Source organism: Thamnophis sirtalis, unplaced genomic scaffold (genome assembly GCF_051295495.1).
Source record: "Thamnophis sirtalis isolate CommonGarterSnake01/CBP01778 unplaced genomic scaffold, rThaSir2_p1.2 scaffold_13, whole genome shotgun sequence".
In the NCBI taxonomy this organism is placed as follows: Eukaryota; Metazoa; Chordata; class Lepidosauria; order Squamata; family Natricidae; genus Thamnophis; species Thamnophis sirtalis.
The window spans coordinates 47,527,324-47,647,701 of NW_028261393.1; the positions used below are offsets into that span (position 1 = coordinate 47,527,324).

General features: G+C 45.4%; 5 protein-coding genes across 7 annotated transcripts in view; 4 read left to right on the plus strand and 1 right to left on the minus strand.

The window, feature by feature from the left end:
* XKRX (XK related X-linked) overlaps positions 1-11,575 on the plus strand; it is a 21,358-nt gene extending 9,783 nt beyond the window's left edge. The window contains exons 2-3 of the mRNA XM_087727230.1: positions 3,938-4,197; positions 10,238-11,575. Of these exons, the coding sequence (XP_087583356.1) occupies positions 3,938-4,197; positions 10,238-10,983 (1,006 nt within the window). The 3' untranslated portion in view covers positions 10,984-11,575. The remainder of the gene's footprint in view (positions 1-3,937; positions 4,198-10,237) is intronic.
* Positions 11,576-20,383: 8,808 nt separating this feature from the next.
* On the plus strand, positions 20,384-45,139 carry NOX1 (NADPH oxidase 1). Its single transcript, XM_087728426.1, has 13 exons — positions 20,384-20,428; positions 26,256-26,351; positions 28,334-28,444; positions 30,446-30,530; positions 31,678-31,820; positions 33,878-34,059; positions 36,376-36,517; positions 38,218-38,310; positions 38,953-39,188; positions 39,952-40,114; positions 42,646-42,792; positions 42,940-43,064; positions 44,867-45,139. Exons 1-13 carry the CDS (start codon positions 20,384-20,386, stop codon positions 44,991-44,993), a joined length of 1,695 nt encoding a protein of 564 aa, XP_087584552.1. The 3' UTR covers positions 44,994-45,139.
* A 2,936-nt stretch (positions 45,140-48,075) lies between these two features.
* On the minus strand, positions 48,076-72,024 carry CSTF2 (cleavage stimulation factor subunit 2). 3 transcript variants are annotated; one of them, XM_087728253.1, is made up of 15 exons: positions 71,896-72,024; positions 70,351-70,429; positions 68,662-68,831; positions 68,395-68,531; positions 66,784-66,903; positions 66,493-66,666; positions 64,783-64,906; positions 63,495-63,539; positions 59,567-59,626; positions 57,654-57,795; positions 57,051-57,205; positions 55,958-56,574; positions 52,200-52,328; positions 49,992-50,128; positions 48,076-48,251 (listed from the first exon to the last, which is right to left on the minus strand). In XM_087728253.1, exons 1-14 carry the CDS (start codon positions 71,951-71,953, stop codon positions 50,006-50,008), a joined length of 2,133 nt encoding a protein of 710 aa, XP_087584379.1. In that variant the 5' UTR covers positions 71,954-72,024; the 3' UTR covers positions 48,076-48,251; positions 49,992-50,005. The 3 variants fall into 3 exon arrangements, with proteins under 3 accessions (XP_087584379.1, XP_087584380.1, XP_087584381.1); XM_087728254.1 differs by lacking the exon at positions 59,567-59,626; XM_087728255.1 differs by lacking the exons at positions 57,051-57,205; positions 57,654-57,795; positions 59,567-59,626.
* An 86-nt stretch (positions 72,025-72,110) lies between these two features.
* TYW2 (tRNA wybutosine-synthesizing protein 2) lies at positions 72,111-80,637 on the plus strand. Its single transcript, XM_014069865.2, has 7 exons — positions 72,111-72,226; positions 73,455-73,623; positions 74,572-74,770; positions 75,364-75,514; positions 76,923-77,032; positions 78,142-78,299; positions 79,449-80,637. Exons 1-7 carry the CDS (start codon positions 72,153-72,155, stop codon positions 79,914-79,916), a joined length of 1,329 nt encoding a protein of 442 aa, XP_013925340.2. The 5' UTR covers positions 72,111-72,152; the 3' UTR covers positions 79,917-80,637.
* Positions 80,638-82,916: 2,279 nt separating this feature from the next.
* SYTL4 (synaptotagmin like 4) lies at positions 82,917-119,829 on the plus strand. The gene is made up of 17 exons (XM_087727887.1): positions 82,917-83,019; positions 93,735-93,897; positions 94,300-94,515; positions 95,266-95,375; positions 97,952-98,066; positions 99,225-99,338; positions 100,496-100,601; positions 101,528-101,618; positions 102,468-102,571; positions 105,997-106,083; positions 107,035-107,213; positions 108,783-108,885; positions 110,649-110,810; positions 115,480-115,606; positions 116,658-116,757; positions 117,592-117,800; positions 119,208-119,829. Exons 2-17 carry the CDS (start codon positions 93,785-93,787, stop codon positions 119,348-119,350), a joined length of 2,079 nt encoding a protein of 692 aa, XP_087584013.1. The 5' UTR covers positions 82,917-83,019; positions 93,735-93,784; the 3' UTR covers positions 119,351-119,829.
* The last annotated feature ends 549 nt before the right edge of the window (positions 119,830-120,378 follow it).

A 120,378-nucleotide genomic window follows, 5' to 3' on the forward strand; every position in this document is an offset into this window, starting at 1 on the left:
GCCATCTTGATTTTCAGTTCTGCGCGTATACAGGACAATTTTAATTGCACTGAGCATGCACGCACAGCGTGCATTAAGCCTATGCAATGCGCAACAAGTGCATGCAGTGCGTATCAAGTGTATGCACACAAGCGAACTAGCAGTAGTGTTGGCCGGAACCCACCCCCGATGTGCGCACGTTCCCTGCGCATGTGCCCCATCCCCTGGCCCCCATTTTGGCTTCTAGGTTGGTGCAAGAGACTTTTCGGGCCCAAAACGGGGTGCGGGGCTCGAGATCTTTGCAGTTTTTCTGCAGGTTTTCTCCGCCATTCCTGCCACGGAGAGGCACCTGTGGAGTGTGGAGCCTGCGAAGACTGGGAAAGGCATGGGTGGCAGGAATGCAGGAGAAAGCTAGGGCGCACTGGGGAGAAACTGCTGTGAGCAGTGAAGGCCCGTCCCTGCGCATGCGCAGCAGAGACCTGAAAACCAGCGGGCGGGAGGCACACATGTACATGCAGTGGAGCTGGGCTGGGGTGCCCGCAGAGAGGCTCTTTGTGCACCTGTGGCAACGCCTGTCATAGGTTTGCCATCACGGGGCTAAACTATTTCATAAAGTGTGGGTCTTACACAGGGGTGGGTTCCTGCCAGTCCTAACCTGTTCTATAGAAGAGGTTCCACAAATCTACCGTGCCGTTTAGAATGAGTTCTAGCTCCCTCCACCACCACCACCCCCGTCCGCACATCATCAAGATGAAGAGCGAGAGGAGGAATTCTGGGGGTTGAAGTCCACAAGTCTTAAAGCTGTCAAGTTTGAAAAACCCTGTGGTTTTTTTTCTAAAGGGTTAGGGGTGCAAGGGTCTTGTAACTTGACAGCTTTAAGACTTGCGTGCTTCAAATGCCAGAGTTTCTAAGCCAACATCACTGGAGGAGGAATTCTGGGAGTTGAAGTCCACAAGTCTTAAAGCTGTCAAGTTTGAACACCCTTAGGATTTTTTTTTCTAAAGGGTTAGGGGTGCAAGGGTCTTGTAACTTGACAGCTTTAAGACTTGCGTGCTCAGAGTTTCTGAGCCAACATTTTGGTTGCTAAACAAGAGCATTGTTAAGTGAGTTTCACCACATTTTACAAGTTGACCATGCCCACCCAGTCACATGGCTGGCAAGCCACCCCCACCCAGTGACATGGCCAGCAAGCCACTCCCACCCATCACATGGCTGGCAAGCCGCTCCCACCCGGTCACATGGCTGGCAAGCCACTCCCACAAAACAGGCCACACCTACAGAAGAGGTTCTAAAAATCTTGAAACCCACCATGGTCTTACAGCTAGTCCACACACATCTAGAATTCAGTGGTAGAGTTTTGGAAAGATTTGGAGACGATCCTGCTCTTTCTGTCTAGAAATTAAAAATATTGCCTTTCCTGGAAAGTGGATTTTGAGGGGACAGGTGTTGCAGGAAGACATCCCTTTTAGAGGGAAAAAATAAGTTTAGAGGAAGAGGAAGTAAACTGACAAATTCAGCACAGAAAGAGGAACTTATGCATCTTCATTCTCTGCAAAACAACCAGACTAACCTAAAAAAAAACAGTTCGATGCCTTCAGCCATACAAAAACTTGCTTGTCTTCTCTGTGAGCCAGTTCATGTGGATATCACATCACGATTTATGGTGTAGCATACCAATTTAACATAGCACAATCTGCAAGGCTAGCCGATTGCAACTGATCACAGTTAAGCCACTATGGCTTAGGAAGTTTGTTTTTAAGATTGCACAGCATTTATTTTTCGAGGTGGATTAACACAAATCTTTCAAGAAACATTTTTCCAAAGCAGGTAATTGTGTTAGCCTTTTCTATCCAAAACAACAACTTGTCTCATGGCTTCCCAAAGACAAACCAATTTATTGCTGCCTGCACCTGGCTTGCTCCTTCAGATGCATCAGAATGAAATTATATGTGGCCCACCGAAGCAGAAAGCTTAATACGTTTGCAGCTCCTTAAGGTGCCCCAAGATTTTTCCTTCTGGAATGTATCATGGACGAGCCTTTGAGTCCGTTCCCAAGGCATGATGTCATGGTTTCATTTGGATGTTGGCCAATTCTGCGCTCTGCCTTTCTTACAAACCTAGCTGTCTCATAGCTCACAAGGAAACTGTTTGCCAGGTTTGCAAAATCTAGGAATTTCAAGCTCTGTCTGAGTCAGTCGGGAGAAAGCACAGTCTCGTCTCTCATGTCAGGCTGCTGGTGGAAGGCGTGTGCTCTGCAGTCTCACGCTTAACCCAGGGAGCTGAATGTGGGCGGGTCTCTTCGGGACTGTGGGAAAATCTTGAGCCCAGCTGCTGTAGAAAGTGGGATATCTAAGGCCCCAGGGAATCCGTTTCGGTCTGCGTCTGCTCCTAAACAACAAGGGAGGATTCTAGGATAGGTCCAGACTTCCGGCACTCCATTACAATAAGCCACAAATATAGCAGATAAGAGTGTGTGCTTATCTTGGAATGAGGCTTTCTGGTTCCTTCCTTGCATTGCCATGGCAGGAGACCAGCCTCCTGTGGTTTTCATTTTTTAAAAAAATCAATTTTATATATACATTCACAAATATGATCTCATAACTGTTATTAATAATATGTATTTATAACAATTTTTCCCTACAGTTGACAATATACTTGAAGATTGCTTTCTTAACATCCCATAGATCCATCTTATCTTACAACTGTCCTACTTCTTCTTCCCTCCCTCCCTCTTTCCTTCCCTCGTTTCTTCTCTCCTACTCCCCTTCCTTCCCTCCTTCCTTCCCTCCCTCCCTCTTTCCTTCCCTCGTTTCTTCTCTCCTACTCCCCTTCCTTCCCTCCTTCCTTCCCTCCCTCCTTCCCCTTCCCTCCTTCTCTCCTTTTTGAAATGAGGTCTTGAATGGTGCTGCTTGCTGCTGCTGCTGCTGCTGTGTGGTCTCAGAGTTACAATACAAGAGCAGAGTTGGAAGGGACCTTGGAGGTCTTCTAGTCCAACCCCCTGCCTAGGCAGGAAACCCTATACCATTTCAGACAAATGGCTATCCAACATCTTCTTAAAGACTTTCAGTGTTGGGGCATTCACAACTTCTGGAGGCAAGCTGTTCCACTGATTAATTTTTCTAACTGTCAGGAAATTTCTCCTTGGTTCTAAGTTGCTTCTCTCCTTGATTAGTTTCCACCCATCGCTTCTTGTTCTACTCTCAGGTGCCTTGGAGAATAGTTTGACTCCCTCTTCTTTGTGGCAACCCCTGAAATATGGGAAGATTGCTATCATGTCTCCCCTAGTCCTTCTTTTCATTAAACTAGACATACCCAGTTCCTGCAACTGTTCTTCATATGTTTTAGTCTCCAGTCCCCTAATCCTCTTTGTTGCCCTTCTCTGCACTCTTTCTAGAGTCTCCACATCTTTTCTACACCATGGCAACCAAAATTGGATGCAGAATTCCAAGTGTGGCCATACCAAGGCATTATAAAGTGGTATTAACACTTCACGTGATCTTGATTCTATCCGTTTATGTAGCCTAGAACTGGGTTGGCTTTTTTGGCAGCTGCTGCACATGGCTGGCTCATATTTAAATGGTTGTCCACTAGGACTCCAAGATCCCTCTCACAGTTACTACTCTTGAGCAAGGTGCCACCTATAGGGTACCTGTGCATTTTTTTCTTGCCTAAATGTAGAACCTTACTCTTTTTAAGTAAGTTGCTCATAGTCGGGCAGACAATGCTGCTTAAGTGTACAGCCCTCTCTAAGCAGTTTACAGAGACACCATATTTACCCCCAACAATCTGGGTCCTCATTTTACCGACCTCGGAAGGATGGCAGGATGAGTCAACCTTGAGGCTGGTGGGATTTGAACTGCCAAATTGCAGTCAGCCAGCAGTCAGCAGATGCGGCCTGCAGTACTGCACTCTAACCACTGTGCCACTGAATAATCCCCCTCCTTTCTCTTTTGTGCAGATGTTTGGAGTGCATAGTGATGTTTTACCACCAGGGCCGGGAGGAGGAGCCTTACGTCACCATCACCCGCAAGAAGCATATTCACAGCGACTGCGAGATCGAGATCGAGCAGGAAGTGGGGCACCTGGTGCGCCGGCTGGCCACTCACCGCAATGCTTTCAAGCGCATGGCGGTCATTCAGGCCTTCCTGGGCTCCACCCCACAGCTCACCCTACAGCTTTATGTCACTATAGTAGAGCAGTACCTGCCCCCCAGCAGAGGTAAGGACAGAACAGGGCCAAAGGATGGGGAGGGGAAAGGAAACTGAAGGGATGGTGGCAGAGGTGGGTTGCTAATTTTTTTACTACTGGTTCGGGCGTGATCGCGCTCGCATGTGATACTTCTGTGCATGTGGATGGGCGGAGCCTCCTGCCACCGATCCGGGCAAAAACGGCAGCACCCACTTCTGGACGGTTGGATGAATTTTCTGGATGAAAATTTATTTGCTCTCCCGATGAGAGCGGATTTTTATTTTATTTTTATCTTATTTATTTCTTTTAAAAGAGCCGAGGTAACGCAGTGCTCAGAGTGCAGGACTGCAGGCTGCTAGCTGCAGTTCAACAGTTCAAATCTCACCAGGCTCAAGGTTGACTCAGCCTCCCATCCTTCCAAGGTGGGTAAAATGAGGACCCAGATTCTTGGGGGCAAGAGGCTGACTCTGTAAACCGCTTAGAGAGGGCTGTAAAAGCAGGTAAAAAGATCTCAAGATCTCAAGGGATCAATCTAGACTCTACAATCCTTTTTAAGGCTAGGCAGCAAAGCCTGTGTTTTTAAAGGTTAGAAAAGCTGCAGTGCCCTATAAATAAAAGATTTGCCTAAAAGGCTCAGAAAAATACCTGGTTGGCGAATTCTTGACAGTTGAATCTGGAACATGGGCTCTGCTAGGTGTATAATTTCAGTAGGTGTTGTTCTGACTGAGGCTTCCCAAGTGCATGAAGCAAACTCCTCGTCCCGACAAAAATCCCTTTTATTAATTTACTGTGAATTTTGCTCATTCATATCCAGCAAAGTCTTTCAAGGGAGGATTTACAGTCACAGACCTCATCTGGCTTGGAGAGCTGCCAGGCCGATATCTGCAAAACTTGGCAAGGAGTCTCAGAGAGTCACGGATCAATTAAGCGAACTAATTGTCTCCTGCAAACTCCACTCCCCCTTCGCTCCCTTTTTATTTCCTCTGGGAGGGACCATTCATCCTCCACCTGTGGCCTTATTCCCAGGTCGACCCCTGTTCTTTAGCTGTTCCCTTCATCTGGCAACTCTGCGCATGAGCACACTGGGAACAGGCTGCAGTTGTTCATCTGCCTCACTGATGTCTGACTAAGAGCCGAGGTGGCGCAGTGGTTAAATGCAGCACTGCAGGCTACTGCTAGATCAGCAGTTCAGCGGTTCAAATCTCACCGGCTCAGGGTTGACTCAGCCTTCCATCCTTCCGAGGTGGGTAAAATGAGGACCCAGATTGTTGGGGGCAATATGCTGACTCTCTGTAAACCGCTTAGAGAGGCCTGAAAGGCCTATGAAGCGGTATATAAGTCTACTGCTAAGTCTCTGAAGGCAGCTGATAACTGGCATACGGCCCTGGCCCCCTCTCTGCCTCCAACACAGAGCCCTCATCAGAGCCTTCCCCAGACTCCAGGACTGGCCCATGTTCCTCCCCAACCTCCTCACTGTCCGAATCTGTTGCCAGCTCTGCTGGCAGGCCACAACAGGTGTGGCTTTCTCTGCTCCTGTTTTAATAGATCCGTCTGCGCAATTCCCAGAGGTGTGGTTCCAATAATTAATGTTTATAAAATCGACTGCAGGTATTTTAATTGCCAAGCACGAAGGCATTTTGCCATCTGCTTTCCAAGAGGGATATCACCTTGGAAACATGCAGTCAGGTAACACACCCATCCAACCGATCCAGTGTGAGTCAGTGCTTTGAACAGCCTACCTCATTCTGATGTTTTCCAGATGTGCATGATGTCAAGTTTAATCCCCATCCAGGAATTTCCCTTCCTTTCCTCCTAAATGAATGAATGTATGGATGCTTTATTGACGTCTTATATACAGGCAGCCCTCAACTTAACAACAGTTCCTGTAGTGACTATTCGGAGTCGCAACGGCATTGAAAAAAGCAACATGGCCATTTTTCACACTTATGACCGTTGCATTCGGATGCCTGACAACTGACTCACATTTATGATGGTTGCAGTGTCCCGGGGAGTCACGTGACCCCCTTCTGCCCACCTTCTCTTCAAGGTCATGAAGCTTAAAGTCTGTTGACATGGAACAAGAGGAAGCAGCAATAGGTTTGGTTGGTTTGGTTTGGTTTGGTTTGGTTTGGTTTGGTTTGGTTTGGTTTTATTGGTCTTGTATGCTGCCCACTCCCGAAGGACTCTGGGCGGCTTACAATAAAAGAGGGAAGGGGGATAAATAAGACAATACAAAAGATAAAATACCACAACATTCACAGTTAAAGTGGGGCTGGATACTTCAACAGCCCCAGGCCTGCCGGAACAGCCAGGACCTAATAGCATTACAGAAGGCCGGGAGGGTAGTAAGGGTCCGGATCTCAACGGGGAGGTCGTTCCAGAGGGCTGGAGCTGCAAAAGAGAAGGCCCTCCCCCGGGGGGTCACCAGCCGGCATTGGCTGGCATATGGAATCCGGAGAAGGCCTAGTCTGTGCGATCGAATCGGTCTTTGGGAGGTAATTGGCAGGAGGCGGTCTCTCAGGTACCCAGGTCCAATGCCATGCAGGGCTTTAAAAGTAATGACTAGCACCTTGAAGTATGTCCGGAGACCAATGGGCAGCCAGTGCAGCTCGCGGAGGATAGGTGTAACGTGGGTGTACCTAAGTGCACCCACAATCGCTCGCGCGGCTGCGTTCTGGACTGACTGAAGTCTTCAAACGCTCTTCAAGGGCAGCCCCATGTAGAGCGCGTTACAGTAATGGGGAAGCCAGATTCACTGTGACTCATTTAAGAACGACTGTGATTCACTGAACAGATGTGGCGAGAAAAGTCTCAATGTGGGACAAAAACTCCATGACTGTCAGCCACATAAATTTGAGGCTGAATTGTGGTCTTAATTTGAGGACTAGAAAATGATCAATGTATCTTCATTTTTCCAATTTTGTCCGTACCGTCTGTGCCGTTATCACAAGTAATATTAAATATATACCTATAGATGAAAATGTAATAAGGAAAACATTAGACTGTGCCGAAATGGACAGGTTAAACAATGACAATTAAGGATAAAGAGGAAACGGAGTATTATTTAACTTGGGACCTATTTTATAAATGGTTAGAAAATAGAAGCAAAAGTTAGTAATTTATAATTTAGAAATTTAATTTAGTAGTTTATAATTAAGGGAATTAAAAGCACACACGCGCACACCCGATTCGATTTGGACAGCACACTGCCATTGAAGAAATGGAAACGTCATGGATAACAAAGGAAAATGTATAATAAAAATAATTTAAAAAATAAAATAAAACAATCAATGTAAAAACTCAGGTCAAAGTTTAGTAGTAAGATGAGCACATATAAATCTTTAAAAAAAACTGTAGAAATTCACTTGACTAGTTCAGCTCAATCATACAGGGATTCCAAGTGTGTGATGAAAATCAGGAATCTGGTAGCTTAAGCTCAGAAAGGTGTGTGCCTTTTAATAAGGTATATTATTCAGAAAACACTCTACAATACCAACATCCTTGCCTAAAGCAATGTCTGAAATGTATAGGGTTTCCTGCCTGAGTAGTGGGTTGGATTAGAAGACCTTCAATGTCCCTTCCAACTCTGTTATTCTATTCTATTCCGTTCTGTTCTGTTCTATTCCGTTCCGTTCTGTTCCATTCCATGCCACTCCATTAAACAGTGGATGTTCTTTATGGAATTTCCTGAGAGAGGAGATGTATATGACTTTCATATCCCCTGCCCAGGAGTTGGAAGCTGGGAGAAATTTTTGTGTTTACAGAGCGTTTATCCTGGGTATTTCCTTTTATTTGTATGAGAGTATCGTCAGTTCCTGTAAATAGAAAACAGAGTTTCACAACTGATGTTTGAGACTTGGTTAATAGAATTGAATGTACATTTGTGGGGGTGGGTTGGGAATTTTTGAAAACCAAATCTGCATTAGCCTTTGCCAAGGAGTCAGCGACAAAATGTGCTATTTCCTCGTTCGGTATATCTTCCATATTTCTCCGCAAGGATTCTCTAATCCCTCCTAAACAGATTTAACCCAACCAAGAATTGGATGAAGGAAACACAAGTTAAAACCTCTCAGGTTTTCATATCCAAAACTCTCCAAGCTAAGCCTTGGCTAAGTTCCGGTTAAAGAAATGAACTAGCCCCAAAAATTCCATCGTGTACAGAAAATAGTCTATGGAATCCGCAGCTCCTACAAAACTCGGTGTAGATTAAGGTGAAAGGGTATTTTGGATTTTATTAGGACATTCTTCTGCTTGACTAACCAGTCTCACTGGTTTCTTTTAGCTTAGCTCAGCATATGGTTGTTCCTCTAACTCCTTGTGAACTTTTAATATGGATTCTGGGAAAAGAGAGGAGACACACCCTGGACAGCAAATTTTATTCTCTCCCCACCTCCCAATTGCAGGCTCCTTTCCTTTCCCCCTTTCTTTTGAGGGATGCAGTGGCTCAGTGGCTAAGATGCTGAGCTTGTCAATCGGAAGGTCGGCAGTTCGGCAGTTCGAATCCCTAGTGCCACGTAATGGAGTGAGCTCCCATGACTTGTCCCAGCTTCTGCCAACCTAGCAGTTCGAAAGCATGTAAAATGCAAATAGAAAAATAGGAACCAACTTTGGTGGGAAGGTAACAGTGTTCCGTGCACCTTTGGCGTTTAGTCATGCCAGCCACAGGACCACGGAGATGTTTTCGGACAGCGATGGTTCTTGAGCTTTGAAACAGAGATGAGTACTGCCCCTTAGAGTCAGGAACGACTAGCACATATGTGGGAGGGAAATCTTTACCTTTACAAATCTTTGGTTTACATTGAAAAAGCAAGTTTTTGGACAATGAAGGAGTAAAGCAGGAGTATAGAAACGAAAATCCCATTAAATCCAGTGAGGTTTACCTAATGAGAAAATGTATATAGGATGGCAATGACTCGCTTCACAGAGGCAATGATTCGCTTAACAATGGTGGCAAGATTCACTTAACAACTATATTTACTCATTTAAGAATTGCAGTGATTCACTTAACAATGGTGGCAAGAAAAGTTGTAAAATGGGGCAAACTCATGTAGCAAATGTTTAGCTTAGCAACATCAATTTTGGGCTCAATTGTTGTTGTTACTCAAGGACTATCACGGGTGGGCTGCTGGGGGTTCGCACGGGTTCGGGCGATCCTCTAGCTAGAATTCTGCCCAGTTCGGCAAACCCCCAAATGACACTCGTGGCTGGCCACGCCCAGCCCTCCCCTCCCAGGAGTCTCCACACGGCCCCTTCATCATGCCAGGTAAGTGCAGGGCCTGGGTGGAGGCTCAGAGAGGGGGGGGGGGAAACAGGCCTAGTGGAGGTTCTGGAAATCTGGAAATGGGCCTGTTTCTGGCCTCCGGAGCCCAGGGGAAACAATTTTTGCCCTCCTGGAGGCTCAAGGAAATGCCCCCTGCCATGGTGCAGGACAGAGATGGGTTCCTACCAGTTCGCACCAGTTCGGTAGAACCGGTTCGTCAAATCTACCGAACTGGTTAGAAGAGGTTTCACCAGAAAGCAGGCCACACCTACAGAAGAGGTTCAAAAAAAAATTGAATCCCACCACTGACACACAAACACATACACACACAGACAGACAGACTCACACAGAGAGAGAAAGAGAAAGAAAGGAAGAAAGAAAGAAAGAAAAAGTGAGAGAGAGATGAAAGAAAAAAAGGAAAAAGGGGCAGAGAGACAAGAGGGAAGAGAGAGAGAGAGAGAGAGAGAGAGAGAGAGAGAGAGAGAGAGAGAGAGAGAGAACACATGGCCGGCAAGCCACTCCCACCAAGTCACATGGCTGGCAAGCCACTCCCACAAAGGAGGCCACACCAACAGAGTAGGTTCGAACATTTTTTGAAACCCACCACTGGTGCAGGAGGCCGACCAGGCCACGCCCACTATGGCCACACCCACCCAGCAACAGGGCAGCGAACCCGTTGCTGCAATTTTTGAAGCCCACTCCTGGAACTAGTAAATTAACCACTGCAGTGATTCCCAGCGCCTCTAATTTTTACAAGTTGATCGTGGTTTGCTCTTCACTGCTTACCTTTCCTTTTTCCTTCCCTTCTAGCTGTGCTGATGAGCATATGCTTACTCTCAGTCACGTACGGCGCTTTGGTCTGCAACACCCTGGCCATCCAGATCAAGTACGATGACTACAAGATCCACCTCCACCCCTTGGCCTTCATCTGCATCATCTTATGGAGGAGCTTGGAGATCTCCACCCGCATCACCATCTTGGTCCTCTTTGGGACCGTCTTCAAGTACTATGGCTTGGCCGTCGGGGCAGCCAACTTCTTGGTCTTCTTCTTCTTACCGTGGATTGAGTTTTGGAGAAGCGGGGCCAAACTGCCCGAGAATGTGGAGAAAAACTTCAGCCGGGTGGGAACTTTGACTGTCCTGATCTGCATCACTGTGCTCTACGGTGGCATCAATGTCTTCTGTTGGTCAGCTGTCCAGCTCAGGTTGTCCAGGCGAGACCTGATTGTCCGCTCCCAAAACTGGGGCTGTTTAGTTTTATTCTATGTGTTCCGTGGACTGGAGAACAGCCTGCTGCTCCTGGTTTGGTACTTCTTCAAGGAGGACTTCTACGAGTACGTCTGCACTCCCATGCTTGTGCTGCAGCTGCTGGTGGCCTACTGTCTGGCCATTGTCTTCATGCTTTCTTTCATGCAGTACCTGCATCCCTGCCGCCGCCTCTTCACGCACAACGTCTCGGACTTCTTGCATTGCATCTGTTGCCAGAAGGAACACGTTGCCGTTGCGGTCGATTTGGAGACACCTCATGAACCTGGTGTGAGGCACAGCATCGTATGACAATCGACACCCGGCTGATGGGGTGTTGATGAACCCCCATCCGGTGTCAAGTTTCAGCAGTGGTACCTGTTCTCCCCCATTGGGATTCGCCTTAATTTCACGGTGCTATGCTATAATTTATAAGCAGGAACGCAGGCAATTGTGGTGGGGATGTCTTCCTCAGCATCAGATGGACTTAAGACGGTGGGCTGGAAGGATACCCTTTGCTGCTGTTGGTGCAGGACTAGGGCAATCAGCATCGGGGACAGCAGGAGAAGACTTGACACATAGTATGAAAGAGGAACTCTAGTTGATGGGGCAAACCACCAATGAAGGATGGTTTTTGCTCTTCTAGGTGCCAGAAGTCTAGCACTGGAACTGCCTTGGCTGTGCTCATTTCCAGAAATGGAACTGAAGGACACTCAGCTGGCTCAGGACTGTTGTAAGAAGAAGCTTTGCAGAAGAGACTGTCTCACTGTCTGTGTGATCCTGCACAGTTGGGTAAAGCTTCAAAGTGACTTCCCCAACTGTTCCTTTTATTTATTTGAAAACTTGTGAAGACTTTCTTTTTTGTAATTTGAAGTGCTGGAAAAGATGCTGTCGTGGATAGCAACCGAGTCTCAGAATTTGTTTGGGTTCCTGCAGTTCCATTTATGGTCCTGGGGTCTGAAAGCTCAGGATGATGAGTCTCCCAGGGAGCCCCATTGATGGAGCTTTGGATTTCTTGGCTCCACATCTTCAGGGGTACTGCAACAGATTGGCCTTCCCAACTGCTCTGGAAGGAGCGAGATAGTGGCCAACTGCTACATTAGTGGCATTCTTCAAGGGAGAAAGAGTTGAGGTTGAATGCGTTGAGCTTGTGATGGGAAACTGGACCATTCCACATCCAAGTTCTGGTTCTAGGAGGTGATCAGCTCATCATAGTTTGGGCTCTTACCTGGGGAGGTAAGCCTTTCCCAATCACTTGGCTGGGTCCTATGCAAAGATATACTTTAAAAAACCCATTATGTTGAAATGCTCAGGACTACCAACCCAATTTGGCCTCCCAAAACACTTCCCACTGTATGCAATGCAAGGCTGTTTCTGAACACAAGCTCATCCAGTAGGTGAATCTTCAATCGAAATGCTTGTGAGGAGTACGGGTTGACATGTCGAGTTACATTTACTTGACTTCCAACAATTGTCTTGCATGAACTGATTTCTCCTTGTACCTCTCCTCTATGGAGCTAATGCAAGGATGTTCAAACTTGGCAACATTCAGACCTGGAGACTGCAACTCCCTGAGGAATTCTGGAAGTTGAAGTCCACAAGTCTTAAAAAGTTACCATGTTTGGAGACCCTCTTAGCTAACAGATACCCCAGACTGAGTTAAAGGATCACTTTTATGTGGGAATTTGGTGCCCTTTGGTGGAAAGTTTGATCTGTCACCATCCTTCCTCTTCATGGTTCTTTCTGTCCCAAGGAGCAGGGTGAACAAGACCTTCAGAAGTAATAATTCAGAAAGAAAGAAAAAATGGAAGAGGATGATGAAGGTGAGGAGTCAACAGACAATACAAACAGCACTCTGATTGAATGATAGCCACTGCCTCATAATACCCATAATGCACTGCTGTATGGCTATGAGCCTATGACCACCTAATGTTGATTGGTGTCAGAAAAAAAACAACAGATCCAAAACCCTGAATCCCGTAATAACCAGAGGAAGATACACAATTGATGCTAAGCCCAAGAGTAGGGGCAACACAGTATACTACAATTGTCTTTTGGTGCTACATCAAGATGGCCACTCTGGAGCACTTTGGATGTTCTCACTTGTATAGTGATTCCCAAGCCAGCCTTTTCCCAGCTCCCCAGATATCATCCTTTGTGACTTTTACCCTCAACAGCCAATATGTGGAGGTTAGAGAAGGCCACCTTTGATTGATAAGGAGATTCCCATTAGTATCCCTTACACCAGTGACGGCGAACCTTTTCAGCACCGAGTGCCAAAAAGGGAGCACTTAGTGCGCGCTCGTCTGGGAAGACCAGGAAGAGGAATTGCCCAGGGGGCATGCATGTGCTGGAAAATGTACTTCTGGTTTCTGGCGCATGCATGCACATTGACCAGCAAGTCTTCTGGTTACTGCCATGAATGCGTATGAGCAGATCAGCTGACTGGCATGAAAACGGAAGGCCAGCTCTTCCGGTTTCAGGCATTGCCGCACGTACGAAGGGCAGCTGATCGTCTTGTGTGCATGCATGCCAGAAACCTGGAAGAGGAACCGGTGATGTTGGTGCATGACAGGCGACATGGCTCTGCATGCCACTTCGGGCACACGTGCCATAGGTTTGCCATCATGGCCTTAGTCCCTGTCCATCTTCTTACTTTTTTGCCTGTTCTCGACTGCGAATAGGAAGGAAAAGAAACAAAACAGTCCTCTAAATAGCCCGGTTTGAATCTGTGTATTTGTTAAATCCTCATTTGCGTTTGTGTTGTCCGTTAAACCCTCACTGGTTGCGTATTGTCTGCAACCGAGGCATTCGTTCCTTCCTGAGATCGAGACGTCTCGCTTGAAATAAACCCGACCTCAGGGGAGCATTCAGACAGAGCCTTCCTCCGCTTCATGTTGAACAGGAGTTTGTCTGTCAGCAACGCAGCGTAACGCCAACGCTGCATATACTAGCCGAGCAGGGGTGGGTTTCTCGCCCCGTTCCAACCGGTTCGGTTGGAACGGGGCCGGCGGCGTCCTCGTGCACACGCGCGGTGCACGCATGCATACTAGCATCTGCGCGACGCTCCAGCTGCTCCTGGACGATCGCGCAGGCAATGTATGCGTCCTGCACATGCGTGGAAGTGCAGAACTCGTCAAAACCGGGTAAGGACTGCGAGCGGACGGGCGCGCCCTTCACCGTTCCCAGAAGTTACTTACTTCCGGGTTCGGCGACCAACCGGTTCGCAGGGACCGCCGCGAACCGGTTGAAACCCACCCCTGTAGCCGAGCCGACCCGACCCTTGGGGAGAGTTTCACCGGCTGCAGTTGGCTTTCTGAGGACAGCTTAACTTAGCCAACAGCTGAGCCAGCGAAGAATCATCACCTACCTCAAGGAGAGATTCCACCACTGCCTTTTCGCCTGGGATTAAACCAGGTGTCCAGATCAGGTTTTGGGACCAGGCAACCTTAAGGCTAGAGGCACAACTTGTTTTCCCTGATTCTCCCTTTTTTATTTAATGCATAATTTCCTGCAGGCTGGCCATTGTGGCCAGGAACTTCCCAATAAGTGATTTTTTATGACTGGTGGTTTTCGTTCAAAAGTTTTATTTCTTTTCAAACAAACATTTCATCATTCCTCAATCAGTAAGACATCGGAGTACAATTTTTTGTGTGTCAAAATAGTTCTAGTTTGCCACCAAATTCTTGTCTAGCCTAATGTATGCCCCTCCCTCCCTCCACCCTCCTCCCCAACCCCCCTCCTCCCCCCCCCGACTTCCCAGAACCCGTACACGGTATGGATTTTTAACTAACCCAGTCTAAAATCTATTGAGAAAAAATAAATAAAGAAATTAATGACATCTCTACATTGACCTTAGCTTCTTCTTGCTGAGCTAACTTTAAACAATTTAAATCATTTCTGATCTTAAGCATAGGCTAACTGGAATTTCTTGGTCCCATATTTATTTTGTATATAGTCAATCCATTTTTTCCAGTCTCGTTTATATCTCTCATTTGAATGATCTTTAAGATATGCCGATATTTTAGCCATCTCGGCTAAGTTTGTAACTTTCAATGTCCATTCTTGGATTGTAGGCAAGTCTTCCTTCTTCCAGTATTGCGCCACCAACAGTCTTGCTGCCGTTATTAGGTGCAGAATCAAGTTGGTCTCTACCACTGTAAAGTCAGTACATATACCTAGTAAGAATAACTGAGGAGTAAACTTTATCTTTCTTTTAAAGATATTTGGCATAATCCACCATATTTTTATCCAGAATGCCTTAACCTTTTGGCAGGTCCACCATATATGATAATATGTAGCATCGAGAGAACCACACCTCCAACATTTAGGCTGTACATTCGGATACATAGAAGCCAGCTTTTTAGGATCTAAATGCCATCTATAGAACATCTTATAAAAATTTTCTCTCAGGTTTTGAGCTTGTGTGAATTTCACATTTGTTACCCATATTCTTTCCCATGTATCCAACATTATTGGTTCTTCAATATTTTGAGCCCACTTTATCATACAAGATGACTGGTGGTTTTCTTTTACTGTTCCTCTCCTTCTTCCTCTCCCTCCCCTTCCTTCTCCCTCCCCTTCCCTCTTCCTTCCTTCCTTCCTTCCTTCCTTCCTTCCTTCCTTCCTTCCTTCCTTCCTTCCTTCCTTCCTTCCGTCCCATCCCCTTCTCTTGTTTTTTTCCCTCTTAAATGAAGCAGCCTACATTTAGGGATTTAGGAAATAGACAAGTGCAGCCATTAAAAAAAATCATCCTGAACTACCTCTTTGAAATGACCATTCCCCCCCCCTTTTTTTTTACTGCCTTTTCTTTGGGTATTCTGAAGGTATGTTGAGGAGTTAAGCAAAATTGTAAAATAAGGTTTTTTCTCTCTCCTCTCCCTTTAGATGAAAGGTTTGAAGATTATATGATGGATTGATTCCTGTTATTTATGGGGGTGGGGTGGAGAACAAAACTTTTCCCCACCTATAAAAAAGTAGCCTATTTGGGGAAATAGTTCCCATTTCAATTATACTAGTCCAGCATGTCTCAGCCATCCACCCTCCAAGTAGACCGAATTACCACTTTTGGAATTTGCAGCCAAATTTAGGATTTAAATCAGGTTGTTCTGGTTCAAACAAAACCTTGTTCAGAAGAGACCGCAAATTCACTATTCCCAATTAAAGCATCTGTCTTTATATGCATGAACTTTCTGTTTTTGATATTCAGGTAGAGTTAGGATACTTATTTAGGCTTAAGGTAGCATTTACACAAAAGGTATTGGATCTGAAGGTTTTTTTTAATGGAACTCTTAATGTTTACAGATGTATTTCCCTCTGCAAAAAAAAGAAGCTAAAAAGCTCTTATTAAACTAGCCAAGGAAGATTAATCATAATTGGGGGCCATGAAAAAACTGACTCTTGAAATAAAATACTTGTCCAGCTAAATGCGTGTGAGAATTCCATGTTCTTTCTACCATGTACACCACTCAATGCAAGTATGTACTACCATCTCATACTATAAGGTGGCTCAGTGGCTAAGATGCTGAGCTTGTTGATCGGAAAGGTTGACAGTTCGGCGGTTTGAATCCCTAGCATTGCGTAACGGAGTGAGCTCCCTTTACTTGTCTCAGCTTCTACCAACCTAGCAGTTCGAAAACAGGTAAAAATGCAAGTAGAAAAATAGGGATCACCTTTGGTGGGAAGGTCACAGCATTCCGTGCGCCTTCGGCGTTTAGTCATGCCAGCACCATGACCACGGAGACGTCTTCGGACAGCGCTGGCTCTTCGGCTTTGAAAGGGAGATGAGCGCTGCCCCAAGAGTCAAGAACAACTAGCACGCATGTGCGAGGGGAACGTTTATCTTTATCTCATACTATGTTTCTCTCCGTTTATAAAAAACATAGGAAAACTTTTTTTTTTTAGCTTGCTGGAACATAAGGTCTTGCAATGCAGCTGGAACAGCAAAAGATATAAGTGCACGAAGCCACCTGTTGATGAAGTATTTTAAACTCCTTAGGTCATGCTTTTAAATATAGCATCTCAGCTCAGGGTGGCTTTAGTTAGCATCTGATTATATCCACGAAAAGAAGCTTAGTGACAGACAAAACACCTACCACTAGGTGGCAGAATTGATAATACGACGTGATATTAAGGAAGGTCAACGGTGAAGCAGAACACAAAAAAAAGGGGATAACATCAATTCAAAATTGAAAATTGTATTTGAAATCTGTATAGTGTAATGGGCAGATGTGAGTTTGATGTTGCAATGTTACGTGTTGTTTATCAAATGCTGTCCTCCTGATTCCCGGATGCTCTCGGTGCCGAGTATTATTCCGCAACATCTATAATAAGAGTCAGATATTGCAAACGATAGTATTGCATGCATTGTCCTATTTTGTAAACCGTGAACTACGATTACCTATCAACTTTCAAAATACTATGAAATATCAAGTACTGTACTGAAACAAACCTTTAATAAAATGTGAAATACAAATATGTTTTGGAAGAGGAAAAAAAAAGCCCTTCGATTGGTTGGATCAAATTGTGTTTCAGCTCAAATACAGATAAGCTCTGAAGCTTTGATTTAGCTGCGAAGGTAAATCTATCCTGGGCATCAGCGGTACATACAGGTGGTTCTTGACTTACGACCAAAACTGAGCCCCAAATTTAGGTTGCTAAATGAGAAATTTCTTAAGTGAGCTGGGCCCAATTTTATGACTTTTCTCGCCACGTTTGTTAAGTAAATCTGGGGTGAGAGTACTTAAGATCAAAGGGGAAGCTATCTCCTCTAATTTATTTTTTAATTCTCAATTTTCCTATTAGCCATTTTTGGAAAGTACAAGCCTCTGGTTCTGCATTTGCTCATATTAACCTTGATTATTGAGACCACACAGCTCATATTAACCTTGATTATTGAGACCACACATCAGATTCCAGTTAAAATGCTTTATTGCTCATTGCGTATATACAAGAATCTAGTCAGCTCTAAATTGGCACCAGAAAGATTAGCAGAATTCAAGAGGGATTGGACTTGTACTGCTTGTGGGAATGTAGCAATTCTAGGCTGGTTCCTCTCTTCACCCCGCCCACTGGTTTCCCCTGCTCTTCTCCTATAGCTTATCCTGTTTTCCCCCAAAATAAGAAAGGATTTATAGTCACAGACCTTATCTGGCTTGGAGAGCTGACAGACCAATATCTGCAAAACCTGGCAAGGAGTCTCGGAGAGTCACAAACCAATTAAGTGAACTAATGGTCTCCTGCAAACTCCACTCCCCTTTCGCTCCTCTTTTATTTCCTCAGAGAGAGGCCATTCATCGTCCACTTGTGGCCTTACTCCCAAGTCGACACCTGTTCTTTAGCTGTTCCCTTTGTCTGGCAACTCTGCGAATGCACACACTAGGAACAGGCTCCAGCTGTTTATCTGCCTCACTGATGTCTGACTCTGAAGAAGGCTGATAACTGTCAGACGGCTCTGGGCCACTCTCTGCCTCCGACACAGAGCCCTCATCACAGACTTCCCCAGACTCTAGGACTGGCCCATGTTCCTCCCCAACCTCCTTACTATCCAAATCTGCTGCCAGCTTCGCTGGCCACTGGCAGGCCACAACTGTTACTTAAATAAATTGAGGTGGACTTCCTGATAATAACACCATCATTGTGGATTCTCATAAGTGTGCCTCAGCATTGCAATGAAATAGGAGCTGGTGGGGTTGTATATCCTATGTAGGAATAAAGCTACAATAGCTAAGTAGTTCTCTGTTGTTGTTTTCCAGGATACATTTGTAACCTTTAGCCTAGTGTTCTCTGTCATTTCCTGGTTGTCTTTCATCCAGGTATCGAGCACACCTAACCTCAATTAGACAGTCAGTTTGTATGGTGCTAAGGTACAAGGTTAGAAACCAGGAAATGGGGAGCTTAAATCCCACTCGGGCATAAAGCCAACTGGTGATCTGGGGCCAGTCATGTTCTTTGAGCACCGCCCCCTAGAGTCGGGAACGACTAGCACATATTTGTGAGGGGAACCTTTACCTAAAACAGGACTAAGATCAGAGGCAGGACTTTTTTTTGGAGAAGAACTAGAACACGGGTGTAAAACTCAATTCCACTGAGGGCTGCATCAGGGTTTGACCTCAGGGGGCAGAATGGGCGTGGCCAGGGTGGGTGTGGCCAGCTCAATGTCACTCATGTTGGGGGCACCTGTGGTGGCCCGAGTGCTCTGCCAGTGAAAACAGGCTCCCAAGCTCTGTTTCCAGCTTTCATTCAACCCTCTGCCAGAGAAAACGGCAGCTAGGAGGGTTGTGTACCTCCTTCAACTCTCTGCCAGTGAAAATGGAACGCAGGAGGGTCATGTGCGGCCCTCGCAAGCTCTGTTTCCTGCTGTGATGGTCCCCTGAAACTCTCTGCTAGCAAAAATGGAGCCCAGGAAGACCATGCGCTTCCTTCAACCCTCTGCCAGTGAAAATGGCACCTGGGAGGGCTATGCACCTCCTTCAATTCACTGCCAGTAAAAATGTAGCTTGGGAGGGCTGTGCACGGTCCTCACAAGCTCTGTTTTCTGCTGCGATGGCCTCCTGCAACCCTCTGTTAGTGAAAACAGAGCTTGGGAGGGCCACATGTGGCCTCACAAGCTCTCTTTCCAGCTGCGACAGCCTCCTACAACTCTTTGCCAGTGAAAATGGCACCTAGGAGGATTGTGTACCTCCTTCAACTCTCTGCCAGTGAAAATGGAGCCCGGGAGGGCTGTGCATGGCCCTTACAAGCTCCATTTTCTGCTGCAATGGCCTCTTGCATCCCTCTGTCAGTCAAAACACGTCCCTCTCAAGCTCCATTTTCGCTGGCAAAGGCACTGCAGGCTGCTCCTTCATTACTTTCATGGACAGCCCCGCGGGCCAGATCTAAGCACGACACGGGCCAGATCCGGCCCGCAGGCCTTGAGTTTGACACTCCTGAAGTAGAAGGAGATCCAATGACATGACCATGTAAGGATTTGGAAGCTTCCGAGAAGAGAGTTGAATTGTAGGTGAAAACCTACAGAGGCAGATACAATTGATAGAAGGAAGTGGAAACAGGCCGAGGGGAAGGAAATTGCATGATGTTCCTTAATTGGCTATCGTGCAGGAATATTGATCAATTCCCAGATTTGGCCAGTCAACACAGCTGTGGCTGAATATTTTGGAAACTTGATCCAGGTACCTGGAAGACATCCAGGTGAGAATAGCTGAACTAGAAAGCAATTCTGATTACCTTGATACTTAACGTATTAAATAGATTTGTTGGACTTAACCTAAAATGAAACCAAAGCTGGTTATCTATACACATTTGCAAGAGATTAAAAAGCAGGCGATGAGACATGCCAGACAGACATTATCACAGAAAATATGCAAACACAAAAGGCAATGAAGTTTAATCGCTGATAACTTTAGACCGTGCCTGTGCTACTCTAATCATTTTTTTTTTCCAAAATGGGGTGGGATTTTTTAAATTAGTATTAGACAAAAAATACTATTTCCTTTTCTTAACCTTGCAGGGGAAAACCCAGGCCAGTTCCTAGGTTGGGCTGGACTTAAGATGCTACATTTCCTCCCAAGACTAAATCAATATTAAGACAAAAAAAACCAGTTAAGGTGTAACTAAGAAGCAGGAAGGACTAGTAGTAAGATTGGTAGAACCTGCTCCCACTTCAGAGCCAGACAAGAACTGGGCAAAAGCAACTGGTCTGTGAGAGTCCAGGATGGGGAACTGGGCCGTCAACCACTGGTTTTCAGCCCTGGTAATCGTAAGTTCTGCTTTATTATTACTATCTGGATCTGAATGGCAAGATAGGGAAATAACAAAAAGAAGGGCTAATAACCTACTTCAGGTTATTAATGTACAGCCAATAAATTATCTCTAAGAGGCTCCTGGTCCAACCTTAGTTAAAAGAATGGTACACATGGGATGGAGTAGCAAAGGCCATTGGCTGAGTTCTAAAGTTCTACTCAAGCTACACTAGGGTGAACAACCGTTAGGGTGGTTAAGAGGTTTTTAATTTACTTTAATTTTTTGCTGTTCTCGGTATCTACAGATCTCTAGATACAGATACATGGGTAGATCTGCATCTATGATGTCCTCATGTGCTGGTCAATTTGGTTTAAACATTTTTTAGATTTGAAACTTTTCTTAGCGCATTTAAAGAGTACTAAGATTATATGTCATGTTCATCTATCTATCTATCTATCTATCTATCTATCTATCTATCTATCTATCTATCTATCTACCTACCTACCTACCTACCTACCTACCTACCTACCTACCTACCTACCTACCTACCTTCCTATCTCTCTATATCTATCTATCTATCTATCTATCTATCTATCTATCTATCTATCTATCTATCTATCTATCTATCTATCTATCTATCTATCTATCTACCTACCTACCTACCTACCTACCTACCTACCTACCTACCTACCTACCTACCTTCCTATCTATCTATCTATCTATCTATCTATCTATCTATCTATCTATCTATCTATCTATCTATCTATCTATCTATCTACCTACCTACCTACCTACCTACCTACCTACCTACCTACCTACCTACCTACCTACCTACCTACCTACCTACCCAGCCAGCCAGCCAGCCAGCCAGCCAGCCAGCCAGCCAGCCAGCCAGCCAGCCAGCCAGCCAGCCAGCCTTGTATCTATCCTCTCTCTCTCTCCCCTTCCCTCTATCTGTCTGTCTGCCTGTCTGCCTGTATGTCTGTCTATCATTTATCTCTTTTCTTTTTGTTTGGAAAGTGCCAGGAAATCATACTGTTGATGGTTGGCACTCAAGGCTGACAAATAACTCCTGTTGGCCTTCTTTGTTAAGATTTTCTCTAATGAAAGTCACCTCAGGTCTGAGCCAGTTCACACCGGTTCGGGTGAGCTGGTAGTGGTGTGTTGGCCTGGATCACAGAACTGGCAGAGACCCAGGCTGGCCATGCCCCTAAACTGGTTCCCTGGTTGCTGTTGCCAGTGTGGTTTTTTAGCCCCTTTTTAACGTTCTGCGCATGCACAGAACAATTTACAGGCAACTGTGCATGCGCACGCAGTGCACCGGCAGCATCCCACCCCTGGTCTGAGCCACCATCAACACCCCCCCCCCCCATGGCAGAGGAATTCCAAAACTCTGAATTTTTGAAAGTGCTACGTATAAATGAAACATATTACTAATGAGACTGTCCCCTTCTTGTATCTGAAAGAGGATACGGGACAGGACTAATGTCAGGGTTTCAAGTAATAGATCCATCGCAAGCAAAAACTCCAAGGCAGGTGGATTCCTCAGAGAATAGCATTATTGGAAATATCATATGGGCACATATCTGGTGAAAATCAATTCTGCTTTCACCTAATTAAAAGTTTTTCCCTCAACCCCAAACAATCAGTCAAATGGCCCAATCAAGGCAGCATCGGCTGGTCTGGTGACATCACTCCTCCTGCCTCCGGCCAGGTGTGAGAATGTCCTTGGTTCCCAAGAGAAAGCATTTTGTTTTGACTTCACAGCCCAAGCTATCTCTACCCCCCCCCCTTATTCCTCATCTCTAGTGTGGCAGCACTAAAACCTCAAGATGGCTTCGACCACGTCCATTTCAGGGTTGACAGCTAAATAACGAGAGCCATTTCTGGGCATGGGAGTTGAAGTGGTCTTGGTTAGAAACCGGGAGGAAGCTACTTGAAGTAGCTTCAAGTAGCTTCAAGTAGCTTCAAGGAGACTTCGCTGGAGACTTTGGGCTGCTCTGTCCCTCTTACTCCACCCTCCCTCACGGGGCTGCTGTGAAAGAGATAATAGGAGGTGGGAGCCTTAGGTATGTACACCGCCTTGAGTTGGGTTGCCACAGAGATAAACATGCAGCGGTGACAAAGTCCTGCGGTTCATTCCTGTAAGGCTCAGAGGATTAGCAGGATCAACAATCGAAAGCTTCGTGTGCCGAGAAGGGAAGGCTGACTTGGGAAGTAGTGAGGATATTTTTAAAACTGAGATTTAAGACGTAGCTGGCGATACAGTCATCCTCTGATACACCACCTCCTTTTTCTGTCTTTCATCCTTTTGCTCAGTCTGGTCTATCATGCAATCCTAAATTGCATTATTTATCTATCTATCTATCTATCTATCTATCTATCTATCTATCTATCTATCTATCTATCTATCTATCTATCTATCTATCATCTATCTATCTATCTATCTATCTATCTATCTATCTATCTATCTATTTATTTATTTATAATTTAATTAATTTGTATGCCGCCCACTCTCAAAGAGACTCAGGGCGGCTTACAAGTAAAAAAAGGGAGGAGAGGACATACAGAAAAATAAAAAAAGCATTAAAAATTCAACAACATTCATTGACTTAGTATGGCGCCATAACCGAGGGACACCATCAGTGGTGAAATTCAATTTATTTTTTAAAACTGGTTCTGTGTGCATGGCTTGGTGGCCTTGGTAGGGAAAGGATACCGCAAAATCCCCATTCCCACCCCACTCTGGGGTGAGCCAGAGGTAGTATTTGCCAGTTCTCCAAACGACTCAAAATTTCCGCTACCGCTTCTCCAGAACCTGTCAGAACCTGCTGAATTTCACCCCTGGATACAATCAAGATCGAAGGAGGTACTAATATCACTCTATAAAGCCTTAGTAAGACCACACCTAGAATGCTGCATTCAGTTTTGGCCACCACCTTATAAAAAGATGTTGAGACTCTAGAAAGATTGCAGAGAAGAGCAACCAGGATGATTAGGGGACTGGAGACTAAAACATACGATGAACGGTTGCAGGAACTGGGCATGGCTAGTCTAGTGACGAGAAGGACCAGGGGAGACAGAATAGCAGTCTTCCAATATTTGAGGGGCTGCCACAGAGAGGAGGAGGGGTCCAGCTATTTCCCAAAGCACCCGAAGGCCAGACAAGGAATAATGGATGGAAACTTGATCAAGGAGAGATTCAACCTGAAAATAAGGAGAAATTTTCTGACAGTGAGAACAATCCACCCATGGAACAGAAGTTGCCTTCAGAAGTTGTGGGAGCTTCATCCCTGGAAACTTTCCCGAAGAGACTGGACTGCCCTCTGTCAGAAATGGTGTAGGGCCCCCTGCTTGGGTGTGGGGTTGGACTAGATGACCTACAAGGTCCCTTGCAACTCTGTTAATCTGTAAACTGTGCTGAAGCCTCTTCGTGTCATCCAGCTGAGCTTCTGCTTCATAAGCCTTTGTTGAAATGTGGGTGTGGTGAAAGAACAAAGTTTTATGTACCGTCGAAACATGGGGTAAATACAACCAATAATGGTATCAATGACCTACTTATTTTAATGAAGAGAATGAGGGAATTAGTCAACTGTGAAGGATAAGGTACAACTTGGACCCAACGTTTCAAGCCATGAAATACCGTGACAGGGCTGTAGAAATTCTCAGTCATCCGGATCATGGTTGCATCCTGAAAAAAGCACCTTTGGGACAGCCATGATCTGGATGATTGAGAATCTCTACAGACCTTTAGCTGTACAATTTGGGATGGACACCTTTTCAATGGTCTGGAAGTAGGAATGGATTTCCAAAGGGAAAAATTGCAGACTACAGAAACCATTTGCACCACTCAGGTGACCCTGAGGACACAGATCAACCTCCAAGTGGCCTCAGTGACCCCCTAAAAGGATGCAAAGGACCAGCTGTCTGCAAGGAATATTAAAAAAAAACAACCTTCCATTCCTCACCATCCAGTCAGAGCTGAAGAAGCTTCCTGGATGAGAAGTGAAACGCCTCCTGATTAAGTATTATCTGTACTTTGTCCAGGGCTGGAGGGTTTTATTTTATTGCTGATAGATTTAAAAAAAAGTTCCAGGAGTTTGCAGCATAAAAAACATGAAAACTAATAAATGCACACAACGATCAGAGAAAATCCCCCAATAAATTTTATTTTGAAAGACTAGAAAACCTTATAGGGACTGTTTGTTAAAAGAAAAGACTGATGATTTATGCATTTGGGAACTAAAAAGGATTAAAGAGAGGAAAGAGTAAAATGACAACCACTTAGTAAAAATAAAGGTGGAAATCAATTCTTCCTTCCTTCCTTCCTTCCTTCCTTCCTTCCTTCCTTCCTTCCTTCCTTCCTTCCTTCCTTCCTTCCTTCCCTCCCTCCCTCCTTCCTCCCTGGCTGCCTGCCTGCCTGCCTTCCTTCCGTCTTTCTTTCTTTCTTTCTTTCTTTCTTTCTTTCCTTCCTTCCTTCCTTCCTTCCGTCTTTCTTTCTTTTTTTCTTTCCTTCCTTCCTTCCTGTCTGCCTTCCTTCCTTCCTTCCTTCCTGTCTGCCTGCCTTCCTTCCTTCCTTCCGTCTTTCTTTCTTTCTTTCTTTCTTTCTTTCCTTCCTTCCTTCCTTCCTTCCTTCCTTCCTTCCTTCCTTCCTTCCTGGCTGCCTGCCTGCCTTCCTTCCTTCCCGTCTTTCTTTCTTTCTTTCTTTCTTTCTTTCCTTCCTTCCTTCCTTCTGTCTTTCTTTCTTTTTTTCTTTCCTTCCTTCCTTCCTTCCTGTCTGCCTTCCTTCCTTCCTTCCTGTCTGCCTCCCTCCCTTCCTTCCTTCCATCTTTCTTTCTTTCTTTCTTTCTTTTTCTTTCTTTCTTTCTTTCTTTCTTTCTTTCTTTCTTTCCTTCCTTCCTTCCTTCCTTCCTTCCTTCCTTCCTTCCTGCCTGCCTGCCTGCCTGCCTGCCTGCCTGCCTGCCTGCCTTCTTTTTTCCTTTTTTCCTTCCTTCCTCCTATGTCCTTATTTTTCCTTTAATTTCTATGCTTTTATTGTATTCAAAAATAAATAAATAAAATTTAAAAATGCACGCCAAACTGCCATATGTTGCCATACAACAATGGGCAAAATGTTGACCATCTGTTACCCTAAAAGAATGCTTAATATTCGTAGACCTCTTGCATGAAATGTGACCTGAATCCTTCTGTCTATTTCCTAGACAATGCTAAAATGTGTTCAGCTCAATTCTGACTTATCCAAATTCAGGCAACACAACAGTTCATGCTTGGTGTGTTGTCATACACTTGTCAGGCCCGCAGCCATCTTTTCTTTTGGACCTCAGGCCTGCCACACTTTCTATTATTCTCCTATGCATTTTCTATTGTGAGAAAATGGGATGGGGGATTATACGGAGTTGGGTTATATGTAGCCATAACAAAATTCTTTCTAGAAACCCAAGGTCATCCTTTGTCTCTGCACCTGGCCGGAACTGGATGGGTGGAACTCCCAGCCTGGTAGTGGGAGATTGGACCATGTGATGGACTTGTGGGTGTGGGGCAAGATCTTGAACTTTCAACTGGGTGGGGAAAACCTGAAAGCTTTCAGATTCGGGTTTTCCCAGATGTGCCAATATGTCTCTCTTAATAAATGGGAACGTTGAATCCTTTGCCTCTGATTTACTTTTGGATGCTATTTGGAACTCTGACAGTACACTGAGAGTTGTTATCCCCCCTCCATATAATGCTTGATATAGATTATTTCATTTCAAAATATTACTGAATATAATCGTCTTCCTTGTCAATGAATGGCTGATATTGTAAAACTGAACACAGGAAATGATTTTCCCCCCTTTCTTCCTTAGGCTGCTTGGTTAGCATTGAATGCATACCTTTTTGTGACGTATTTCCTGATATTTGAGAAAAGTGAACAGTACTATTACACCAGGCAGATTCTTGGGGTAAGCATTCTTTTGGCATCTCGGAAGCTTTCAATCTCCCTGCTGTAAAGATGAAATTTTCTTAACCTAACTTGGTAAAAAAAAATTATACTTCTTTTTTTTTTAAAACATATTTTTTAATTTCCATTTTCACAACATACAATCACATGTATACTATACATAGCCAGTATCATATAGTAACAAATAATGATCACATCAGTTCCTCTTGTCATCAACATCCCCCGCCAAAAAAACCCCATTATTAGCTCTTCTGCTCTCCATACACCTCCCTCTTCTACCTCTCTCCTACTTCCTATCTTCCCTCCATCATCCCTTCCCACTCTACTTCCCCTTCCCCTCTCCCTCTCCTCTCCCTACATTCCACTCCTCCCTATCCTCATCCTCCTCATCCTCCCCCTCCCCCTCTCTCCTATCCCTTTCTTCCCATCTTTCTCTCTACATTCCACTCCTCCTTATCCTCCTCATCTTCCCCCCTCACCCTCTCCCCTCCCTCTCTTCCCATCTCCCCTCTGTTTCCCACTCTTCCTCTCATTGGTGTATTTCCGCTTCTGAGCAAACTCCAATCTATGTTGATAGTATTTATACTTCCATAACAATACTCTTAACATATTGTAGTTATAAAGAAAAAATAAGAGAAAACAGTATACATGTGCAATCATGTTACATTAAAGTCTCACACCCCTCGTAAAACCTCCCTCCCTCCTACCCTCCCCCCCAACACCCCCATTAAATTGTACCTATATTTGCATCAATGTGTACAGGTAGTCCTTGATTTAAGACCACAACTGAGTGCAAAATTTCCATTGCTAAGCAATACAGTTGTTGAGTGAGTTCTGCCGCATTTTATGACCCAGTAATAGTGGCTCAGTGGCTAAGATGCTGAGCTTGTCGATCAGAAGGTTGGCAGTTCAAATCCCTAGCGCCGCATAATGGAGTGAGCTCCCGTTACTTGTCCCAGCTTCTGCCAACCTAGCAGTTCGAAAGCAGGTAAAAATGCAAGTAGACAAATAGGAACCACCTTTGGTGGGAAGGTAACAGCGTTCTGTGCGCCTTTGGCATTTATTCATGCCAGCCACATGACCACAGAGACGTCTTCGGACAGCGCTGGCTCTTCGACTTTGAAGGGGAGATGAGCACTGCCCCCTAGAGTTGGGAACAACTAGCACATATGTGTAAGGGGAACCTTTACCTAGTAAAATGTAGCCGTTGTAGTAACTGGGTTTAATTCTTTAGTTTTGGCTTGTCCCTCAACTTCTTTGTCCTAGCTTTATCAATCCCACCCACCCCTGAGAGTTATTGTTGTACTCCATTGAAAGTCCTTATGCATTTCTCAAGATACATATATCGGTTATGGAAAATGCATAGGAAGGGAGAGTTGATATGATGGGCTACAGCAGGGGTGCCACATTCAATTTCATTGAGGGCTGGATCAGGGTTGTGTTTGACCACAAGGGAGCTGGGGGTGGGAGGGCGTGGCTGGGGTGGGCATGGCCAGCTCGATATCACTTCAGCCGCAATGGCCCTCCTATAGTCCTCTGCCAGTGAAAATGAAGCTTGTGGGCCGCGCACATCCCTCCTGAGCTCAGTTTCCGCTGGCAGAGGCACCGCAGGGGGGTCCTTCACTGTTTCCATGGCAGCCCTGGGGGCCAGATCAAAGTACCCCCGCTGGGCTATAGCAGGTTCCCCGGAAAAAAGGGACATATTCCAAGGAGGAAGTTGGGACAAGAACGCAGCGTAGAATCAGGGAATGAAGGACAACCACTCCCTAGAATTTCCCAGGGTACATCCTTTAGGCAAGATAGTAAAGGTTTTTTCCTGGCAAGATTCTGTCTATGTAAATAAGAAAAATGAACTTTGGCTGCCTTGTTTTACTGTGGGACGATCTTGGGCTAGACGTGATAATATTCATGCTTTAGGATAAGCTGTAATATGGAACATAAAATGATGCCCCAAATGTTCTTCTCTTCTCTTTGCCTTTCTAGTCTGCATTGGCTTGGGCTCGGGCTTCGGCCAAGTGTCTCAACTTCAATAGTATGTTGATCCTGTTGCCCATTTGCCGGAATCTCCTCTCTTTCGTGAGAGGCACCTGTCGGGTGAGCAAGAGGCTGAGCTTGTGGTATGGTGTAGTTCAGGTGTCGGCAACATGCAGCTCCGGATCCGCATGCAGCTCTTTCGTCCCTCTGCTGTGGCTCTCTGTTGGATGATCCCACCATTGGTTGGCCCTGCTCCTTGCTTTCCCCTCCCAGTCACTCGACATGTGACGCTGGGCAGGAGAGCAGAGAGAGACAGAGAGAGACAGACAGAGAGAGAGACAGAGACAGAGACAGAGACAGAGAGACAGAGACAGAGATAGAAAGAGACAGAAAGAGAGAGACAGAGACAGAAAGAGAGAGAAGTATACAGAAAGAGAGAAAGACAGTGAGAAAAAGAGAGTGAGAGAGAAAGAGAGAAAGAGAAAGAAAGAAAGAGGAGACATCTGTTTCCCACAGAAAAGAAAAAGAGAATGAGAGAGAAAGAGAGAGAGAGAGGAAAAAAGAGAGACATAGACAGAGAGAGATACCTGTTTCCCACAGAAAAGAAAAAGAGAGTGAGAGAGAAAGAAAGAGAAAGAAATAAAGAGAGAGACAGAGACACAGAGAGACAGAGAAAGATACCCCATGGAAAAGAAAAAGAGAGTGAGAGAGAAAGAAAGAGAGAAAGAGAAAGAAAGACATCTGTTTCCCACAGAAAAAGAAAAAGAGAGTGAGAAAGAAAGAGAGAGAGAGAGAGAGAGAGAGGAAAAAAGAGAGACATAGACAGAGAGAGATACCTGTTTCCCACAGAAAAGAAAAAGAGAGTGAGAGAGAAAGAAAGAGAAAGAGAGAGAGAGAGAGAGAGAGAGAGAGAGAGAGAGAGGGAGAGGAGAGAGAGAGAGAGAGAGAGAGAGAGAGAGAGAGATACCTGTTTCCCACAGAAAAGAAAACACCGGGAACCACAAAACCTGGGTAGGTGTGGCTGGGGGGGGGGGCTCACATGACTGGGCAGGAGTGAGTGACATCGAGGTTGGCCATGCCCCCTCATATTTTGTGGCTCCCCATGTTTTCTTTTCTGTGGGAAATGGGTCCAAATGGCTCTTTGAGTGTCTACGGTTCCAGACCCCTGGTGTAGTTAGTCCTGAATGTTGAGTGGACACTAGGAATCCAGCTGGTTGCTAAAAGTTATCTTGTGGAACATTACAAGGGGTATAATTTATGTCTGGATCCCTGTTTCAGAAAGGTGGAACGTGTCCATTTCCAGATTAAATGAGAAGGAAATAAACGAGGGGCAGGGGTGGGTGGGTGGAAAGGCTAGAACGTTGACCATGGACAGCTCCGCAGATGGTTTCTTGGTCTCCATTCCATAGGAATTGGAGACTTGTTCTGCGGGATCTTGGGAACTACAGTTTAGCAAACTTTGAAGGGTCATAGAGAGTCTAGTTCCTGGAATAAAACCCAGTTAGAAGTGCTTGTTCATAGGAGACAACCTTGGACCCAGGAACTGTCTGAAGTCCTTCCATTCCTTTTCCTCCTCTCCTTTCCTAAGCTAGTAAAGTTTTGAAGGGTGTCTTGAAGGCAGTGGTGGGATTCAAATAATTTAACAACCGGTTCTCTGTCCTAATGACCAGCTGGGTAGGCGTGGCTCGGTGGTCATGTGATTGGCTGGGCGTGGCCATCTCAATGTCACTCATGTCGATGGGCACTTCGCCTTAGCTGTTACAATGTAATAAGTGTTAACCGGAGAGGCAGTTTCTGTAAGCAGGGCAATAAAGATTAGGCTAGAAACAACACCAGAATGTTTCCTTCCTGCCTTCCTTACAGGATTAGCCCTGTAAAGTGGAAAAAAACAAAAGGAGATTTCTTCCAACAACCGGTTCTCTGAACTGCTTAGAAAGTTAGCAACCGGTTCTCCTGGATAGGTGAGAACTAGCTGAATCCCACCACTGCTTGAAGGCCAATTTATGACCAGGAATGCTGGCTAGATGGGGCTGGCCCTCATCCAGCAGGTCTATCCTCATCTTTTATTCTCCCATAATAGTTCATCTGTTTGTGATTTTTTTTTCCGCTTTATCAATTCAGTGTTGCAGACGGACCATGAGACGACAGCTGGATTACAACCTGGCCTTCCATAAACTGGTGGCTTACATGATTGCTGTTCATACAGGTAAAGGGAAACATCTGGAAAATTTCTGAAAGAATTCTGTGGGAAAGGAATGAAGGGCAATATTATGATGCTGCCTGCAAACGCTGCCCTTAAAATTTGTAGCAGAAATGCATAAAACTGGAGCTGGCTTTTGTGATGTCCTGATCATCTTCCATTGTTTTGGTGTCGTGGGGATGAGGATGGAGGTCGTGTCAATGGAACTTTCTCCATAATTGCATATTTGCAGGCAATAGCAGTGGTGGGATTCAATTTTTTTTTACTACTGGTTCTTTAGGCATGGCTTGGTGGGCGTGGCATGGCTTGGTGGGCGTGGCATGGCTTGGTGGGCATGGCATGGCTTGGTGGGCGTGGCATGGCTTGGTGGGCGTGGCATGGCTTGGTGGGTGTGGCTTGGTGGCGTGGCAGGGGAAGGATACTATAAAATCTCCATTTCCACCCCACTCCAGGGGAAGGATACTGCAAAATCCTCATTCTGTCCCAATCAGCTGGGACTCTGGAGGCAGAGAATAACGGGGGCGAGGCCAGCCAGAGGTGGTATTTACCGGTTCTCCCAACTACTCAAAATTTCTGCCACTGGTTCTCCAGAACTGGTCAGAACCTGCTGAATACCACCTCTGGGCAATAGTATGTTCTGCATTCACATCACATGCTGAACACTGGTTTGCTTAATCGCGGTTGATTGAAAACATCACAATTGGTTGGGCACTCCTTAAGACACCGAACTATGAACTCTTGATTTGCATACTACTGCACAATGTCTGGCTTCAGAGTTCACACAACATACTAAGCAACAAAAAGGAAACCATATTCTAACTTACTGTGTTGACCAAGTCCTATCTTGGTGTTTAGAAAAAATTTCTTCTTAAAAATCAAATTTGAAAACTTGGGGGAGTTTTATTTTTCATTTTACATTTCCGAGTGCCCGTTTTTACTCAAAACCCAGTGTGACTCATTGTCGTTTCCTTTTCCGAACTAATGGGACTTCAACCTTTTCACTTATGCCTTTTCAAGTCTTAGTTCAAATTATTCCACATTATAACTAAGATGTATGGGTTGCATTAAGAGGTTTTGGACTCAATCCACCATCTGGGTTGGTGGTTTTTTTTTTCCCATTTCAATAAATGGTTTGCCTTGTGTTCTCTTGAAGCGATTCACACCATTGCTCATTTGTGCAACGTTGAGTGGTACATCGATGCTCAGCAGAAAGCGGATGACAGCTTGCCTTCGATCCTGTCCCAGCTTCATAAGAAGAATGATTTGTGGGTAAATCCTATCCATTCCAACACTACGGTAAGTGCGTCGCCAAATCAATAATTTACTTCTGAAGATAAAATTACTCGAGGGCCCTTGGCTAAGTACCAGGAAACTCTTGGTTTTATCTGTAACGTTGGTCGTGGAATTTAAGAGGATTATTTGTGCTTTTTAAACCCGGATACAAAAAATGGGATTTGCTTGCCACTAATGGTTTCTTGGCAGTCTGGTCCCCCCCCCCCCGCAATGTCTTTTGCTAGGTTACACTGGATCGATATTCTAATTGTCTTTTCCTTTAAAATAGGGGTCACCAACCTTTCGGACCTCAGGGACCACTAAATTCATAATTTTAAATCCCACGAACCACTAACATGATCTGACTAATGCCCTGCTGGGTAGGCGTGGTGAGGTGGTCATGTGACTGGGTGGGGGTGGCCAACTCGATGTCATTCACGTTGAGGGGCACCTCGCCAATCTCTACTCACCCCTTCCCTTCCAGCCACTCCTTGCTTGCCCGCCCGGGCTCCTTAGGACCCCAACAGGAAGCAGTTGTTGGAGCTAAGCAGCCCCCATGAGAAAGAGTTAGCAAAACAACTTAGTTCAAATTGGATCTGACCGAGAAGGAGGCTCAGTAGAAGCATCTCACTGAGGACTACAAGCATAGGCTTTCCAATTAAAGGAAAGACCTGCTGGAGTGTAAGGCCAGGTACTGGCACCTGGAGGCTCAGCGGGCTAAGATGGTCAGCCAGTTCCATGCCATGATGCAGTCCCACTGGAACAAGGCTCTCCGGCTCTTTGCCACTAGCGGAACTTTCCTCTAGCTTTCACTCAAAGTCCCTCACCAGGAGGCTGAAGCAGACTCCAAGTCAGAATTTCTTTCCCCCGTCTGACCCACACAAAAAGATCCCAAAGGGGGAGACTATGGATCCGGCCCAGGGGCCGTAGTTTGAGGACCCCCTGATTTAGCGCAATATAAAAAATACAAATATTTTTTCTGCGGACCACCAAACGTTTCTCATGGACCACCAGTGGTCCACAGACCAAGAGCCAAGGTGGCGCAGTGGTTAAATGCAGCACTGCAGGCTACTGCTAGATCAGCAGGTCAGCGGTTCAAATCTCACCGGCTCAGGGTTGACTCAGCCTTCCATCCTTCCGAGGTGGGTAAAATGAGGACCCAGATTGTTGGGGGCAATATGCTGACTCTCTGTAAACCGCTTAGAGAGGCCTGAAAGGCCTATGAAGCGGTATATAAGTCTACTGCTATTGCTATTGACCACCAGTTGGTGACTGCTGCTTTAAAGGATCAATGTCTTAAATATGTGTATTGAACAGCATTTTTTTAAAAAAAGAAGATGCCATTTTCAAATCTTGCTTTGAATTTTTGGTGACCTGCCTTGGGTATGTTTAAAAAAATGGACACAATCTGTTTCAATGATGATTTTTTAAAAAGATGTCCAATTTTATTCTGTTAAAATATTGTTATACGGGCCAGGTTTTCTAAATGTTATGGGCAGTGGTGGGATTCAGCCAGTTCGCACTTATTCGGGAGAACCGGTTCTTAACTTTCTAAGAGGTTCAGAGAACCGGTTGTTGGAAGAAATCTTCTTTTGGTTTTTTCCCGCTTTACAGGGCTAAACCTGTAAGGAAGGCAGGAAGGAAACATTCTGGTGTTGTTTCTAGCTTAATCTTTATTGCCCTGCTTACAGAAACTGCCTCTTATTACATTGTCACAGCTAAGGCAAAGTGCCCATCGACATGAGTCATGTTGAATTGGCCATGCCCACATGGTCACATGACCACTAAGCCCCGCCTACCCACCTGGTCATTGGGACAGAGAACCGGTTGTTAAATTATTTGAATCCCATCACTGCATCCGGTCATATGGCTGGCAAGCCACTCCCACCTGGTCACATGGCCGGCATACCACTCCCACAAAGGAGGCCACACCCACAGAGTAGGTTCCAAAAACTTTTGAAACTCACCACTGGTTATGGGGTTGAAATTCTCCAGGTTGGGAGGATCCTAGATCGTGGAAAATACCCTAGGGACACAATCTATTACGTCTTTGTGTAACTTCACCTTGTTTCCTCTTTCAGATTCCTTTATATGTAGCCTTCACCACCATTCCGGGCCTGACAGGTGTGATCATCACTTTGGCGCTTATTCTCATGATCACTTCTTCCATGGAACAAATCCGCCGAAGCTACTATGAAGTCTTCTGGTACACCCACCATCTCTTTGTCATCTATTTTGCTGGCCTCGTCATCCATGGCATCGCGTAAGGCACCAATGCTTTAACAGACGGCAGCATGGGCTAATTCTACACACACACACACACACAAAATGGGTTAATGACTGATGCACCCAAATATATACATACACACACATGTATGTCATTTTGATGGAATGCTTTAACCATTTTAATAAAAGAATTAACGAAAATTAAAATAGAACAAAAAAGAAGAAAGGGAAGAAAAAGAGAAAAAGCCAAAGCTAAAATTGTAGGGGGAAAAAAACAGTGGGAAAAAAAAAGATAAAAGATGAATCAGTAAGATCGGTTAATCTGATGCACTTGGGTCTATTTAAGATAAGATAGATGATGATTAGATGAGGATAGGATAGGATAGGATAGGATAGGATAGGATAGGATAGGATAGGATAGGATAGGATAGGATAGGATAGGATAGGAGGAGAGGAGAGGAGAGGATAAAATAGATAAGGTAAGGTAAGATAACCTGTATTGTATTTTTTTCTTGTGGACACTCTGGCAGACATTAAAAATGAAATTCTGTTGCTTGCTGTCAAATTGTACACATACATAATGCACCTATAGATATGCGATATTCATACATATGTATATACCTCAGTGGTGGGATTCAAATAATTTAAAAACTGGTTCTCTGCCCTAATGACCAGCTGGGTAGGCGTGGCTTGGTGGTCATGTGACTGAATGGGTGTAGCCATCTCAATGTCACTCATGTCGATGGGCGCTTCGCCTTAGCTGTTACAATGTAATAAGGGTTAACCGGAGAAGCGGTTTCGGTAAGCAGGGCAATAAAGATTAGGCTAGAAACAACGCCAGAATGTTTCCTTCCTGCCTTCCTTACAGGTTTAGTCCTGTGAAGTGGGGAAAAAACAAAAGGAGATTTCTTCCAACAACCGGTTCTCTGAACTACTTAGAAAGCTACCAACCGGTTCTCCCGAATAGGTGAGAACTGGCTGAATCCCACCACTGATATACCTACAACCTAACATATAAATATTGAATGGGTCAGAAGACTAGAGTTTTTCCCCACCTTTATCTTGTTATATTTTATATTATGCAATATTTTTATTAGGTAATAATTTTAAAATTGTTATAAAAGCATGCTAGTGTTTGGATCCTGTGATATTTATACAGTGTAGACCGGAGATTATGATGTTTAGATAAACCCTTAAAAACAAAGAAGTTTATATTAATCTGAACCATGGTTCCTAAAATGTTAATATTGATGTTTACCTTTTACATCTAGAGTTAAAGGTGGCATTAATAAACAGCTGTAAAATAAACTTGGTTCTTGAGCAATTGCAGAGATCTGCATTTTGAAGGCTGTGTTTGGTTAAAGTAACGATACTTGCGTGTGACACATAATTCGGAACAACAAATGCAATAATTTCATCCTAGCAGCCAATGTAAATACATGACATAGCTAGTAATTGTATCTGGAATTCTTCCCACCCCTAAAGCAATGAGTGAAGGATTATGGGATTTTAGAAACTTCTAGAAGTTTTAGAAGTTTTTAGAAGGGAGGCAGTGGCTCAGGGGGTAAGACGCTGAGCTTGTCGATCAGAAGGTTGGCAGTTTGGCGGTTCGAATCCCTAGCGCCGCATAATGGAGCGAGCTCCCGTTACTTGTCCCAGCTTCTGCCAACCTAGCAGTTCGAAAGCAGGTAAAAATGCAAGTAGAAAAATAGGGACCACCTTTGGTGGGAAGGGAACAGTGTTCTGTGTGCCTTTGGCATTGAGTCATGCCAGCCACATGACCACGGAGATGTCTTTGGACAGCGCTGGCTTTGAAATGGAGATGAGCACCGCCCCCTAGAGTCAGGAAGAACTAGCACGCTTGTGCGAGGAGAACCTTTACCTTAGAAATCTCAGTTCCAGCATCTCTTAGAAAAAAACCAGAACGAGAGGGAGGGGTGCATCAAGCACAAAGAATCAGCCCATATTATGCTAAGTAGAAGTTCAGAAGATTTAATGCTCAAGCCTACAGACAAAAATCTAGTCAACTAGATTTTGGGTGGGTGGGCCTGGAGTAGATGACCTCTAAGGTCCCTCTGTTAATCTGTAAATAATCTGTAAATAATATTAATTGGCACCAGATAAGGGTCCATGAAATTCAAGAAGGGTTGGGCTGAGACTGTTTGTGGGAATGTAATCATTCTAGGCTGATGATTCGTTTGACTCCGCCCTCCAGCTCTGCCTTCTCTTCTCAGTGAGGGTGAGGACGAGTAGTGGGAGCCATTCCCCCCCCCACTACTTAGCCACTGAATCCCTTTTGGAATTTCTCCTGGGAAAGGCAACAATTTAGAGGGGGCCCTTTTTGTGTCCACAGAGGCCTTGTTCGTGGGCAGACGGCTGAAAGTTTGACGAAGAATGACCCCGAGCATTGTGCACACCACCCTAAGCGGTGGGGCCGAAACAGCAGCCATCATCACTCTTGTGAAGTGCCTGAGTTTGGAAGTATTCCAGCTGAGGTGAGAACATCGTTGGGGATAGTACTGTGATAGTGGGGAGGTGGATTCCCATAGGGGTGGCTTCAAACGTTGCAGCAACGGCAGTGGTGGGTTTCAAAAATTTTTTGAACCTACTCTGTGGGTGTGGCCTCCTTTGTGGGAGTGGCTTGCCGGCCATGTGACCTGGTGGGGGTGGCTTGCCGGCCATGTGTTTTCTCCCTCCCTCCCTCCCTCCCTCCCTCCCTCTCTCTCCTTCCTTCCTTTTGTCTCTCTGTCTCTTTTTCCTTTTTTTCTTTCATCTCTCATTTTTTCTTTCTTTTTTTCTTTTTTTCTTTCTTCCTTTCTTTCTCTTTCTCTTTCTCTCTCTGTGTGAGTCTGTGTGTGTGTGTGTGTGTGCGTGCGTGCGTGTGTGTGTGAGTGGTGGGTTTTTGGAACCTCTTCTGTAGGTGTGGCCTGCTTTCCGGGTCCACTGGTGGAACCTCTTCTAACTGGTTCGGTAGATTTGACGAGCCGGTTCTACCGAACAGGTGCAAACTGGTGGGAACTAGCATGGCCAAGTTGGCCTCCTGCATCACGGCGGGGGAGGGGGGCAGCATTTTTTACCCTCCCCAGGCTCCAGAGGCTTTCCTCTGGGAGGGCAAAAACTGCTTCCCTGCGCTCCGGAGGCCCTCCGGAGGCCAGAAACAGGCCCATTTCTGGATTTCTGGAACCTCCGTTAGGCCTGTTTCCCCTCCCTCCCCGTGCCTCTGTGCAGGCCCTGCACTTACCTGGCATGATGAATGGGCCGCATGGAGACTCCTGGGAGGGGAGGGGTGAGCGTGGCCATCCAGGGGTGGTATTTGGGGGGTTGCCGAACTGGGCAGAATCCTAGCTACAGGATCGCCCAAACCTGTGCAAACCCCCAGCATCCCACTCTTGGATTTCCAGCAGGCAAAGGGTGCATTGCAGGGGAATAAGAGGCAACTCAGCCAAGATATCTTGTGTGGGAGAAAGAGGATGAAGACAGCCCTTCCCTAATCGTTCCCAGAGTAGATGCAGATATTAGAGAGTTTAGTCTGGCAAGATTCTGTCTTGGGTGTGGAACGATAAAGACTTTGGTTTGGAAGAATCGCCAGATGTCATTTTAGATTTTGGGCCTGAGAGCAGCACCTGAGAAGGATTCAGGAGATAGTTTTATATGCAGCAACCTTATTACTGGTGAAGATAAGGTCTTATCTTCTCTGCTTCATGGGATAGCCATTAGCAAGATATAGAAAAGCAATTCATTTTACTGTAGTGAAAGAGAATTGAGTCCTAAAATGGGAATGATTCAATTGTGGAGATTCTTGTAATCCTAGCCCTACTCCATTAAAGAAGACCCAGTGAGAATTTTGCTCTGGATTGGTTGAGTCAGTTGCCAAAGCTTGACATCAACCCAATGTGTAGTTGACGTTAACCAAAATTTCGTCCACCCAGCCCCATCCCAAAAGCCGAACTTCCTATTACACTAAATGTAGCTATCACTTGATTGGGGCTTGATGAATTATAAGGTTATGGATTGTGGCTTCGTATATTGGGAAAACCCAGGGAATTATGGTAAAAAGCAAGCAGTGGCTTAAAATAATGCATGAATTCCGCATAAGGAACTACACTAATTCTGGAGATAGAAAGATCAGGAAAAAGTCCCGCTTTCCTGCAGGATGGTCCTTCTTACTGTATTTTACTTGGTTCTTTCTTTTAAGTCCTGGAAGTGGGTGCTGGCACCTATTATTCTCTATGCGTTTGAGCGAGTCCTGAGGATTTGGCGTTCCTGCCAGAAGGTGGTTATTACAAAGGTAGGTGTTGGGTCTGTCTCCAAATCTACTCACCAGCTTTGTCCTAAATACAGTTAAGGGTGGGAGGGATGGACAGAAAGAGAGAGAGAGTGAGTGGGGGAAGGGAGACAGAAAGACAGACATACAGAGAGGCAGAGAGAGCGAGAGAAGGAGAGGGAGAGAGAGAGGGGGGGGAAATGGAGACAGAGACACACAGAGAGAGACACACACAGAGAGAAGAGACACAAAGAGACAGAGAAAGACAGAGAGACAGAGATCTAAAACCCAAAATCAAGTAATACAATATTACTGTCCTAGCACAGTAAAGATGATTTAGAGCTGAGCTCAACTTCCCTGCAGCTTCCATCTGAAAACGGTTTGCTGCTTCGCTGCTTATCCAATGAAGAGTGATGGATGCCTTGAAAACCTGCCCACAATTTGTGCAATTTTAACTCCAGCCCAATCTCCATCTTTTTACGTGACCAAAAGAGAAAGGAGGAGGCAGGGTTGTGTTTCAGCATCAGAGAAAAGTCAGGAAGGGTTCCATCTGTCTTCCTTGCAAGTCTACTCAGCGTGGGGAGAGGATACAGTATATGGAATTCACCTCGTCCCCAACTGGGAGAAGGAATAGGGTTGGCTCATTTTTGAAACTCCTGTCTGCAGGTCATCATGCATCCCTCCAGAGTACTGGAAATTCAGATGTGCAAGTCTGGTTTTAGTATGGAAATCGGACAGTATGTGTTCCTCAATTGCCCCGCCATCTCCTATCTAGAGTGGCATCCGTTCACTCTCACCTCTGCCCCAGAGGAAGACTTCTTCTCGGTCCACATTCGGGTGGCAGGTGACTGGACTGAAACCTTGATTGACACCTTGCAGCAACCAAACTCACCGATGCCCAGGTGAGCAGAGATGGCAACAGGAGTAGCGGTGGTTGGCCTCACTTCAATCTCTACAAGAGAGGTGGTGCAGTGGTTAGGGTGCAGTACTGCAGGCCACTTCAGCTGACTGTTATCTGCAGTTCAGCGGTTCTAATCTCACCGGCTCAAGGTTGACTCAGCCTTCCATCCTTCCGAGGTGGGTGAAATGAGGACCCAGACTGTGGGGGTGATATGCTGACTCTGTAAACTGCTTAGAGAGGGCTGAAAGCCCTATGAAGCGGTATATAAGTCTAACTGCTATTGCTATTGCTATCTTGAATAAGTCCCATTTGGATAAGCTTGAAAATGTATAAGCTTTTCAGAGTTAATGTTTTGTTTTGTTTGGCCAAAAACATTTAAATATATCTGAACCCAGGGTGGTCGAGTTTGTGGAACGAAGCTTTCCTGGATGTTTTATGGCACAGATGACGCCAGCTTGACTTTTAATAATCTATCATCTTATTTTAATTGACCCCATAATCCCTTGTGGGGGTGGAGTCTGAGCAACTGAATGGAGCTGGGTGTTACTGGCCGGATGCCCTACCTATTGCCATTGCAGAGTTATATTCAGCAGATATATTCTCATCGTGCCCAGAGAGGGAAATATCTGCCTCTACCTAGGATCGAACTCACAGCCTCCTGATTGTGAGGCGAGAGCTCCGCCTCTAGGCCACTGCACCACCCAGCTTTTTGTAATCTATGACAGCGGGGGGGAAAAAAACCAAAACACTGCTCATCTTTTCAGGATGATGGTGGATGGTCCTTTTGGCACAGCCAGTGAGGATGTCTTCCAGTATGAGGTGGCCATGCTGGTGGGAGCAGGGATTGGCGTGACTCCCTTTGCTTCCGTACTGAAATCCATCTGGTACAAGTTCCAGCGTGGTGACCAGGAACTTCAAACCAGAAAGGTAAGCTCAGTTGGCTTCTCCTCTACCTGTTTACATGTTGTCTCTAAGGCACAGCAGTAAAAGAAATCAAAATATCATAGTAAGAGCTGGGGTGGCGCAGTGGTTAGAGTGTAGTACTGCAGGCTACTTCAGCTGATTGCTAGCTGCAGTTCGGCAGTTCAAGTCTCACTGGCTCAAGGTTGACTCAGCCTTCCATCCTTCTGAGGTGGGTAAAATGAGGAGCCAGATTGTTGCGGGCAAGAGGCTGACTCTGTAAACCACTTAGAGAGGGTTGTAAAGCACTGTGAAGCAGAGTGCTATTGCCCTTCCTTCCTTCCTTCCTTCCTTCCTTCCTTCCTTCCTTCCTTCCTTCCTTCCTTCCTTCCTTCCTTCCTTCCTTCCTTCTGTGATTAGATTGCAGGCTGATTCTGCCCACTGCCAGGAGTTTGATCCTGATGAGCTCAAGGTTGACTCAGCCTTCCATCCTTTCGAGGTGGGTAAAATGAGGAGCCAGATTGTTGGGGGCAAAATTCTGACTCTGTATACCGCTTAGAGAGGGCTGTAAAAGCACTATGAAGCGGTATATAAATCTAAGTGCTATTGCTATTCTTCAGAGAGAGGAAAACAGAATTAGACATTGGTCTCTTCTAGACCAGAATTGTCAACTGCCGTAAATTCTCCAAGATTAGGAATTTCCTGAGCCTTACTTGCCTGGAGATTGAATGTGGAATCTACAACATTGAATTATTGATTAAATTTATATGCTACCCACCATGCTACTAGTATAACAAAAGGCTTACAAGATGATAAGGAAGTTAAACAGGAAAGCAAAGCTAAATGTCTATGGAGATTCTGAGTCATCCAGGTCATTGCTGTCCCAAAGGGGCTTTTCCAAGAGGCAACTGTATATTCTTGTTTTTCTTTGAAGACATTTTGTTTCTCATCTGGGAAGCTAAACATCTGCAAAGAAAAAACAAGAATGTTCAGTTGCCTCTTGAAAAAGCTCCCTTGGGACAAATATAAAAGCAATTAACATTAATGAAATAAAGGCTGAAAGACTTCCTGAAAACATCTTCTCTATTACTCAAACTAGAATGCCTCCCATCCAACTTTTATAATTTAGGAGCACTGGTTCACACAACCTTGCTTATGGATTTTAGTTAAGCACCAATTGCAGAGGTGTCAAACTCAAGGCCAGCGGGCTGGATACAGCCCGCTGGGTGCTTAGATCTGGCCCACAGGGCTGCCCTGGAAACAATGAAGGGCCGGCCTGCAGTGTCTCTGCCAGTGAAAATGGAGCTCAGGAGGCTCCGTTTTCAACTTTGATGGCCTCCTGCAACCAGGGCCGGATTTAGATGAAAAGAGGCCCTAGGCTATTCCACTTATGAGGCCCTTTCACCTCCCATTTTTAAGTTTGTAAATTGCATGAGAGACAATAAAATACATCATTACTGTGATATATATCAATATATATCAATATAGATAGCTGGCCTCCTGACGGAGGGCGGCTCTGCTCTGCAGCAAAGGCAGCGAGGCCAGCCACCTCCCCTGCTGCGCTCAGCTGCCTGGCTTGGCCCCCTCGCCTTCACCTGCCTGGCTGCTGGTGGGCTCCGTGTCGACGGGGCGGCTACTGGGAGCGGCCGTGCCTCTCGCCTGACCGCCGGTGCCGGGAACGTGGGCGGGCTCCCCAACTGCCGCAGCACTGGAACGATCTTAACCAATACATTTTTATGTTTGTTTATTAGTCATATGCGTAGAATTTCTCCTTATTTTCAGTTCACTGTTTTAGTGTTCACTGTTTTTAGAATAGTGTAATTTTAATTTTGCTAACAATTTGAATGTAGGCCCCTCTTGATCTTGAGGCCCTAGGCTGGCCTAGTTAGCCTATAGGAAAATCCGGCCCTGCCTGCAACCCTTTGCCAGACAAAACGGAGCTTGGGATGGCCACACCTGGCTCTCCCGAGCTCCGTTTCTGCTGGCAGAATGCTTGGGCTGCCATAGGCTCCTCTGCCATGAGTGACATTGAGCGGGCCATGCCCCCTGGCCACACCCCTCCCCATCGCCCAAGGTCAAACAGAACCCTGATGCGGCCCTGAATGAAATCGAGTTTGACACCTTTGATCTATTGGATTATGCACTTTCTATGTAGCAAAGTTGAGGAGTTTTCATTGAGTTTCTTTGGGGTTTAGTGTGCTGTGAAAACCGAGTTTCCTTGGGATTTGATGGTCCACATAAAAATGGGAAATCAATGCAGTAAGCAGGGCAATAGTATAGTACAGCCTTTATTGTCATTGTACATTCATGTCTACAATGAAAATGGTTTTGGCCTCACTGGTGCAATCCATGACAGCAAATACAAACAACATAAATAGCATAAAGACTAATCCCTAAAAGTTGTTGTATTTCTCTCTGTTCTCAACATCTTTCAACTCTGTGTTGAAACAAGGAAAGATCTGTATGCCAGCAGGGCATTCTGACTCAGAGGGCGCAGACTGGCATTTTAAAGCCTGCTGCCGTTTCCATCTTCTTTTCTTTCTCTTGTCGGCGGCCAGATTTACTTCTACTGGGTTTGCAGAGAAACGGGATCGTTTGCTTGGTTCAAGCACCTCCTTTCCTCCTTGGAGCAGGAGATGGAGGGATCTGGTAGAGCAGATTTCCTGAGCTATCATCTCTACCTCACGGGCTGGAACAGAAGCATGGTGAGTTGGAGGGCTATTCCGTGTAAACTCATTCTGGAGCTTCTTGACTTTTATCGCATGGCACTTTCAATGAAGTCATCTGCATTTCAGAGTTGGGAGTGCTGGGCAAATTTTGACTTTGGCGGCCTTTCTTTGTTGGGAAACTAGGTTGGCCACGCGGCTATCCATTTTCAGAAGTCCACTGACATGGTGACAGGCCTGAGGCAAAAAACCTCTTTTGGGAGGCCCATGTGGAATAATGAATTCTCAGCAGTGGCTGCCGCACATCCCAGGTAAGAGATTAGCCTTTCGACCAGGTAAAGCTCCTTTCTTCTCATCGAACCCAGTCGCAGTTCTTCCAAAGAGCAACAGTTTTTCCCCCAGGATTTCTGGAAGAAACAAAATTCCCCCGTCATTTGCTGCCTGAATTTTGAAAAGTTGAAATACAGTTCTGATGTCTGGGATTGAATGCCCAGATGCTCTATCCCTAAGCTATGGTCTCTTGCAGTGGTAGGATTCAAATTTTTTTACTACTGGTTCTGTGGGTGTGGCATGGCTTTGTGGGTGTGGCAGGCCAAGTATACTGCAAAATCTCCACTCCCTCCTCACTCCACTAACCTGCTTTCCCGCTCCATTCTCCTGTTCAGGGCAACAAAAGAAGATCAGCTGGGAGGCAGCAAGGGCGGGGCCAGCCTATTTGCCGGTTCTCTGAACTACTCAAAATTTCTGCTACTGGTTTTCCAGAACCTGTCAGAACTGGCTGAATACCACCTCTGATCTCTTCTTTGGAATATTGTGGACAGGGAATCAGTACCCTGGACAGCTCCATATAAAACCTTCTCATAATGGATCAAACATTTATCCAGTTAATCTTTTATTACATTTCCAGGGCCTACAAATTTACTTTAAAGAATGAATGCCTTATTCAGTTCTGCATACATTTGCTCCGTAAGCTAACATTTTAGACGACATGTTCTCTCCTTTATGATAAAGAGGAAATTTACTGTCAGGGTTCCAAGGAACACCCCCCCCCTCAAAATGAAAGGAGACGCGAGGCTTGACTTTCCTCAAAGTTCCATTTTATTGGAGATGCCATATTGGCCCATCTGGGAAAACCCAAATCTGAAAGCTTCCAGGTTTTCCCCACCCAAATGAAAGTCCAAGTCCCTGCCCAGCACCCACGTCCATTACAAGGCAATGTTCCAACTGGAGATGGCTCTCAGTCACACCCCTCCAGGAGCAGGTCAACTTGTCCTTGACTCTCTGAGAAAGGAATGTTATTTTGACTATACCTCCCATGCTCCATAAATCCCCCCTCCCAATTTCCCACAGCATTATATGTGGGCTCAATGCAAAAGAGAGCTTCCAGGCCTGATAAGATATGCCCAAATATGGGAGGAAGCCTACTGCTTCCTTTCTCTGTCTATCGGCTCGTCACAAGAGACCATCCAGACAGAAACCCAATATATATTTTTTTACTGTTGCCTTTCTTACATTTGTGTTGTATTTGTGCTGATAAAGATAAATAAATCCCTTTATTTATCAGCACAAATACAACACACACACACACATGCTTGCCCTCTGTAGTTTGTATAAGGAAAAGTGTTATCCATGCTTTCTTGAACAAGCTAGAGCCAGTCTTGAAAAATCATAGCTTGTCTATTTAATTCCTAGTCTCTCCTTTGTCTTATCTTGTTGTTCTGTGTCTTGGAAGTTAGATGGAAAAGTAAGCTACCAACAAGCCGGGAAGTCATAAACCAACTCTATTGTTAATGCCTGCACATTACACCAAGCCATAGCTGTTAATCTGTAAACAGAAAAAAATCCTTCATTGACCTAAAGAAACCATGGATTATCCACTCACCCAATTTGCCTGTCATCTCAAGCCAAACCCACCCACGTTGCTTAGTTCACCAGCCAATGTTTTAATCTCGCCAGCTAACCATAGGTTGCCATTCTGTTCCTGTCCCTTAATAAAATAATCACATCAAAACTGCCAAGATATGCAAATCCCACTTAATGTTGCTTCCAGAGCCCAGCAGTTTCCAAGAATGTTTATTCCAACTGATTTATGTTATTTTTATCCTTATCCTAGGTCTGTTGTGGGTGTGTTCTTGTGTGGACCAGAGCAGATGGCCAAAACGCTGAGAAAACACTGCAGTCAGCACTCTAGCCTGGATCCCAGAAATGTCCAGTTTTATTTCAACAAGGAGAACTTTTGAAACGCCAAGACCCAAATCAGAAGGGGGAAACTATTAAACGCCTCACTGAATTAAATAATGACTGTCGGAGCAGAGTTTGCAACTTTAACAAGCAATGGACACTCCTTTCAAGTTTGCATATTGCCAGGATAATTATTTTCTTTTTTTTTTAAAGTTTAAATAGACAAAATGTAAACTTTTTAAAAAAAATTGCCGGGATTCAAAGGGCACTGATGAATTGGCACATTGCACTGCCGTCTGACTATTATCGATAAAAGCCTGGCTTTCTCTCTTTCAGTGAATTGTGATGTGAGGATCAACTTTCAATTATTATTTTTTTATTGCTTTCTGGCAAAAAGTGCAAGCTTTCTCGTATTGACGACGGACAATTCGGGGAGAAACGTTCAAATAACCGAGCCTGAGAAGCGCTGTCTTTCCCAAAGCTGCAGTTAAAAAGAATGACACATTCAAACATTTGATTCTTGCTTCATCCAGGAAACGCCCATCTCCTATTTTGACCGGGGTGTACTTAAAATCTATGCTGATGTCACATCTTCAGAGCTATAATCAACTCCAATCTTCTATTCAACCAGAGAGTCAACATTTCCCAGATGTTGCCCTCATTTTGTTTTGTTTTGCAAGGGCTGCAGACTATATTGAAGCAATCACTTTGCTCCGAGTGCTGTGAATGGATTCCTCTTGTGTTGGGGAAATTGCAAGGGTGCGACATGACAGGTGCCTAAACAGCCATCTGAAAAGGAATTATCCCGATGCTAATGTTAATGTTAAGGGCTGTAATGGATTCTGAGCAGCCTTTGAATGGTGCAGTGTCAGGAAAAGGTTCCTCTGCAATTCCCTTTCCTGTATTAGAATGCTACATCAGCGGAGTTATAATGCTTACTGGGAGTTTAACTGCTGCTGGTTTGCATGAACAGTCAATTCTGATTCCTCCATGTGGGCAATTCCTAGACACGCAATTGAAAATATGAATACAGCACAAAAACAGGACAGAATTACTTACAGACAGCTTCTTACCTCGGAAAGGGGGGTATTACAATTAAAATCTTTAGAGGTATTAAAAGAGGAGAAGGTAGTTCAAACATGGTTCCAGTATGGGCAATTACAGGCTAGGTGGAAAATAGATCAAAAAATTGGTTTTATCCAAGTTGAGGATAATCTGTTTAAACAAATAAGAGATCAAAGCTTAATGCATATAAAGAGGATATATAATGTATTAATACAGATGGATTCGGAAACAGAATTAGTTAAAGATTGTATGATAAAATGGGCTCAAAATATTGAGGAACCAATAATGTTGGATACATGGGAAAGAATCTGAGTAAGAAATGTGAAATTTACACAAGCTCAAAATCTGAGAGAAAATTTTTACAAGATGTTCTATAGATGGCATTTAGATCCTAAAAAGTTGGCTTCTATGTATCCGAATGTACAGCCTAAATGTTGGAGGTGTGGTTCTCTCGATGCTACATATTATCATATATGGTGGACCTGCCAAAAGGTTAAGGCATTCTGGATAAAAATATGGTGGGTCATGCAAAATATTTTTAAAAGAAGGATAAAGTTTATTCCTCAGTTATTTTTACTGGGTATATGTACTGACTTTACAGTGGTAGAGACTAATTTGATTCTGCACCTAATAACTGCAGCAAGACTGTTGGTGGCGCAATACTGGAAGAAGGAAGACTTGCCTACCATCCAAGAATGGACATTGAAAGTGACAAACTTAGCCAAGATGGCTAAAATATCGGCATATCTTAAAGATCACTCAAATGAGAGATATAAACGAGACTGGAAAAAATGGATTGACTATATACAAAATACATACGGGACCAAGAAATTCCAGTTAGCCTATGCTTAAGATCAGAAATGATTTAAACTGTTAAAAGTTAGTTCAGTAAGAAGAAGCTAAGGTCAATGTAGAGATGTCATTAATTTCTTTATTTCTTTTTTCTCAATAGATTTTAGACTGTGTTAGTTAAAAATCCATACCGTGTACGGGTTCTGGGAAGTCGGGGGGGGGGAAGGAGGAGGGGGATTGGGGGGGTGGAGGGAGGGAGGGGCACAAAAAAAATTGTACTTCAATGTCTTAATGATTGACAAATGATGAAATATTTGTGTGTGTGTGTGTTTTTTTTAAAGAAATAAAATAAATATTTGTAGTAATTCTGATTCCTTCAGTAAATCAGAGGGACTGAAATGATGCCACGGAACAGTCTGACCATATTGAACCACCTAGATTCAGCAACTCTCTTCCCGTCAAGAGCCGGGGTGGCACAGTGGTTAGATTGCAGTACTGCAGGCTGACTGCCTGTTGCCAGCAGTTTGGCAGTTCAAATCTCACCGGCTCAGTGTTGAACTCAGCCGTCCATCCTTCCGAGGTGGGTAAAATGAGGAGCCAGATTGTTTCGGGGGACAAGATGCTGACTCTGTAAACTGCTTAGAGAGGGCTGTAAAAGCACTACGAAGCGGTATATAAGTCTGAGTGCTACTGCTATCTTCCTTCCTTCCCTCCTTCCGCTTAGAATGCAGTATTGCGGGCTGACTCTGCTCACTGCCAGCAGTTCGATCCTGTCTGGCTCAAGGTTGACTCAGTCTTCTATCCTTCCGAGGTGGGTAAAATGAGGACCCGGATTATTGGGGGCAATATTCTGACTGTAAACTGCTTAGAGAGGTCTGTAAAGCATTGTGAAGTGGCATATGTCTAAGTGCTACTCCCTCCCTCCCTCCCTTCCGCTTAGAATGCATTATTGCAGGCTGACTCTGCTCACTGCCAGCAGTTCGATCCTGACGGGTTCAAGGTTGACTCAGCTTTCCATCCTTCCGAGGTGGGTAAAATGAGGACCTAGATGGTTTGGGGGCAAGATGCCGACTCTGTAAACCGCTTAGAGAAGGCTGTCAAGCAGTGTAAAGCGGTATATAAGTCTAAGTCCTATGGCTATTGCTATCATGGGTTTTCCCGCCAATTATTTTTTTTCAAGCAACCCAACAACCTGAATCCAATTTCTTGTATATTGCTTAAAGAGAACTGGGTATGCTTGTAACAACCACTAGCGAAATATGGTCAGCTTAGCACACAGGCAAATGTGTTCAACTATAGAACATAGTTTTATTTGAGAGACAAGAATGGAAACAACGAGGGAGTGGGAACAAGAAACTCCCTTCTCCTTTCTGATTTGGGTCAGACCAGGGAAGGGTCTGTGAGCTGCCTTCAGTGTCATTTCCAGCCTGGGTTGAATTTCATTCAAAGGATTTCTAAGCCTGTAAAAATAAAAAGGACAGTATTGTTTTTTTTTTAAAAAAAAGCAGTAATACTTCAGTCTTCTTCCTTGCAGAAATTAAAGAGGACATTTCAACTTGAAAGCAAAAAAGATGGGAATAAGACAATGTCAGAGTGCGCACAGTGTGACTATGTGAGACAACTCGGGAGCAATAACATCAAACAGAGATTTGTCTTTTGAACAGTGGTTTATCTACAAGAAATATACACATAGACGTAGTAGGCAAAGTGAATCAATCAATCATCAACTGCAGCAGGGAAGCGTGGGTAGAGAGGGAGAGGGAAGGAAGGAGGGAAGGAGGGAGGGAGGGAGAGGGAGAGAGAGAGTGAGAGAGAGAGAGAGAGATACTCTCATTGGGCCTCTTTTATAATACAGCCTCTTAAAGTGGTAACAGTCAGATACCCCTGCTGACTCATTACTCATCATTTCAGTACAGTTCAGTATAGCAGCTTGTCAGCTATTAAATCATCATTACCCTGACAGACAAGCAATGAAAATTAAATCTGCAATGAGGTAGAATGATATTGTGTATGTATACTAATAATATAATTAATATAAAGCAATGTAACACATGTAACACAACACATTACAGAGAAAGGTTTCATTTTCATTCCAGAATGTTTCCTTCCAAAAAGTGTTCAAAACACACCAGGCCTATACAGTAGTTTTCCATTTTATTAACACTATTGGATGTTCATAGCTTTTCAAGAACTTATTAAGGAACAGCGTCACTTTGTAATCATTTATAATTAATGTCCCAAAGGTGCTTTTTCCCCCCCCAAGAGGCAACTGGATTTTCTGGTTTTCCTTTGAAGATGTTTTGCCTCTCATCCAAGAAGCTTCTTCAGTTTAAGCTCTGAGTTGCCTCTTGAAAAAGCACCTGTGGTATAACTGTGACCTGGATGACTGAGAATCTCCACACACCCTTGAGCATTTATAATTAATATAACACAATGTAACACAGATTTACAGAAATATGAAATGTACATGAGAACAGTGTGCGGTCAGGATGTCGTCCCCAAAGACAGGTGGCGTTGATACTTCACTGATATAACTAGGAGTGGAAAACGAAATAGGATATGCAAGGCTTAAAGGTAAATATTCCCCTTGCACATGTGTGCTAATCGTTCCCACTCTAGGGGGCGGTGCTCATCTCCGTTTCAAAGCCGAAAAGCCAGCGCTGTCCGAAGACGTCTCCGTGGTCACGTGGCCGGCATGACTAAATGCCGAAAGAGCACAGAACACTGTTACCTTCCCACCAAAGGTGGTTCCTATTTTTCTACTTGCATTTTTACCTGCTTTCGAAGTGCTAGGTTGACAGAAGCTGGGACAATAACGGGAACTCACTGCATGATGCGGCGCCAGGGATTTGAACCGCCAAACTGCTGACCGTTCTGATCGACAAGCTCACCATCTTGGCCACTGAGCCACCGTGTCCCTATGCTTATGGGGGGTAATTTCAACAAAGGGCAGCCTAAAGAAAAAATTCCCCTGCAATTCATCCTTTATTATTATTTTTAAAAAAAATTCTCCTGCATAGGCTAAAATGTGGGAATAGAAGTTCAAAACTAAACCAGAGCTAGAACAGGAAGGGTTTTTCTCAAGCTTGAAGAATGCTTGCGAAGGGAATTCGCAGGATCGCCAAAGAATTTGTGCTTGTTTTACAGGAAAACGGTGCTATTTCCCTGCTCCTTTCCCCCATTTTAAATCCCATCGTTACCCAAGGAATGTGGATCATGGGGCGCCAGTAGATTTCTGTATCTGCTCCTTCAGAATGAGAATGCTCTGCCTTTGTTCTGGAGGCAGCATGGCGATCTGGTCGGCTGTCAGCTGGAGAACTTGCATAATGAGGGCCGCCTGTGGAGAAGTGGAACAGAGGGAAAAATGACGAACCAGGCATGGGAAGCCACCTTGATGGATTCTGCTTTTCTAGCGGAGACTTCATGATCTTCATTTGGAATGAATGCAGTACTACAGGGCTAACTCACTGCTCACTGCCAGGAGTTCGACTCTGACCAGCTCAAGGTCAACTTGGCCTTCCATCCTTCCGAGGTTGGTCAAAGGAGGAGCCAGTTTGTTGGGGGCAAGATGCTGACTTAGAGACAGCTTAGAGTGGGCTGTAAAGCACTGTGAAGGGGTATTTAAGTCTATGTGCTATAGTATTGGCCTTCCTTCCTCCTTCCCCTTCCTTCCTTCCTTCCTCCCCTTCCCTCCATCCTTCCCAGTGGTTAGAATGCAGTATTGCAGGCTAATTCTGTATTCCCACTGCCAGGACTTTGATCTTGACCAGCTCAAGGTTGACTCGGCCTTCTGTCTTTCCGTGGTCGGTCAAATGAGGAGCCAGATTGTTGGGGGCAATATGCTGACTCTGTAAACTGCTTAGAGAGGGCCGTAAAGCACTGTGAAAGCGGTATATCAGTGCTATTGCTAAATCTCGTTGGCTACCTCCTTCTGCTGCAGGCCAAGGCCTTATAGAAGAAAATACCAAAAGGCCCCATTAATACTTGATAGGTTGTTAATGGACAGTGTAAAAAAAAAGAAAATAAATCATAGCTTGGACTAATTGGCATTTCTAAAGCACATTAAGAAATGGATTTGAAACGGGCATCAAATCTCTCTAAGTGAGAGTTGGAGGAGAGGAGAAAAGATTCTTTACAAATTCAAAGCCTTTCTTTGCTCCCTTTGCTGGCTAATAGCCCCAGAAGCAAACACTAAACACCATTGAAAAGAAGCAATAAAAATAATGGTGCAGAAAGCATCATCCAACCTCAGGGGAGCAGAACAGAGTATTTCTGGCCTAAAATCCTGTTTTAAAATGTTCAGGCAAAGTCTTGAGAAGGTTAGAAGACAGACTTCAACTGTACTTTCCTTCCGTTGGCTCACTTCGGAAGGATTGACAGCTGCCACGGGGAATTCAAAGGAAAAATGCACCGTTGTCAACCTTGAAGCTGACCTGACCGAAGCCATCTTGGAGCTTCAGTGTTGCCACACTGGAGCTGAGAGAAAGGGAGGAGGAGGGGGATTTGAGATATCTGGGACTTTGTAGCCAAAACAAAATACTTTCTCTTGGGAACCAAGGACATTCTCACACCTGGTCGGAGGAAGGCGGAGGCAACCAGACAGTGACGTGACTGGACCATGTGACTGATTGTTTTGAGAAAGCGATAAACTTTTACTTTTAATTAGGTGAAAACCACGGGAACCTTCAGAGTTGGGTTTTACAGATTTGTGCCAATATGATATCTATACAGATAAAAGCCAAATACCAATCACTCATCATGAAATCTCCAGAACTGTAAAGCCTACAAATTTGAAATTTGGCATATATGTTCCTCTTGGCTTCTAGGTGCTTGCTAAGAAAGGATTTGTCAAAATGACCATCAGATCATTAGTATTTCTTATACGGTATTATATTAACACGCTCTTATGCTTAGGAATTAAGCATTCTACTCCCCCTCCCCACCTGAAAAGAACTCTGTTCCAACTGCCGGGTTGCCTTATATTAACACACTCTGATGCTAAGGAGTTACATAACTGGGTGCTGATGGGATTAAAGGGCTCAAGCCCACCTATTTTATTGTTGTTAGACTTACAACAGTGTCTTAACCTGTAACAGAAACTTAGCTTACCGTCTGTAGTGAAATAATACAGTGCCTTTTTAAACTACTCATTAATTTTCAAGCTTTAAGTGTCCATTTATCAAGCCCGATCACATGGTTTCGCAGCGAAGCACGGGTATCCCGCTAGTAGCCAATAAAGCTAATCTTTGAGGAATCTACTTGCCTCGGAGTTCTGCTTGCTATGAGTCTATTACTTGGAACTCTGCCATTAAACCAACTCTGAAGATTCACTTGATGAAACGTAAACTTGATTAAAAAGAAATCAAGGTCAGGCTTTTTAGGATATATGGTTTTTCCCCCCCTTTTACCTTTTCATGATCCTGGGGTGTGACTTGATTTTGTCCAGGGCTGAAGCCTCCAGGCTGGGCTGCAGGCTGTACCGCTCCACCTGCCATGGCTCCAGACGGCTGCATTGTCGTCCCGGGCATATTAGGAACCTAGGAAATACAAGAAGGTATTCAGATTCACTGCCCTGCCGAACCAAAGTGGAATTGACATGCTGAGAAAAGAGTAATTATCTCTGAACAAGATACAAGGGGGGGGGGGCGGGGAAGAGATAATGGAGGTGCACGCAAATCCATTGGCAAGAGGATAATGTGAAGACCTGACCTCTTGCCGCAGCAAATGTTAATTTCGGACCACAGATTTCAAAACAAATGCTTTGGCCGTCATCCTTTCTGCCAACAGATGAATTTTCTAGTCCACGGGTGTCAAACTCAATTTCATTGACAGCCGCATTGTGTTTAACCTCAGGGGCTGGGTGGGCGTGGCCAGCTAGACTTCACTCGTGTCGGGGATGCCTGTGGTGGACCGAGTGCCTCTGCCAGCAAAAATGGATCTTGGGTGGCTGCGACGGCCTCATGCAACCTTCCGCCAGTGCATACGGAGCAGGCGCCCCTCCCCCCCAAGCTCCATTTTCGTTGGTGGAGGCGCTGTGGGCTAGTCCTTCACTGTTTCCAGAGTAGATCCACCGGCCAGATCTAAGCACTCCGCAGGCCGGATCTGGCCCCTGGGCCTTGAGTTTGACACTCTTGTTCTAGTCCACCTCTTGAGGGGTGGCTGGGTGGGGAATGATTCTTCTAATGACAACAAAAAGCTTTTGTCAATAATCAGGCAAGACAGTGGTGGAGCCAGCCGTGTTGTTTCTACCAATGGCTCTTTATAAAGGCTCGGTCCATTTCAACGCCCGGATGAAATGATCCCTTGAAGCAGCTGCATTTGGATTTGATGAACGCCCAGGGTTTTTGGCTAAAGAAGCAGTCAGATTTCCCCACCCCACCCCCCACCCCCACCCCAGTGCTGGTCTTTTCAAAACCGGAGGGGTTTCTGTGTGTGGCCAAACAGCTCCAGCTCCATTTCTTCTTCCTGGAGCTAAAATTTTAGCAGCAAACAGTATCGCTGGCAAGCCGACTGCATCTTTTAAAAGATTTTTTAAAAACTCATTCCGGCCATTGAGTAACCACTTAAAGCACATCAGCCGCCGTTTGCCCAACGTGTTTCACAATCTAATCCAACCATTATTGCATAGGGCGGGGTTGTGGGGGATATGGCAGCACGCAAAACGGCTGTTTTGGAAACATCCACTTATCTTCTCTGGAAGTGGCTGGTATCTTAAAAGTCCTGGCATTCGGAGAAGACCGACAAGTTCCCCTGCCACCAACAGCCTCTTACTGTTGGTTCCAGGCATATAGCGGTAGAGATGGGATACAATCAAGATCAAGGGATGATACTGACACCACTCTGTAAAGCCTTAGTAAGGCCACACCTAGAATACTGCATCCAGTTTTGGTCACCACACTATAAAAAATAATGTTGAGACTCTAGAAAGAGTGCAGAGAAAAGCAACCAAGAGGATTAGGGGATTGGAGGCTAAAACGGTTGCTAAAACGATGAACAGTTGCAGGAACTGGACTTGGCTAGTCTAGAGAAGAGAAGGACCAGGGGAGACTCGATAGCAGTCTTCCAATATCTGAGGGGCTGCCACAGAGAGGAGGGGGTCAAGCTATTTTCCAAAGCACCCAAAGGCCAGACAAGGAATAATGGATGGAAACTGATGGAGAGATTCAACCTGGAAATAAGGGGACCATCAACCAATGGAACAGAAGTGGCCTTCAGAAGTTGTGGGAGCTTCATCCCTGGAAGCTTTCAAGAAAAGACTGGACTGCCCTCTGTCAGAAATGGTGTAGGGTCTCCTGCTTGGGGTGGGGTTTTTGGACTAGATGACCTACAAGATGACCCTTCCAACTCTGTTAATCTGTTAGATAGTCCTCAACATACAATCAATCACTTAACAAAGGAAGATATGGCTCACCAGAAAAAGAGATTTAGGGATGGCTTTCACGTTCCAAAGGTTTGGCCTCCTTCACAGTTGTGTGACTCAACTTCAGGTTTTTTGCCCATTTGTGCCGAGGTGGCGCAGTGGTTAGGGTGCAGTACTGCAGGCCACTTCAGCTGACTGCTATCTGCAGTTCAGCGGTTCTAATCTCACCGGCTCAGGGTTGACTCAGCCTTCCATCCTTCCGAGGTGGGTAAAATGAGGACCCAGACTGTGGGGCAATTTGCTGACTCTGTAAACCGCTTAGAGAGGGCTGAAAGCCCTATGAAGCGGTATATAAGTCTAACTGCTATTGCTATTGTGGTCACTTGCCGCCTCGTGTGGTCACATGACTGTGTTTTACCATGGTTTTGGCCAAAATTAACACTTCTAGTTTTTGGCAAAACCACACACATAGCCAACCATTGGTTTGCTAAACAACTGCCACAAAAAGGTCGTATAATCAGGTAGGTTGTACTTTACAACTGTTATGATCTATGACTGCAATGAACAGGTTCCATTATGGCCATCAGGTGAGCACTATCTGTATAGGTGGCCTGCAGCCAACTGGTGCATGGAAGGTTGCCAGACCTTAGCAGTCAAGTCCCAGTCCAGTTCAGTCCGGTCCACCCAGCCAAGCCCAGCTGACCCAACCCAACCCAGCCCAATCCAGCTCCACCCCACCCCACCCAACCCAGCCCAATTCACACAGCCCAGGCCAGCTCAGCCCAGCCCAAGAAGCCCAGCCGACCCAACCTAACCCAGTCTACTCAGCCCTGCCCCGCCCAACCCAACCAAGTTCACCCATCCCATCCCAACCCATCCCAACCCATCCCGGTTCACTCAGCCCAGGCCAGCTCAGCCCAGCCCAGCCGACCCAACCTAACCCAGTCTACTCAGCCCCACCCCGCCCAACCCAACCCAGTTCACCCAACCCATCCCAGTCCATCCATCCCATCCCACCCAACCTAACCCAGCCCTGCCCCGCCCAACCCAACCGAGTTCACCCATCCCATCCCAGTCCATCCAACCCATCCCATCCCATCCCAACCCATCCCAGTTCACTCAGCCTGGGCCAGCTCAGCCCAGCCCAACCAGCCCAGTCCAGCCGACCCAACCTAACCCAGTCTACTCAGCCCCACCCCGCCCAACCCAATCCAGTTCACCCATCCCATCCCAGTCCATCCATCCCATCCCAATCCATCCCAGTTCACTCAGCCCGGGCCAGCTCAGCCAAGGCCAACCAGCCCAGCCGACCCAACCTAACCCAGTCTACTCAGCCCCGCCCAACCCAGTTCACCCATCCCATCCCATCCAGCCCAACCCAACCCACCCAACCCTTTATTACAGCCCATGTGCTGATAGACAGTAAATCCTATACAGGGAAGGCCTCCCATTTTAGCCTTTCCAGAGGAGCAATTACTTTCACTGACAAACTCACTGGGTTGGCGTTTTGGGTCGAGAGGTAGCTGACTGGGCGACAGCAGTTGAATGGAAACCAACCCAGGGCTATTGGAGGGAAACCTCTGGCCCCGCTATGGGCTGAATTATCACTCCTGTGGGCTGAATTCATCCTAGGCGGTCCATACCGTTGCAGGAAACTTCCCACCGGTTCCAATGCAATCGGCATGCAATCGTCCTGTTAGCTTTAAAAGGAATGTGCCATTCAAAGGTTGGCGTAATCGGGAGGGGGGAGGAGGAGAGACATTGTCCAAGTATCAAGTGTTTGTCTCAGGTACAGTCTCCACCTACCTGTCGAGGGCCTTGTGGGCCGGCTGCTCCCATATTCAGAGGCCCTGGACCTTGAATTGCACCGGTCATTGGAACCCTGGGGTTTGGACCAGGGCCCCTAGGTTCCATTCCTGGGCCCCTGGGCTCCATTCCTGGGCCTCTAGGCTCCATGCCTCTCGGGGGCTCCATGCCTCTCGGGGGCTCCATGCCTCTTGGGGGCTCCATGCCTCTCGGGGGCTCCATGCCTCTCGGGGGCTCCATGCCTCTAGGAGGCTCCATGCCTCTCGGGGGCTCCATGCCTCTCGGGGGCTCCATGCCCCTTGGCTCCATGCCTCTAGGGGGCTCCATCCCCCGAGGTTCTATGCCTCTTGCATCCATGCCTCTGGATTCCATTCCTCTGGGCTCCATGCCCCTCGCATCCATGCCTCTGGGCTCCATGCCTCTGGGCTCCATTCCTCTGGGCTCCATGCCTCTGGGTTCCATGCCCCGGCCATCCATCACTCTGGGCTCCATGCCTCTGGACTCCATGCCTCTAGGCTCCATGCCTCTGGGCTCCATGCCCCGGCCGTCCATTACCCTGGGCTCCATGCCCCGGCCGTCCATCACTCTGGGCTCCATGCCCCTTGGGTCTCTTCCACCTACATAAAAGGAAGGAAGGCATGTCTCAACACAGGTTCTACTGTTATGGGCAAGAGGCAAAACCAGGAGCTACCCACCAAGGCCAGCATAGGACCCGCTCCGGCACAGCCAAACCGGAGTATCAAAATGCTTGCAGCCTGTTGCATTTCGAATTAAAGGGGCGCAAACTATAATACCAGGTTTGAATTTTGTTCTGAAAAATGCAACACTTCCTTTTGTTTCGGCTTACTGTGGTACAGTACGTTGAGTTGTAGGAACTGCTTATCTATTCCTGCATCTGCTGGAACAGCTGGGTGGGATCTATGGACTAGATGTTGCCGAGCAACAGCTCCTACCCTCTGCCACTACTGACTGTGGTGCTTGGAATGACTATGCTGCAACACCTGTAAGCCTCCGAAAAGTTATCCCTACATCCTCTTGAGCTCCTCGTTCTTCTGAATGGTTCCCTCTGCATCAAAACCTGCCTCCCTTTTACCTCGGCCATCCATCAAGGGCCCTCGTGGTTCTCCCATCAGGGGACGTGGCTCTCCCATTGGTCCGCCTCTCATTTCATGGGGAGGCAGCCCACGGCTGTCGTGTGCGGGCATGTGGTGCATTGGCGGCCCCTGGTGGGGTGGCCCGAGGTAACCTCTGCAGAAAAGGGCGAGGAGGGAAGGAAGGAAGAAAGAAAGAAAGAAAGGAGACATCAGCTGCCAGATTAAAGTCCCAGAGAAGCTTCCCCCACCTCGTAAATAAAGGGGCTTGGTGGGATGGGTGCTCCAAGCCAGGTTCTGGCTTATTCAATGAACCGAGTTAGATCTGGGCTCAGTGCAAGCACGGTCAATCTGAGGGCCAGCTTGGAAGTCTGGTGGGGAGGCCTAGAGAAGAGACTGCTGCCTGCAGGAGGACAAGGCTGCAGGAGGGAGGTAAAGAATTGGAATGAAGCTCCCATTTGATCTCTACAGGCAAAGAGGAGAGGGGGGTGGGAAAGAAACAAAGACAGCTGTGCTTGCAACCTGTAATTCTCCCATTGCTAAAACCATCCAGCTTTCTGGTCCCTTGGGACACCTAAATAAGGCCTCTGCTCCCACCTGCCTACCTGGGCTCCACGTCTCCAGTGACCGAGAGCAACGTGCCTCCCCGTGGGTCATTGGGGGCATCTCCCAGAAGGCCTCGGGGTGGCGGCCCGCTAGCTGGCATTGGCCCCCGGTGCATAGGGGCTCGTGGGTCCGGCATAGGTACTGTCAAGGAGGCAAAGAGAGGGCTTTGAAGATCAAGAAGAGAAACCGCTTATCGTCCTATGGTTCATGATGTTTTGGAATGGAGGTCCTTCTCTGTCACGTACCCACTTTACGTAAAAGGAAGCCTACACTTGGGGTGGGGTGGGGGAACCCTGCAGAGGTTATGAATTGCCTCCATACAGACTACAATGCTCGTTTCCCTAATCACATATATTCTCCCTTATCATCTATCTATCTATCTATCTATCTATCTATCTATCTATCTATCTATCTATCTATCTATCTATCACCTATCTATCTTTCTACCTACCTACTTATCTACCTACCTATCTATGAGGGTAAGACACCCCTAACAGCCCTCGGGGGTGTGTGTTCTGTTACTATAGAGCCTGTTGTGCCTTAAAATGGCTTCTACTGTACTGCTGTGCAATGGCTTCTACTGTACTGCCGTAAAATGGCTTCTACTGCTCAGCGGTGTAGTTGCCATGGTAACGGCTTCACAGTATTCCACAAGGAGGCTCCCTCTGGTAAGGGGAAAATCCAACATTTGTTCGAGACATTTTGCTCCTTATAAATAAATGCCCAGGCAACGCACTAGTTATCAGCACTAGTCAAGGATAAATAGACTCGAGAAAAGACAAGTATGCTTCACACACGCAGAGAAGATCCAGCTTGTTTTGACATAGTCGCATCTGCTTTGAACAGCACAAGTATAAAGATTTTAATTAGCTCCCCCTGGCACTTATTATAATGTACTCCTGTGCACACTAAAATGGATTGAGCATCGATTCCTATGCATTTTAAATGGCACGTACACATGTATACACTTCTTCACCCGATCCTTAAAAGGAACCTCTTCGTCGAAAAAGTTATTCAAATACATCGGGGCTCTCTACTCCAACGTCACATTATTTCTATAACACAGCTAAAGTTGGTGGGGAACTTTAACCTAATCGACAAAAAAGGAGCCCAAAGTTAACCTCAAGGTGTTTTATCATCTAAGCCAGTGTTTCTTAAAACTTGGCAATTTTAAGACGTGTGGACTTTTTAACTCGTGCAACGTCAGGAATTCTGGGAGTTGAAGTCCTCACATCTTAAAAAGTTGCCAAGGTTGAGAAATAATAATCTAATTGTTAACCACGGATGGGGAAACCAAACTACAAAGGGGAGAGAAGGAGAAAGTAAGGTTGAGTAAGAAAGATGCACGAATTGTGTTAGGAATACGTGGGATGGTTTCAAAAAGTTTTTTTGCCGCCCTAATGATACGTCAGCACAAAATACTCATCAGAGGCAATCCCTCTTCTGGCTAGCACTAGGTGGAGACTTTCCCCTGCCCCTTAGTTAGAATGACAGATGCCATTCTCCCATCTATTTCATTCCAGACTTAAAAGCCACACCCGCCGCTCCATTTGCAGCTCTACCTAACAGGAGATACACATTTTTGTATCTCATTTTTGGAAGAGCCTCGGGGGCGCAGTGGTTAGAGGGCAGCACTGCAGGCTACTTCTGCTGACGACTGGCTGCCTGCAATTTGGCAGTTTGATCCTCACCAGCTCAAGGTTGACTCAGCCTTCCATCCTTCCGAGATGAGTAAAATGAAGGCCCAAATTGTTGGGGGCAAGAGGCTGACTCTGTAAACTGCTTAGAGAGGGCTGTAAAAGAACCGTGAAGCGGGATATAAGTCTAAGTGCTATTGCTTTGTGCGCATGAGTCTTGCCCATCCTTTGCAGGGTGCCACAAGCAAGGTTGAGGCCAATGGCGCCGCTGGTACCTTGAACGCGCTCAATAGAGGCAGGCCTGGCAGGTCCCACGGGAGAGAGCTGCAGGTTCCCTGGCCGGGTAGCAGGAAGAGAGGGAGAAAGAGCCGTCACATCAACAGGAGAGGCACCCGCCATATGCATGCACCCACCCGGATAGAACATGTCTTCTGGTTATCTCTTCTGGGGAGAAGCGAGCCTTTGACAGCAGCCCCCTGACACAGCGGGTCTTCAAACCTGGCAGCTTTAGTTGAAGACCTGTGGACTTCAACTCCCAGAATTCCCTGGCTTGCTACGCTTGGAGACTCCTGCGTCAGACCATTGGAGAAGAGGCTGCCTTCAAAGGCTCGCTTCTCTCCAGAGAGCTACGCTGGCTGGGGGAGTTCCGTGGGGGTTGAAGTCCGCAAGTCTTAAAGTTGGCAAGTTTGGAGAGCCCCTGGTCTAATAGGAAATATTAGGCGACTGCCAGGTGGAGTCTAAGGAAAGCAGGGTTGCGTGGAAGGATGGGAGAAGCTGCTGGATGAAAAATGCTAGGCAGGTTCTAATGGATTTCCGTCTTTTATGAGAGGGGAACTTTAGGGCTTGCTGGTGCTTTTGAGACCAATAGGAATGATCAGTTCCATCTCTGGCACAATTAAAAATGACGGTCTGACCTCTAAAGTGCAGGGGTGGGATTCTACCGGTAGCTGGGAGCGAACTGGTAGCTCCGACTATCAACTGGGAGCAAACTGGGAGCTCCGACTATCAGCTGGGAGCGAATCGGTAGCTTCGACTATCAACTGGGAGCGAACTGGTAGCTCCGACTATCAACTGGGAGCGAGCCAGTAGCTCCGACTATCAGCTGGGAGCGAATCGGTAGCTTCGACTATCAACTGGGAGCGAACTGGGAGCTCCGACTATCAGCTGGGAGCGAACCGGTAGCTCTGACTATCATCTGGGAGTGAAGCGGTATCTCTATCAGCTGGGAGTGAACCGGTAGCTCCGACTATAAGCTAGGAGTGAACCAGTAGCTCCGACTATCAACTGGGAGTGAACCGGTAGCTCCGACTATCAACTGGGAGTGAACTGGTAGCTCCGACTATCAGCTGGGAACAAACCGGTAGCTCCGACTATCAGCTGGGAGTGAACCGGTAGCTCCGACTATCAACTGGGAGTGAACTGGGAGCTCCGACTATCAGCTGGGAGCGAACCGGTAGCTCCGACTATCAGCTGGGAGCGAACTGGTAGCTCCGACTATCAGCTAGGAGTGAACTGGTAGCTCCGACTATCAGCTGGGAGCGAACCGGTAGCTCCGACTATCAGCTGGGAGCGAACTGGTAGCTCCGACTCTCAGCTGGGAGCGAACTGGTAGCTCCGACTCTCAGCTGGGAGCGAACTGGTAGCTCCGACTATCAGCTAGGAGTGAACCGGTAGCTCCGACTATCAACTGGGAACGAACCGGTAGCTCTGACTATCAGCTGGGAGTGAACCGGTAGCTCTGACTATCAACTGGGAGTGAACTGGGAGCTCCGACTATCAGCTGGGAGCGAACCGGTAGCTCCGACTATCAGCTGGGAGCGAACTGGTAGCTCCGACTATCAGCTAGGAGTGAACCGGTAGCTCCGACTATCAACTGGGAGTGAACTGGGAGCTCCGACTATCAGCTGGGAGCGAACTGGGAGCTCTGACTATCAGCTGGGAGCGAACTGGGAGCTCCGACTATCAACTGGGAGTGAACTGGGAGCTCCGACTATCATCTGGGAGTGAACAGGTAGCTCCGACTATCAGCTGGGAGTGAACCAGTAGCTCTGACTATCAGCTGGGAACAAACCGGTAGCTCCGACTATCTGATAAAAAAAAACAGAGGTGAGAGGATGGCTTCTCTTTTCCACCCAGTCATTAAGGTAAACCTGATGAATTCAAGGGAAGAGTGCAATTTGTCCCAGGGTTAGGACTGGAGAGAAAATGAAGAAGATAAATACCATATTTTTCGGAGTAACCTTTTTCCGTCAAAAAAAGAGGGTGAAAATCTGGATGTCTTTTATACACTGAATACAGCATTTTTGGTTTCCTGAAACCCCACCCTCTTCACCAAAATGGCCGTGCATAGCTTTTAGGAGCCTTCCAGAGTGCTCCTGAGGACTGGACTACTGCAATGCGCTCTACATGGGGCAGCCCTTGAAGAGCATTCGGAGACTTCAGCTTGTCCAGAATGCAGCCGCGCGAGCGATTGTGGGTGCACCTCGGTACACCCACGTTACACCTATCCTCCGCGAGCTGCACTGGTTACCGATTGGTCTCCGGATACTCTTCAAGGTGCTAGTCGTCACTTATAAAGCCCTTCATGGTATTGGACCTGGGTACTTGAGAGACCGCCTGCTGCCAATTACCTCCCAAAGGCCCATTAGGCCTCCTCCGGGTTCCATCTACTGGCCAATGTCATCTGGCTACCACCCGGGGGAGGGCCTTCTCTGTGGCTGCTCCGGCCCTTTGGAACGAACTCCCCGCAGAGATTCGGACCCTCACCTCTCTCCAGGCTTTCCGTAAAGCCGTTAAAACCTGGCTGTGTCGGCAGGCCTGGGGTTGATGAGTTCCCTTCCCCTCTCGAATCGTGTGACTGTTGATTGTCTTTTAAATTCCCCTGTACCTTTTCTGTTGTAGTTTCTCCATGTTTACCTTCCCCCCCCCCCTTGGGTTTGTGAGCCGCCCTGAGTCCCTCAGAGAATAGGGCGGCATATAAATAAAATAAACCTTCAAACCTGGGGAAGCCAGATACGAGTGACAAACGGCCCATTTTTTGCTTGTTCCCCCCCCCCCCCTTCAAGCCCTCAGGAGCATTCTATAAGCCTCCTAAAGGCTAGGCATGCCCTTTTTTTGACCAAAAGCAGGGCAGTTTTTGGGGAGGTCTGCAGAATGCAATAATTTTTTTTAAAAAAAACATTGCCTCTTCAAAAACTTGGTGCATCTTATATTCCAAAAAATACGGTATATTTGAAAAACACCAGCTTCGGATAGGTATTGACATCACAGTTGGTTGACATCTTTCTGGGACATTTGTCAGCCTGGAAGTGATCATAGCTTGGGGCTAAATGGGGATTTTTGCCAATGAAGGGCTATGGGAAAGGGGGGGGCAGAAGTAAGATAATATTTGAGCACAACCAGTGGAGAAAAACATGCAGGGACGTTTCCAGTCTTTGGCTTCCATCACCAGGACAAAGAAAAGGCGCAAAGAAAAGGTAATTAATCCCAGAAAACAAAAAAGAGGCATCTCGGAAAGTGGACAGCGGCACCCTCTGCTGGCTAAACGAAAGAAAGCAGGCGCAACTTGGTTCAAGCACGACCCTACGACGGCCCTGGAAGAGTTTCAACCGCGGGTGGGTGGTGGGCGTTTCCCTGTTTTCTGCATGCAAAGTACCTGATGGCGCATTACTGGGCAAAGCATCGCTCTCACTGTCCACTAAGCGCAAAGAAAAACGAAGGGACAGAGTTACAGGAAACCTGGGAGAGCTACGCGATTGCCGCAAGTGAAGTCGGGAGAGGGAAACGCTTGCGGTGGGCAATTGTTTTTGACAGCCCGGAGACGCACGGTACATTTCTAAGAGGGTAAGTGTGTGTGTGTGTGTGTGTCTAGATGCAAAGTGGGTGGAGCTGCATCATGCAAATAGGCGGGGCCCGGGGGATTCTGATTTTCCAACGGTGGGTTTGTTTCTTTAAAAAAAGCTACCCTGTTTATTGATAGGGCTTACGTTGCCTGTTTTAACGCTCTTCCAACTTCACAATATCCTGAAATCGGAATCCGCTAACTCTGAAGCTTCAGGGCTGCATAAAAAAGGGATTGCGGGGCTGCAAATTTATCGCGCCCTCTTTGTAGGGAAAACCCCAGATAGAGAGGCCCTCTCAATCCAAATCTGTCACTGTCCAAGCTGACCACAAGCTCCAAGCAAGACTGAATGGTGCGTTTACCTTGTCCGCGTTCCAAGATCATCGGGCCGCTCCCTGGCATGCTCCCTGCAGGAGAACATTGAGAGAAACAATCAGGTGGATGAATGAGTGAAAACAGAAGGGCTTGGGAGGCAAACGAGCCAAGTTAATCTTCCAAATCAGAATGTCCAGAGCATTTTTTTCAAGTGGAAGGAAGTGATGTAATCATGTCACTTAGGTGTTTGGAAAAGGAACTGTTCAAAGCCGCCCAAACAGGAAGAAGGCAGTCAGGCCTGATTTCCTTATCCTTGTGATTGATGAGGAAATGCTTTTAAATTAGGATGGCTCTGGCTAACCATGATTCAAGAAATCAAGGCTGAGCAAAACTTAATAATGTTTAACTACTGACATTCCTTTCGCTTTGCTTTTACTCAAGACAAGGGACTCAAATCCATCACTGTAATTGCACACTGCTGTTGCTTGGGAAGGTTTTTTTTAAATTTATTTGCAATTTGGGAATGAAAAAAAATTTAACCAGGCAGTTTTCACCAAAACATCATTTACGGAATGATACAAAAAGAAAATGAAATAAACTGCCATCCAACGTATAAATCCATCGCTTTGCATACACATTATGCATCTTGTCTAAATTATCTCGTTTAAACTATGAAAGTTGACTTAAGGGAACACCCAGGAATATTCAGTGGACTTGCTCCCTAATTGTATCTATATATAGGATTGCAGCTTGAAATATTCAATGGGGCAATTCAATGCAAATTTAAGTATGAATGAGTAGGAATTCAAGAGCTCGCTCCTGAGTGTGAGGAATTAAACTAAGTTTGGCCAAGTTTCTCTTGCTTATTTCATGAGCTGTGATGGCACAGTGGTCAGAGTGCAGTACTGCAGGCTACTTCTGCTACCTGCAATTTGTCAGTTTAAATCTCACCATTCAAGATTGACTCAGCCTTCCATCCTTGGGAGGTGGGTAAAATGAGGACCCACACTGTTGGGGACAATAGGCTGACTCTGTAAATTGCTTAGAGAGTGCTGGAAACTACCATGAAGTAGTATATAAGTCTAAAATGCTATTGATATAGTTAAGTCTGCCCACTGCCAGCAGTTCGATCCTGACCGGCTCAAGGTTGATTCATCCTTCCTTCCACCCTTCCGAGGTGGGTAAAATGAGGACCCAAATTGTTGGGGGCAAGAGACTGACTCTGTAAACCGCTTAGAGAGCCTGCAAAGCAGTATATAAATCTAAGTGCTATTGCTATCATGCGTGATTCTGTCCCCAATAGGCCGGGAAAGACCGACTTGTTGACTCACTCACCTCCTGGAGCCATGGGCCCAGGTCCAGGTCCGGGGACTGATGCTGGCATCTGGCCTGGGGCAGGTACTCCTCCTTGCATGGGGGGCTGCATCAGGGGAGCGGCACCATTGACATGCATCCCGCCCTGCTCAGAGAAAGGAAAAAGCACAATGAAGGTTTCACAGAATTCTACAGAGCTGGCTAACTTGAAACTGGATGCACCAGATGTGAGACTGGCCACCTCACCTGTCAAAAATGGCACGAAATCCCTAGTTAGGGGATTAATGGAAGCTTTGTGGCATACTAGCTTTCAGTATTTATGAGATATTTTTGTACACAGTAGCCGTCCCCAATCCTTGCTGTCCAATAGGATAGCAACCATATAGAATGGATTTTTCCTTCTTGGTACAGCTTGGTCTTAAGGTCCATCGAATTACGCATTTGAGAAATGCCTAGTTTAGGGCACCAAACTCACATTAGTATTCCCACAAAGAAAAGATCAACAAATTAAAATGACATAATAATCAGCTTTCCCTAGCTGGCATCCTATGCCTATTTATCCATTTCCTGGAATTTCTTACACTTTTAACTCTGGAAGTTTTCACTTTTTGCAGCATCTTAAAAAAAGAAGAAGAATGAATTGAGGAATTGCAAACCACACGGATTTGCAAAGGTTTATTGATTAGGCTACTAATGTGCTGATTGATTTTGTCACTTTCCGGGCTATTTTAATTTGCTTACCATTAGTGGGCTAGTAGCTTTATAATTACTGACTTGATTGGGTGGTTGTTACTGCATCATTTTATTACTTTAGAAATAATTTTAGAAACGACTAAAAACGGGAAGAGATATGGCCAACGAATGTCTGCAAATCACAATATATCCCCATAGACTGAATGAAAATAACATCACACACACACACACACACACACACTGACTGATGCATTTGTGCTGATAAATAAATAAAGGGAGACTAGTATAGATCTATTTCAAGCTATTTAGCTCTCATCAGCTAGCCATACCCTTGCTGGGATTTGAACCTGGGCTATTTTTACATGTTAGGCAGTTGTATTAGCCTCTAAGCCACAAGCTCTCCTCCCTTATCAGCTGAGCCAAGGAAATGATTAAGTGTGTGTGTTTTCCAGCATAACTCTGGAATGCCTCGAGCAATCTCAACTAAACTTGGTACACAGAAGACTTACTATCTGTAAACAAATACTGTGGGGGTAACACACCCCTAACACCCCTCGGTGTGTGTGTTCTGTTAAAATATAACCTGTTATCCGTTAACATGGCTTCTACTGTACTGCCGTAAAATGACTTCTACTGTATAGCGCAGTAGAGTTGCCATAATAGCGGCTTCACAGTACTCCACAAGGAGGCTCCCTCTGGTAAGGGAGAAAATCCAACATTAGAAATTACATTTGGTCTGGACATTTTCAACAAAATCAGAGCTTTTTTTGTCTAATACAGAATTAGGATAAATACCCTGGCAACGCCAGGTTATCAGCTAGTAATTTATATTAAAAAGAAAAGAAAATGATAGAATAACAGAACAGAGTAACAGAGTTGGATGGGACCTTGGAGATCTTCTAGTCCAACCCCTGCTCAGGCAGCAAACCCTCTATCATTGCAGATAAATTGTTATCCAATCTCTTCTTTAAAAATTCTAGTGTTGGAGCATTCACAACTTCTGAAGAAAACGATCCAACACAGACAAGAGCTGCTTACAATTGGTTGCGGCTGAGAAGATGGGACGTTCGGCTGGTTCATCTGAGCATTTGGTCCAGGTCCTGGCCCAGGTCCTGGCCCGGGACCAGCTCCTGGTCCGGGTCCTGGACCCTGTCCTGGCTGTGCATTTCCAGGAATTAGAGACGGGACACTGGTTTGGCGATGAAGGATTTTCTGGATGACAGAAGAGAGGAAAATAAAATAGGCGTGTTTAACAAGATAAAAAGCATAGATGTTCAAGGCACACGGCTCCGCCTCTTATCCCAAGGCTGCAAAAGGTTGCGAACGTACCAGGGCAATTTCTGGGTCAACAATACGCATCACCACTTGGGCCTGCAGCAATGCATAGGCGAGTTGCGGGTTTTGCAAGAGCATACTCCGTGCCTCCTGAGGGCTGTTCTGGACACACAACTGGAAAAACAGAAAAAGAGAAGGGTCAGCGTTCCAAGAAATGCACCCACTGAAAGCAGAACTCTGAGGCACGTAGATTCCTCAGAACTCAATTTATTGGCTACATCATATTGGCCCAACTGGTGAAAACCAACTCTGAACGTTCCTGCTGTTTTCACCAAATTAAAAAGTTCCCCCCTTTCCCCCCCAAATCATCAGCCAAATTGTCCAATCGAGCTGTCCAGTTGCTTGGTTACTCTCCTCCTCCTCCTCTCCCCAGCCACCAGTTGGAATGCCCTTGGTTCCCACAGGAAAACTTTCTGTTTTGACTACAAAACCCCAGTGATCTATTCCCCCCCCCCCCCGGTCCCTTCTTCTGCCTTGTGACAACTCTGAAGCCTCAAAGATGGCCTCAGCCAGGTTCGCTTCAGGGTTGACAAGGAGAATCTAGAACACGAGGAACAGTTGACTTGTCATCTTCCAACCTCTGAAGCTTTTCTCCACAGCTCAAGATTTCGTGACTCACCCACAAGAAAACAAATGGTCAGATGTTGGTGCAAAGGCTATTTCTGGCTCTTGTGGGCTGCAGGTAAATGTGAAAAAGCCATCTGTTTACAGAGCCGATTAAATATTTCTATTTATATCTCCAGCACTTCATTTCCTGCACACCGTAGTCTCTGAGGGAGAAGGAACCATCACTTTGTGACAGATGGGACATGCGCTCAACAAATATCACCAATGTAATCTCTGCTGCCACCTACCCTTCCTTCTCAGGCCTCCACACCTCAAGGGTTCCAGGTTGGAGAGAGCTGCTTCAGAAAGTCTGAATTGTTTCCTAACTACAAAAAGACCACTCAGGTACAAGGTGAGGAGCAGACTTTTTACCTAGAAGCCTATTGGGATTAATGGGTTGAGGATAATCTGATCTGGTATGAAAGTTCTGCAAAGATCCGTTCAGATTATGAGCTCTGCTTCTGCCCGATGGACTCTTTCCTCCTTCCAATTCCCACATGCTTTTCTCTTGCACCCAACATGCTGCCCTGCACTTCCAGCTAACTACTCTACGTCTGAAGAGAGAGAATTCTCCAACTTATCATCTGCTAACTTGAGGCCGGGGACTCACTGGAGAAGAGCCTAATGCTGGGAAAGATGGAGGGCAAAAGAAGAGGATGACAGAAGCGGCAGCGAGATGGAGTCACTGAAGCAGTAGGCCTGAACTTAAATGGACTCCAGAGGATGGTAGAGGACAGGAAGGCCTGGAGAAACATTGTCCATGGGGTCACGATGGATCAGACACGACTTCGCAACTAACAACACCAACAACAAACTCAAGGCAATGTCTCCTTCCCCTTGCCAGAAGAGATGAAAATGCTTCTATTAAATGGACAGGCAGAAGAAGAGACCTGAGTTTTCTGACTTGCAACCAAAGGTCCACCTGGCTTCTAGGAGAGGATCTCCTGCAACTAACAAGACAACGAAGCAGGCCTCCTCTCTTCAGGGTTGCCCACCAACCTTCATCTGCTTCATCAGTTCAAACATCTGTTCAGGAGGCAGGCTGGCCACCGCTCTGCTGATGGACTCAGGAGCATCTTCGGGGTTTACGGGGTCTCCATAGGGCGACTCTATGATGGGAGCACCAGTGCCCAGGCCTAGCAGAGAGAGAAAGGGAAACCTCAGGGCCAGAGATTGTAGATCACCCGTGCTGTAAACAAGCACAGAATCACGGCCAGTGGGTCACCCCCTCCCCTCTCCAATCTTCTGATGGGCCTCCAGACTCACTCTTCAGTTCCTCCTTGTTCTTCTCACTGGCTGCGTTGTCCACCCGCAGGGCTCTTCCGCTAAATTCTCGCCCGTTGAGATTCCGCATGGCGCTGAGTGCAGTTTCTTGGTCTTGATACTCACAGAAGCCATAGCCTTTCGGTTTGCCCGTCTCTCTGTCATACACCAATCTGGTTGGCAGAGCAGAGAAAACCAAGACAGTTATTCCAAAGAAGACAACTGGGTGCAATGTTTCAGAGAAAGAGAGAGGAAGGGGAAAGAGAGGGGGGGAGAAAGAGGGAAGGAGAGAGGGAGAGAGAGGGAGGGGGACGGTGAGGAAGGAGGGAGAGGGAAGAGTGAGTAAAGGGAGAGGGAGGGTGAGAGGGAAAGAGAGAGGGAGGGAGAGGGAAAGAAAGGAGGAGAGAGGGAGGGAGAGAGGGAAAGAGAGAGGGAGGGGGAATAATGAGGGAGGGGGAAAGAGAGGGAGGGAGGGAGGGGGAGAGGGGAAGAGAAAAAGGGGGGGAGAGGGGGAAGGGTAAGAGTGAGTGGGGCAAGAGGGAAGGAGAGAGGGAAAGAGAGGGGGGAAGAGAAAGAGGGGGAGAGAGAGGGAGGGAAAGAAAGGGAGAGAGGGAGGGAGGGGGAAAGGAAGGGAAGAGGAAATGGAGGGAGGGAGAGGGGAAGAGAGGGAAGGAGAGAGGTAGGTAGGTGCTCGTAATGAGAACATTAGAACGAAAACTAATTGATGACCCCATCCCCAAAAGGAAACTATTTTACATATGTTGGATTGCATGCCTAACCAGGGTCTCTCCAGATGTTGCCATAGAGGGATAAGACAATGGTGAAGGAGGACACTGGAAATAGGGAGTTCAACATTACAGGTAGGCCTCGACTTACAACCACAATTGAGCCCAACATCTCTGTTGTTCAGTGAGACGTTTGCGAAATGAGTTTTTGCCCCATTTTGCAACATTTCTTGCTGCAGCTGTGGCGTGAATCACAGAAGTTTGTTAAATAAATCTGGCTTCCCCATCAACTTTGCTTGTCAGGAAAATCGCAAAACGTTGATCCCTTGGCCCTAGGACACTGCAACCATCATAAATATGAGCCAGTTGCCGAGCATCTGACTACATGACGCTGCAATGGTTTTCACTGTGAAAAATAGTTATAGGTCACTTTCTTCACTGCCGTTTGCAACTTTGAACGGTCACTAAATGAACTGTTGAAAGTCGAGGACTGACTGTATTTAGAGGGTCCAGCTCTTCCCACCTCTTAACATATCGTATATTTTGTATTGCAGTGGTTCTCCAGAGTAGCCTTTCTCTAATGCAGTGTTTCTCAATATTGGCAACTTGAAGATGTCTGGACTTCAACTCCAAGAATTCCCTAGCCAGCATTCATTGGCTGGGGAATTCTGGGAGTTGAAGTCCAGACATCTTCAAATTGCCAAGATTGAGAAACACTGCTCTAATGGAAGCATCAGCCTGATCCATCTGATATATTGGAAGGATGCCAGGTTGGGGAAGAGGGGTCTAGATTCTCAGCCATAGGCCTTTCTCATTGGTTAAAGGATTTTAGCCCAAGATTTCAAGAATGAAAACACATGCACATTACTCATCCTAAACCCTTCGTCTTCTGCCCCGTTTCTCTACAGTTTTTAAAACCTCTAGAATGAACCACTTTTCAGGGAATTCCGAAAGGGAAGCTTCTCACCGGAAACTGACCACAGGTCCAACCTCAGAGAAGATGTCTTTTAGCTGTTCCTCTGTGGCTTCGTAAGGGATGTTCCCCACTACAGGAGAAAGGAAGGAACAGGCCATCAGTATCTGTGGGCATAGCCGCAATTAGGCAGGCACCTTTTCAGGTGCAAATCGAGGCAGTCTTTCCAACCTGATGCCTTTTCCAGGTATGATTCCTATTATTTTCAACCAATAAAGTCAGCAATCTTACCGCATTAGACATTTGTTGCAGTTAATGCTTTTATTATTTATTTATTTATTTATTGTGATCCCCAAAACTAGCAAAACTACAAAATACGGACTAAAAAGTACGATTCCTATTATTTTCAACCAATAAAGTCAGCAATCTTACCACATTAGTCATTTGTTGCAGTTAATGCTGCTCTTTATTTATAACCATTCCAGTCGTACAAAACTAGCAAAACCACAAAATAAGGACTAAAAAAGTCAAACTTAAGCCCAGACTTAAAATAATCTTACAGTCAACAAAAATCAAACAAAAGACGGGTGCTAGGCAAAGAACAATACATCGATCCCAAGCCCGATGCCAAACACCAGTTTGATATACCAGTCAAAAGTGTAATCTATCACTGTTGCTAAATTATGTTGTTGCACTATAAAACCCACACAGAAGTGGAAAAATATTGTTGGGAGATAGGAATTTCTCTAAAGAGACTTTTAAAATTCAATTTACATTTTTTAACATATTTTGCATTGGAAAGAGTGAAATGCCAATATTATAATACTGCCCAACCCTATACAGTATACAGCAGCAATGAAAAAGCAAACAGATTTAAAGCGTTTAAAATCTATTTGCGCCAATGATAAGCAACAGGCAGAAGACCGTAACATATACATGTCATATTCACACACACACACACACATATATACATACATACATTCATACGTATATGTGTATGTATGTTTATATATGTAGATGCATGTGTGTATATGTATATATACACACACGTGTATATGTATATTATATAAGTGTGTGTATATACATATGTATATGTATATAGATTAGATATAGATATATATGTGAATATGGAATGTATATGTTATGGTCTTCTGCCTGTTGCTTATCATTGATGCAACACACACATATACATACATATATACTTACACACACGCACACACACACAAATAAACAATAAGACAAATAAATGCTGGCTTTAAAATATACATGCAAGAGCGCAATTCTAAGAAGAGCTAAGAAAGCTGCATGCATTTTCAAAAATCTGTGCAACACATTTCAAGTGCTGATGGCTGGGAATGATGGGAGCTAGAGCTTAAGCACCTCCATGGAGCCACGCACCCACCCCCCAAATTAGCCAGAGAGTCCAGGACCCCACGGAGGGGGACTACAGCCCCCATATCCCTCAATCAGATGGCCCAACTGGGGGTGGGGAACACGGTGTTGGGGCTTGTAGTCCCCCTTGGCCAGCCACGAGCGGGCCGAAGCGGCGTCGAGAGGCTCCCCGGGGCGAGAGGGAGGCCGACGGGCGCAGCACCTCACCGAACACGGAGCGCAGAGACCGATCCACCGCGGGGTCCCGCACCGACAAGCCCGCCATCTTCCTCGCCTCAGCCCACCGCGGCTTTCAACCCAGCCGACCACTTCCGGTCCGTCGCCGAAACGCGCCGCCGCAAGCTTCGGGTTTTTTTTTTCATTAGGTCCCACCCTTTTCCCCTTCCCCCCCGGAAGCCCTGGCGCTCAAAACTGGGTTCCGTTTCCGCGCTGATTCCGTGGCTCTTCCGTGCCGATTGAGGAAGATGGAGGCCGGTGCTTCGTCCTCTGGAGGCACCGCCGCTCTCGTTACAGAGGCTCAGTTTACTCAGCTTTTCAGGTGTGGAGGGCAGATTTCTAGGAAGGGGAGCGTTGGGATGGAAGGGGTTTATACGCGGGAAGCTCTTCTTTCCTTAAAAAAGGTTCATTTCTGCCCCATCTCCCTCTCTCTAGCTTCTGTCATCTCTCCCTTTCCCCCTATTATCTCTCTAACATCTCTCTCTCTCTCTTGTCTGTCTGTCTGTCTGCCTCTACTTCAGAGGATAATTAGAACTGCAGGAAAAAAAACAATGGCTGCCAACCTGCCTTCCATTGAGGACCTGTATACTGCACGAGTCAAAAAGAGGGCTGTGAAAATATTTACAGACCCCTCACATCCTGGACATAAATTGTTTCAACTTCCACTCTCAAAACGACATTATAGAGCATTAAACACCAGAACAACTAGACACAAGAACAGTTTTTCCCCAAATACCATCACTCTGCTAAACAAATAATTCCCTCAACACTGTCAAACTATTCACTAAGGCCGCATTACTATTACTATTAATCTTCTCATCGTTCCTATCATCCATTTCCTCCCACTTATGACTGCAGTATTATAACTTTGTTGCTTGTATCCTTACGATTTATATTGATATTGATTGTTACCTGATTGCTTATTTGTACCCGATGGCTATCATTAAGTGTTGTACCTTATGATTCTTGATGAATGTATCTTGTCTTTTTATGTACATTGAGAGCATCTGCACCAAAGACAAATTCCTTGTGTGTCCAATTACACTTGGCCAATAAAGAATTCTATTCTATTCTATTCCTACCCTATCCTTTCTATCTTCTATCATCTCCCTCTTTATCTCTCCCTATCATCTCTCTTTCTCTCTCCCCATCATCTCTCTGTCTCTCTATCTTCTCTCATCCATCCATCCATGTATCCTCTATCATCATCTCTCTCTTTCTTTTATGTATCTCTCTCCTATATTTATGTTTATATATCCACCCACTCACCCACCCATCCACCCATCCATCCATCCCAGCTTTCCTGCTTTTGTGGCTATGCCATGAACAGTTTCCTTGTTAAGTCTTGATGATTTCTCAGGCTGGCCACTTGGTGCATGTTGGTAAAGCCCAGATCCATTTTCTCTTCATTGTTGACTTAATGTGGTCTCATCCAGAGATAAAAAACAACAATCACCAACCACCAATCTTTCTTGCATTCTGTTTTGGACCTTCTCTAGCAATAGCAATAACTTTCTGTGGGGAGCCTCACAAACTGGTTGATATTACAGAAAACTCTTGAAGAAAGAAGGGATTTTGAACTCCCATTATCGAGTGCAAAAACTTCCTGATGGGACCACAGTGTTGCCTATACTTGGTCAAAGCTTCACAGCGCAGCATCTACAACAGCTGAAGGAGAGCATACCACATGGAAAGGCCTGCGCTCTGACATGGATACATGTAAGTCAAGCTCTTGTGAAGAAGTCACGTTTTTTTGCCTAACTCTAGATTTATCTCTGGAGCTGGAAATAAATACAAGTAGTTCTTGAATTAAAACAGTTCATTTAATGACTGTTCAAAGGTACAACAGCACTTTAAAAAAGCAATTTATGTCCGTTTTTCATACTTATGACTGTTGCAGCATCCCCATGGCCATGTGATCAAAATTCAGACACTGGTTGAGCTTCTTCGATGCAAGTGGGGGTTTGGATTGGAACTAGTGCTGTCACTGTTTTAACTGTTCTGATATCCCAGAAGGGCTGGTTTTGTGTAAGGTAATGCTTTGGGAATCACCGGGGTTTTGATTGACACATTCAAAGTATTCTGCCTTTTGAACCTTTCATCATAAGCATCCAATAGGCTAAAACACATGAGGAACAGTTGCAGGAACTGGGCATGGCTAGTCTAGTGAAGAGAAAGACCAGGGATGACATGACAGCACTGTTCCAATATTTGAGTGGCTGCCACAGAGAGGAGGGGGTCAACTTGTTTTCCAAAACACTTGAAGGCCAGACAAGGAATCATGGATGGAAACTGATCAAGGAGAGATTCAATCTAGAAATAAGGAGAACATTTCTGACAGTGAAAACAATCAACCAGTGGCATAGCTTGCCATCAAAAGTTGTGGGAGCTTCATTGCTGGGAGCTTTCAAGAAGAGACTGGGCTGCCATCTGTCAGAAATGGTATAGGGTCTCCTGCCTGAGCAGGGGGTTGGACTAGCTGACCTATAAGGTCCCTTCCAACTCTGTCATTCCATTCCATTCTATATATAGCGCAGATGTATAGCTAAGATAAATAAGATCAGAGAGTACCTAGGACCCCATACAGCCAAGTTGTTTAGAAATGATTTCAAATTGAAGAAAGCTCTGTGTATCACTGAGGAAACTAACTTTCTTTTTCTTTCTTAGAATCCTATTCCTTCGAAAGCAGTTATGATACGTTCACCCATTCAGAAACTGCACAGTGAGCTGCAACACCTCATGTCAACCCATGGTGTCCCATGGTCAGAAGAGCTGGAGAAAGATCTGCCACGGTCCTGGCAGAGGCATGGGGACCTCGTTCTTCTAAGCGAGGATTGCTTTAGAGCAAAGCAGTGGAGAGAATTGGGTAAAGAGTCATTGATTAAGTTGGGCGGCTATAGAAATCAGTCAATCAAACAAACAAATAAACTGCAAATATAATTTTACAGTGGGGGATCCCTGTTCAGTAAAACCAGAGTTGGATTTTTCCTCTTACCAGAGGGAGACCCCTTGTGGAGTACTGTGAAGCTGTTACCATGGCCACTTCCACTACGCTGCACAGTAGAAGCCATTTTAAGGGCCAACACTCTGTATCTTAACAGAGTCTCCCCCGAAGGGTGTTAAAAGTGTCTTACCTCCACAGTATTTGTCTCCAGAGAGTAAGTCATCTGTGTACCAAATTTGGTTGAAATTGCTCGAGGCATTCCAGAGTTATGCTGGAACACACAGACACAAACAGACACACACACAAACAAACAAACAGTACTTGAATTTGAGACCACAATGAAGTATAAGAACAACCAGCTGAAGATTAGATTACTCTTTATTCACCTGGTGATATGGTTTACTTACTGCTGCAATAAAATACCATATGTTGATTCTTAAAACATGTCCTGGTTTGTTTTGGTGTCATTGAACAACCCTGTAGTGAGAAATAATGGCCTTTGCTCTCTGTTCCAGGCCAAGGACTTTGGCAGGTGGTTGCTGGTGCTTTGGGGGCCCGGCGTTTAGCCAAACGGGGCCGAGTGCAACCAGATTTCTTTCGTTCTCCTGCTGTGACCCTGTTGCTGGGCGAGGATGGTTGGGTTGAACAGGTGGACAATGGAATCAGGTAAGGGGGGAAAAGTTTATCCTTGACCCGTCTTTTCCTCCTTTACACTTATGTATAATGCAATATAATGAATAATGCAATAATAATCATAATTAATAATAAAAGGTGGCTCAGTGGCTAAGACGCTGAGCTTGTTGATCAGAAAGGTTCGAATCCCTAGCTCCGCATAACCGAGTGAGTTCCCGTTACTTGTCCCAGCTTCTGCCAACCTAGCAGTTCGAAAGCATGTAAAAATGCAACTAGAAAAATAGGAGCCACCTTTGGTGGGAAGGTAACAGCGTTCCGTGCGCCTTCAGTGTTCAGTCATGCCGGCCACATGACCACGGAGACATCTTTGAACCGCTGGCTCTTTGGCTTTGAAACAGAGATGAGTGCTGCCCCCTAGAGTCAGAAACGACTAGCACATACATGTACGAGGGGAACCTTCACCTTTAATGCAATCACACGAAAGGTCCTAGACATTCAAGTTTAACCGAGGAAGTCGGTGGTGTTTGCTAGTGCGGGACACAGAATAATAGTCTTAAATTGCAGGAAAGCAGATACGGCTTAAAAGTAAGATGGAAAAATCTCCATGATTGAGTTTTTCATCTGTGGAAACTAGCTAGATTTCCTGCAGTAGAGATCTTAAAGCAGATAAAGCCTGTTAAAAGGGTCATATTGTTTTTCCTATGCATGTACCATAGTTTTCATTTCCCACACTTTATGCATATTTCTGGATATGAAGTTATCTGATTTTTTTGTTAGTCCCTTTGGGAAATCTGTTGCTGGGCAGGACAGAAAGATCTCTGGTAAGTTGATACGTTTCCAAAACAAGCCAAGATGAACATCTGCTCGGTTAATCTAGGCTGTCAATTTGTTTCCCTCAGGGTCATGAGACTTACAGCCTAGCAAAGCTTAGTGTGAGATTAGATTTACAGGTGTGGGCTACTGGGGGTTCGCAGGGATTCAGGAGAACCTCTAGCTAAGATTCTGTGCGGTTTGGAGAACCTCCAAATCCCATTCCTGGTTGGCCCCTCCCCTCCCAGGAGTTCCCATGCAGCCCGTTCTGGATGCAGATAAGTGCAGGGCACATGAAGAGGCTCAGAGAGGGCGAAAAATGGGCCTACCGGAAGTTTGGGAAGCCCGGAAATGGGCCTGTTTCCGGCCTACAGAGGTACCCTGGAGCCTGGGGAGGCGGTTTTCATCCTCCCGGAGGCTCGAAGAAAGCCTCCGGAGCCTAGGTAGCACAAACACACTCACACACACACATACTACTGTGGTTCAGGAGGTCGACTAGGCCACGCCCACTCAGCAACCGGGCAGAGAACCCTTGCTAGAATTTTTGAAGCCCACCCCTGGGCTAGAAGTACACCTCTTGGGAAATTTAGGATGGATATCTAGTCCCCCGCATCTGTGTTTTTCTCCACAGATACAGCTTTGATGTGACCCAGTGCATGCTGTCTCCCGGAAACATTACCGAAAAGTTACGGATAGCCTCCATGTTATGCACAGGAGAAGTAGTGGTGGATCTTTATGCTGGTAAATACTGCTTTGATAATACACATAAAATTCATATTTGATTTTACTCGTATTGCCTGCAGCTAGAATAGTATTTGCACAACAATAGAAAAGTGAAGAGATCCCAACAGATGAAAATGTGATTAAAAAAATATTAGAATGTGCAGAAATGGATAAGCTAACACTTACAATTAAGGAAAAGAAAGAGACTGAATATTTTTTTGATCTGGGACTTATTTTACAATGATTAGCTGACAAAAACAGGAGCTAGAAACAGGGGAAATATATGGAAGAACCAGTGATATAAGTAAGATATGTTAACCTGGTTAAACGTGTTGTTGTTGTTGTTGTTGTTATTGATACTAACCATGTGCTTAATGGTTCTGTTCATCATTAAACTTTCTTTCCAGTCAGCCTCCATGTTTCCAGTGTCTTTCTCCTGGTTTGGAACTGAACCAGATAGATACTGTATTTTCCGGCATATAAGGTGACTGGGTGTATAAGACGACCCCCTACTTTTCCTGTTAAAATATAGGGTTTGGGCTATACTCGCCGTATAAGACTACCCCTCTTTCTTTCTTCTTGCTGGTGGAGCCATGATGGGGCCTTGACTGTTAGCCATTTGTATACTATACTGTTGGCCTTTCAGGCGGTGTGGTGCAGTAATACTGTCATGTCAGGTATCGCCATTCCAGTATACAGTGCCCAGCGAGCAATGTATTTTCTATTAATGAATACAAGGCCTGCTTGGATTGGCAGAGGGTGTGACATCATCAGCCTGCCTTCCTGACTCCAAGACAGTCCGAGCAGGCCGGCTCATAGCGGTATACATTATGTGGAAACTGCTGGCTCAGCGCTGCCGGTATGGAAAATGCAGCGCAGTATGGCAGCGGCAGCGGTATTTAACGGCATTCAGACCAGCTTGGAACCAGTAAGTTTCGGCTCGCCGTATACCCGGCATATATAAGATGACCCCTGATTTTTGGAATGATTTTTATAGGCTAAAAAGTCATCTTATACACCCAAAAATACGGTATTTCTTCCTACACTGCTTAAACAAAGCTTAGGTGTCAATCAAGGATAATGTAACGGCAGGGACACTGAGCTCATTTTGTCTGTCTTCTCTTCAGGGATTGGCTATTTCACTCTGCCATACTTAATTCACGCCGGTGCTGCTTTTGTCCATGCTTGTGAGTGGAACCCCCATGCTGTGGAAGCTCTACAGAAGAACCTGCAACTGAACAGCGTCCAGGCTCGATGCCATGTTCACCAGGGGGATAATAGGAAGGTGAGTAGAAAAGGCCTCAAAATTGACCCTGTGTCCTGCTCCTGTTGGAGCCTGAGTCTGCGGAGGAAAACAAGCCAGAACTGGAGCTGACGGAGATCGAGGGGGCGGTTTTGTTGGCTTTGGAGGAATGTAGAGAGGCCGAGTCACGCCAGGGCCTTTCTGGATTGGGACGACTTGTAGGCACGGGGGGGACGGAAGCAGGATGATCCAAGAGAGGGCAAGCAGTGCACATGACGAGCGACAAAGCTCAGGCAATGAGCAAGGACCACCTCCTCCTGATCCCCGATCACGGAGAGTAGAGAGAAGACAGGAACAGTGCAGGCTGACCCAACAACTTGAGAGACCGAGCACCCCGCCCCTCTTCACAAGGCACACCTGGGGGAATGAGATTTAAGGAGACGCTATGGGGAGGGGCATTTGTCAGGGACAAATGCTGAATTCATGGAGTTTTGTGTGCCATTGCTGATGTTTGGAGTTTCCTGGACTTCTTGCTTTATTTCTTTCTTCCTGAAACCATTGCCTTGTTGCTTTGCTTCCTGGACTCATTGACTTATTCCCTTGCCCCGCTGGATTTCTTGCTTTGCAGCCTTTGTGCCAGAGGCGGCTGGAGGTGTGTGCGTGTGTGTGTGTGTGTGAGAGAGAGAGAGACAGAGAGAGGGATCACTTTGCTTTGGGACTTGCCATAAGCGTTTGGGGGAAAACTAGAGCAATAAAGGGGCAGTTTGAACTATCAGCTGACTATGTTGCCTCTGTGCTTTGCCTCAGATCATCACATCCTGAAACTTTCTCTGCCTGAAACTTTAAAGAGCTGCTACGGTTCTGAGTATAAACTGAGCTAGGAAGGCAAATCAATAGCACTTAGACTTATATACCACTCTACATTGCTTCACAGCCCTCTGTAAGCGGTTTACAGAGTCAGCATATTGCCCCCAACTATATGGGTCTTCTTTTTACCCACTTCGGAAGGATGGAAGGCTGAGTCAACCTTGAGCCTGGTGAGATTCGATCTGCCAAACTGCAGTCAGCTGGCAGTCAGCAGAAGTAGCCTGCAGTACTGCACTCTAACCGCTGCGCCACTGCAGCTCATGTGCTTTGATTTGAGAAAATGTTTCCTCTTCTCTTTCTCTCTCTCTCTCTCCTTGGCTGGAGGTGGAACTACGGGATGTGGCTGACAGAGTAAATCTGGGATTGATCCCGACGTCGGAGGAAGGATGGCCAGTTGCTTGCCAGGTCTTGAGAAAGGATGTCGGAGGGGTCCTTCACATACACCAAAACGTGGAGGCTTTCCCCGGAAAGGCACTCAAGGTGTCCCAGCAACCAGAGGAGAATCAGTCACCTAAGCAGGGTCCCACCCAAGCAATATCCCATGGCCAAGAAGACCGAGTAGCTCTGAAGGACCATGATGTTCTCCAGAAGGTTGGACAATCATTCACGGCTTCAGCCAAACAAGAATGGCAGGGCTGGGCAGCGGTCACGGCGACACGGATCCAGAATTTGCTTCAGGACCTGGATAGGAAACCTTGGAAAACCCAAATCTTGCATCTTGAACATGTGAAATCGTACGCCCCTCATGTAGACCATCTAGTCTTGGATCTAGATTGCCGGCCACTTGAGTAGCATAGGGAGAATGTCTCCCCTCCGTTTCAGGGGATCTTGGAAGAAGTAGGGCATGAGTACCGCATTCTGGATCTTCTTCACGAGCTGCTCCCCACTTTTTGGGAACCTGAAGTTGATTATTGTGGCCCTCCAGCTGCCAGTGGAGCTGGAGCTGGCAGCAGACTCGGATGATGAGGAGGTTGAGGAAGAACCTGGGCCAGTTCTGGAGTCTGGGGAAGGCTCTAATGGATGCTCAGCATCAGACACAGAGATAGAGTCAGGGCCGTCCGACATTTCCCAGCCAGAGAGGCAGCTGCCTTTGGAGTCAGAGATGAGTTAGGAGGAGGAACAGCTGGGGCCTGTTCCAGATGTGCAGAGCAGTTAGGAGAGGTGAACAACGGAGGACAATGAGCTGGCTCGGGAAGCAAAATAAACATGGATGCTGGCTGTCCCCTCCCTGGCTGGGGAATAAATAGAAGGAAAGGGGAGGGGTGGTTGTGGGAGACAAGAGTTCATATTTCTGGAAAGTTTGCTCCTTGTGTGTTTCCCGCGACAAAGACTGCCTTGCCAGAACGGAGGTTTGTCTGTTTCTCTGACTTAATTTCCAGCCTGGGAGCTCACAGCCTTACATTTATCATAAGGAGCTGATAAGGACTATTGTTTCAGTCAACTTCTTGGCTGGATTTTTGGTTGGTAAATGCAGTTAATTCCCAATGTGTAAATAAAGAGGCGTTTTTCTTTGCGGGGAGTCTGTTTCTTTCTTCTGTGAAGGCTGGGTCAGAATATTGGTGGCTGGAAAGGTCACATAATTTTTAGGATTTAGTGAATGCAATCAGAACTTCAATGAATTGTTGAACCCTGGCAGGCACTGAACATAAGTAGGCCATAGAAGTGATTTGGGCAGCTAGTTGATGCCTGCTGGATTCTACAAACTAAGCCAATCCTTCCAGCCTTCTTCCTGAGCTATACTGTTTGCTATAGTATAGAGTCTGCATCATATCAAATAACTTTTTGCTAGCTCAGTGGCTAAGATGCTCAGCTTGTTGATCGAAAGGTAGGCAAGTTTCGAATCCCTAGTGCCGCGTAACGGAGTGAGCTCCCATTACTTGTCCCAGCTTCTGCCATACTAGCCGTTCGAAAGCACGTAAAAAATGCAAGTAGAAACATAGGAACCACCTTTGGTGGGAAGGTAACAGCGTTCCGTGCACCTTCGGTGTTTAGTCATGCCGGCCACATTTAGTCATGCCGGCCACATGACCACGGAGACGTCTTCGGACAGCGCTGGCTCTTTGGCTTTGAAATGGAAATGGAAACGTTCCCTAGAGTCGGGAACGGCTAGCACATAAGTGCGAGGGGAACCTTTACCTTTACTTACCATAGATTAACATGATTCTTTCCTACGGTGTCTGCAAAAGAACATGGGAGCGATTACAAACCATGCAAGCTAAATCCAGCCATTTGCAGGAAAAACATTTGGTATTGCCATATTGGGTGACTAAGCCAGAATGATGCTTTTAAATTAAGATGCAAACCATTGGGTCTTGACTCCCAGCTGGAGCCGAGGTGGCGCAGTGGGTAGAGTGCAGTACTGCAGGCCACTTCAGCTGACTGCTATCTGCAGTTCAGCGGTTCAAATCTCACCGGCTCAGGGTTGACTCAGCCTTCCATCCTTCCGAGGTGGGTGAAATGAGGACCCAGATTGTGGGGGCGATATGCTGACTCTGTAAACCGCTTAGAGAGGGCTGAAAGCCCTAGGAAGCGGTATATAAGTCTAACTGCTACTGCTATTGCTACTCCCATGGCTGGATTCACAAAACAGCTAGATTAAAAGCAAGTCCATGGTGGTTTAATTGGCCTCGCACCATGAGATAAGCGGCATATACATTTGATGAATAAATGACAAGCCAGCCAAGTGTGGTTTTTCAGTGAACAAAAGGAGGACTAGTTCGTGCAATAAGTAATATTGTTTGATTCTAATTCCTTCTGTCATTTTGTGAATGAGGAAGACAATTGCATGGTAAAACTGAACTTTTACAGCACCCTTAATCTAATTTTCATCTTCCTGCAAGATAACAATAGAAGCTGTCATCACCTAGTTAGGGCGATGTCTATGTTTAGTTTAAAGGGTTGTGGTTATAACATTTTGTTTTAATCAGAGCTAAAGCCCAGGGAAAATAGGTGAGTCATATTAACTAGCCTTTTGTTTGTTCTGTAGGTTACCACCTTTATCACCTTTTCATACCAGGTTTGAATTAGAGCGTGGTTAGATTAAAAGTCTTCAGTCACTGATATGCAAAAAGGCAGTATTATGCTAAGACGCTGAGCTTGTCGATCAAAAAGGTTGGCAGTTTAGTAGTTCGAATCCCCAGTGCCACCTAACGGAGTGAACTCCCCGTTACTTGTCCCAGCTCTGCCAACCTAGTTCGAAAGTAGGTAAAAATGCAAGTAGAAAAATAGGAACCATCTTTGGTGGGAAGGGAAGAGTGTTCTGTGCGCCTTTGGCGTTTAGTCATTCATGACCACAGGGAAAGCGCTGACTCTTTGGCTTTGAAACAGAGATGAGCTCTGCCCCCTAGAGTTGGGAACGATAAGCACGTATGTGCGAGGGGAACCTTTTACTTTTACGGTGTATTATTAAAAGAAGAGGAAAGGAGGAGGAAGAGGAGCAGATGGAGAAGAGATAAGGACAAGAGGAAAAGGAGGAGAAGGAAGAAGAGGAAAAAGAGGATGGAGAAGAAGGGAAGGACAAAAAAAGAAAAAGATGGAGGGGGAAGAAGAGGAAAAAGAGAAGAGAGGATGAGCAGATGGAGAAGAAGAAAGGACAAGAGGAAAAGAAGAGAGGAGAGGGACGAAGGAGAGGGGGGAAAGAGATGGAGAAGAAAGAGGAGAGCAAGAGGAAAGAACAACAACAACGGAGGCACCCAAAGGATGCCCCGCGTAACGGAGACCGTGACGCGATCGAGGCCGCCAGCGCCTTTCCCGAGCGGAGCGCGGCGCCTTTAAGCCGGGGACTCCGCCTCGGGTCAAGGCGTGTTTTCGGCGCCGCAGCTCCTGCTTGTCTCGGAGTCGCGCGGAGAGATCCTCGCGGGGAGCCGGCGAATCCCCCGGGCGCGGCTGGTTGCAGGTACCCCCCAATCTCCCCAACGCCTGGCGCGCTCGGACTTGGAGCTCCGGACGTTTCCCAAGCAGGCGCCTCTGCCACTTTCTCCTGCTTCCTCCTCCTCGCACCAGCCCTTCGCTGCTGCCTTTTCAGTCCCGGATCTGGCGTGATCCGGAGAGCCTGGGCAGGAGGGTCTTTGGAAACGGAGCCCCCGCAGCGACCCGGTGGGATGGGGAGCCTTCCTTTCCAACGTGGAACGCTCTCCAAATCTGACTTTGCAGCAAAGCCGAGAGGGTTTTGTTGGGTGAATTTTGGCCGGGCTGACCCAAGTGAAGCTAAGCAGGTTGGGTAGGTGGGTGGAGGGGGGTGCACTCTGTGTAAGCTCAGAGGTACAGGTTCTTGCAGGGGGTTCTTTACCAATGTCCCAAGAACTTGAGTATTTCTGCCATGAAAGTCATTTCAGGAAATAGGTTTCAGCATTTTTATATACATACATACATACATACATACATACATACATACATACATACATACATACATACATACATACATTTAAAAATCCTTCTCTCTGTCTCTCTCTTCCCCTCCCTCCCTCCCTCCCTCCCTCCTTCTCTCTCTCTCTCTGCCTGCCTCTCTCTCTCTCTCTCCCCTCCCCATATTCTTGAGTATATCCTGGTGTCTGGACAGGAATTTAGGCAAGGGTTTAGAATTTAGAGATGGGTTCAGAATTTAGAGATGGGTTCAGAATTTAGAGATGGGTTCAGAATTTAGAAATGGGTTTAAAATTTAGAGACGGGTTTAAAATATAGAGATGAGTTTAAAATTTAGACAAGGGTTTAGGATTTAGAAATGGGTTTAGAATTTAAGCGGGTTTAAAATATAGAGATGAGTTGAGAACTTAGACAAAGCTTTAGAATTTAGACAAGGGTTAGTGTTGGAAACGTGACTATAACTCCATACAGTACAATCTCAAATTGTACCATGAACGATACACCTGTATATTATGCAGCAGGTGGAAATTAAATTTCAGCCTTCTCTCTGACCCTGCTTTGGTCACTGAGATCCCTTGAGCCACAAATTATGATTAGTGAAGCATAATGGCTACATTTGCCATGCCAACTGGAATGTGTAAGGGCTTAGAGCAATTTATTTGGAGAGAATGATTTATGTGGCGCATGGAGCATGTCTTGAAAAAACAATGTCAGGTCAACTGTACTTTTGGAAATGTGGGCTTGGGAAGGGGGTGGCAAAGAAATTGTATCGGATGACCTCAAGCAGGTATTTATGCCCTTTCAGAATTGAGGCCACTTCGTGCGTGCTCAGGAGCTGCAGTTTAACATTCTGCAAGTGAGACTAATTTATTAATTTTCATCCCACCTTTATTATTTTTTTATAAACAACTCAAGGTTGTGAATACGCACAAGGCTCCCCCCCTCCTATTTTCCCGACAACAACCCCCCTGTGAGGTGGGCTGGGCTGGGAGAGAGGGACAGCCCCAAAGTTACCCAGTTGGTTTTCGTGCTAAGGCAGGACTAGAACTCACAATCTCCTGGTTTCTAGGACAGCAGCACCTTAAACCCAGTAAGCTTGAGCGCCAGAACAACTTAGTTAACTATGTATTAGTTGGCTTGTATGCAGGTTAATCCAGTGTGGTGGTGTCTCCTAGCAGTTGTATTCAAAGAGTGGCTTGAGGATAATGTTTATTAGGATGGGTGAAGCCAATTCTGGTTTGTTTACTTAACCAAAGTCAAATAAACCACAACTTTTTTTGGATGGTTATTCCGTTGAGAAAGTTATTTGGTGTGGAGCCTTTTCTTACTTACTTACTTACTTATTTACTTACTTATGTTAGCAAATTTGTTTGATTAACACCGTCCTTGTTTGATCATATTGGGAGTCACGGAATTTTCAGCGGAGGTGCCCTGTTTATGCTTTTGGTGCTCATTTCGGTATCCCAAACTAGTAAAGTAATAAACCTAGCTACCGGTCATCCTTGACTTACAACAGTTTGCTTAGTGGCCCTTCAAAGTTACAACGGCACTGAAAAAGGAAACTCATGACCAAAAGAAATTTTGGGTTCAATTGTCGTAAGTCTCCTTCGATGCTCTTTCTATAGAGATATTTAAAAAAAAAACACTATATCCTCTCAATAATTATTACCCATACCTCGATAGGTATCCTGGCCGTGATTAAACATTAATCCATCCTAGCTATTTTACACAACTAACGTAGCAAACCCTTTTGCATTATTACTCTTTTGCGTTTTAGTATTTAATGACAACAGTTTAAGGATTGATATTATAGTAAAGTTAGGCCACGTGTAGCTGACAGATTAAGTGCCAAATTGTGGTTTGAATGTAGATGTTATCCGTTATTTACGACTTTTATTCTAGAATTTTAAACTGGATGTCCCTTGAGAGTTTTTATTTGCACTGGTCTCTTTGTCTTTGACTGTAATAAACATGATTTAATTTCTGGTCATAAGTCAAGGGCCAATCAGTAGTTCCAGCATTCAGTACTGATTTGTTCCTTGGAGCTGAGAGAGTGTGTTTTGTTGCTTTTGTGTGAGAGGTGGAGGCTTTTTCCTGGACTCTTCAGCACTGTTTGTCTTTCCGGAAGCCAGAACACAGCATTTTCTTGCTGCTCTTCCTCCTTTCCTGAGAAAGCCTGTCTGATAGCTGGACTGGGAAGTGTGTGTATGTCAAAGATAAACACTGCACTCACTCTTGGCTGGAGATGGAGAGGAAGTGGAAGCCAAGTTCAGAAAGAGCTTCTGGAACTGTTGGATATATTTTTGTGTCTCTTTTTTAGACATTTTTAGACATTTATTAAGATTTATAGGCCGCCTTTCTCCCTGAGGGGACTCAGGGCGGCTTACAATCACAGGGAAGGGGGTGCAATAATAAAAGACAAACAGTGAGTAAACAAAATAAATAATAAAACACAACTTGCATTCAACAGTCAACACTCGGGCGGGTAATTTAAGAACTTATCCCCAGGCCTGCTGGGAGAGCCAGGTCTTAAGGGCCGTGCGGAAGGTCTGGATGGTGGTGAGGGTACGAATCTCAACGGGGAGATCGTTCCACAGGGTCGGAGCTGCAACAGAAAAGGCTCTCCTCCGTGTAGTCGCCAGTCGACATTGACTGGCAGATGGGATCCAGAGGAGGCCCAATCTGTGCGATCTAATCGGTCGAAGGGAGGTAATCGGCAGAAGGCGGTCTCTCAAGTACCCAGATCCACTACCATGGAGTGCTTTAAAGGTGGTCATCAATACCCTGAAGCGCACCCGGAGATCGACAGGTAGCCAGTGCAGCTCGCGGAGGATGGGTGTAATGTGGGCGAACCGCGGTGTGCCCACTATCACTCGCGCGGCTGCATTCTGGACTAACTGCAGTCGCCGGATGCACTTCAAGGGCAACCCCATGTAGAGCCCATTGCAGTATTCCAGCCTAGAGATCACAAGGTCTCAAGTGACTGTTGTGAGAGCCTCCCGGTTCAGGTAGGGCCGTAACTGACGGACCAGGCGAACCTGGGCAAATGCCCCCCTGGTCACAGCCGACAACTGATGGTCAAAAGTCAGCTGTGGATCCAGGAGGACTCCTAGATTACGGACCCTATCTGAGGGGTATAAAATTTGACCCCCCAGCCTGAGTGTTGGAATATCGGCCAAATTGTTGGGAGGGAAACACAACATATTTATATTCAGTTCAAATTTGAGGCTCAAGGCAGAAATACAGAATAGAATAGAATGGAATGGAATAGAATAGAATAGAATAGAATGACAGAGTTGGAAGGGACCTTGGAGGTCTTCTAGTCCAACCCCCTGCTTAGGCAGGAAACCCTACACCACTTCAGACAAATCCAACATCTTCTTAAAACCTTCCAGTGTTGGAGCATTCACAACTTCTAGAGCAAGTTGCTCCACTGATTAATTGTTCTAACTGTCAGGAACTTTCTCCTCAGTTTTGAGTTGCTTCTCTCCTTGATTAGTTTCCACCCATTGCTTCTTGTTTTTTGGAGGTGCTTTGGAGAATAGCTTGACTCCCTCTTCTTTGTGGCAGCCCTTGAGATATTAGAACACTACTATCATGTCTCTCCTAGTCCTTATTTTCATCAAACTAGACATACTCAGTTCCTGCAACCATTCTTCATATATTTTAGCCTCCGGTCCCCTAATCCTCTTGGTTGCTCTTCTCTGCACTCTTTCTAGAGTCTCTTTCTTGAAACTTGGTGTGAAGATGTTGATGGGCGAAGATGGGTAGAAATGCTCGTATTTTGCAAATGTTTTGCATGTGGGGGAAAAATGCATGGTGCCTGCCAGTTTGTTGCAAAATTCTAATATTATTATTACAGTCTACATTTTTTATTTGCATTCTGTGCGGTTCAATCGTCCAATTCTGGGTATCTAAGAATGTTCCTGTTATACATAAAGAGCATATAAAGAGATGGCAAATTTTGTTATTGATTGGACATTTGGATCATCCAATTTCTTATAGGTTCATACGCTGGTTTTAAGTCAGTGTGTTTATTAATGGATCCATTTGTAGAGTCCCAGGCTGAATTTGCACGCATGGCGAGTTTTGGCGTGGCCGGTGACTTTGGCCTCGTCCCACTCGAACAGGTATTCATTGTCAACCTGGCTCAGCATTGTCGATGTGACTCGAACTTCCTTAGCAGGAAGGCTTATGTGCTACTGGTGGAAATGGGGGATGACTGCTAGGTTTGACCGTTTTAAGGGGAAGTGATAAGGGTATCAGTGTCTACTTGTCGTCGTGGTTTTACCACACTAGGGGAAACAAGAAGGACGTAGGAGACGTGAACAAACCATTTTGGTGGGCAGCTGTGGGAAACAGGATGCTGAATGAAACAGACTTCTGGCCTGGTTCCCAAGGACTCTTCCTTGCTCATAGAGACACTCTAAAGCGAGCAGAAATACATTTGAACATAGGTGATGTGGTGGGATCAGGGGTGGCTTCCTGCCAGTTCTAACCTCTTTTATAGAAGAGGTTCCACAAATCTACTGTGCCGTTTAGAATTGGTTCCAGCTCTCGCCCCCTGCCTGTCCGCACATCATCAAGATGAAGAGCGAGTGGAGGAATTCTGGGAGTTGAAGTCCACAAGTCTTAAAGCTGTCAAGTTTGAACACCCCTGGGTTTTTTTTCCTAAAGGGTTAGGGGTGCAAGGCTCTTGTAACTTGACAGCTTTAAGACTTGCGTGCTTCAAATGCCAGAGTTCCTGAGCCAACATTTTGGTTGCCAAGCAAGAGCGTTGTTAAGTGAGTTTCACCACATTTTACAAGTTGGTCACGCCCACCCAGTCACATGGCTGGCAAGCCACTCCCACAAAGCAGGTCACACCTACAGAAGAGGTTCTAAAATTTTTTGAAACCCACCACTGCGTGGGATGCAGGGGTTCAGAAATTCAGTTAGGACTCAGGACATCCAAGTTTAAGTCAATAAATCCACCTCATTGTAGAGTGGGAATAAAATGTTATTGTGGGTGACAAGAGAGATTGGAAATGATTAAATTAAAAAAAGCCTCAGAGCTGAGGATTGTGCAGAATATTTAATTTCCAGCCACTGCAAGTGCAAATAAAATGTGTGGGAAACCCTTTTTCAAGCATGAATAGGCCAACCTTGAATGTGACGCAAGTGCATTGATCATTTGGAAAGGGAGCTTGAAATCCTTTCGGGGACCTTATAATTCATCATCTTCTTTTAACAATCCCATAATCCCTTGCGAGGGTGGAGTCTCGGCAGCTGAATGGAGCGGAGTGATTGCTGGCCAGATGCCCTTCCTGTTGCCAATGCGGAGTTTTATTCAGTAGGTATATATTCTCATCGTGACCAGAGAGAAGTAATATCTGCCTCTCCCTAGGATCGAACTCACAGCCTCCAGATTGTGAGGCAAGAACTCCACCTCGAGGCCACCACACCAGTTGGGACTGTTGCCGTTGGTTCCGCGAACTGGTAGTAAAATAAAAGCTTCCAAGGATTGCGCGGCTCAGCTGTCAGCCGCGCAATCGTCGGAAACTTCGTTTCCGCTTGTTAAAGCATTTTTTCCTGCCGTTTCGGGTGAGTAGGCAGGAAAAAAATACTTTAAAAAGTGGGTGGGGAAGGGGGAAAAGCTTCTGACGATCGCGCGGCTCACAACTGATCCGTGTGATCGTCAGAAGCTTTCCCCCCTCCCCACTTTTTAAAGCATTTTTTTTCCTGCCTATTCGCCCGAAACGGCAGGAAAAAAAATGCTTTAAAAAGTGAAAAAAACTTGGCCACGCCCATCCAGTCACATGACACACAGACACCCCACCAAGCCACGCCCACAGAACCGGTGGGCAAAAAAAAAAAATTAGATTTCACCCTTGATCTAAATGCAAACGTTTCGTAGGGGAGCTGAGTTAGCTGACTCATTTGAAGTTCCTTTGAAGCCCGACTTTGCTTTATGAACTTTTTATTAAGTCCTTGCAAGACATACAAATGCTAAACCTTTGCCACCCTCCACAGTAATGGTCTTACACGTACACACAATTTTGTGAAGATGCAACTGGAGAGGGCTGAGAAACCTTGACTCGGCTAGAAGCAAAAATATTCTCTTAGCTGGTATAACCTCCGTTTTTTTTTTAACCTCTTAGTGACTTGGGGTTGAGATGGGCAGGGTCCCTGATTCGTATTTGGACTGCTTGTTATCTCTTTTGGCAACTGCTCCAACAGGTCTGGGCATTTGGCTTCCTTGCCAGCCAGGAGGGCACAGCCCATAATGTTCTTTCGGACTTGCCAGTCTCTTTAAGAGTTGTGCCCGAAGCTGGTTTATTGATGTCAGGTGGCTTGGCAGTTGAAATGGAATGTTGGGTTGAAGACAAAAAAAAAAAAAAAAGGATGCGGATAAACTGGATTTATTTTTTCTTTGGGCATTTTCTTGGCATCTGATTGTCAGAAAAGACAAGGTTTGTTGGTTGAGATGAATAAGGCATACTTGGAAGACATTGATGGGATCGCAGAATCTGAGGGGGGGGGACCTTGGTGCTCTCAGAGCTTGGTTTATTTTTCTTGTAGATATTTCACAACCCCAAACTAGGTAACATCATCAGTGCTAATACTAAGACTTGCACTGGTGATATTTACCTAGTTTGGATAATGAAACATCTGCAAGAAAGCAACCAAGTCCCACAGACGTCATTGTCATCTTCCTCCCCCAGAGGCACAATTGAGAGCATTTTAACAAACTGCATCCCTTTGGTTCGGTGACTGCAGTGCCTCAGATAGAAAGTCCATACAGAGAGTGGCAAGGACAACCGAGAAGATTATAGGAAGCTCCTTCTCCTCCCGCTCCCTCTTCCTCCTTCCCCCTCCCCTCCTCCTCCTTCCCCCTCCCCTCCTCCTCCTTCCCCCTCCCCTCCTCCTCCTTCCCCCTCCCCTCCTCCTCCTTCCCCCTCCCCTCCTCCTCCTTCTACAACCCCTGTTCCCTTCTAGCATTGATTATGTTACCTAGTTGGGTAATGAAATGTCTGCAAGCTCAAAGAACACCAAGGAGCCCACAAGCCTCCCCCCTTCCCCTTCACTCTAAAAACCCGGCTCCCCTTCTAGCACTGATGATGTTACCAAGTTGGGTTAGGAAAGGTTGGCAAGAAAACAACCAAGCTCTGAGAGCACCAGGGGCACCCCCCATTCAGGGCTAAGTTACAAATCTTCTCCTTTGTCAGCATTGCCAAAGTCTGCTTGGAACGGGAGGCTTGGAATAGACCCGTTTTCTGGCCTGCCATACCTAGGTTCACACATTACGCGGGGAACCCCACACTGCGGTTGACCGAATGCTGTGGCTGAGCTTGAAGCCTTTGCTGATGTGGTTTGTTTTGTTTTTGGCTCAGGGAATCATAAGAACCAAGTTCATAGGGCTGGGAAAGAAGCTTCTTTTGACTTGGTCACTCCTCTGGCCTTCTCTTTTATACATTACTGCAATGAATAGTTGTTATATTTAATTTGCTAATGTTCTCATCACTCCTGTGCCCTTCTGTCGAATGTCACGTACCAGAAATCCGTCAAGGGCATGAAATTTTTACTAGTTTCGAATTCCAAGGTTTTCTCTCTCTTCAAAATAGCTATTTGCACTCTTAGCTGTTATCTGGCAGAACAGGATTCTCCGGTTTTAAAACTTCGTCGTCTGTGTCCCTTGGACTTGTACATTCCCCCCCACCCCACACCAAGCAAATAATACAATCTGTGTTACATTTGAATTTCCTTGGAAGTTTCTCTTCCTTGTTCCCACACTTTGAATCTTATTGGCTCACCGCAAACTCAAGTCACAATGGTGATGATGTCACTGAAAAGTGGCTTTGGAGAATGAAAAGGAAAGTGTGATAGAAGGGAAGAAAACGGATTTGTTGAAATAGGCAGGTGGACAGCCTGAAATCCCTCAAAACGCCCCATGTGAGAGAGACAGCCATAGAAAAGTTAGATGTCTCTTAGAGAAGAGATGGAAAAGAATTGGAGCATGGCTGGCCGGGATGTAGCTTATGTACAGGTAATCCTCAACTTACGATCACAATTGAGCCCAAAATTTCTTTTGCTAAGTGAGACGGTTCCACCACAAAACCGGGGTAGACTAAAGCGCGCTCGCCGAAAGCGCGTACCTGACATCATCACAGCGCGACGAAAACATCACGCTGTGAGCGGTAAAGTTAAAATTAATGCGAAAACCTTACCCTAACCCCCCCAAACCTAACCCTAAACCTAACCCTAAACCTAACCCTTAACCTAACCCTAAACCTAACCCTAACCCTTAACCTAACCCTAACCCTAACCCTAACCCTAACCCTAACCCTAAACCTAACTCTTACCTTTATGTGAATCGGCTTGCTTTAAAAGCGCTTTTTAAAGCACCCTTTTTTCTCCGCGGTCGTATTTGTCGCGCTGCTGATGACGTCAGGTACGCGCTTTAATCGGGCGCGCTTTAGTGGACCGCGGTTTTGTCGTGCCACGAAGTGAGACAGTCGTTAAGTGTGTTTTGCCCCATTTTACGGCCTTACTGCAGTTGTTAAGTGAACCCCTGCATCTTAGGGGACTATGATTAGGGGACTGGAGGCTAAAACATATAAAGAGTGGTTGCAGGAACTGGGTATGTCTAGTTTGATGAAAAGAAGGACTGGGGAATGACATGATAGCATAGTGTTCCAATATCTCAGGGTTTGCCACAAAGAAGAGGGAGTCAAACTATTCTCGAAAGCACCTGAGGGCAGGACAAGAAGCAATGGGTGGAAACTAAACAAGGAGACAAGCAACTCAGAACTAAGGAGAAATTTCCTGACAGTTACAACAATAAATCAATGGAACAACTTTCCTCCAGAAGTTGTGAATGCTCCAACACTGGACGTTTTTAAGAAGATGTTGGAGAACCATTTGTCTGAAGTTGTGTAGGGTTTCCTGCCTAAGCAGAGGGTTGGACTAAAAGACCTCCAAGGTCCCTTCCAACTCTGTTATTCTATTCTATTCTATTCTATTCTATTCAGCTGTTAGTAACACGGTTGTTAAGTCAATTTTGACTTTGCTTGCCAGAAGTTCACAAAAGTTGATTCACATGACCCTGGGATCCAACAACTGTCATAAACATGAGTCAGTTGCCAAGTGCCTGAATGTCGATTGCATGACCACGGGGACGCCGCAATGGTCATAAGTGTGAAAAATGGGCATAAGTCACTTTTTTTCAGTGCTGTTGTAACTCTGAACTGTCACTAAGCCAACTCTTGTAAGTTGAGGACTATCTGTAGTGGTATGTAGGAACTCCCTGGCTGGAGAGAGAGATGGTTAAATCAGCTGCCTGATGGACAGAGAATGATTCTTGGAAGGTTCCCAGGCTATAAGAGAAAAGGTGGGGGATTTGTGTTTTCAGACCTGCAAAGTTCTATTAATGTAGCCCTATAGCCATGATGGCGAGTTAATGGCATGTGGCGGCACGCGGGAGCCATTTGTTAGGGCACGCGAGGCGGTGCCCTGTCAGCTCCAGTGTGCATGCGCGCACTGGCCAGCTGACTTCGGCCTTCTTTTTCGGCTGCTTTTCGCCCTCCGGAGGCTTCCCTGAAGCCTCTAGAGGGCTAAAGACAACCCAACACACAAACCAGAAGTTTGGGAACTGACTTCTGGGTTGCCCATAGGGTCATTTTTTGCCCTCCGGGAGGAGGGAAACTATTTTCTCCCTCCCCAGACTCCTAGAAAGCCTCTGGAGCCTGGGGAGGGTGAAAAATGGGTCCATCGTGCGCTAAAAGCAGGGGGAGGGCAGGTTTGCGTGCATAGCATTATGGGTGTGGGCATGCCCGTGCACACACCCCCTGCGCTCCCACCGCTTTTGGCATGCGATGGGGAAAAGGTTAGCCATCACTGCCCTATAATAAACTAGAATTAGCTTATCTGGTCATGTTCCCTGTCTGCTCCACCTGGGAACACCAGCAGACTGGCAGTGCTGTGGTTTATAAGAAGGACTGTTACTTATTTTTGGCTATAGCTTTTATTGAAGGGCCGTGGGGGCGCAGTGGTTAGGATGCAGCATTGCAGTCTAATTCTGCCAACTGCCAGCAGTTCGATTCTCACCCGCTCAAAGTTGACTGAGCCTTCCCTCCTTCTGAGGTCGGTAAAATGACCCAGATTGTTGGGGGCAATAGGCTGACTCTGTAAACCGCTTAAGAGAGGGCTGTTAAAAAAACACTAAGTGCTATTGCTAGTCGTACATTTTTAAATGTATATATTTTCTAGATTTGGGAGGTGAACCCGCACAGGCAAGAGAAAAGAGTGAGTTTCCAGTGATGGCGATGGAGGCGGTAGACCTATCTTTTCTCTCAGAGGTGGAGAGGGACTTCATCATTCGGGTTCTCCAGCGAGATGAAGAACTGCGGAAAGTGGAAGAGAAAAGAATTAGGTGAGGGGTTGGCCAACAGAGCATCATTGCCCAAGGCTCTGAGGCTGATAAGTGGGGGATGGAGGGATCCCCTGAGTGTGTTGCCGTTCCAGTTTAGGGCACTAAGTGGGAAGCGGATGGTCTTTGGTGGGGGGTAGGAACATTGCATGTAGAAGATCTACCCTACTTTTGTTCTTCAGAAGAGCTTGTCTCTTTGGTAAGCCAAGTGGTCCAGTCGAAGACCTGATTACCATCTTCTTCCAAGCCCCATGCAATGCTTTGAGGCTCTTCCTTCTACCCAAGCTGAATCAACCAACATCTGGGTCTCAAATCAGATGAGCCGCATGAGGAGCCACATCTGGTCTCCAGAGGAAGTCAACCCTTTTCTCTCCCCTTCTCCCTTTCTGCCCTTCCTCCCAACAGGCGCCTGAAGAATGAGCTGCTGGAGATCCGGAGGAAAGGGGCCAAGAAGGGCAGCCAGCGGTACAGCGAGCGGACCTGCGCTCGTTGCCAGCAGAGCCTAGGCCGGGTCAACCCCAAAGCCAACACTTGCCGGGATTGCAATCACCTGGTTTGTCGCGACTGCCGCTCCTACGATGCTGACAGCTCTTGGCGCTGCAAAGTTTGTGCCAAGGAGGCGTAAGTCTGCTCCCCTGCTTTGCACACTGCGACTGGGATTGTGCTCCCCAAACACGACCAGCCCTCTGTAGCTAAATCAATGATTCCTTTATTAGGAATGCCAGCAGCCCCAGCAAAAAGTTTCTCTCTCACCGCAAGCTAACAAGTTAGTCCGGCAAGGAGATGGATAGTTGTCTTCCACATCTATTCATCTCCATCCCCTGCCTTTTATCCCCAGAGCTAGGGCGGGGCCTCACTAGCAGCAGTGGCTCCCCAGGACCAGCCCATTGATTTCCACTGCTCTCCTCTCCTCTGCCTTCTGCGCATCCCCATGTCAGGCACTGGACCCAGCTGTTTCCTCCTCTTCCTCATCAGGCATCTCCAGAGCTGGGGGCTGTTGACTTTCCATCTGAGGGCCCAGGTTCCCCCTGTCTCTCTCTCTCTGACAGCTCCACTCACTCTTCCCCCTCGGAGCTCTCAGGTTGCCTTGATGCTAACCCTGACTCCCACGCCTCCTCCTCCTCTGATTCAGCTGCTGGAGGGGCTGGCAGCCGACAGGCCACAACAGGTTGTATATACCTTGGGATTGTGTACACACCTGGGTGTATCCAACCATGGCCAATGTTAAGACGTGTGAACTCCCAGAATTCCCCAGCCAGCATGGTTCATTTCACCTAATGCGCATTCATACTTAAAGGACTTTGGGATGGGAGTAGAGATTCATGTCCTCAGGAGTGATTGCTGTTCTCTTCCCTGCTTTCCCATCTGCAGGGAGCTGAAGAAGGCCACTGGAGACTGGTTCTATGACCAAAGAATGCATCGCTTTGCTCCTCGACTGGGCAGTGACATCATCCGAATGTCTCTTCGGCGCAAACCACAGGGTGGGGCATTTCTGTCGGAAGGCAACTTCTGTCTCTGGTTTTTAATTAGATTAAATGTTCACCAGTTCCCAAGGCTAAGTAGTTATAATTTCCCCCTGCCAATTCCTTCAATGCCCTGAGATGATTTTCCAAGTGGAGATCAGGATGTTGTCAACTGGATTCAATCTGAATGCAATCTGGTCTTGCAGCATTTACTATCTAGGCCAGAGTTTCTCAACCATTGGCAACTTTAAAGAATGTAGACTTCCAACTCCTCAAATTTCTCAGCCGGAATCCAGATGTCTTAAGACGACCGAGTTTGAGAAACGCTCGTCTCAATATTAGTCCCATTTCCTTTCTGGCAATTATCATTTTGATCCCATTAGAATCTTCCCAGGCAAGACCATCTCTTCTTCCTTGTTCACATCATCGATGGCCTCCTTAGGTGGGTCTAGGACATCTTGGCACGGCCAACTCACTGAAGGACCACTAGTCACAGCCCATTCGCCGTGGGACAAGCGTTCCTTTAATATCAAAGAAATGGTGGGATAGACTCATTAAAGCAGTGTTTCTCAACCTTGAAAACTTGAAGATGTCTAGACTTCAACTCCCAGAATTCCCCAGCCAGCGAATGCTGGCTGTGGAATTCTAGGAGTTGAAGTCCGGACATCTTCAAGTTGCCAAGGTTGAGAAACACTGCATTAAAGGAAGGGTGCAAAAGGAGGGACAGAATGAAATCTGAATGGCAAAAAAATAAAATAAACGTTTCATTATTTTAAATACTTGAATCGTTGAGTTGTCCCGCGGAGAGTTGTCCTGTGCTGAGTTGGCCATGGCAAGTTCTCCCACACTGAGTTGGCCATGGCAAGTTCTCCCACACTGAGTTGGCTGCACCAAGTTGGCCAGGCTGAGTGGACCGCAGCAAGTTGTCCCATTCCATCCGTATGTCCCTCCCTACCGAACATTTTTACCCCCATCTTGCGGGGGAATCTGAGCCCTTTGAAACCTGCAAGTTCAAAGTTCTAAACAATGCAAGGAGTAAACCAGTTGTCCAATGGGGCTGCTCTGGGTTTGCACCTCCAGGGAAACAGGATATTTATTTTGCTTTGCTTTGACCGGGTTTCCAGAAACGAGAAGACAAGTATAATTCATTCCGTAAACCCATAATGAAACAAACAGTAGCCTAGCATAATGTAAGCAGGGCTGTAGGTGTGCAACCTTACAAGGCTGCCAAATGCAGAGGGAGTGAAAATGGGGAGGGGGGGAACTGATATTAACTTCCTTATTTCCATAACACAGTTGTGTTCAAATTGTGGGGAGGTTCGGAGCGTTGCATCCTCTGTGGACAGAGTCAGACATGGTTTCTTCATGGTTGGCTTAGTGACTTGCACGAATAGAGTCAATTACAGTTTGGAAACTGGGATTAGAGGCTTAGTGCAATGTGGGAACCCGGCTAGTTTTGGCTTAGTTTGGCTAGTTTTGAATAAGCCAAAGAAGGGCTTATTTAAGGAGCTGTGTGGGAACCCAACCAATTTTGGTTTAATCAGCACTGTCAGGCTTGTCTCAGCTTTGACACTTAGGAAAGAGAGACCCTCAACTCCAATTGAAGCGAAAGGTATACTTTTACTAAAACCAAGTAGTTACAGCATAAGCAAAACCGGATCTGACTATTCTGGCATAAACCCTGCTTTTTCCCCTTCTTCCAGGTCCCTCCCCCTTGGTCAGTTTGTAATTCTCCAATAATATCCAAATTAGGTGCTTTGATAAGAGTCCTAAGGCTTGACGCCTCTTTGGTGGACTTTTTCATCCCATTCTCATGCTCGTGTGCTTGGATCCGTTGGCCTGTTCTAACTTGGCACCTCTGGTTCCTATCATGCTGTCAACCCTCCTCCGTACATCCCCATTCTCCTCCCTCCCTGCGTTTATGGCAGGATACCAGCAAAGCAGGCTGAAGCGATACGATGGCAGACCTGACATTACCCTGTTCTGCCCCCCCTCCGTCCGGTAATGAACACAGACACAGGCTTAGCTGTTTGCCACTCTTTATTCACAGCAATTATAATCCTGTCGTCTGAAAGCCCAGGCACGACTCACTGGCAAGACGTTGGCAGCAACCCAGACTCCCAACAGACACGGGAACACAAGGCAGACCAGACAAGGAGTTCTCCAGATTATTACAAACGGTTGTGTCCTGCAAAAGGACTCCTCCCAAAATCTCTTCTTATATACTCTCTTGGGAGGGGCCAAGCCACAACCACCTGGGCTTGATTATCTCTTATGAGTCTGTCTCCGTAACTGCTGCCTCCGTTTCTCCACCCTCTGTTGCCTGGTGTCAGGGACAAACTCCCTTTGATCTTCCCCACTGCTCCATGCCTCAGGCACCTCCTGGTAGCCAACCAGACTTTCTGGTCCCTGCTCTGAGTCTGAACCCTGCCGAGGGTCCTCCACATTTTCCATAGCAGACTCATAGGGGTCCTCGCTATCGGCAGCTCCAATGGCTCCTGCTGGGCCTCAACATTACACCATATTTAAATAAGGATTTACGCTGCGTGGTGGCTGTGCTTTATGTTGACACCTCTTTTTCTTTGGTCATTTAGCTAGCAAAAGAGAGACAACAAGCCAAGTGCTTCTTCAGAAAGCTCAATGCAAAGACCCCAAAAGTAGCTCGGAAGCACCGCGGAAAAGTCCGCAGCAGCAACGCAACGAACACAGGTGATTCTTCCTCCCTGCCTCGGGGCTGTGGTGAGACCCATCATTTCTTACACCCATGCTCCAAATGCATGAAACGAAAGCGTTCAGCAGGCCTGTGCCACTGCCAGCCCATCTGCTGGAGAGCTAAGCTATGGCTGCAGGAAGCAGATTTAGTATCTTCAGAACCAGGGTTAATTGTGGGAATTTGAATCGTGCTTTCCTGGATTGACAGAAAACCCACACCTCGAATTGCCTGGGAAGATTGAATGAATATGACGAGTTATATGGATGGAATTGGGGAGTCACAACAAAAAGTTTGGAAATTCAACCTAGTTGTATCAACCCATAATAAGAGGTTGCTGGAAAATCATGCTGTAGAAATAGTCTGTAGAGATTCACTATCATCCAGCTCAGCCTTGGCAGCTTTAAGACTTGTGGACTTTAACTCCCAGAGTTCAACTCTGGGAGTTGAAGTCCACAAGTCTTAAAAGTTGCCAAGGTTGGAGACACCAGGTCATGGATGTCCCAAAGGTGCTTTTTTCAGGAGGCAACTGGACTTTCTTGATTTTTTTTCCTTTTGAAGATGTTTCACTTCTCATCTGAGAAGCTTGTTCAGGTCTGACAGGATAGTGGAGAACGGAAGGATTTATATTTCACGCAGACAGCTGGTAATCTGCATCCTTTTAGAGGGTCCTTGAAGCACTTGGAGGTTTATCTGTGTCCTCAGGATCACCTGGGTAACAAAACAAAACATCTTCAAAAGAAAAAAAACAGAAAATCCAGTTGCCTCCTGAAAAAACACTTTTGGGAAGATGTTGTAGAAATAATTCTCTAAAATAATGGAGTTGGAAGGGACCATGGAGGTCTTCTAGTCCAATACTCTAGGAATAATGGTGAAGATCACAATAGATCTTGTACTCTTGTACTTTATCAAACCGGTGATGTCGGAAGAAAATCAAGGAGTTTACAAATCGGCCATTTCCAACCTAAATTCTCTCCAGATGTGGTTGAAGAACAGCTTCCAGCTGCCCCAGCTAATAGGAAGAGATTTGGGGGGGATAGCTCAGCAGCATGGGTTCTCTGCTCTCTGACTGATAAAGTTGCCCAGAGATTGTAAACTTGGGTCACAATGACCTGGATTCTTTTTGCTGCTGATCTAATCAACTTGTTCTCTTTCAGCTTGATCTCTGATTCCTCTGAACTACGGGATCCCAAAAGTGACACAGAATCGACTGAGAATATGAGCTTGGATGGCTCGCGCCCAGCCTCTGGTCCCACTTCTACTCGATCTAGGTGAGAAAGACCTCCGAGATCTTGTCAGTTAAATCTTTTGAGGGGCACATGGAAGATTTGATCAGCAAGGGTGCGGAACAGACAGAAAGTCTTTATACTCATAATTGCCTCCTGACATAGATAACTATGTTCAAACTAGCCACTAAGATAAAGTAGCGCAATTACTGGTGGCTTAGCAATCTGGGCTTGTCGTTTAAGATATTGTGTAAACCCGTGACTTTGTGCGTTGTTCAGTAAATCATAGCTTTGTGTGAACATAATTGCACTGCAGTTGGATTCACACACCGCGTTAAACCATTGTAGGATTTGCTTGTGGCTTAGCATCTTGAAAACTCGCAAATCAATCCTGGAGACTTTCAAATTTTATTTGATCCCATCCAATGAGTTTGGAAGCCATGGTTTAGTCTTGAACACGATGGGTGAAATTACTGCAGTGGCGATGAGATCAACCACAAATAAAACCTTGGTTAGTGTGCTTCATAAATAATAGCCATATGTGACTAGATTAATGCATCATGCTCAACTATGTGATGCTTTAATGTGTATGCACAGCCATACATGTCGAGAGGGGAGGGAACTCATCACCCCCAGGCCTGCCGGCAAAGCCAGGTTTTGACGGCTTTTCGGAAGGCCTGGAGAGAGGTGAGGGTCCGAATCCCTGCGGGGAGTTCATTCCAGAGGGCCGGAGCTGCCACAGAGAAGGCCCTCCCCCGGGTAATAGCCAGGTGGCATTGGCTGGTAGATGGCACCCGGAGGAGGCCGACCCTGTGAGATCTAATGGGTCTGTGGGAGGTAATTGGCAGCAGGCGGTCTCTCAAGTACCCAGATCCAATACCATGAAGGGCTTTATAAGTTACGACTAGCACCTTGAAGCGTATCCGGAGACTGATCGGTAACCAGTGCAGCTCGCGGAGGATAGGTGTAACGTGGGTGTACCGAGGTGCACCCACAATCGCTCGCGCGGCTGCGTTCTGGACAAGTTGAAGTCTCCGAATACTCTTCAAGGTAAAATAGAATGAGGACACTCATCTGATGTTCTGCTTGGAAACATCTGGTCTCCCAAAGAAGCTGAGTCAGATGGACCTCTTGGCTGGATCTAAGAGATTTCATCCTATGATCTTTGGTTTTTTTCCCCCCCCTTGTTGTTGTTTTTGCAGCCCTCGTCAAGAGAAGATGAACACTCTCAGCCCACCGGGGTGCAAGGTCGCCAGCCTAACCCTTCCTGCTGGCTTTAAGGAGACCCCCCACTCCGATTCAGAAAGTGTAGGTTTACTGATGCCTGAAGAGCCCTTTCTGGGGGTCTAATGTGGAGAGAGAAAGTGTATGGATGAGTGCTGGGGAAGTCTGAAATCTCTTCTTCCAAGACGCTGTATCTGAATATGATGGGACGTGGTGGCTCAGTGGCTGAGATGCTGAGCTTGTCGATCAGAAAGGTTGGCAGTTTGCCGGTTTGAATCCCTAGCGCCGCGTAACGGAGTGAGCTCCCGTTACTTGTCCCAGCTTCTGCCAACCCAGCAGTTCGAAAGCACATAAAAGTATGAGTAGAAAAATAGGAACCACCTTTGGTGGGAAGGTAACAGCGTTCCGTGTGCCTTCGGCATTTAGACATGCTGGCCACCTGACCACGGCGACGCCTTCGGACAGCGCTGGCTCTTTGGCTTTGAAATGGAGATGAGGACCACCCCCTAGAGTCGGGAATGACTAGCACGTATGGGCAAGGGGGGGGGGGGAACCTTTATCTGAATATTGGAATATGTTGCTTGGGACATGCTTTTGAGTACAATAAGAGCAATTAGGCAGTAGCTGGGACTCAATAGACCGCAGCTACACTTGCTAAAAGCTGAATGTGTCTCTGGGCAATAGATTTGTTTTGCATTTCAATTTGTGATATATGATGGAAATGACCCAGCTTCTTCTCCTATCACATCCAGTTGTAGGAGAACAGCAGCTTGAGCTGAAAGTCAAGGTTAAACATGTCACCAGTTTGGAGTCATTGGGTTCCCACAGGAGACCTCAGTCCAGCCCCCCCCCCCCATGAATTCCTTTGACCCTTAACAAGCACCAATTTAGCTTTGACCACCAATCAGATTCTTGTGTACAGGTGGCATTGATAGACTCTTTTTCAGTCCTTTGAACTCAGCGAGTCTCCCTGGTTATTTGAACCTGACACAAGTTGGTTTATTCCTTAGGAAGCCCTTGGGGGGACTCAGAGCGCAGTTTCAGCCGATGAAAACGAAGTCTTGTTCAAAAAAAATACAAGGAAGATTCAGAGGCCGTCAGGTAAGGTCGAAAGGACTGTTGGGAAGGTTAAAGAGTTGGGCTTTTAGGCTTCCAAACGTGTGTTTTCAGCTCTTGACCCAGCCATCAGTTTTCATTGTTGGTTTTGGGTCAGTTGTTTTTTCCACATCCAGCCCTACCTTCAAAGGTTTTGGAGTGAACATTGGGTGGGAGGGCCTATGTAAACCAGCCTTCTCCAACTTAATGATCTCCAGATGTTGGTGTTGGACTCACAACTCTTAGCAACTCTTATGCATCGAAGATAAGGAATTTGTCTTTGGTGCATAAGCTCTCGGTGTACATAAAAGATATAAGTGATAAATCATGATAATAGTAATCAATAAATACATTCATCATGAATCATAAGATACAGCACTTAGTGATAGTCATATGATACTAAATGAGGTAGGAGGAGGGGGGGAGGGGGAGGAGGAGGAAGAAAAAGAAGAATTCTTTATTGGCCAAGTGCAATTGGACCCAAATAATTTGTCTTCAGTGCATAAGCTCTCTGTGCATAAAAATACATCCATCAAGAATCATGAGATACAACACTTAGTGATAGTCATAGGTTACTAAATAAGCAATCCAATCATACTAGGAAACAAATAAAACATCAGAAATTGTAAAGATACAAGCAACAAGGTTATAGTCGTAAGTAGAAAGGAGATAGGTAATAGGAAGGATAGAAGAATAATAGTAATACAGTCTTAGTAAATAGGGTGAATAAATAGAAAGGGTGGGATACCATCATTGTAAATAAGAGAGCTGGTTTTGAGGCCTAGCATATGTCCTTCCTAACTCAGTGAAACTAAAATGTGTGATTTCTGTGACATCTTAGCTTATTTTCTACAGAATACACAAAATCTGTAATTGATCTCCGGCCAGAGGATGTGGTCAATGAAAGTGGAGTTCTGGGAGACAGAAGCAAGTCAGTCCCAGGTCTCAATGTTGAAGTGGTAAGTTTCGAAAGAGAAAAGATTTCAAAGTTGTGAGGACATTCCTGAGGAAAATGTGCCCTTAGTACTGGGCTACGTTCACACATTGTAGGAAGCCTCCCTGTGGTTTATAGGCTTAAAAACATCTAGTCATTTTTGCTGGGGAATCAGATTGTGTGGAAAGGATCTTTGATTTTTTTTTTAAAAAAACAAAATTTTTAAGACAGACAAACAAATCATAAAACATAAAACCATCTTCCATTACATACAGTGTGTTGATTGGTTACAAGGTTTTTGTGCATCCTTTCCATAGTCATCACTTGCAATTTATATAAATCACATTATATCAAATCAAATATGTTTGTATACATTATTATCATTATACCTCATTTGTTTGACTGTCACTATTATTCCTTCATTTTAAATGAGATATACTAAATATTGGGTTCATTTATATTATAGCAATTCATTACATCATCTTCCATGTATCCAATAATAATATATCTTTATGTTATATTCAGTATCATTCTATTATTCTTGTATTGATAACATTCTCTAGTATTTTTCATTTCCATGTTTTTATCTAACCATTGAAAAAATAAATCCCATGTCTTATAAAATTGTTTATCTTCTTGTTCTCTAATTTCAAATGTCAATTTACTCATTTCAGTACATCCCATTATTTTATGAATAACTTCCTCCTGGCATTTCATCATCCTAAAATCATCCAATAATATTACATCTTTATATTATATTCTATATAAATTTTTTTATCTTTGGTTACAAAACTTTTGAGCATCCTCTCCATAGTCCTCACTTACAATTTATATAAAATTTCATATCATCAATGATATATACATACATATATATGTATATGTGTGTGTGTGTGTGTGTGCGCGCGCGCGCGCATTATTATTGTTAATTCTTTATTTGACTATAACTATTGTTACTTCATTTTATGTGTAATATTCTAAATTTAACTAAACTTAAATTCGTTTAAATTAGCATTTCATTACATCATCCTGTATCCTTCCAATAGTGCAATCTTATATCTCTTGCCATTTGTATTATTTGTGTTTTAATTGCTTTCTTCATAGATCTTGTATGGACTTCTCTTGGCAACTTGTTTTTCATTGCATATCTTATAAAGACTTGAAACCCTCCATCTGTTCCTTCCATCAACTTCCCTTCCATCAACTATTCCTTATCACCGATACTTCTGCCAAAATTTCTCTCATTACTTCTGTCAAATTTTCTCCTTTTCCTTCTATGTTTTGGAGTCTGAGGTAAAGTTCCAATTTGTCAATCTCCCATTTCAATATTCCACTCCTGTCTTTTCCAACCACACTCAATCTGCTGTCAATATCACCAATTTTCTTGTCTCTTTGTTCATCTTTTTCTTCAATTTTTTGAACTCTATCCTCAAATTTCATCATCATTTGGTAAATATTCTCATTTTTTAATCTATTTTTTCTGTTCTTTGTTCAATATTTTTCATTTTCTTTTCAATGCTGTCTGGCCTTACTTGTATTTTTTGAATTAATTGCATAATCATTTGTAATGTTACTTCCTTTTCTTTTTCATGTTACGCCATTCCTCCAGATAGTAAACACTGCCACTATATCATTCAAAGCTTTTTTATTAAATTCCAAACAAGTTCACTGTATTCTTTTCAAGTCAAGGCTTTCTTTTCACTCCAATCCAGCTACTGATAGTACCCCAGAGGAGCTCCTGTATAAACAGTCCGTGCTCTTCCCGCTATTATTTTCAATAAACAAGCTCAGAAACCTTGAAATGTAGATTAAATGTTCAAAGAAAACAAGAAAAACAATGTTTCCAAGCCTCTAAGTGGCAGTATTACTTCTTTTCCTCTGCTTTTCCTCCCCTCTTTATATTCCAAACTTAAGGAGAAAAGGTCTTAGAAAAAAAACCAATAGAGCGTTGAAAAGAGAAAAGGAGAGAAAGTCTTAATAAGTATTAAAACAAGAAAAATAAAAGAAAAAAATAAAAACCAGTCCAGTTTAAAAAGTAAAAAGTATTTGTAAAAGTTCCATCCATTAAAAAAAAATTAAAGAAAGATAACACACTAAGTTTGACTCAGGTTTAATCTCGCCGCTTAACCTGTTTTCGATTTTAACTATACTTTTGATCTTTTTGGATGTTCTCTTCTCTAATAATAAAATTTATCTCACCAATTCAACACACTTTCTCTCCCGCTTTTCTTCCGTTCTGGAACTGTCCCAACTTTCAGCAGCTTCAATGGCTGCTTCTCTGTGGCCGGAAAAAAGAGCTTCTCCTGGATCTATCAGGGACTTTGCCATGTCTCTGGGATCATCAGGATGTGCCCTTCTCTATCACCGTCTCTATGGGACGGTTTAGGTCCAAAGGGACTGTCCAGCGGCAGAGATATAGATGGCGATCTTGGAGCTCCAAGATCGCACGTTGTATCGTCGGGAAGTCAGCTCCACCCTCAAGGATCTTTGAATTTATTTTCTTCAGTTGTGCGGAGTTTATGATCTAGAATCCTTAACAAGGACCACATGGATCAAGGAATTCTTGTCAGGGAATTCTGGGAGTTGAAGTCCATACCTCTGAAAGGAAACAAAGGAAGTCTGATTTAGAGCCTAACCATTTGTAATTAGAACAAACCATGGCTTAATCCCAAGAAAGAACTCAGCAGTGACTGCGTTTACTCCACGATTAGCTTTTAAAAACCCGTCCGATGATTAAATAAGCATTATACTCAGTCAACATTTTTATTGAATTATAATTACTATCAAATACAAAATACAAAGTAAATAGAAAAGCAGAGTGGGAGGAAAAAAGAAGTGAGGAAAGATAAGAAAAAAAAGAGAGAAAGAAGCATTGACTTCCAACTCTCTCAGTTACAATAAAATAAGGCATTAACATCAAAATAAAAACAAGGCATCACGACCTAGCCCACGGGTCGGGAACCTTAAAGAGCCACAGAGGTCCTAACCGGAAGCCCCCCACTCAGTTCTGGAGCCAACCAAGACTAGGAGTCTCCTCCTAGGATGGCGTCCTTTTTCCTCTGCCTGCCCTAACCGAAAGCCCTATCAATTGTGGAGCCGACTGGCGACAGGGAGCTGCAGCAGAGGGATGAAAAAGCCACATGCGGCTCCAGAGCTGTGGGTTGCTGACCTCTGACCTAGCCATACCTAACGCTTAGGTCTGAAGCTGAATAACTGAATAGCAAAATTAAGCAAGCCATATCAAGGCCCATCAAAATCTGGGAAGGCAGCCTTTCTTGTTTGTGAATCATGGTTTGGTGTGAGATGCAAGCCACAAAATAACTTGTGAAGACAGTAGCCTTGAATCTTTGATGGGTCCACAAGATTTGTTGTTTGGAGGAAAGACAGAGCATGCTTAGAGTTCCTCTAGCTATTGCAGAGATACCTATATTGTGCATATATGTCTTTTCCTAGGAGGAGGAGGAAGAAGACATAGATAGCTTAGTTGAAATTCACCGGAGAAGGGCAGGCCGAAATAGCATACGCAGTGGTACATCTTTGGTGAGTTTCTCTACTAATAATTTGCATCATGGACTCTAGAGAAGAGAGCAAATTTGTGCTCCTGATTTTCTGCCTAGTTCAATGGAGGAAACCCACGTGGGTGAACTAGGGGTAGTAGGGGCAGGAGTGAGCTACTAATGACATTTTAACTCAGGGTTTCCCAACCTTGGATCTGTTAAGATGCAGCATTTTCAACTCCCAGGAATTACCATCAGCCAGCATGGTCGCCTGGGGAATTCTGGGAGTTGAAGTCCATGCATCTTAATGTTGCCACGTTTGGGAAACCCTGATCTATATCGGGGTGTCAAACTCAATTTCATTGAGGGCCGTATCAGGGTTGTGTTTGACCTCCGGGATGAGGTGGGCGTGGCCAGCTTAACGTCCCTCGTCCTGGGGGCGTCTCTGGTGGCCCAAGTACTCTGCCAGCAAAAACGGGTTGCAGAGCTCCATTTTCAATTACGATAGCCTCCTGCCACCTTCTCCCAGGGAAAATCGATGGCCCCTTGAGCTCTGTTTTCCCTGGCAGAAGGCGGCAGGAGGCCATCACAGCTGAAAATGGAGCCTGGGATGAGAGAGAGGCCCTCCTGAGCTCTGTTTTTGCTGGCAGAGGCACCATGGGCCGATCTTTTGCTGTTTCTTGTGCATCCCCGCGGGCCAGATCTAAGCACCCTATGGGCCAGATCCGGCCCCCGGGCCTCGAGTTCCTCACCCTTGATCTATATGTTAGATTCCAATGCCGTCTTATCTCCGATCACTGGTTGGGGTTTCAGTTCTGCCATTTTTGGTGGGCCCTGATTGCCTCAGGGTGGATTTAAAATGGCAGAGACGGGAACAAGGGCGGAGTCAAACAGCTGACCAATGAGGCTGAGGATGAAAATTATGCAGGGACTTAAACTATAAAATTTTGTTTCTTCCATTTCTCCCCCCCCCCCTTTCTCCTGATTTTCTTAGAGCACTTTGGGAAGCATGGTCAGCATTTACAGCGGGGCAGGTGACTTTGGCAACATCAGCGTCACGGGGGAGATCACTTTCTCCTTGAGCTACGAAGAAAAAACGCAGGCCTTTTTTATCCATGTGAAGGAATGCCGCCATCTGGCATATGCTGACGAAGCCAAGAAGCGGTCCAGCCCGTACGTTGGGCAAGGGGTTGCAATGGATGGGGGTGGGGTTTCTGGGACGGGCTTTGTTTACCTTTCAGAGAAGCTACAAGACCAGGTGTAGTCATCTCCAGAATTGGCTTTTAGGCCCAGCTTTCAGCCAAGTTTGGACAATGTGCTACTCTGGATTGTAGATGTCATGAATCTGTGGGGGAAGATGATCTGGAACCTGAGCCAACAGAGATTGAAGGGGCAGCTTTGTTGGCTTCGGAGGAAAATGAGGAAGGGTAGGGCCAGTTAGGCCAAGGCCTTTCAGGATTAGGACAGCTTGTAGACAGAGAGAAACAGGGGCAGGATGAACGTGAGAGACAGGTGAGGAGCAAGGACCACCCCCTCCTGATCCGAGAGCACAGAGAGTAGAGAGAAGGCGAGAACCAGAGGTGGGTTCTTACCAGTTGGGACCGGTTCGGCCGAATAGGTAGTAACTTGGCAGCCTGGGTCGCTGGAACCGGCAGCGACCCAGGCCTGCCACGCCCCCAAACCGGTTCTCTCGTTTTTGGCTTCTGCGCAGGTGCAGAAGTATTTTTTTTTAGTACTGCGCATGCGTGAAAATTGTGCATTCAAGCACACACACGCGGCGCCTCCCTGAGCAAACTGGCAGTAGCAGCAGCAGGAACCCACCCCTGGCAAGAACTGCGCAGACTGAGCACGCCCCTTGGGAGGAGAGTGCCCCGCTCATCTTTACCAGTCACACCTGGGGAATGAGACTTCGGGAGACACTGTGGGGAAGAGGCCTTTGTTGGGAACAAATACTGAATTCCTGAAGTGTTGTTGCATTCTTTATGGCTTTCTAGGCTAATTAACTGGATCCTTCGCTTCCTTGATGCCCTGCTGGATTTATTGCAGTCTTGGTGTACACAGTGCTGGGCTGGACAATTTGCAGCCAGAGGCTGTTTGAGTTGTGTGTGTTTGTGTGTGGGGTTGTTATCACTCTGCTCTGGGACTTTCCAGAACCGTGGGAGCGTTTGGGGAAATTTGGAGCAAGAAAGGGGTGGTTTAAACTGCCAGCTGCCTGTGTCATCTCTGTGCTGTGCCACAGGTCATCCCAGTAGGTGCTTCTTATACCGTGAGAACCAGCTGTGTTTCTAATCCAAGCTCTCTCTACATGCTATCTACCTGTGATAGATGAATGTAACTGACTGTGATGTATTCATCGAGCCATGGCTTATGAGAACCAGGGCAACGTGTTACACGATATTGCAGCAAAATGAACCTTAAAACGTGGCTCTGCCAGTTGGCCTGGGCTCCAAATGAAGATGTATCACCCTGGGGGTGGGCAATTATTGGATTGAAGACATGACCCCACCCCCCTCCACTCTGTGGTATCCCCCTTTTGTCTTAGCTGTTTCTTCGTTAATTTTACATTCAGGTTATAGTGATTGTTTTTACTGTTTTAATCTTTGGCAAGATTGTTTTATTCGGTTGGTAAGCTACCCAGAGTTTGTGTGACGGTGAGATGGGCTGCATATACATTTAAAAAATAATAAACAAACAAATGACTGGGAGATATTAGACCAGATATGAATCTTTTTCTCCTTGCAGATACGTGAAGACATACCTTTTGCCAGACAAATCTCGTCAAAGCAAGCGAAAAACTACCATCAAACGTAACACCGTCAATCCTCTTTACAATGAATTGCTAAAGGTTTGTGTGTTTGTGTATGTCCATGTGTGTATGTGTTTGTGTGTATGTGAGTGTTAGACCCTCTCCCCTCCCCACCTCTCTTCCCTTCCCTTTCCTCTTCTCCTCTCCTCTCCTCCCTTCTCTTATCTTTTCTGTTCTCCTCTCCTTTCTTCCCTCTCTCTTCTCTCCCTCCCCTTCCTGTCCCCTCCCTTTTCTCTTCTCCTCTCCCCTGTTCCCCTCTACTCTTCTCTCCTCTCCCCTCCCTGTTCTCCTCTCCTCTCAGTTTCTCTGTTATAGTTTTGCATCTAGAAAGAGCCGAGGTGGCGCAGTGGTTAAATGCAGCACTGCAGGCTACTTCAGCTGACTGCAGTTCAGCAGTTCGGCTGTTCAAATCTCAGCGGCTCAAGGTTGACTCAGCCTTCCATCCTTCCGAGGTGGGTAAAATGAGGACCCGGATTGTTGTTGGGGGCGATATGCCGACTCTGTAAACCGCTTAGAGAGGGCTGAAAGCCCTATGAAGTGGTATATAAGTCTAACTGCTATTGCTATTGCTATAATGAAGAACCAGATGGACTCTTAAGTCTTAGGACTTAGGAGATGGAAGGATTGTCAGTGTGTGGGAAAATATTGGGTTATGGTTAGTCATAGTCGAAGTATGTGTAACAAAATATACCATTATGGGATTGTCTAACATGTGCTTTGTGTTGCCCCCATGGACTACACGGAATTGTGCCAAGCCTCTGGCTTTCTGGCTGTAGAGGAAGGGGAAGATTTTCCCAGCACTGTATGTGCTGATACAGGGATTGTAGCAGTATTTAGGTCCATTGGTGAAAATCTGGGACCGGAGTCACACAAAGTGTTCGTTCGTTTGGTTTTGATTTAATGTATTCCATGGATCAATAGTTAACAAACCACCAGCGTGCCTTGTGTATTGCTCAGCACGATGCACAATCCCAGTTGATAACATTTTGCCAAACCAATCATTCTTAAAACAAACTCTGGCTTAGTATAATCTATGAACGGAGTGCAGAACCCATGGACTGCAAAACCCATCACCTTTAGCTAGTCAGTGGCTTGGGATGCCGAGATTTGGTAATCCAGCAAAAACTCCAGAGGCATCTGGTTGATCATTGTGAGACACACAAAGTGTTAGGTTAAGGTGCCCTTGGTCCACTATCTAGAGGACAGGATGTATTCAGGGATACATGTCATTTGCCTTGTGAGGAAGACAAGCTTGTTTCCAAGTCAGTATTTTATCCAGCTTTCAGAAGGAGGCTCACGTTTTTGAGATGCTTAGCAGTTAGACTTACACATCGTTTTACAGCTCTCTCTAAGTGGTTTATAGAGTCAGCCTATGGCCCCCAACAATCTAGGTCCTCACTTTACCCACCTTGGAAGGGTGGAAGGCTGAATCAATCTTGAGCCAATCAGGATCGAACTGCTGGCAGTGGGCAGAATTAGCTTGCAATACTGCATTCTAACCACTGGGAGGGAGGGAGGGAGCTATATCACTTAGATTTATATACCGCTTCATAGTGCTTTTACAGCCCTCTAAGTGGTTTATAGAGTCGGCCTCTTGCCCCCAACAATCTGGGTTCTCATTTTACCCACCTCGGAAAGATGGAAGGCCGAGTCAACCTTGAGCCTGGTGAGATTCGATCTGTCAAACTGCTGGCAGCCAGTTATCGGCAGAAGTAGCCTGCAGTACTGCACTCTTAACCACTGCGCCATCGCGGTTCATTCACTGCTGCTGAAAACTCTTCTTTTGTTTCATCTTGCCACAGTATGAGATCCAGAAGTCTCTTCTGTTGACCAGGACTTTACAGTTGTCTGTTTGGCATTATGACCGCTTTGGAAGGAATTACTTCTTGGGAGAGGTGGATATCCCTATGGATGCCTGGAACTTCGACAGCCAGTTGGAAGAGTGTCTTCCCCTACATGGAAAGGTCAGTCAAGTCGTGTCTCTTTTGCTGTCAAAATAATGTAGTGTTCCTGGAAGATATTTATGCCATGGATTTTCAGAGTCCCTAACTCTCTAGATGTTAAAAAAAAACAGCCCATGACCAACAACAATGTTAGTAGCCTTTAGCAACCTTTTGGAGGCATGTGTGGGATTTTGAGAAGGTGTGCCTGGTGCTCTCACAAAATGGCAGCCATGAGAGGCATGGCCAGTGTCAGAGTTTCCCACTAGACAAACGCAGGAGTTTCCTTAGCATATTTTTTGTCTCTCCAAGATGTCCCTTTTTCTTTCTTTCTGGATTTGTGGACACAGTTATAAACAGCCATCATCTGGTTCTCGGAGCTAATGGTGAATGGTGAAGACTGGTGTTTTATTTATTTATCTACAAAATTATTTATAAAATTTATTGGCTGCCCATCATAGAAAAATGGGAAAGGGAATGGACTGGAAGGGACTGGAATGGAATGGAATCTGAATAGACTAGATGGGACGGGACAGGAATGGATTGGACTGGACTGGACTAGAGTGGAATAGAATAACAGAGTTGGAAGGGACCTTGGAGGTCTTCTAATCCAACCCCCTGCTTAGGCAGGAAACCCTACACCACTTCAGACAAATGGTTATCCAACTTCTTAAAATCTTCCAGTGTTGGAGCATTCACAACTTCTGGAGGCAAATTGTTCCACTGATTAATTGTTTTAACTGTCAGGAAAAGTCTCCTTAGTTCTAAGTTGCTTCTCTCCTTGATCAGTTTCCACCCATTGCTTCTTGTCCTGCCCTCAGGTGCTTTGAAAAATAGCTTGATCCCCTCTTCTTTGTGGCACCCCTGAGATATTGGAACATTGCTACCGGTGTCATTCTCCCAGTCCTTCTTTTCATTAAACTAGACATACCCAATTCCAGCTAGGATTCTAGGATAACTCTGGGTGGCTTACAGCTACATATAAGCTAAAAACACAAGTTAAAAACAAACAATAGAGCCATTTTTGCCTATTAGCCTCCCACTGAATTTGTTAGCAACCGTGAGCATCTTTTTAAAAGTACATTAGGTGACACAGAGAATGTGGCATAAATGTTAAGGAAAGGACGGGGAACTGATATTTCTTCTTCTTTCTGCTTAAATAAGCATTGGTAAAGTCATCTTCTGGGTGACTAGGGTGGGTACAACTAGTTTGGTTAAGTGAGGAAGCTCTTTTTACGGTAATCGTATACATAGGTACTGTATTTGGCGAAATTACTGTTCATCTGAAAGTACCCACTTCTGTTCGGTCGTTTGAATAATTGGACGTGAAAGACCGGTTTGAATAATGCTTCGGCTTGTTTTTCGGATAGTTTAGGTATGAGCCTTTTGCAGCCAAACCAGTTTTTTCAGTGCGGAGACAGGATGACAAGGCTTTAGCAGTTTTGAACTATGATTCTAAATTCAGACGAGAAATTTGGGGGCCTTAAAAAAACTTTCGAATTGCTCCAATGCGCTTTAAAGTCAATTATTTCCTTTCTTCCCTTTTCTTCCCTTCTTTGTTGGGCTATAATGAAAATCTCCAGGGAGATAACAGTTTTAACCTAAGCTATATAATGCAAACACACACGCGGGAAAAGGGATTATATTTGGTTGAAAAGTAGCAAATAACAGCAGGGGAATAATCCTGTCTCAGACCTCTGGTGTTACTAGAAGCATTCAGTATAATCTTTGTTTATTTCTGTGGGCCTCTGTCCAACAAACAATCATTGCAATCTATATTGGACAGTTGCTTGATTCACTGTACTAACCTGGTTACTCCTGTTTGTAATGGGTAGCTTATAGCTTAGTAAAATGTGATTTAGTTAACACATCTATGTTTTAGGATAACGTGAGCATGGAGTTTATGTATCCAACCCCACTGAGACATTAGCCCCTTGGGTTACTAGTCTCCTACTGTGTAGGGGACTAATAATTAAAAGTTGGTTGAAGTTCCGCTATGACTGTTTCTGGATTCTTCCCCATTTTTAAAAAAATATTTATACATTTTTTTCCATTATGATACAAAAGTGCTTAGTCAACAGTGTATTGTCTGAGTCCATTCACTTTTGCAAAACAATAGTCGTGCTACTAATAATAGTAATAATGATAATAATATTCACTTATGTGTAGTAATAATCTTTCATCGTTTACTTTTACATAACAATATTCTTTTGTCTTCTAACTTCTACCCTTTTTACCTAGCCACTGAACAAATAAGTCCCAGGTTTCAAAATATTCTGTTTCTTCCTTTTATTTTCAGTGTTAGTCTATTCATCTCCGTACAGTCTAATATTTTTCTGATATTTTCATCTGCAGAAGATATTTTATCTTCATTTTTCCAATATTGTGCAAATACAATTCTCGTTGCTGTCAGTACATGCAACGTTAAATATGTATTCCCTTTATTATAAATTTCAGGTATTATACCTAACAAGAATATTTCTGGCTTTAAGTCTACGTGTTGCTTTATCATTTTTCTCTATATATATGTATGTATTTATGTATGTATGTGTGTACACACACACACACATATATATATGTATGTATGTGTACGTACGTACACACACACACACACACACACACACACACACACAAATATAGTCACAACCCCTGGTATATATATAGTCACAACCCCTGGTATGCCCAAATATGGGAGGAAGGTCACAATTCCACTCTCTGTCTTCGGCTCGTCACAAGAGACCATTCAGACAGAAACCCAATATTTTTTACTGTTGCCTTTTTGTTACATTTGTTATATTTATCCCTTTATTTATTTATCAGCATAAATATAACATATATATATATATATATATATATATATATATATATATGTATGTATGTATGTATGTATGTATGTATGTATGTATGTATGTATGTATGTACATATATATATATACATATATATATACATATATATATATATATATATATATATATATATATACATATACATATATATATATATATATATATATATATATATATATACATACATACATATACATATATATATATATATATATACACATATACATATATATATATATATATATATATATATATATATATATACATACATATATATATATATATATACACACACACACACATACATACACACACACACACACACACACACACACACACACACACACACCATCTAAGGCTTTATGAATTGGGCTTTGTTCTTAGACATTTTCTCTATGTTTGGTTTGTGTAGGTCACTCTGCCAATGATGGTTGTTGGCCCTGTAGAAGCAGAATTCATTGCATCTATATTCTGGATAATTCCTTCCTTCAGTTTCTAAATTCAATATTTATATTCTGACTAATTCCTTCCTTGCATTTTTTTTAAAAAACTCAGCATTTAAGCTCCTTTGCAATTCCTTATAACGTTCCCTCCACCTCATCTCCCATTTAGTTCCACTTCTGAATACCGATAGTCCTTGCCTCAACGGCCAAAAGGGAGCGCAATGTTTATGTTGTTAAGTGAGACATTTTTAAAGTGAGTCTTGTCCCTATTTTACTACTTTTCTAGTTCCAGTTGTTAAGGGAATCATTCCAATTCTTCAGTTAGTAACATGGTTGTTAAACAAATCTGGCATTGGCTTTGCTCTTCAGAAAGTGGCAAACGCCTGTTCACATGACCCCGGGACATTGCAACAGTCATAAATATGAGTCACTTGCCAAGCATCTGAATTTTGATTATGTGACCATGGGGATGCTGCAACAGTCACAATTGTAAAAAAGGCTCATAAGTCACTTTTTTCAGTGCCGTCATAACTTTGAACAGTCACTAAATGAATTGTTGTAAGTCAAGGATTACCTGTAATTCCCCCTGCCCTGTGTCACACTTTCCTTTCAGGAGTAAATCCTCCTAGTGCTACATTGGTTGCAACAACCTCACATTCAGGAATTGCTCTGGGCGCGATTACCATATTTTTTGGAGTATAAGACGCACCTTCCCCCCCAAAAAAGAGGATGAAAATTTGGGTGCGTCTTATACACTGAATGTAGCCCCACCCACGCACTATCCCCCCCCCCCTTTGGCCTCTGCCTCCCAGGAATTATCTCCTTGCACCAAATGGGGAAAATGGGGCTTGCGGAAGCTGCAATAGGCTATAGCAATTCCTGCAGCCAGAAACAGCTGATGATCAGGAAGTGCACTTAAACTGAGAGTGAAACTTGCTGATTGCTCCAGGAGGCAAATTGCTAATCAGGCTGTTTGTTGCAAGAAGGTAAGTCAATAACTATAAATGCCTATAGAATGTTAAAATTATTAGACTTGTTTTTTAAAGACTGCTTTATTATTGTTCTAGACAGCTTAACAAAATGAAATGAAAATGAAATTAAAATAAATGCTTGATCTGAAGAGGCCCAGTGCTATTGTATCTTCTTTTAAATAGCATAACTATACTTCCATAAAGCACATCAATTTTAACAGCATCTGTACAAGTATACTCTGAAATGTAACACTACAAATAGTATATATCATCTGTACTGTTTGCTGTTTGTTGCAAGGAGGCAAATTGCTGGGAGGCAGAAGCAGATTTTTTCCCTTTGTTTTCCTCCCCACTAGGTGCGTCTTATACTTTGGAGCGTCTTATACTCCGAAAAATACGGTAATCTGTGGCATTGGCCTTTTTCTCTTTTAGAACCTCGGAGAAGCTTCTTCTTCTTCTTCTCTTCCTCCTCCTTCTTCTCAGTACAAAGGCGAGATAGTGGTGTCCTTGAAGTTCATCCCACCAGCTAAACATCTCGGTGCAGGAAATGGGAAGAAAGGTGAGGGCTCAGAATATTTAAACAGCTTTTCCTTGGATGAAACAACGAAAAACTAAAAAAATCTACTGCATTTGTCCAGAGGCTTTATTTCCCATTAGTTCCAGATGTTCAAACAAAGAAACCTTTTCTTTTCCACTGACATGGAGAAAGCTTGACCTATTTGGTGGTGGAAAACAGCTTTTTTAGGTTTCAGATTTTATAGCGGGGTTAGTTAGGGGTGTAAATATTCACCTGGCTCAAGGAAACTGTTTTTTGATGGTTTTATTTTGCGGTTGTCACCAGAGATGGTATTCAGTCAGTTCAGACTGGTTCGGATGAATCGGTAGTGGAAATCGCGGGTGGGTTTATGCCATCCTATTGTTGCCAATGACCAGCAGAGCTGGCAGCAAATTCAAACAGTGAGGAGGTTGGGGAGGAACATGGGCCAGTCCTGGAGTCTGGGGAAGGCTCTGATGAGGGCTCTGTGTTGGAGTCAGAGAGGGGGCCAGGGCCGGTCTGACAGTTATCAGCTGCCTTCGGAGTCAGACATCCGTGAGGCAGACAAACAGTTGGAGCCTGTTCCCAGTGTGCGCATGCACAGAGTTGCCCGACAAAGGGAACAGCTAAAGAAGAGGGGTCGACTTGGGAGTAAGGCCACAGGTGGACGATGAATGGTCCCTCCCAGAGGAAATAAAAGAGGAGCAAAAGGGGAGTGGAGTTTGCAGGAGACAATTAGTTCGCTTAATTGGCTCGTGACTCCCCGAGACTCCTTGCCAAGTTTTGCAGATCTCGGCCTGGCAGCTCTCCAAGCCAGATAAGGTCTGTGACCATAAATCTTCCCTTGAAAGACTTTGCTGGATGTGAATGAGCAGAATTCACAGTAAATCAATAAAAGGGTTTTTTTGTCGGGACAAGGAGTTTGCTTCATGCTCTTGGGAAGCCTCGGTCAGAACACCCATTTAAGCACATTTTCAAGCCAAAGCAGAGGTGCCACTTACATTTGTGAACTTGTAGGAAAAGTCAGTGAAAACCACCCTTGGTTGTCACCCTTCTCACTAAGATTTTTTGTTAGTTAAAAAGGAAGAAGGTGGTGAACTTCAGGTCTGGATCAAAGAAGCCAAGAACTTGACCGCAGTCAAATCCGGCGGGACATCGGACAGCTTTGTCAAGGGGTGAGCAATGAAAGAGGCTTTTGAACGAGTGCTGAATAGAAAGGAAGTGAGAGATTGGAGCGGCTGTCCTCAACATTGACCTGTGTGTTGGTGCGTGCCTGGATATAAGTTTAATAACCGTCACGGTTGGCACTGCACATGCTCAAATGTTGAATGAATGTCCTTGGCTCCAGGCTGGGTAAATTCTGGAATGTTGAATGGAAAACGGAATCTAATTCCTGTTTTAACAAAAAGACACACACCAGCACTGTGGCCTTGCACAAATTATGCAGATAGTTTCTTTTTGTTTGACTTTGCTAGTTAAAGGGATGGATGAACAAATCATGAAAAACATCCTGTTCTGAGCATTGAGAAGTTTCTCTGCGGCGTCTTAAGCAGGGTTGTCAAACTCGATTTCATTGAGGCCTGCATCAGGGTTGTATTTGACTTCTGGGGGCCGGGGTGGGCATATCCAGCTCGAGGTCACTTGTGTCGTGGACACCTGTGGCGGCCTCAGTATGCTCGGCCAGTGATAATGGGCTCCTGAGTTCCGTTTTCGGCTGCGATGGCCTCCTGCAACCCTCTGCTAGCGAAAACGGAACTTGGGAGGGCCGTGGTCTGTTTCCAGGGCGGCCCCGTGTGTCGGATCTAAGCACCCCAAGATCCAGATCTGGCCCATGGGCCTTGAGTTTGACACTACTGGTCTTAAGGACTACCAATGTGTTGTCGCTGGAGCAGAACTTCTCAAGAAGATCCAGCCTGTTCTGACCCATGGTTCTGGATCAACTAGTTTTGCCAAGGTCCAAGCGTAAGAGCCTCTTTCACGAATGAGCACCGACTCCTTCCTGTCCACAGGTTTTTGCTCCCTCTGAAGAACAGGACAGCGAAGAAGAAGACCCCGGTGGTGAAGAAGAGTCTGAACCCTCACTACAATCACACCTTGGTCTACAATAACATCTTTACAGAACAGTTGTCCCACATCTGTCTGGAGCTCACCGTGTGGGATCGGGAGCCTTTGTCCAGCAATGATTTCTTGGGTGGCGTCCGGCTTGGAGTTGGCAATGGTGAGAAAGCAGCAGGACCTGTTGAGGTTCTACTAGTCTTACAGACCAGAGTATTCAGCAGGTTCTGACCAATTCTGGAGAACTGGCAGCGGAAATTTTGAGTAGTTCAGAGAACTGGCAAATACTACCTCTGGCTGGCCACACCCCTTTGTATTCTCTGCCTCCTGAGTCCCAGCTGATCGGAAGGGAATGGGGATTTTGCAGTAACCTTTCCCATGCCCGCCAAGCCATGCCTGCACGCCAAGCCATGCCCACAGAACCGGTAGTAACATTGTTTTGAATCCCACATCTTGGGCACTTTAAAAAGAAATGGGCTGAATTTGAGAGCTCCGGGAGACCTAGAATGGACATTTAGGTGTATTGACTTAATTTTTTAGGCCTTTTGTATCCTGCCCAATGTAGATAGCCTCCTATTTTCTCTCTCTCCAAACAACAATGTTGTGAGCTGGGCTCTTGTAGCCTAAGAGTGGACTGGAACTCAAGTCTCCTTAGTGCCAGATCAGTATCTTCATCCACACGCTCTCTTGGATCTCTTTGATGTTTCGCAGTGGATCAGGGGTCTCCCAGAGTTTCAGGCCTGAGGGGTCTTTGTCTCTGTATGTACAGATAGTCCTCAATTTACAACCATTCGTTTACAACCCTCTTCCTTTATTTGTGTCTCATTTATTTGAAAAATAAGAGCCCTTCGGATTATAAAAAAGACATACTTTTTAAATAATAAAAATCCCTAGTCCTTCTCATTTGTCTGTTCAGGATCCTGTTGTAGCCCATCAGCAGACAGCAGAGCTGGTGGTAGACTCAGACAGTGAGGCGATTGGGGAGGAAGATGGGCCAGTCCTGGAGTTTGGGGAAAGTTCAGACAAGGACTTTGTGTTGGAGGCAGAGATGGGGCCAGGGCTGTTTGACAGTTATCAGCTGCCTACAGAGTCAGACATCAGTGGGGCAGAAGAACAGCTGGAGCCTGTTCCCAGTGTATGCATGCACAGAGCTGCCAGGAGAAGGGAACAGCTAAGGAATAAGGGCCAACCTGGGGTAAGGCCACAGGTGGATAGTGAATGGCCCCTCCCATAGGGAAAAGAGAGGAGCGAAAAGGGAGGGGAGTTTGCAGGAGACAATTAGTTCAATTCATTAGGGTGAAGATCTGTTCCTGATTTCTTGCCAAGCAATTGCTGCTACAGTGTGGCGTTTGGAAGATATCAACCTGGCAGCTCTCCAAGCCTGATGGAAATCTGTAGTTTTGAAATCTCATGAAAGACAGTTTGCGGGGACAGTTTGCTGGAGAGGAATTCCCTCTGACCTAAATAAAAGGTGTTTTATCGGGACGAGGAGTCTGCTTCGTGCTCTTGGGAAACCTAGGTCAGAACAGATCCCTTGTCTCCTCTTTACCCTTCCTTTTGCTTTCTGCAGGGATGAGTAACGGCCAGGTAGTCGACTGGATGGATTCCACGGGCGAGGAGATAAGCCTGTGGCAGAAAATGCGCCAGTACCCAGGATCCTGGGCGGAAGGCACCCTTCCTCTTCGGGCCACCATGATCAAGACGAAGCCGTAATTTTGTCCCCACTTGCTTGGAACAATCAAAATCTCGGCCGGGGGGGGGGGGGGGGGAGACGCAGGTGTTCTGGAGAGCTGGCCCAAAACGATCTAGCTCCCTTAACACAGGAGCTGGTTCTGCAACGGCTGTTCCAACTGGGTCCTTCTAAAGAAGGGAATATTTTTTGGGTAGCCTTTTTTATTCCAGAGGTTCTTCGTTTTTGCAATGTTGTTGGAGCTCTTCACGGCGTCTCAATGTGCCTTTAAAAAAATCCCCCCCCCTCCTTTTTCCTTCTTCTCCTTCTCCTTCTCCTTTCCTTCTCCTTCCTGGGCTGTCCTTGTTTTTTTCCCCCCCTGCTTTTTTGTTTTATTAAAAAAGCCCTTTGGGTGTAAGCTCTATCTTTACATCCGGTTTTAAATGCCTGCTCTTTGTGTCAGCAGGAAAGGCTCATCGAAATAAAGTTCAAATCTATCCTGCAGGAGCTGCAGGGAATTCAACTGGCCTTGAAACCTCGGATACTGTAGTGTCCTGCAAGTTGCATTTCAAAGTCTACTGTAAGTTGGAAAGCAGAAGAAAGGAGCTAATCGCATTCATCGACGTATTTTTTCCCCCGCTTACGAGGAAGGTTTACGGTGCTGGAAGTGGGAGGAAAGAAGGGGGTGGAAGGATGTCTAAAATTACATGAATATGAAGAAGGGACATGGCTGTTTTTCTTGTATGGCGCCCAAATCTGGGATTTATCTATGGAAGGGGAATAGTGGAGGAGGATCCAAGGCAGAAAAGAATGTATTAAACAGATGGCTTTTAAAAGGAGACCGGGGTGAAAGAATGGGGAACAAATGTATCCCAATGACTGCTGTCTTCGGTACCAGAAATAGCAGTTGTCTTAATCCTGATTTGAGGACGCAGCCCCAAGGAAGATTGTGTTCTTCTCTTGGAAAATATTAGATTTTCTCTTGGAGAATATTAGATCTTGGAGATTTTCTCTTGGAGCATATTAGGTCTGATCTAGGCAGGCTTTGTTTATGATCTTATATCAGCCTTCA

Coding starts and splice junctions, on each gene's coding strand:
- SYTL4 (XM_087727887.1), top strand. CDS start 93,785: ATGGCGATGGAGGCGGTAGACCTATCTTTTCTCTCAGAGGTGGAGAGG. Junction 101,619..102,467: donor GAAGATTCAGAGGCCGTCAG/GTAAGGTCGAAA, acceptor TATTTTCTACAG/AATACACAAAATCTGTAATT. Junction 106,084..107,034: donor TACGCAGTGGTACATCTTTG/GTGAGTTTCTCT, acceptor TGATTTTCTTAG/AGCACTTTGGGAAGCATGGT.
- CSTF2 (XM_087728253.1), bottom strand. CDS start 71,953: ATGGCGGGCTTGTCGGTGCGGGACCCCGCGGTGGATCGGTCTCTGCGC. Junction 68,832..70,350: donor GGACCTGTGGTCAGTTTCCG/GTGAGAAGCTTC, acceptor TCTGCCAACCAG/ATTGGTGTATGACAGAGAGA. Junction 68,532..68,661: donor GAACAAGGAGGAACTGAAGA/GTGAGTCTGGAG, acceptor TCTCTCTGCTAG/GCCTGGGCACTGGTGCTCCC.
- TYW2 (XM_014069865.2), top strand. CDS start 72,153: ATGGAGGCCGGTGCTTCGTCCTCTGGAGGCACCGCCGCTCTCGTTACA. Junction 73,624..74,571: donor GCGCTCTGACATGGATACAT/GTAAGTCAAGCT, acceptor TTTCTTTCTTAG/AATCCTATTCCTTCGAAAGC. Junction 75,515..76,922: donor CAGGTGGACAATGGAATCAG/GTAAGGGGGGAA, acceptor TTTTCTCCACAG/ATACAGCTTTGATGTGACCC.
- NOX1 (XM_087728426.1), top strand. CDS start 20,384: ATGGGGAACTGGGCCGTCAACCACTGGTTTTCAGCCCTGGTAATC. Junction 31,821..33,877: donor CTATCCATTCCAACACTACG/GTAAGTGCGTCG, acceptor TTCCTCTTTCAG/ATTCCTTTATATGTAGCCTT. Junction 40,115..42,645: donor AGGAACTTCAAACCAGAAAG/GTAAGCTCAGTT, acceptor GTCGGCGGCCAG/ATTTACTTCTACTGGGTTTG.